The following is a 144,179-nucleotide window of genomic DNA, read 5'->3' on the forward strand; positions in this document are numbered from 1 at the left end:
AACACAACAATCATGTGGCAGTTTAAGCTGAGTTTATCCGTTTGAAAATAGCGCATCATGGTTTCTCGGTTAAAAAAGCGCAAAATGTTTTTTTCCCACAGCTTAAAAGTCGGTCGATCGTGTGACACACTTAACTGCCAGTTCATATGTTGTATCATTATTTACTACAGATCATCCGTCTGTCAGTCTAAGTTCTTGTCTGTTTCTTGTGTGTAGACCATGTGTCAGATTGCTATAATTGCATGCATGCACTTTTTATTTGTAATGATATCGCTCTAGTATGGTCTACAATTATTTTATTGATTTTGAACTTCCTAGTCATACAACTTTTTTCAGTATTAGATTGATCGGATTATAGGAAGGAATCCACGGTTTATACATTAGAATGGCATCGACTGCGGTAAATAATTTCTTTTAATACAACTGTATTATGTGACACATAAAATCAACAAGCAAGTTAGTGGCATATATTATTCGATATCAATGTAACTAGATTTTTTTATATCAATTGATAAATAAACGGGATTTTGCCAGCCAAAAAATGGATAAATGCACTAACTAAAAGTTTAAACTAAAATTGATATCCTTTTATAATATATAACGTTGCGTATATAGCTGTCTTTGCGAAGTTTAAATACAAGCAAATCTAATGGATCATAAGTTACAATTTGACAGGGGCAATCAATACTGATAAGCGCATCGTACGCTCGTTGACAAAGCGGCCCAAAAGCAATTTATTGTACAAACAGCAATGATACTTGCGCTTCAGGGAGTCCTTCCGTCAGATTTTTGAAAAACGAGATCTTTCTTCATTAAATCTAATTCTTAATTGTAACTGCAAAATTTGTTCACATAATATGCAATTTGGAGGTTCATTATTAATGACTTTGCGTTTCCCTTTTTGGGCTTAACTTTCAGCCTCGAAACAGTTATTTCGATAACATGCCTACCGGGCTTGTCCTTGTAGTTTCCATTGTTATATTGAAACTCATTCGCTCACAAAATTCACCTTTTCAACATACCTGATGAACTTTAGTTATCCGACCCACAACTAGCTAAAACATTAGGCATTGTGTCCCTGAGGGTATTTCATATTATAGTATACCTTAAATAGTATAATAAAAATTCCCATTTTAGTTTAAATAAAGAGCAAACGTACACTACCAACGCGTTTTTTGCAAAATAACGCATTGCCACCGTAGGAGAGGTTGCGTCATCGCGGAAAATCACGGCGATATATACCGCGGTAGCAAACGTGGTGGTGCGCGCCATCGCCGCTTTCATTTGCTGCTACCGCGTTCGACTTCCGAAAATATGCACGCCGTGTATCGCCGCGAAGCGACTTATTGCGATATGCAGATATTTCAACAGATAAAGGTGGTACAGATAAATGATTGTACTTGTAAATTGAACCGTGCTCGCTGATCGGATTTCACCAGAGTACGAGGGAAAACAATCTCATCCCCCAAACTTCATATTATGTCGATGGAATATTGAGTGTTTGTTGAAATATTTTAATAAGTTAACTGACACCAAAATATACCCGCGAAAGAGCTTTCGCGCCTTTAGGAAGAGTTTGTATGAGTTTGATAACTCTGACTAGAACTATATGTATAGGACGGGAACAAAGAAAACGCATTCAGAAAATTGACAACTACCTTTATTGCCGTTAATAAACACTTCGCATCGCCGCGTATCGCGATGGCTCGACGCGGTGGAACGCGGTGGAAGAGGGCTTTATGCTTCTATTGCCGCGTATAGTGAAAATTAGATCAAAAAGATAACGTCCGCGGTATGTAAAAGTCGCGGCAATGAGCGGAATGTGCCAAAAACGCGTGGTTGGAAATGCACGAACTGCAAAACTGATATGTATTAAGTATTGTTGTCATCTGTTCTGCATATAAGTTATCAGCAAGCAAACCTTTTCATTTAAAATCACATTTATTATAATTTTACATTATTGTTAATAAGGTTAAAATATAACGTTTTCTTTGTGGGTCGATATCCTTCTGACTACCCCACATTTTTATCAGTAGATCGAATTTTGCTATAATGCATGGAATGAAGAGTATTCTTCATTCCATGCATTATAGCAAAATTCGATCTACTGATAAAAATGTGGGGTAGTCAGATAGAGTGAAGTCATCATATAAAATATCCCAGTCTTAGACTTGTAATGCCACCTACGCATAATGGTATAATCGTATTCGTCAAGCCCGTATTTAAACTACGGATATCATTGGATATCTTTGGCTACGTACACAGTTTAGTAATCTTGTATTGATACATTCTACAGTCCCAAGCTAAAAAGGTCATGTTTGTATTTTACTTAATAAACAATTTTATCTCATATGCATTTATTACCGGCTTTTGAGGTAATTTTATCACGATTTTCAAGTTAGACTTGAATGAACCAGCATCCTGTTTAAAGTATAATCTGCATGTTAAAGCTTTTCAGGTGAAAAGTGGCTTTCCTGATACATTTAAGTCTTTGTGAGGCTGTTGATCATTAACCCAATATATTTTTTCTACCTAAGAGACTTCGGATAGCGTTAAGGCGCAGTTAAAAAACGCCCACCTAAACGAGAAAACAGCTTTGTATTAAAACACACATTCAAAATTAACTGATAGCAGACGCAAAAGAATGCATACCAATCCATATTATTGATCTGTTGGTACAATAAGGATGTTGTTGCAAACTTTGTGCTTTAAAATTGTACTACCAGGTGATACTATTTTAAAGACTTTAAAACAGTATCTGACATGACAATGGAAATTGTATAAGTGTCGACTGCAGAAGTACTCGCTTGTTACCAAAGCGTCCCTGGTTTGATTCCCGACCGGTCCGCAGTTTGCTTTGTTGTTATCAAGCCGCACAATTTCATTATAACAGGGCCAATATCAAATCACATATTTATTGCCAATGTTATTAAAAACTTCATGGACAAGACGAATCAACTGGTACCGAAAACTCAATTCCACGCATGGTTTATTTTCAGTTCAGATAGACCACAATTCGTATTCTACTCGAAGAGCTATTATAACCGATACCAAACAAGCCTATGTTTGGTTATGTCATAAGCCAAATATCGTCCTTTGACGCTTCAATGGTTTTACTTATAGGCACTTTAAGAGCTGATTGCTTGAAAACAGTTAAAGATGGCCTCATGTTTCAGATTTGAAAACAAACAAACAATAGTTGAGGTATGATGGCGTTTTCTCGAGGACGAACAATAACGAATTAAGAACTGATTAAATAATACAATGAAAACTACAGGGGCAAGCGAAGTTGTCGAAAATTAAACCTGTTTATGTTGCAACGACAATGAACAATAGACTTAAATATATGAACATCAGCTACACAAATACAAACATCAAAAACAAACTGACACACAAACACAAATACAAAACCCAAAATTAACCATAACCTCATAAATGGAACTTGATTCTATTGGGGGCTTAAGCTAGTAAGCATGGCCATAATTGCAAAGTAGTCTCATCATATATCAATAATTACTAAATAAAGATTATTACTAGAGCCTCATCAGAATATGCATCAACTTAAAAACAATGAAGAATAAACTCATAATTAATATCAAGTTCTCAACGACCGGATACCAACATTACCTGTAAATGAAGGAATCAAGTCGGAGCAGTTATACCTCTAATTAGGGACGATAAAATCATTTAAAGACAACAATTAGACATAGCTCGCCTTGTCAAGGTTTACAACTGTTTTTTTATTTAGTCTCATAATGGAAGTATCATTGTACGAACTATGCATGTATATGCTTCTGTTGTATTTCCTGGTAAGTCTATTTCCGATATTGGTCGAATTGGTATGCATAAAACAATTCAGAAAATATTATTTATTATGCTCTTGATATATAAGGTAAAAAAACGACATAGATTTCCACAATGAGTATGTATGATATATACACATTTTGGTACAAGTAGTTTTTATACTATATATGCAAATGTCTTTGTTTTATTTCAGTGATTTTTATTTTCACTGACAGATGATATAACTGTGTAAATGATGGATAAAGTGGAAAGTCCAACCATACCATGAAGAAACAGTTTCGATCAATATATTATTTACTGAATAATTAACCACTATGATGAGTATCTAAGTCACATGACTGTTCAATCAATTGTTAAAGATAAATTAACCTATTTGTACCACAAGGTACACAATATACCTAATTTCATAGAAGTTACACCCATTTTTACGTTCATAACGTTCGAAAAGCTAAGAACTAGTTGGATTGCTGATTGATGGAAAAAAAATATTACAGGTTTGGGTTTTTTTGATTTCCCTCGGAATTAGATATGTAAAATTTAATAGGTATTCTGAGTTTATCTTAAATGTTTGTGCCTTAAATAAGACCTTGGTAATATTTGAGGCAACTTTGTTAGGCATTTCACGTTTAATTTCGCATATACCAGCATGCACATTTGATATTGTTAAAAAGGCATTCGTTAGGGGACACTCTGTTTAACCCTGAGTATAAGGATGGTGGTACTCGATGGATTTCTTTCCACCAAATTTTACCCTTCATTAACACCCAACAAACATCAAATAACTCCCGTTCCAACAGGTAATAAGAAAACGGTATACAATTCAACCTACTATTATAGGTAATTACTCTTTACGTGGTAGTTCAAGTTCATTCTGACCCGCAGAATCATCTCCGTAAATGTAGCATCCGAGATGTAATAAGAACAAATTAAATAAAAATCCCCCAAACCGTCAGGACTGATGAAAAGGATTCATATGTTTGAAGATGACATGAATAGCACGAATCATCTATATACACATACTTAAAGGGAGAGATCTGCCCAAAACATCTAAACAAAACATGTAAAGACAGGAATTTAAGCCTGACACGGTCATTGTATAGTTTAATATTGTTGATATCATAGTTTACATTTATCTCATGCTGGCTCAGTTTTAAGTTGTACTGATGTTAATAACGTTTATTTTGAACATGGATTTTTGTAAACATTGCAATGGAAAAAATGTAAATCATCTCAAATAGGGACGCTCTTAACTTCCCAACTTTACTGAACACCCGGGTATACAGCGAATGTTATCAAGTGTTTGCTTTTAGATATCTTTTGAGTTTGGTCAATCAATAATGGGGATTTGAACTTCCCTGTTAAAAAGACACTTTATTGTTGGTGCGAGATGTAAGAGGGAGAGGAATATATTTAACAGTCCACAGAACAGAGAATAAAATGGCATCTACAGCGGTAAATATTAATTTATGTATATACCATATTGTATCAAACTTTTGTTATTCTATACATTTAGGCATGGTTAATCTATTATTAAATGCGACACTGTAACTGACCTAAAATGATAAGCTTAAAACTGATATATTCTATTACTGTCAAGTCTGCATACATCCATTTATACATTTATTTATTTATAAAATAAACCACTTTTGTGCTGCACAATTTCTTTTAAAATGTCATAAAACTGCACTTGTACTTGTATAAAACTTTCATAGAGATTTATACTTTATATTTTGATCTCTAAATTATTTTATAAAATATTGCTTGAGCTGTATTTTCTTTGTCCGTATGTATCTTTCATTGTGTTGATATATTATTTAGAATAGAAACTAAGCAGATCAATACTACACACACAGGTTGGTTTTTTAAATGTTCATCAGCCTACGGGACCTAAGATAGTAAAACTTGCATTTCAATGAGTCCTTGTACCGAAAACGAAAATATTTAACCAATAATTTTATATCATTTATATGTAGTACAATTATTCGAACAATTAAAAATATATATAACAAATATGCCTCTGTGCATCATATACGTATTTAATTAATATTCTATTTCGAAAATTCGGCAAAGTACGTAGCGCTTAATGGACGATAAACGCATACCTGTTACGGTTCAAATACTTGAAACTGTATTTAACAAAAAAAGCAAAAAATCCCCGGATCGCTCACTTGATATATCGAACTATATGGCGATTCTTATCAGAGTGAATATATAAATTCCTTTAAGTGTGAACATGGTGAAATATGGTATTTTTATCTCAATCTGTGGATATAAGAATTGGCAAGGTTATTGTTAAAACAATCGATTATTTCAGTCAAAAGAATCACATTTAATAACAGCAAATCTCATTAATCTGCAGTGGAATGTGTAAATGAGCAAAACTTTGACGACTTCTGAATAATGACATGATTCTAAAAAACATTGAAAATTCTTTCTTCACCTTAACCCATTTACACATAATTTCTTTAAAGTGTAGCAATTTTAGATGATGATTGAATAGTTTGATTGAAACAATGATGTAACAGGCGACAGTCTTTAACAAGGGAGGTAATTAAAATGTGATGACCATTAAAAAAGAGTTCCATACGGGTATTTGGTTTAACTTTGCCCGTGGGCAAGATAGGAATTTCTAGAATGGTAAATTTTTTGGATCTACTTATCTGATATGGGAGAAATGAAATATTTTGGTATAAGTTCGGCCTTTATCTCCATTAAGTAACCTGGTTTGTCCATGTTATTTCTATTGTTTTATTAAAGATAGTTAAACGCATTTGCATTCGATTTAAACTATTTAAAGTAACGTATATAGGACATGAAGAATTCGGTTTTCTTCAAAGTTAGTATATCAAAGCTAAAACAACCCTATTTACGCCGTTAATGAATATTTGTTTATGGAACATTTTGATGTGAAAACAAAATGAGAATACGAAATCTTAATTTAAACTGTGATCAACATAATTATGTATGCAGTATCTAGATAAAATATGATGCATTTCCCTTTTAAAGCTCGACCAAATTCGAAAATCGTTTTAGAGTATTTAAGCAACAATTTATTATGGTACATATTATGAAAGCGTCCAGGTGCCATAGTGAAAATATTTTTTAAGTATATTTTCTCCTAATTAGGAGATACTAACTCATAATTATGAATGAGTCCTAAGTAGGACATATTATCTCCTAAATACGACTATATATATCTTTATTAGGAAAAAAGGACCATCCCCCTGCTAAGAAGTCAACATATTATTTGGAAGCAATTAGAGCATTAAAGTTTGTCGTAAACTTTTTCGCTAAATGAAACTACCGGTTAATTACATTAATTCTTTAAATGTGATATCTGATCTGAAAACACTTCTTTTACAGGAAAACTCCAACGGAGAGTCATAGTTTATTGTAAAATGCGACAATTTGTAGCAAGTTTAAAATGTAGCCAAAAGAAAAACTTAATCATGTTTTCTTGCTGGTAGGAAAACCACGCTGCTTGTATGTGCATAACTTAAAATATTAATCTGTCTTTATGTTTTGTAACCCATGTGAAGACTTTACAAAGCTCTGCTTGAGATTGTATAATTGATCCCACCATAGCACTGACGACCAAAAAACTAGTAAACGATGTTAAAGTCTATCACTATTGATGAGTTATATTTATATAAGTTTTACTTAGATAATTTGACGAATTGTTGAACATGGCAAACTTGTCATGTTGATCAAATGTCATAGTTGACTTGATGGCTTTTTCGACAAACTGGATTTAGACGAGTTCTCGTAGACTATTAGGGCATAGTAAGTCGTAATTAGGAAATGTATCTCCTAATAGGGACTCAGTTATTCAAAATTATGAGTTGGTATCTCCTCATTAGTCGTTGGCATACTGGAATATAATTTTCAATTTGGCACCTTGACGCTTCCTGTTATGGTCAATATTGCAGAAAAAATGAAATAATGAAAATATAGTTACTTAAAATTGATTCCCGGTTACATAAATCCTGTTATCTTTCTTTTAATAAAAACCCGTCACAAATGCACAGCCACATTAATAATATCAAATATTTTAATATCAGGTATGTTTTATTGCCTTTCTTTCGGCTTGCAATACACTTCATCATGGATAGAAGGATGCTTTTAAAGGGACAAGACAACAGATGGTCCCAAACTTCGTCAAAACAAGCTTACACTTGTCAATGCATGATTTGAAAAAAATAAATAAACGTAGCAATCATGTCGTTAAAACTGAGTTATTATCATGCTCATGTTTGATACATTTGATAACACTCGCATTCTAACTAAGGTTTTTATATCATTTCAACCGTAAGCTCCAAAAAATGTGCTTGTGTACCTTTTCCCATTTCTTGATTTATGATAGTACATGCGATGAACATTTTATGATGTTTTATGCAATAAACAGATCGTATCGTGTCGTATCGTATCGAGTATACCCGGTTTTAAAAAGCATATAATAGTTTTCCAGTTTAAAAAGCGTGAAATGTGTTGTTTTTTTCCGACAGCTTGAAAGTATTTTGATCGTTTCACACACTAAACCGTCAATAACGTTATTTCGCAGCAGTTTTTTTTAAAATGTCCGTTCTTCTGTATATTTAGCTTGTGAAAGTCACGTGATGAGTACAGATACGATTACCGACGTAATGTTTATACTCATTTTACTCGGTAGACAACCCCAGTAAATTTCTAATCGGAAGAGTGAGCAAAAACTGCGAAAGAAATAAGTTCAGTAAGCGATGTGATAAATCATTAGGTAAGATACCATGCGTTGTACACTACGATATCAATTGTATGTTATGTTTTGTCAGTTTTCATTATTTCTTGCAAGTGTATTATCTGGTGTCTAGTTCTAGTGATAAGTAAACAGACAATTATGCAGTTGTTTTAATTTACCAGAGGTAAAATCTTGCCGTGTTAACGCATATCTACCGTTTTCACAAATAAAGCAAGTGTTTGAACTAATAGCTGAATGCTAAATTTGGCCTATGGTATACTTTAAAGTGCTTACGATTTAGCAGACCTCGTAAAACGATTCTCAAATCTGAGATTATCACCTCAAAACTTACTGAATTTCGACAAGTATTGTTATGTTTAAGAAATATATCGAATAAATAAAAAATCATAATCGAAGGATTTCACAAGAATAAGCTCAACTATTTTTATTGTAAAAAATGGCATGTAACTTTTAAACTGTTAAAGATATGCCCTAGAAATGTTCACAGTACTGTACTTGGGATAGTCGTATTATGTACTATGGATAGTTTCAAGGTTGAGAAATGTGTGTCCTGGTGATAACATGTAAAATGGGACAAAAATTGATAGTAACACTGTTAATATGCACTATACATGTATATGTCTATTTCGAACTTTCAAATAATCTGCAAAAAGTGAGAGTACAAATTGATAAAAAATTATTGAGCAAACTTTAGTTAACAACGAGTTTGATCCATGCTCTCCTAAATGAACGTATATAATTTTATGCAAACTGCGTAAATATCAGGGTTGGTCACAATACATTCTTTCTCACTGAAGGGAACGAGTAGAGACCATTTTGATCACAATATCTCATTCCCTTCTGGTGACTTTCTGTTTGCAAAAACGTACCTACTTGATTTACAAGCAATATTATATATATGAATAGCAAACACCACATAATTTTAAGGTCATATGTTTTGTGTTACTCAATAAATCAGATTACCGGCGTATATTTTATATTATTTAGATATTGATGCTTGTGATCATGGTATTGTGTGTTAATAATCCAAGTTATCTAATGTATTTTCTAAATAGACCACTTTTAAATTGATATACACTGAAAAAAAAACTGGCTTCGAAACAAAATTGCAAGTGTCGTTTATTGTTTTGTCCCTGGCCGAGTTCAACCCCTTGTCTATATAATATATATAATAAGAATTTTTTTTCGAGAGAGAAACCCCTGTGGCCGTGCGTAATGTAAAACGTCGGCAAAAACACATATGATGACGTCACAGAATAACCCGTTATGGAGGTTACACTGAACTAACTTGTTTTGCATATGGACAAGAATTCATTGTTTTGCAAATGGACAAACTTTAATTCTTTTAAATAGTTATCAACCGTCATGCTATGCTCTCTGGCTGTAAACCAATAAATGGTCTTTGCAGATGGTAACGGCATCAAAAATGTTATAAGCCCCATATTATTCATCTTTATGGACTCATTTTACAGTTTCAAAGGTATAATTGTCTTGTTGATATTTTATTTGATAAACAACTTTATCTCATAATCATTTATTACCGGCATTAGAAGCAACGTTATCGCTTTTTTAAATTAAACTTGGATGAACCAGCATCCCGTCTAAATCATTATCTGATTTCAAAACATTTCGGGTGCTAAAAGGCTTAACATATTTTTATGAGTCACTCGTTAGATAGTGTTTTAATAAACAAAGTAACAGGATAAATATAGTACTAGGTTATTGCAGTGGATGGAGAAAGTTTTTCAGGCTCGGCTGCGGAATTTATCCGGGTTCGCCTTTCCTGACCTGATAAATGCCTATGTCTTGCCAGATAAACTTCCTCCATCAACGGCACTAACCTAGTATTCTTTATCTACAATAAATGCCTGTCTTTAAATCTGATTGCTACGTTCAAACGTTCTGGTTTCTGATATAAGTATCAGTAAAATATTGAGGTATGTTTTGACTGTCGGATGTTTATTCTGTGAACCGGTACATTAGAAATGATTTATATCTATTCACGTTGGCATTGACGGATTTAAAACTTGAAGTCCGACAAATTATGTAATTACTTGCAGCAATAATTTATTATTAAGAACATTTTGAAGGGACAACATCGTTTAATATGGTTATAAATACATCTGAACTCGTGCGCTTTGCTTTGTTTTCTTTGTAAATTGAACGTTGCCAATTTGAATTTTGTTTAAAATTTAATGTTAAATATTGATTCATCCTAACCTTGATCGTTTCAAATTGCAATTTTACCCTGGTTGGTTTCCGAAGAACGGAGATTGTCATGTAGTATATGTCTGTATACGACGAGTTAAAGTATAAATGGGTATGCTATGGAATACAACGCCATATACCATATAGCCATCACGTATTGTTCTGTATGACACATGTGTAATTTTATAATTTAATATAAGATTGCTCTAATTGTATATGTCAGAAACTAATTCGCTTCGCATGTTTGTAAACAAATGAATTGGCAAAATTAATTGCTTAATTGGCTTAATTTTAGGATGTCATACGATAATTTCTCTTTTTGTATGCACGATGATGTTTTTATTTGAATACAGTTGTACATTTTAATCATAAGACGAATGCATGTGTTTTTCTTCTTGAATTTGTGGAAAACATTTTTAAGACGGTTAATTGTTATTTCATGTAATGAAATTAAAATGACGTCATGAAAACTGTTTATGACGTAATTTAGCGGATAAGACGCCATTATTTAGAAGAAAGTAAATTAACTTTCAAAATAATAGTTACCCTTAAATAATTCAAAAATCTTAAACTAAAAAGAAATTGAATACGTCTTTCAGGCGGATTCAGATTAATTCCTATAAACGCTTTGCATGTTTGCGTTGACATTAACTATGTTGATTTTGCGTTTCCCTTTTTGGACTAAGCATTTAGCCTCGGAACAGGGAGCTCAATAACATGGCTACCAGTTCTGCTACCGGTCAGGTATGGTTTATACAGATTCGCTATCATCATCATTCCATTGATATGTTATTAAGACTGATCAGCCATTGTCAAACAAGACATAAGCGACAACACCCATTGTATTCTACTATGGCAGTCAAATGATTAAGGGCCATTTTTCTATTCATTCCATTTATAGGGATATTGGAACAAAAACAAAACTTATATATTTAAATCACGTTTATTTCGTAGCGTATTTGACAAAAGAAAAATAACAATGATAAGCAGGTTTGGTTAATATGTAAACATAAAATTATCTAATACACGTCTGAGGGAAGTTACTTTTTATCCAATATAGACCATTTCTAAAGTGATACAATGTCTGTGCATGTGCCGAGGATATGTTCTATTGCTGAGGAAGCGTTATGAATATTAAGTTGTCGAGAGTCGTATTTTGGTCACCACTTTGTGCTTTGTATAGTTTTAGTTTGCACAAATGGCCATAACCTTTAGGTCAAGTACACACTTTCAATGGGAATGTTATTACTTATGCTTAGTTTCTCTTCATCATTTCGAATAACTATGTTATTTTACATAGCGCGCTTATAACTAATAAACCGTATCCATTGTATGGACACTTTCTTAATCACAGTTGCCTGGATATTCTCACCCTGAAAATTAATATTTAATTGGTTACCTGCTGGCACAATACAGCTTATTGGGCAAGTTATATGGTCCAAGGGTTCTACATGTTTTTGATCGAACGTCCATCCCGAAAAACCCAGCAACACGAACGAAACGGAAAGATTGTTCGGATTAAGATATTGTAAAGATTCTCTTATTGACATTATAAGACGACACTATTTTGAAAAACTTAATTGTGTAATGTTATGCCGAATAAATGCTGTTTTATCCTTTAAATGCGCTCATGAAATGTGAATATTCTTTAACGTAACAATTAAGAATATTAACTATGAGGTGTTTAGTTATGACCGAAATCAACGAGCCTTTAAACCAAAACCAACTTTATTCTAATATATATATATATATATAATATGATATATTGTAATTTTGTTCGGTTCCTTCACTGAGTAAATATTGATAAAATTTCTGAAGGTTATTTTGTATTATGTAGTCTATTTTAAAGTTGCTGTTGTTTCAGTATTTTATTGAATCAGCCACTTATATTACTTGACTAAATACGTATTTTTCTTTTTCTTAGTGATAGTTTATACCATATTTGAGTATCTTACATTCAATTCATTGTGGAATAATATTCAAACCTATGTCCGTCGTTCTGTTACATTTTCGTGTACGGTCTGTTTCTTCTTAACCCCTGAATTGTTTTTCATAAAACACAGGTGCAAAATTTTCTAAGCCCAGCAAAATATTTTCACGCAACTTAATATTAATGTAAAAAACTACAGAAAAGGTCAAGTCAGCTGTTCACCACATCGAGACGGCGTTTATAACCCACCATACAAATACGCCGACCTTGGATGTATTTTCAGGAATTTCGAGTGATTGAAATCAAATGTAAAAGTCAATGATATCATATCAATATTTGTATGAAAAACTAAAGAAACAAGTACAGTAGTCAAACGTTTAACTTAGCATAAACCCCGTTCACTGGCTCAGGGTTAAATCCATATTTGATATACTTTTTAATGGATTTTCATGAAACTTGACGCGTATTGTTTAATCTAATTAACACTACAAATCATCGAAGTGTCTGCTTACCGTGAACCACCCGTTTGAGCCCGACTAAAAAGGTCCTGAAAACCACATACTTAAAAGGGGGAATTTGCTCAAATATCAAAACTAAACACATATAGACAGGAGTTTTAGTCTGATAAGGTCATTGTTAAATTCAATATTTTTGATATCATAGTTTACTTTTAGCTTATGCTGGCTTAGTTTTAAGTTGTACGGATGTAATTAATGTTTTATTTTATACATAGATTTTTATAAACATAACAACGGGAAAATGTAAAACATCTCATATAAGGACGCTCTTAACCTCCACTGAATAATCGGGTTCACATAACAGCGAGTGGTATCAAGTGTTTGAGTTAAGATATCATTTGATTCTGGTCAACTGATAATGACGATTTCAACTTCCCTGTTAAAAGAAAGACTTTATTGTCAGTGTAAGATGGAGAGGAATATATTTGACAGTTCACGGAACAGAGAATAAAATGGCATCGACTGCGGTAAATATTTTTTTATATATACCATATAGAATCAAACTTTTGTTATTCGATAAGACCTACTGTTAGGCATTGTTGGGATCAAAATCGATAAGAACATGCGACACTGTAATTTAAATATGATAAGCTTAAAACTGGTATTTGTTATTGTCAAGTCTCCATACATCTATTTATACATTTTTTTATTTATCAAACAAACAACTTTTGTGCTTCAGAATTTCTTTCAAAATCTCATAAAACTGCACTTCTATTTATAAAACTTTCGTAGAGATTTATACTTTATATTTTGATCTCTAAAATAGTTTATAAAATATTGCTTGACCTGTTTTTTCTTTGTCCGTATGTATGTTTCATTGTGTTTATATATTATTTATAATTGAAACCAAGCAGACCAATACAGCACCCACAATATGGTGTTTTAAATGTTCATCAGCCTGTAGGATAATAAAACTACATTTTAATGAGTCCTTGTACCGAACATGGAAATATTAAAGCCATAGTTTCAGATCATTTATATGTAGTACAATAATTCAAACAAATAAATATAATAGATAAAAATGAATTATAACAAATATGCCTTTGTGCATCATGTACGTATATTAATATCTTATTTCAAAAATTCGGCAAAGTACGTAGCCCTTTCTTTAATGGGCGAAAAACGCATATCTGTTAAGGTTCAAATACTTGAAACTTAATTAAAAAAGATAGCAAAAAATTCCTGGATCGCTCACTTGATATATCGAACTATATGGCGATTCTTATCAGAGTGAACATATAAATTCCTTTTGGTGCTAACAATTGGGAAATACTTTATTTTTATCTCAATGAGGATTCGCATGGTTTTAGTTAAAACAATCAATTATTGCAAATCTCAGTATACTGCAGTGGAATGTGTAAATGAGCATTACTTTGGCGAATTCAAAATAATGACATATTCCTAAAACTTCGAAAATCATATTTTCACTTTCACCCATTCAAGCATCATTTCATAAAAGTTTAGCAATTTTAGATGATGATTGAATAGTTTTATTGACAAAATGTATTAAAGTAAACAAAGCAATGCTGAGATAAAAAGCCCTTGCTGGACACGGTATATGGTAAATGATACGGTAAGAGATCATCAATTTTGAATGAAGGTTCATCATAACATACACCATCATAGTAAATATAAATAAGTGTCTATCAGTTATTCATTTTCTCATAATTCGAATCATAAGTTAAAACGTTGTAAAATCAATTGATGAAAATTAGCAGAGTTGACTTGTTTAATATAACCCATAAGACATATGGCATAAAGACAGAGCAAAATTGCCTGAAACAATATTAAAGATGTTTCGTTCCAATTTGCGATTGGCAGTCATTTTGCGTTGAATTTCTGCGTTACAATTTAGAAGATATGTAGAAAATATTCCATATACTTAGGTCGTTATCTCGGCGCGTAATCGTCTATATGTCTGTCTATTTCAGTAATTTACGACAAGTATGTGCGTGAATATATAGCTTATTTTAAACAGAGTGCTTTCCCATGAATAAGAGAAATAACCACAGCGTCATACCAGCAACCAATCTAAATAAAAATGCATCAAATGAGTTTGTTGTTGTTTTTTGGTCCGAAAAAGAGACTTACATTTCTATATAGAATACATATTTGATATTGGTGTTTAACTATTCCAGACATAAAAACGATTCATTTACAACAGAGTGTTAGGAAAGTTGAAAGTACTGTGTTATTGATTAGTATTCACTTTTCTTACAGTCTAAAGTTTATGTAAAGAACCTTATTTACACGTTACAAGTTCTTATTCCTCATTACAACTTTATGAACGTTAATAATGTGTTCGACCTTTACCTTCTGTTTGGTTCCAGGAAACTATATTTGGTCATGCATTACATTATTATAGTAAATTCTTTACAGTAAAACATGGACCGCATTTTACAGACATCAAGTTATAATAAAAGCTGATTGTGTCAGTTATATGTCCAAAATTGTTGTTTTTTGTAAATATTTTGTCCTAAAATGACTTTCAAATATCATATACTTTTACACTCCAATGTCAAACACCTAAAAATCAAGATTGGTGATTCATGAAGTTAGTTTCATGAACATAAATTGTTATGAAGAATTCATAAACATTTTAAAACAAAGTAGGCGCTCAGTTCTAACATTTTATTTCGTAATTTTAAAATTTGAACTCTAATGACAGACGATATTACAAGCTATGTGTTCAAATATAAAAGATATGTGTTAATCGAAGAGTTAACAATTCCTACAAGAAATAAAACAAATGCTGATATAACTTCCGAAACAACCGGGTAATGTAAAAACAACATTGCGTTCAGGTATGAGTGTTAAAGTGAATGTACTTGTGCATATCAGAGCTTCGTTTTAATGTTTAAATCTATATACTGCACACAAGCTTGTCCGTGGTTACATAACCCATTCTGAAACGAATCCAGATTCAACCCGACCCCAGAAACTAAAATAGCAGGTTGAACCGGGATTCGTTTCGAAATAGGTTATAAAATCATAGACAACGTCGGCATGTTCTTAAATATGCATGATAAATGGTTAAAAAATAGTTTCAAAGATATTGCCATCTACTCTTAACTCGTTATGTATCATGATATTTGCAGGTTGCCATGACTTCACATTCATTGACATTTATCTAGCTATTTGACCTTATAATAGTATTGTTTAAATATGCATTCCCAATATGGTCATAACATATTTATTATAAGTTGAATTGATCCTTTCTTGAATTTTACAAACTGCAAAAGCATTGTTATTTTGACAAAAAAAGATATAAGTATTTAAATAATTTGGCAAAATGACATTGAAATGTCTTTTTTATGATTTTCATACCAGTCATTGTGATAGCATACCTAATTTATGATCAAATTGACAAATGTTGGTTTGAACTTGCCAAAGTATTGCACTTTAGACATGCCTGTTATAAAAATAAAAAGATTTCTTAGAATAAATACAGAATATATCGCCAGTAATAAAATTGTGTTTTTCAGAGATCATGCCGGCTATTCTTTCGACTTCTGTTCGTGATATTGTTTGCTCAATCATATACGGGTAAGGAAAAGAGAAAAACGATAATGTATGTTTCTAAATCCAATAGCCAGATAAGTGTGGTTAGCTTTACATATGTCATTTATATAACATACTATACATTTCATTTTCAAGTTTTGTTTTACTTTATCTATTCCGAGATATAAATATTTCAACACATATTCAATGTGATATAAGTACGTTTCTTTTGTTAAAGCGGTCAATTTGGCCTTGAACAAAAACGCTACGCAGTACTCTCTAAACCCTCCGGACGAAGGCCTTTGGTCTGCAGGGAACGCTGTAGACGGTGACAAAACGTGCACTCCCGTCGATAGCACACATTTCACACTATCTGGACGCGGGAACCCACCATGGTGGCAGGTCGACCTCGGCTTGATATGTATTGTTGACCGGATTAAAGTCTACGGTCGCCGCCATTCAAATCGTGGTAATGCTTTGAATTATTATGAGCTCATATTTAAGTAACTTAATATTTATGGTTAGAATAGGTAGATAATGAGTTGAAAATGATATGAGTCTTAAAATAAAACTCATGTGTTTCGAATATTAATCAAAACGCATCGCGAACAAATTGATTTATAACTCAACAGTTTATTTTTCAACTTTCGAAACACACTGCATGTACTGTAATACCATATATTATGACATGATAATATATTTTTAATTAAGTACTTATTATATGACGAAATTATGTCTGACTCCGTGGTTTCTCACTTCCGTTTATTTTGGTAACTCCTAAAAGTTAGAAAACAGATATACATCAAAATGACTTATGGGTTAAACAGATTCATTAGTCTCTTTTGTTAAATTCATGTAAGAGAAATATGAATGTCATCTTTAAAATGGCAATTATACCGCGTTAATAAACGTTTGATTTATTAATTTCATCACTGTTTTCGACTTTGATTAAAAAGTCAGATAGAGAAATAAGGGCGTTTTGTTGATACCAAACCAGTTTCAGTTTTGGTTTCAATGGTTTCAGCAGTTTCGAAACCGGTTTTGATAGTTTTGCTTTAAGTAACAAATACATGGTTCTGTGTACAGTGAACACATGGCGGAGCGCAATTAAACTGATATGTTAACATACAATTATTAATATTCCCTTTTTCATTCAGCTCATTTGCCCTCTGTAAGGCATTGTTATCAAAAATGTTTAGTTTCAACAAACCTTGTTAATCGCTTTCCGGCATGCTTTTTTCATAGTAAACAAGTCTTTTGATGGAAAGATCCGATAAAACCGCCTCCGGTAGAAGTTGCTCTAGTTTTAAAGACTGGTTTCGATTTTCGTTAACAAAAACACGATTAAGTTGGTTTTGTTTTTTTATGAAAATGTAACAACAAAAGCACAGTTCATGAAACCGATATAAAACCGAAACCAGTTTATTACCAACAAAAACGCTCTAAATATGTTTGTGAGCCGGAAGTTGATAGGTGATATCCCTAGCTATAAAGGAAAATTAGACTTCAACTAGTAGGTCTAAATTGGAGTCCGATTCAGTCAGTGTGACTTTTTTGTGTAAATAGCTCCTTATGGTCAACATGGTTACAGCAAAAGTAACAAGTTGTATTCAGGCATATCCTTCCAATCCGTGCGATATACAGCTTTCCGATATTGGTTTATTAAGTTTTACCGGCCTCATTTACATGCATTGCAATACTGGTTTATTAATTTTTGGTGTAGTTTACTAGACCAGGCCTCATTGATGTTTTATGCTTTTAAAAGTATATATTGTTTGTTGCAGTAATTATTAGGGTTTTAAAAAGGGAAGTTTAAAATACACATTTTGAGACATAAGTGAGAGTTCAATAAGAGACAGCCCAGATATGTTTATTTCTGTGTCAGATTTTCGCAGTACACAAGAATCATATCCATGGTACTCTGGTTTCATATAATATTTAAAGGCAACTTGAGGAATACAGTCAAGTATATCTTTGCGGCCAAGTCCCTATCTATAAGTACGGAAGTATCTAGGAAATTGGATATAAAACATGAAAGTGTATTAGTCGTTAAAGAAATGCAGTCATATTTTTACCGTTCTCACAAATTACTGAACAAAACTTTGTAAACGTTTCACAAGTGCTAATACATATCTTGATTGTTGGATTTAATTAAATTATTCTTAAAGTTTGAGGATGTATCTCAACTTTTTGTGGAAATTGTTTCGAAAGTGTAGTTGGCATCAAATAGTGCGCAAAAAGTGTGTTCAAAATTTCATGTGGATTAAAATTTCTGGGCATTCAAAAATACCAGGCTCATCGAAGATATGTTGTGAAATGTGGACACCGTTACTTATTCTAGGTATTTTCATTTTTAACTCACTTATCTGAAATTACTTTATGTGTAAAACTGTTAATGAATGAATAGCGTTTTTGTTTAAACATTGTGGCATATATGAATTTAAATAAATAAATGTTGTGAACTAAAATACCGGAAGAAAAACCTAAACTATGAAATAACCAAAAGAAATGGAGTTATACTGAATGCAGATATTTAACAATTGGGTGATATTTTTAAGCAATAGTCATTGTCTCCGATGCATGCCAATGGAATAATTAGAAATTGATAGTTTAGCATTTTTGAATGAGTCAATATATTAACTAACTCTCGATCTTTGCCACGATTTTGCAGGAAAGTGTGGTTTAATGTTGTGGGGTAAACCGGAATACCCGGAGAAAACCCACTTTTCCGGCTTAGGATCCACCAACCATACACAGCGCTTAGCACGCATTTAAGAATTCATCTTATGTTTTTTTCAGAACAACTACAAGGATTTGTGATAGGCCTTTCTAATGCTGGTATAATGGAAAACCAATTCACGTTGCCATTTAATCCGACACCAGATACAAACAGTTACCCAACAGACGGAATATTCGACATCCGTTTTTCTGCTACACAAGCCAGATATGTGCGCTTGATTTTAAAAAGGACAAGTATTACACCAAAAGATAGCTATCCTATAGTTATATGTGAGGTTGAAGTGTTTGGACCTAATGGTAAGAGTAAATTTACATAAAGATATAGAAACGTCAAGCAAATAAAATAGTAAGAGGACTTATCAAATTAATTCAGTTAATTTATAGTTTCAATAAAGATTAACACAAAGTTAATCATCAATTAGTTAATCCATGCATACACTCAAGTTCTCATTATTATAGACACTAATAGAACACCGAATCGAAAACCGAAGTATGATAATAAAGGTTACTCTTTTTATGTTCAGTATTTATATAGATAAATACTACGAAAATATGGGCCTCTGCCTCCTGGTAACTATTCTGATATGAAAATTATTGAAATTACATAATTACAAAAACCAAAAGGCTCTTCTCAATAGTCTACAAGAATAACATAACGATGATCACCACAGTTAAGCGGTTCACTGTCTTACTTCAGGACGTAATTCCGATCTTATTCAAACCATTCAAAAAAATGTGACAGTTGATATGGGAAAAGCATTGGTATATGGAAACTTAACGTATCCCAAAGAAAACGCTATAGACGACAATCCCAGAACAGATCCAGATTTGTGCGATTGTTGCAGTACAACTGCGGAGGGATGGTGGACGATTGACCTAGGCAAGGAGTATCTCATACAGGCCATACAGATAATTGGAAGATCAGACGGTTAATTATTTAATTGAGACGTTTTCTGTTTTATAAAAATGGAGATTTGTAGGCGCGAATTATTGTGTATATAAAACGAATAACGTTATGAATGTTTTTTCTGTAAACAACATTTCCAGACATTTTCAGAAAGTAATAATTTAAAGCATTATTTATTTCTTTTTACAATCTGTAATTATGCTCATACATGACGTAGGAACGTTTTTCAAAAGGTGATAATGTCAGTGTTAAGAAATTACTTCTATCAATTAATAAAAATTGCATTGCCGTTTCTACTAATGACAATAACTTTTCATTACTACTATAACATGAAAAAAGAGCAGCTTTAGTATTAATGATGATGTTGCCAGATGTTTCATGTGGACATGTACAGGTTATTAGTTTTTGTAAAAGTGTGACATATGTTCTCAAATAACTAAAGCAATCAAAATACTTAACATGCTTAGTTTACATTGTTTTCTTAATTTAGTGTTGTACGACCATCCTTTGGATGCACATGTGTTGAAAACGACGGACAAAGTATGTATATAGAATGGGCCTCGAATTAACACACACATTTACAATAAAATATGAACAATTGTTTCGGAAAAATATATTTACAGGTCATGGTAATCAAACCAAACCATTCACTGTAAGTGTAGGCACTGTAAGTTTAGGCCAGATGACATCGAGTTTGACGGAAGTCTACTCTGGGGACCCGAACCAAGGAAACTATGCGTATTTCATCACACTTCTACCTGTCAAGGTTATAAAAGTGATCAAAGTATGGAAGAAAACACCACCGCCCCTGACGATATGCGAATTCAAAGTTTACGGATTAGGTAACTTAGTTGCTTGGAATTGTTGCAGCAGGTATTTCCTCAAAAGTTGTCCTTTTCAAAGAAGAACATATCTCTGGTTAACTGCTAAACGTTCTTTATTAGAACGAATAATATTGCCATTGAACCTTTTCGAATATAGTGGAGTTCAATTTTGTTAATAAATAAAACAAGTGTTGTATGGATGAATGCGATACTTAAATCACCTCTGTTAAGCAATTTCCTACAAGTAAACAGGCGGAGCGATTTTTGAAATCGCGTCATGTTATTTCGAAATGAAAATAAGTGAGACTACCAAAGGCAAACATGTTCAGTTAGATGGACAAAGAGACAAATGTATGTTACGTGCGTTGAAGTGTTCAGTAAAGAAAATCATATATTGATAATTATCATTTCTTTTTCAAATTATGAAGTTTTTATTAAAAAATATTAGTTGGATATGTATTTGCAACAACCGTCTTATGTATTATCAGTATTGCACCAACATATAATTTAAGAGTGCATTGACGGTCATTTTGGAAAAGGATGTCAGAGCAAGGGATTCTGTAACGGTACCTACGACATGGCAACCGGAGAATGCCCGTCATGTCTCTCTGGATACAAAGGCAACACTTGCTCGAAAGGTAGATATATTGTTTGATCCAGCAATTAATATTTAACAGGGTAATGAGTTCTAGCAGTCAGTTCGCACTATATTACAAATTAAAGCAGGATCCATCAACTATGCAATATGTAGCAAAAACTTATGCTTCAAAAACATAAAACATTTTTCATCTGTTTTGATAATTTATCGTATTTTGACACTGATTTTATTTGCTTATTGCCTTCAATTTGCATTGTTCAATGAAAGATATATCGTCTTTCTAAAGTTGTAATTGCATGACTTGCGTTTAATATGGTTCATCAACTATGACAACATGTTTATGAGTCTGTCTCTCTATTTTTCAGCTTGCGATAAAGGATTCTTTGGACCATATTGTAAATATGCATGTGGAAATTGCTCGCCTGGATCAACATGCAGTGCGCAAACAGGACATTGCCCTAAAGGATGTGACAATGGATTTAAAGGGGTTTTTTGCAAACAAAGTAAGTTATTGTATATGTATGTCAAATCAGTTGGACTCTCCGTTGTATTTTAACCGGATAATTTTAATGCTTTTATAATTAAGAAATTCTGTTTTGCCTTTGGTGCCCTTAAAAGGTCTTAAATAGCATTGTATGCTATAACTAGGTTAATTTCTTAATTGCCATTCTGCGTTTTTTTTTTATCAAAACTACATGCATGAAACAAATCATTTCTTTAGCACCGACTGCAGCCGCGAAGGAAAACGGTTGTCATTATAGATTTAATAGAAGAACATTAGAAAAACTTACTTCCTTTGATTAATTAATCTAATAAATAAAAATGATAACAGTCATAAGAATTCAAACTAAAGAAGTTCCGTTGCCGCCTATCGCAATGATCTCATGCAGGGAAATTTAAAAAACTCTCAGTTTTGTATAGGTAACCTGAAAGGTTAAAGTACGTCGAATAAAAATTAGTTCAGACATGAAGAGTAGTTTAGACATTGGTCTTAAAATATTATATCCGGACTCTGAAATACCTTCTTAATTGACACTTTTTTTGTAAATGCAATTCGAATAAACATTGAGCAAAGATGCATTTTACTTCTGTCATCAAATAATGAATACTTTGATAAGATTTACCTTTTACATTTTTACTTTAATCAGGATTATTGGGATATGAGTGAGGTTGTGCACGCAAACTGGTTTAACCCCCAGTAAATTAACATTCTACTGACAGTGCCAAGGTGGTACCTAATAATTCTTGATTAACACGCCTGGTTTTTATAAAGTATAAGCATGTATGCACTGTGTTGTTTGTTGACTTTTGTGCTGTACGTTTTTCTATCAATTCCTTTAAAATTAGTAATTTCCTGAAGATTCCCTTTAGTTAGTTTAAACTTTATTTAATTTTACAACGATTGTGAAACAAGTTGTGGGGGAAACCGGAGAAAACCCACTTGTCCGGCTTGGTGACCACTAACCAAACTCACATGCGCCCAGGCCGGGAATTGAACCCGACCGGGTCGCCTTGGTGAGAAGCGAGTGCGCTAACCACTGCGCTAACCGGACAACCAGTTGAGTTTTGTATAGGTTTTCTGATGTGAGAAATAAGGTATTTGTTAATAAAAATATCATCATGAAACATCTGTTCTAGCGAAACTATATATATAAGTCAGCAAAATCTCTGATTATTGTAAACTTGGATTGTCGTGTTGAAGTCGAATTTTGATTTCGTTCCTTGTTTCTGATTGTTTTGTTTGTGTGTTCTATGTCTTTGGCGTTTACCCTGTGTCATTAAACGGGGTTTATGTTTAAATTTAAACGTTTGGCTCCTGAACTTGTTTCTGCATATGAATATTGATAATATGATGCGAGGGTAATTTGCCTATTATCTTTCTTATTGTTATTTTTATTTTTGTCAGTTATGTCTTTGAAATTAAACTTATCTGTTATACAAGTAGTGAATACGCCTGGGATCATATACACATCTGGGAGCATTCTTGCCGGTCCTAATATCGTCATATGACTCACTGGTGTGTAAATTTTGTTAACGAGTACATGTTTAATCTTGTAAACCTTTATATTTGATGGTGCTATGTATATTTTGTGTTTATTTTTATATCAACACAAACCTAAATTAAAATTTAAAATAGTACAGTTATCTCTAAACTTAATAAACCAAACTACGTAGCTCCATTAAACATGCCACCTTTAAACTCAAAATGGAATTACGTTTAAGATTAACTCGCACTTTGTATAAATTTAACAGTGATCAATTTTGCAAAATAAAAAACGCATTCGATTCCATTTCAATATTGGTAAATATCTATTACGCTTGATCACGATTACTCGGTTACGATAACCTATTTTCCTGCATGCAGTTAAACATTTTAGATCTTGCATTTGAGACAAATTTCTGACAGACCCATCTGAGTCATGATACGTGATTTTATATTAAAATGGAACTAAAAGTTAACTTATCAATATTCCAAGTAGCATATGCTGCTTGTTTTTATATTAATACTTGCGTCCGAATGGGAACTATAAGTGAAGAAAAGTTTGAATATTTTGTTTATTGATGTTAAAATGCTTAAACAATCAATCTGTTTTAAACAGACACTATAAAAGCAGTCGATAATTTCATATTTAACAAATAAATTATACCCGAAAGCGATATGGCTCATATGTCAAATTAGTTTTAGAAGTAACCATTTGTTGGTAGTATATCAATTAAAACATGTGTTGAAAATCTTGTCTTTGGTTGTTTCATTCCCTATTTTTTTTTTCTAGAGACAAACTGATTTTAATTTAAACTTGATTAACATTTAAGTTGAATGCTAAGAGTCTGTAATAGGTTTTAAAAACAAACAGTATTATGGAACATAAGCTAAGTTATAAAGAAGTCGGGCAAATTTCCGGGCTTAAACCATTCTCATGATATCAGATTCTGAACCTATTTCGTGAAAATGCTCCACCCCAAGTGATCTCTAACAGACACAGATATAACCTATATCTGATAGTTAAAACAATTTACGGTCATTTCCTTTTATCAATTCTTCACTAAAACGTAAATTTTGTCTTTGCCGTCCATTTCGGTGGCCATATATTGTATTGTATTGATCAGCTTTGAATATCTAAATATTGTTGTTGTTTTTTCTTCGCAAGGAACCAAGTACAATCATTTACAGACTATAATTCATAATAGTGTTTCGATTGAATTGGCATTGCAGTTTGATTTCTTTATTCAATGTCTAACATTCCTTCGAGATTACGCAGTCCAAATATCAACCAGTTTTAATGAGAAATACTTCTTTATAGAATTAAAAACTTTTCATTACACCATCTATTTCTATTCATCGGAATGTCTATGCTGTAGATAGAAACTCGATCACCATGTTCCATATCATTTGCGACATAACTTTGTGAAGTAACCCCGTATAATATATTGCATGTTTTCGGAATACACCCAACACTTAAACATTCGACTTATAGACATGTTTTTTTGTAGTTTTTTTCATATAAACATTGCCATAGCATTCTTTTATCAAAATTTAACGATAATGGAATCTTATAAAGCAGGTATCTTACTACTTATATGTTTCAGTAGTATAAAAAACTTCTCGAAACAAAACACTCAGTAGGCAATGCATAATTTATTTACTACAAACACTTTCAACTGCGTTTGTGACATTCACTTTGTGTTTGTTATAATAACTGAAATTCTCGAACTTACGATAGTTATTTCTTGCAATATGGCAATATGGCTGCACATTACTTCTTATTTGCTGTTTTGTAAGACTAAGTAATGTTTATGTTATATAATAATATGATATGCTCTTTGAATTTGAGAAATTAAAAATTAAATAGATTTTGTGGATGCTTTCATGTGATAAGAGACATTCATCAGTAAAAGAGTGATACATGTATTTCATTGTTTAAAACAGTGAAATACCATTATCATATTTAATTGTTTTGAAATAGCATTACGTTCGCATACAATGTGGCGCGATTTTCTAAAAAACTACAAAAAAGTCTATTTAAACACTTTTTGGGAATATATAAAAAGAAAAAAAATATAGTTTTTGGTACTTACTTGGTGAAAAATATTACGCTCTAACAATGTAACAAACAATTAACCGCTATATATCTGGTCCAAACCAGCTATTATGTTTACAATATGTTTCGAAATATCCGTAAAGTTAAAATACAGTCTACATGAAAAGCAGATCATGCTTTTAAATAAAAAGCTTATTGAGAAAACAAATAAAGGCCAAAAAGATATGTTCACAAATCAGCTAGACTTTCGCTATTGCTGTCAGAATGTTTTGTTTTAATAATTTACATTTTACGAAATATAGATTAGAATTCAATAAATTGTCCTATATGCATACCCTGTCAACTAGAATATAATTGCATGACCAGAACATGAGCACTTTCTTGTGTGTAGTAACGTCTGGATCTTGGGAACTAGTTACTATCATACATTATAGACTGATTTAATAGGTTGTGACAACAACACCTATGGAAAAAATTGCGCCAGTCATTGTGGACATTGCAGTACATTTCCTTGCGACACATTTTACGGAACCTGTACTGGACAGACAAAAGTTTGTGAACTTGGGTTTCTGCCTCCAAAATGTGACACAGGTTTGTTGATCACTTATCTTACACAAACAAATATGCTGGTATCTTAGAACCATTCTATCTGTTAAAACGCAGCTTTTTTTGTATTCTACGGTTTTTCAAGGCTCAAAGGAATTCGTAAATGTAACGTCGTAAACACGTTTGACTTCTTATATTTTCTGATATCAACTGCAAAACACACAAACATCGTATGTCGCCCGAACATATTTACTATAAACTTGTTTGAATAAACAATGAGACTAGTTGATTAATTCATACTTTCTTATTGTAAGCCCTAGTATATAAACAAGATGGATATAAAAAATTAATATAGCAACATAGTAAATAAGATAATCATGTTTGTTATAAATAAATATCTTTTGCAATGTTGAATCAATATATCTCTAAGAAGCCAGATTCATCTCATATTTATCCGTTGCGATTATCCTCTTCAAACCAAGTACTTGTCAGAGCTGTATGTATACAAGCATTAAATTGAACCATGTTTTCATGGAAATGTACATAAAATACATATTCGGCTAATCGCTTTTGATGCTACTTACTGGTTATTTTCCATCCAAATTGATAGTGTTAATCAAAATAATGTACATGTTAAGATGATGTTCAATTAGAAAAACATGTCTAGAAATTCTTAGTGGGACCTTCGGTAGTAATTGTAGGAGTTACTACAGCAGGCACAATGTGAACAGGTTTAGATATGCACTTTTAAAAATGTTTAGAATGTCTGGATGAGACCTATGGCGAAGATTGTAGGAGCAACTGCAGCAGGCACTGCTCTAATGGCGACATATGCAGCAAGAAGAATGGTCTTTGTCTTAATGGCTGTCTGCTTGGATACAACTTTACGGGCGATCGTCTATGTTTAACAGGTAACAGTTGTGACCAATATGTATTAAATACAAACTCTGTCTCAAATATCTTCGATACATATGAATATTTATATGTATTACATACATTGAGCATTCATTCTTTTTAACAGAATGCATACATGGAACATACGGACTAAACTGTGCAGAAAACTGTGGACACTGCAGAGATGGATTGTATTGTAACACACATAATGGGTACTGTATGGCTGGCTGTGCGCGGGGTTACCGAGGTGTAAAATGTGAAGACGGTAGGTTGCATTTTCAAGTATACTTTTATGCCCACAAACACTACGTGGTTATATTATGAATGTATCGCACAAACTGTAAAGTAATTAATATATGTCGCTCAATTCAGAGGACGTTAAATATTATTTGTCGAATGCTCATTCATGAGAACAATATATAAGTGTGGCATAAATCTAATTTATACCGCCATTCCCTTACTTAAACCAACTTATGTGAAAAGATAACTTTATCTCACAAGTGATAACTTACATGAAACTTTCAAAGCTGGTTTTCATTGCCCTACTGAATTAGTGAAAACAACCATGACAGAGTGTAAAGACGTTGCTTTTTTATAAATTTGAATTAAATTATATCAACTTGTCATGTTTTTGATTGTTTATAATCAACAGCACTAATTTGTGGAATATGCTCAACAAAAATGGGTTATAATATAAAGCTGTTAGACAGAGTTTGCTGCCCAGTAACAAAAGCTATTTTAATTATTTCTTAAACATAGATTTATTTGGACAATTTCTTTTTACAGGATGTCCAAATGGTTTGTACGGTTATGACTGTGCATTTTCATGTCATTGCAAGAGTGAGGAAGATATGTGTGACCCTGAAAACGGCAGTTGCTTCAACGGTTGTGCTATCGGGTGGGGTGGACAAAACTGCAGTTCTGGTATTTTCTTACCATCTTATATTGATTGATAGGCCAACGAATAGAAACAAACACAATAGTTTAGTTTTCTTTATGTTGTTTATGTATTTTTAAATGAAATAAAGCCGATACTTTGCTATCGATATACGTATAGACTTGTGCAGTTCCGAAGGAACAGAGTATTTTTATATTACTTCTTCAGCTCATATGTCGACAAAGGAAAGAAGTCGATATAACAAAAACGTGTTAAAATAGAATGTTCATCATCCAAAAGTCTACTTCATTTGTAGATTTAAGCATCATTAAACATGACAGCCATGGTGTAAACGCCGTACAAAACAGTACATACCTCACGTGTAACGCATCAAATACGTTCAACGGGAAAACCCTGATGCATGCTACAGATAACGACACATTGCTCTGTCAAGCGTGCAGTGCGACAACAGAAACAACCGATCCCTGGCTTCAGATAGATTTAGGACAAATGTTTTCAGTAGGATACATAAGGGTGTATGGTCGTAAGTATTTAAACATATGACGACTAATTGACCTATGTAAAGTAATCAAAAGATAAATGCATTCCCTTTTTCTTCAAATTACATTACAATAGTATTTAGTTATACTTCGAAGTTTTAAATATAAAGTAATAAAATAAAAATAATATTGTAAGCGAACGTAGCTTATTGTTAAGTATATTCAATAGTAATGATGTTTCAGGTGGTGGAAACCAACAGAGTTCAAACTTGTTTCTATCTGCAAGCAATGTATCATTATTAACTAGCGATGGTTCTGACTCTATAGCTAACATTACAAATGCATCCATATCTGGAACAATAGTGGAACTTCCATTGCCTAGAACGTTTCAGTATTTGGTTATAAGAAAAACTGGCGTTTCAGTGATGTCTATATGTGAAATTGGTTTATATGGAAAGGGTAAGTTGAATGTGATATATGTCTTAGCTAACATAATCAGATCGAGCTATTACTAAATATCCTTTGTCTATCTGAAATCCTTGACTATGAACGTTTTATGTGAATTTATACCATTTTTTTTGGTTGAAATTGATTTTGCAAGGAAAAAGATTAGAAACCGTTTCAGTGGGTTCAACGTGATATGGGTACTGAATTTTAAGTGAGGTAATTTCGGTGTTTCAGGTAAGTATTTTCACCTGGTAAGTAAGTTACATCACCATTCTCGCAAAATAAATACGCCTACCTGGAGACCACACATGTAAGTGTCTCTAGTTTTTTTAAGATTTTTTTTTCTAGAGGCCTTTACAAAAATGTTATTGAATGTATAATCTGAGCGATTGATTGTTTACGAAGTGACAATAGAACATTGGGTGACTTGAAACTGTGTTTTCAGTCCAAGTTTACCATTCTTGTACCTATTTTAGCATTTTGTTATTGATTTTTTGCATTATTTATCTTTTCGACGGCTAATGCATTTACATTGGCACTATACGGCCGATTGTTTTATGTTTAAACACCTTTTATGTTGGGCGACGAAGTTTTATGCAGTTTTTGTGTGAATCAGAATATGCATGCATTAATAAAAGTGTTATTAAGACACGAGCTGTAAAACATGTTAATGTTTATAACAAAATCAAATTTGAACGTATCGTGTATTTGTTATGTAAAATACTTGTATATAGTATTCCAGCAATTCATCTACATATACTAGGAAATTAAATTATTTCTCGGTATATCAATGTAAGAACTCTTGATGTAACATGAACGTCCCGCAATACGGCAAATACAAACGCAATATTTGTTCAGTCTAATATTATCTGTCAACTAAAGTGATATGCAAATCAAACGAATTCATCACACAAGAATATATTGAAATATCAACACTTTTATTATTTTAACGCCAACCATATTATGCCTTGACAAATATTAATACGATGTCCGCCGGGAACCCTGCGTCGGCGTGGAATTATTTAATGCGATCGGACTCTTCGTTAACAGTCAAAAAAAACATTTCAGATGATTTCTATGATACTTTAGCAAGAAAATATAACATAAAATAAACACATAACATATCACATAAAAACGTTTGAGTTGACTTAGAGAAAATACGATCTAGAAAAATACTTATTCCATTTTAAGGCTTAAACCTGCACTCTCACAGATTGGCCATTTTTACAACTTTTTTTTTTCGTCTTGGAAAGAGCATTTTTTGCGTAAATATTTTCATATTACCGTTCAAAAATTAATGTTATATGGTTTAAACCGTTACTAACGGTTTAAGAAAAATGCATAAAACATCATTTTTTGTACTAAATATAAAAATATGCGATCTGATTTTTTGTCAGCATTCTTATATTACTGGTTTCCATGGAAATTGGCTCGTTCCAAGACAAAAAAAAAAAAAAAAAAAAAAAAAAATTGTCAAAACGTTCAATCTGTGAGAGTGCGGCTTTAAGCTTTTACGAAGAGTAGCCTTCAGAAATCAAGCATCATCGTGAATACAATGAATACATAACTGTTCGTTTTACACTAGATGCAACTAATTATTCCATCTTGACAGGTAGAAGGCATTTATATATCCGGGTATACTACCATATGATTATGCTCAACAATTTATTCTAGACCCTGTAAGACTAACTAACATTGGTACACGCAATTCAGTGAAAATTATTGACCGCAGTGAAGTGCTTATTCCCTCAACATCGTCGATGAGTTCAAGGTGGCCGTGGGGTCCTCCCACAAGAACAATTTATCTTTGGTCAGTTTAAAATGGTGTATTTTAGAGTATTAAATGTTGCTAAAATAGTACACAAGTGTATCTGGTGGGTAATTTTGCATAACATATACGCGGTATGTTCTTATTGGGTGTGTTTTTTTTCTTTTAATATCAATATTAACATAGGTTACAGCTCATGACTTAATTACACTTATTAAAGCACGCTTTTTCTGATTCTGCTTCACACAAAAACTGTATAAAACTTTGTCGCCCAACATAAAAGGTGTTTAAACATATAAAAATCGGTCGTATAGTGCCCAAGTAAGTGCCCTAGCCGTCTAAAAGAATAATAATGCAAAGGTTCAATAACAAATCGCTAAAATAGGTGCAAGAATGGTAAACTTGAACTGAAAACACAGTTTCAAGTCACGCAATTTTCTATTTTCACTTTGAAAACAATCAATCGCTCAGCTTTTTTGTTAAGGCCTCTAGAAACAAAAAATAAAAAAAACGAGAGACGCTTACACGTATGGTCTCCGGGTAGGCGTATTTATATTGCAGAAAAGGTGATATAACGTACTTACCTGGTGAAAATACCGTCCTGAAACACCGAAATTCTTTCCAACGCCACCATTTCATTCGTCTGCACACAATTCCCCTCACTTAAAATTCGGCAAACACAAAACACGTTGGACCCCCTGGTTTAGAACTGCAAGAACCAGCACTTACTTGTATTTATATCTAGCATCGCCTGTTTCAGTCTTTAAAGTTATACTTGTGTAATGTTGTATCAAAGTTGCATCTCCAGTGCTCTTACAAGGAACCAATTGTGTTTTCAAACATTCTTTCAAATTATTACTTTTTACCTTATATATAGACTAACATATATGCTTGACTCAATCTTTATCATTTTGTTGTTCTATTGTATTATATTTTACCATTTAGTTCTCGTGTAGTTGTTTCATTATTGTAAACACGAGCTATAAACATGTATGCTAAATGTGCATATCAACAAACAAATTTTACTTAAAATATTACTGCTTAAAATATTATACAGAGTGTCCGAGTGATGGTAGTTTTGGTGATAGATGTCGGAGTAGCTGCCACTGTAGAGATAGCGAGAAGTGTAACATTTTAACAGGAAAATGCACCTCTCCAGGCTGCTTTCAGGGATGGAGAGGCATCGCCTGTAATATATGTAAGTTGTTAAATGCAATAATGACAAACTACGGTATAAAATTTGGATGTTATTCTTAATTCATTTTATATATTTAATTGTTTGTTTCATAAGCGTGTTTACATAACAAGTTTGGACGAGACTGTTCCGAAACATGCCATTGCTATGGTGATGGTGAATGTGATCAATATAACGGTACTTGCAAGGCTAATAAATGTGAACCAGGATGGCGAACAGCTTCATGTGATGCTGGTAAGTACGTTGGAGTTTAGGTATAAAATAAAAAAGTGTAAAATTTACCTTAAAGTAGTGACAAATTTTTACAATACTAACGGGGTGTTTTAAAAGCAAAAGATGGGATTCCATGTGACACTCAAAAAGCTGCAATATAGAAAGGCTCTTCAGTGTAGTTTCTTAGGCTATAATAAACATGAACTTGCATATGATGTATTTCGCCGCAGATGCAATAGTCGTTATCATTGTTTCCTATAAGGTGAATGTAACAACGGGAACGGACTTTCTGCTGACGAATGGGAGAACCCCTTAAGTTGTACTAAATCTTAGTTAAGAGTTTTGGGAATAAAAGTGCAAATATATCTGTGTGTGGTCCCACCGGTTACTTTTGTGAATCGGTGCAGGGTTTAATGTAACTTTATTTTGTAATCATAACTACATCTCATGTTAAGCCCAAATACTTCCTTTAATGTTGGTTGGTTGGTCAATATCTCGTATTATTTGATAGTTTTTTTCTTCACCTCTCGGCGCTTATTCCTTGCTACACTTATTGAAGTATGCATGATAAAAAGAAACAGAATCCAGTTATACATGTAGGTCTTACAGATACTAGTCTTAATACAAAGGCATAGTCTGTTTGTTTGTTACATACATATATATAGTCCATATATAATAAGAATACTACTTAAAAAATCAAACTCGATGCATGATTACAATAAAGAGTGACACTCGCGTATTCAAAAGATCTAAACCATTTATTGCGCCAATGCCAGTACTTTCAAATAATTTGATTTTACAGAGTGTGGAAACGGAACTTTTGGTGATGACTGCGAGAGTATCTGCAATTGTGCGCAATGTCATCACGTTAATGGTTCATGCAGCCTGTACCAAAGTTCATGTTTTGACGGTTACGAAGGAGATACTTGTAGTAGTATGTATCCTAAAACAGTAAACATTAAGTACGTTACTGATGTACGTTAAAACGGGTGCTTCATTAAATGAGTAAAACATTTATGAGTTTTTTAATGTTATTGTTTGGATAATTTGAAGAATTCAGTATTTATGCACATTATCTTTGTTTATTCGTTAAACATTTGAAATCAGAATTAAATCATTTATCGTCAACTAAAGATCTGACTAAATATTGTTTTACCAAAGAAGTGTTTTGTCAGCTTTATATTATGATAATTTTCATTCTAACAATTACTACATTATGTTTTTATGTAGCTAGTTATTTAGTTTTTAGTTAGTTAGTTAGTTAATTAGAGTAAGTAAGCTGGTCTGTTAGAGTAAACTAGTTAGTCAGTCAGTCGGTCGGTCGGTAGGTCGGTCGGTCGGTCGATCGGTCGGTCGGTCGGTCGGTCGGTCGGTCAAGTCAGTCAGTCTGTCAGTCAGTCAGTCAGTCAGTCAGTCAGTCAGTCAGTTAGCAGTAAGTCAGTCAGTCAGTCAGTCGGTCAGTCGGTCAGTCGGTCAGTAGGTCAGTCGGTCAGTCGGTCAGTCGGTCAGTCGGTCAGTCAGTCAGTCAGTCAGTCAGTCTGTCAGTCAGTCAGTCAGTCAGTCAGTCAGTCAGCCAGCCAGTCAGTCAGTCTGTCAGTCAGTCAGTCAGTCAGTCAGTCAGTCAGTCAGTCAGTAGGTCAGTCAGTCACTCAGTCAGTCACTCAGTCAGTCACTCAGTCAGTCAGTTAGTTTGTAGGTTAAGGTTGGTAGGTAGTTATAAAGTAAGTTCGTCAGTTGATTATTTTTCTTTCTTGATTTCTTTCAGAACTTAAAATACAAAATCATGTAAACGTAGGAGCGATCGCAGGAGGGACCGTTGCCGCCATAGTTGTAATTGCTATCGGGATAATAGTACTCATTTTGCATTGGAGGAAAACAGGACAGATGTACAATTTTAATTCATATGCTTTATTTGTTCCAACAGTATTCTCAAGCAATATTGAACATTTCTATATTTTTATGCAGAATGATGATAAATCATTTAAAAAACGTATGAAATATTGGCATTTATATTATATAATTTTTACCTATCGATGTGTGGGTGATTTACAATTGTCCTCGATGTAAACGTTTCGTAAACCACTTTGCTTTAGAATCAAAACACGAGAGAGAAAACAGTCAGATAATCATAAGTGGTTAGAAGAGGCTAGTTTACCAACTAGACATATTACAAAGAAGAACGACATTTACGAAGGTATACTAAACACACGTTCTTTATAAAATTAAAGCAATGCCATTTCGTTTTGGTATCTAAATATGGCACTAGATCGCAACAAAACATTATATATCACACTCGAAACCGTATGCATATCGTACGGAACAAAAAATCACACACATTCAAACAACAATAAAAAAATCATTTGGCTTGGTTGAGGCAATGGCGTTATTTTCATTATTGTTATTTCAATTAGAACCCGTTAAGGAGGGCGATTACTACAGTTTTAACGACGCTGCCCCTGGAATTGAAATTCATCTTTTGTGGAACTATATCACAGAAAAAATGAAGAATACCTGTAAACATCTCTATGACGAATTTGCGGTAAGAACAATTATAGGTTGTTGTTTTTTTGTTAAAAAGATACATACAAAAACACCAGTTACCCTAACTGAACAATAAATGGATTAAGTCAACCGATTAATCAACCTCAACAACTTGTCTGCCTCTTGAGTCTTGTATGTGTTGCTGATGTATTGCACAATAACTTAACTCTTAAATATTACAGACTTTGACAACAGGGCTCGTCCATAAACATGACGTGGCAGCCCAAGAAAAAAACAAGGGCAAGAACAGATACAAGGAAATGTATGCATGTACGTCGTGCCACCCATTTGCATTTTGTTTGCATAAATACATGTTATTAACAGAAAATCATTTACATGTATTAATTTTATATATTTACATAAATAATTATTTACAGAGAAGGTGACATAAAAACTTAATTAATCGGTTGGTTAACTTAAACCTTAACCTAGGTTACCGCGACAAGTATTCAATATTGATCCTATCCTTATCCTAAGACATGTGATTCCATTCAGCCTATTGGTCAGCTAAATATACAGCCCAATCAGAACACTTATTTTTTAGTCATAAATCTAAGTTCAAAAAAGTTGCATATTGAATACATCGCAAGATAAAAAAGGAGTATATCCATTGTATTTTTCCGATAGCTAGTAATATTATCCTATATGGGATAAGAAACCACCAAGGAATGAGCAAAACGTTTTTTTACAAACCGTATGTTTAAAAAATATGATATGTCAAATAACATTTGACGATATGATGATGTTAAACATGCAACAAACTTAATACATAACACTGCAGACGACCATTCACGGGTGCCACTCCAAACAGATAAGCCAGACGAGTCTGACTATATCAATGCTTGTTTCATCAATGTAAGTTTTTGGATCTGATTGTGCTTTTGATAGTATTCATAACAATGTAGAACGAAACTATGCATAAAGATAACATTTCCACCTGCACTCGCTTATATATAAATTTAACTGACACCAACACCAGAATTTGTTCTTTCTTTATTTTAGGGTTACGAAAAAGTAAACAAATTTATCGCATCACAAGGTTAGTATCAAAGACTTGAAACTGGGATTTTCTTATTACGTTTGAATCAAGATTCATACTATATCATTTATATTGTTTAATCTCATTCCTATAAGTTTACTTCCTATTTCCACACCAGTATCGTAGTCTATCATTTTCATCAACCACACATATGAGTTCCCAGTGTTTCTGCTTAAGGTCCTACGAAGAACATGATTGATGACTTCTGGAGAATGATTTGGCAACAGAAAGCTGACAAAATTGTGATGCTGACAAACCTCATAGAAATGGCTTCGGTATAAGATTCGATTTGAAATATTAAGATTACAATATTCATATCATACCATTTGTAGCGTTGGGTTTCAACGTTTCTTAAAGTACAAGAACGTGTTATGAACATTGGTGAATAAAGAGCAATTCACAACCCAAAAAGGACTTGTCTACTTGTACAATTGCATTGTTTCAATCATGTAAACTTCAGTTTAAGTGTAATTTTAAAATGCATTTTATATGAAATGTGAACATTATTCTGAACGGTGAATTTTGAACAATTAATATAATGCATTGTTACTGTATAATCATTCATTTAAAAAAATATATATATTTAGATTAAGTGCAAACAGTACTGGCCAGAGAAAGGTGACACTTGTTCATATGGTGGCATAGATATATCATACATCGACACAAGAGAATTCCAAGACTACAATGTACGGACCTGGGAAGTGGTTAAGGTAGCTATGACTGTTAAAGATCATGTGTAATACACTTTGATATCTCCTTGGCTGTTGTAATATAAAGAAGTAATACTAAATAAAGGTCATTGCTTTTTTCTATTGTTCGAATTCAGTACTACATGATACACACTACTTACTGTGTAATAGAACGATTATTTTCGTTTTGAATGTATCAACTTAAATATGACAATTACTGTGTTCTGAACAAATGTATTATTTCCTTATGTCTACATAATTGAACCAGGGTTATAGAAAAGAGTGTTGCATCGTTTGAAAACCCTGTTTCAGACAATCGAAATGACTGAGAGGGGTTATTCTGGTGTACATTTATGTTTATTCTGTTAAAAATGTCTCTGGTTTTGAAATTTGTAAAATGTCTACACAGTTTATCATTGAAAAGCTTCCAATGCTTTTTACGTTGTAGATCTATCAAAAATGTGTCCAAATTTATATTTGCAGACTGGCAGTAAACCACGTCGAATACGCCAGTTCCATTTCAAAACTTGGCCTGACAAGGACGTTCCAGACAGTGCTTGGTGCCTCGTCGACTTCTGGAAAGCTGTTGACACTAATAGCGCAACAAATGAATCACCGATTGTTGTACACTGCAGGTAAGATCGATTTGAATGTCTGAAATACAAGTTGCCAAACATATCTATGATGGCCAAACATTTGTTTGTGGTTTAGTTATATTCATAAGAAAGAAGTGTTAATCATGCATGTGAAGTATATCTAAACTATTTGTTTCTTTTACTGGGGAAAATGCTATTAAAAATGGTGTCAAACATTACAGTGCTGGAGTTGGTCGTACAGGAACATTCATCGCACTTGATAACCTTATATACCAGGCTAAAGCAGAAAAGTGCGTTCGGCTTCTACAAATGGTGCAGACACTGCGCAGACAGAGGGTGAATATGGTGCAGACGAAGGTAAACGTCTTTTAAGGTTTACGTTTTGTCTTCAATTTCGATATTTAATGGCTGATAAGAAAACATAAAAACAATTTGTTAATTATTTAGATGTTGTAAGCACGGGATAACACCAACTCATTCACCAACATTAATTAGTTATACCTGTTATGTGCTTGAACCATTGGAAAAACATAGCCATGTCATAAAACATTTGCAATTCCTCAGCACAAACGTCATATGTTATAGGAACAGTACGTGTATCTCCACGAAGCTGTAGCAGAGGCCTTGCTGATCGGGACACACCACGTGTATTCCAAGCAGTTTGATAGTTTCTACAAGCACATGGTCAACAAAGAGCTACGATCGCCGAGGACGAGGATTGAGGAACAGTTCGATGTAAGCTACCAAACCTTTAGATTTACAATTCAGATGGAGATGGTATTTATATTCTTAATGAAAGGGAATCTTAAAAGATTATACCTCAATTTCGGTTTTTGATTTGTCATGAATATGAGAATGATACCACACATGTTTCCAAAATATCGTTTAATAGTTGATTGAAAAGGGAGTAACAGAGGAGTCGGTGCAGGAAGTTGGTCCCGAATATGGAAACATAGAGTCCATGCGATCGGAAAGTAAGACATTTTCCTATTGATTATGTTAATATATGATATATTTATATTTGCTATATGAAATGCAACATCTGATAAAATGGGAAATGTAATGATTGAGTATTTTCTTCATTCAGTAGATGCATATCGCCCTAACCTGAACAAAAGAGGATCTAACTTTGTTCAAAATCTCGGAACTATTTTCTTACCGGTGAGTAACATACAAGATTAAAATGAAGTTGTCATGACACTATAAAGTAGAACATGTCTTTGATTCCTATTTAATCAATTGCTAACTCGTTAATCAAATTGAAGTAAAATAGTTCATGATTCATTGCAATTGAACTTTTGAAATAATATCAAAATATAGTTACAAAAAGAGCACCATGTTGACACATCCATGTATACAATTAATTGATTTACCACGAACTTGAAAAGAAACCCACAAACCTACACAATTATTCGTTATAAACTATTAAAGGACATTTCACATTACTTCTATTTGTAGTAACTGTGATGAACTATTATAACATGTTTGTATAAGTAAAGTGACTTTGTCTAGTTTTCCTTTCCACTATGCTACGCATAGGATTAGTTACCTTTGGAATGCAAAGTTGTTGTCGTTTCCTGTATAGAACTACGCCAACAAGAACACGTTCCTCGTAGCAATGTCGCCGACAGAACAAACGCTGGAAGAATTCTGGTCCCTGATTGAGGAACAACACATCACCACCCTAATCATGCTGACGCCACAATCACATACCGCATACAAGGTTGTGAAGGTTATTTGGTAACCATAAGTTATTATTGGAACTGCATTTTGATCTATTCGATTGATTACTTAAGTGGATGATTTCCCAAAAGTTTTAATGAAACTATGACTATTGATTATGACTTCTCAGGTGAAAACTATTCTGCAGGTATGGTTGAAATCATTTGAAATATACCTTATTTATATGTTATGGAACATGTTGTAATGTCGATTTCCTACACGATCATCGTGGCATTGTGTATCAGTATGACTTATGGCAAAACGTCTCTTGCGTGTTTTCCGTAAAGATGTAACAAAAAACAATTTTAAAATCATTGTAAACACTCATTTTAAGTTTGTAAGCACATATCGACATTATAAAACAAGTATGACACATAAATAATATTTTAGACATGCCAGTACTTAGGAAGCATGGACGGGAAACAGATCGGCAATTTTGTTGTCAACTGTATCCATGAAAAGAAGAACAAAGAATTCCAAGAAAAGTGTTTCTCATTCAAAGACGTAAACAACGAGGTACATTTGATGAAAGTTAAACGAATAGTTTTAATATATGTATATTACTTGTTCCATACTTAAGTATAGACTGGTATTCAAACCATACTTCAAAACTATTTGTAGAACTATAACTACTGTTATTAAGCTATTATTTCTATTTTAGCATTTCTTTACAAATAAATATAGTTTCAATCACAATCAGAGGACTGAACTTGTATTTTACACTAATTACCAGTTATTTTGCTAGGCTAAACAATGCAAAGAACAACCACATTCACAAGCCTGGTAAAGTATGGACTCTAAGACTTTGTTACTATCTAAACCATTTTGTATATTTGAGGACGAGGATTACCTGACCACAATACGTCAGTTTGAGTTTTCGGCTTGGCGGGAAGGCGAGGACACGCCAACATCGGTACAGCCCATGTTAGATATGCTGGAGGCAGTCAACAGGTGGCAGCCTCATCTCCTCGAGAAAAGACCTATCCTCATACATTGCGAGTAAGATCAGCGAAAAATGTGTTTAAAACAATTACTACTGGTTTTAACAGTTTCACTTCGATGAATGTGGTTGTATTTGGACAAATGTAAAATCCTTTTATTTTTGTTTATTATTAGCGAACCAATTAAATACGATCATTATTAAGGAAGGTAAAACACCCCTTTCTTGCACGACAAACTGCGTATATCCTTCTTATTTTTAGTGAAACGGAAAGAATTATTCACCTTATAGTCATTACGTTATGCTTGTAATTGAGATGACCTGTATTAATTTTTCAAAAAATACGGGGTTCCAAAGAACCAGAGATTTACAACTAAACTACAATTCAAGGTAGACAATGTAGGGATTGTTGTATAAATCAAGTAATTCCGGTAAAATATTGGAAGTGTTACCTTTGTGGACACCGTAAACGAAAATCAATGTTACAACTTCGTGTGACAGGAATTTCGACTAGCTTTACCAAATCATTAATGTAACTTCATTTAAATTTAAGGCGATTCTTCCGAAGGGAATGTCGTTTACATGCAAACAAGTATCATGTTTTGTGAAGTTTATGTTTTATTGTAAAATCGGCACAAGGCAGTAGTTAGACTGTGACAGCATTGCAGTCACTTATATAATACACTACAGTATAAAAATAGCATGTTTAAAGAAACGTGTGTCGTAGTTCTTCGCTTGTAGATTAACGTAGGCCAAAGCTGACTTGTTGACGGTTTAAACAAGATCTTAGTTTAAAAACAAATTATTTAAAATGTTTTTAAAAAGCCTTGAATCCTATTTAGTCAGTAAAGTTGGGAACCCTGCAAATTGGAAGCATTCCATATTACAAATAAATTATTTACAATTTGCAGATCCGGATTTCATCGCAGTGGATTGATAGCTGTACTTCTGAATGAATTTCATCGGATTCAAGCAAACAAGGGTCAGATCAACATTGTGGAAAGCGTGAAAACAATGAAACAACGGAACAAAGATATTGTACAGAGTCCGGTGAGTGTAACATTCGAAGTGTTCATATCAATATAAATACACCCCTGGACAACGTTTCTTAAAAGGTTTATTCTAATAGAATCAAAAATACAATGACAACTAAACCAACATGTCAAGCAGTAAATACCTTTTTTTTAAGAGGCAAAATGTAAGGGTTCAAAAGACACTGAACGATAGAAGAAAACGTACAAACACCACATACTTGACACACATTTATCAAAAAAGGCCTTATCAATATACGGTGGTATTGCCGCCTTAGAGCGGTCAGTGAAACACGAGTTCAATGGAACACGAGTGAACTGGGGGAGGGGGTTAAACTTTTGAATATATGCATAGCCTCGCACTTGTGCAAACATGTTTCCAAATAGAACCTTTCTAATGCCGACCGCCACTTGTTCGACCGCACTTCCTAACCACCATTCTTTCCCAAATGAAAACGATAAGTAACAATTCTTTTTCGGAGTGCCGTCTTTTGGTTCATTATATAGTTACATGTATACCTTTTCCATTAACCTGTATATTTATACAACGCATACACTCAAGATGTAATTATTTTATCTGAACATTGACATGTATAGACACTCTTGAATCAGGTTTGCATACATTATTTTCAAAAATGAGAATTTATATCACTTTCTTGTTTTGCAGACCCAACTTCGATACATCTACAACGTCATACAAGAACATGTAAAACAGATGGATGTTTATCAAAATATGTAGATCATGACAGAATAGTGTATTCCCATGTGTACAGACTTTTTCACAAATATAGTATCACTTGACAATTTACTTTTGTATGGCATATTTTGAATGACACATGAGAAACCAATGTTGTTATACGTTTACTATTATTACTCCTATTATACGGATGCTTTTATTATGATTAGATCAGGGTTTTGAATGAGTTTTATGCAAGCACAGTGCTTATGATTCAATTCTGAAGATTAGATGGTCAAATGAAATGAGGAAGTTATCTTCTGTAGATAAGCATTACACGTTTAATAAATGAATTTCACAACATATACTCATTGATCAAAGTTTAGATACTTTCTTTCCTGCACAATTAACTATTACTATCAGTAATTAATCAGTAATCCGCATAGTCATGGATCTTAGATGCTTACAAAATTATGCCTCATTTTGCATGTTTTTATGTTCGGACTATTATGTTGGTCTGAAATTAATACTATTGTGTATTGTCATGTAATGGATACTGTAATAGTTATAATAATCAAGTGCTTTTTTAAATTGTTTATTTTTGCATGTGTGTAATAGTTATAATAATCAAGTGCTTTTTTAAATTGTTTATTTTTGCATGTGTTATGGAAACACGCCACTTGTTACGATGTTAAGTCGTAGCTACAATAGCAGGTGAGAGTTATGTTGTATATACATTTTAAAATGTGACAGAAAATAAAGGAGATAAAAAAAGGAAGAAAAGTTGTTGAAAATTGGATGATTGGAGGTTTGATTGTTTTGTTCAATTAAGAATCTATCCGTTACTGTTTGGTGTTCATATTGATTCATAAAAACAATATTTTAATACGACTTGTAAACAATTGTCGCCAGCATGAGCTCTATAATAGATTCCCATCAAGAGGAAATATAATTTGAGACACGTTCTTCTTGAACCCAATTTTTCTGTTGATATTGTATATAATAAAACTATCTGCTAGAACTTTCGTTATTCATAACTTCCTTATTCCGAGGAGTCGGTATTCTTAATGGTCAAACATCATGAATATATCCTTTTAGATATAAAGGTATTCAGTTTTATTTCGGTAGTAAGCTATATCCGAATGTCAAGAAATATCCGATCATCCGAGAGATTGAAGAGGATCTGGAAAAGATAACTTTAAACCTGTGTGGGCGAACATTACTACATATGATCACCATTATCAATACTTTATCTGGTAAGACCTGACTTAAACATATTTCACCGTACATCGTTTCTACTTCTGTTTAAAATTCGATTCAATGGTGGTCAATTCTCCGTCTGTCCATCAGTTCATCTGACCGTAAAGATACGTCCAAGTGATTGTTCTTGCTGCAATGCAAACCGAAAATGAAACTCTTTTAAAAATGAAAGTAGACAAATATTTTCATAACAAAAACATTATATTTTTAAAGAAACCTGGCCAAACAATCTTTAGCATATGTCTTTAGAATCAAAAGACATATTACGAATCCTAAAGTAAAAATACTATAATGCAAAGAAACCTTTTAATCACAATAGAATCATCGGCCTGTTTCTAACATTATTATATAAATGTACCTTCTTTCTAATGTATTTTGGTTTACCATTCAGCACAATAACGTTTAAGAGTCGATGAAGCTTTTCTGGATTTGATTCACGACAAACCTATTGTCTGTGTATTTTTGAGCGACAGTCAATTGGGACATATTTGCTTCGAAGTACATTTGTATACAGCATTCAATATTTCTAATATCAATTCTTCATTAATAACAGTTTTACGATATATTTACAATGTGTCTGATGAACACACTTAAAGGGGCTGTACTCCGTATGATGAAAAAGCGAAAAAAAAAATGTCGAAAGCTGACATAAACTTGGTATCGATGTGTACAATGCATTATAACTTACTGACTAAGGTACCACATAGTTTACAATTAAATTATTTTTTCTCAGTGGTTTTTTCGTTTTTTTTTCCATTAAAAAAGATTACTAGGTATGTCTAACTAGTAGAATTCATTCCTTATGCGTGATTGGCTAGTCGATGTTATCACGTGATATTACTATGTTAGGTTTATTGCTTAAATATTCCATCAATTTCGGGTAAGCCTTCGTAGCATAGTGAATGCAACACTGGACTGCAATTTTGGCGACACAGGTTCGAACCCGGTCTCCGACTCGATTTTTTTTTTTACATTTTGGTATTTTCTTTACAATTATGATATCAAAGAGAAAACCATTTTATTAAATAATTGTCCTGAGATACGTTACAGAAAAAAACTTTTTTGGTGCTAACTGGTGTAGAGTCCTTTTAAATGCGAAGGAATAAAATTGGAAGAAAACTATTTTTCCTCAAGAAAAAAAATAAAAGGATGCCATCCTATTTTGTTGTATATAAGGAATGTAACGGTGAATGTGTGTAAGATAAGACACCATAATTAAAAACACTTATTGTCTTTACCCATTGTCACTAATGTCACATGAGAGTATCGTTGAAAATATAATAAACGCAGACACAGTGTTGTATACAACACAAACAGATGCAGTTTGTATTGTCCAATAGTTTATCCATGAACTACAAAAGGACATATAAGAAAGAAATGGTAGGAAAGTATCTTTACTGTGTAGCTTATTGTTCGAGTTCATTCAGTCCATGTCTACATTACAATATAGACAGGTATATGTATTATTTCCTATTCACAATGTTCGTCCAGGTATTTGGAATAGCTTTTTTATAATTTTATTACTACAACCCAATTGTTTTTATTTTGAATATTAAGTACAAGTATTAAGCTAAAAGATTATTTGGTCTTATTAGTTCATAAGGGGCAATCACATTGCTCCCAATATTTCGCTTCAATTATGATATGGTGTAACAAATTTTTATCTTAGCTAAACAATGACAACATGACAACGCTGCATAATGCTTTACTATTTAAGTCTACTTTGCAATGTATAATTGTATTCAAACACGGTAATGGATCTACAAAATTTTACTTGAAGGGCTCTGAGAATAAGATTAATAACATTAGTTTAAACAATACTTATTTCCATATAACATTAACAATTAATTCAGTTCGACAAATTTCGAGCAAAATCAAAATTAAAAAAGACGAAATATGTTATGCATTAAAATAAAAGCATGTAAATTTTACACAAAACAATAGTGTAGATATAATTGAGAAGACAGCCTAAAGGGTTATGCTATATCTCCCTTCTGTAAGACACTCATGCGACTAATGCTTTTGCGATGGTTTCAGTGATTCGAATGAATAAAATCTTGTAGCTATAGAGTGTATACACTGGTATGTTAAATCAAGTTGTTTTATTCTGTTTTTATTTTAATCAATGTGTTAGAATGATAAAAGGATAGAGGAGGAAGATAAGGAGGGCAGAATGCGGGGAAGTATTATACACGAACAATTTCCTACTTCAAAAAAAAGGTATAATTCCCTTAACATATTGTTTTAACATGTACGAGTTATATCTGAAAGGTAGAATAAATTATTTCTTCAGCTCCTATTCTCTTATTTATTATAAATTACAGTATGTATATATTAGTACGTTATATAAAAATCAGTCAATTATTTCATTTGTTATGTTCAAGCTTGTATATATACCGGCGCAGTTTTCTAACAATTACCTTAAAAAATTCGTAACTTAAAAAACCGACAAAATGGTTAAAGTTAGCAATTGCCGTGTCTGTTAAACAAATATTGCTCAAGTAGAAATTCAATAAAATCATTACCATCCATCTGCATCGCATCCGTATCCCTACCGTGTCCACCGGGTTAGCTCAATCGGTAGAGCGTTGGACTGTGAATCGGACAACACGGGCTCGATTCACGGGTGGACCAGGTCACTTCTCTTGTGATTGGTTATAAAATTCTTTCTACCAACATTCGCACTGTATCACTACCCCTGGCATGTACAGAAGTTGTCAGTTCCTTGCAGAGGTGAAAGCACCTAGTACTGATTAACCGCAAGCTACTCCAGGATAGGTGTGCGGTGGTTGAACTGTCACTCTAGGACTCTTCAATGTTCTCACGCCGGGACCCGTCTATGTGTTTGCAAATAAGAGATTCAACCTTGACTAAATTTCGTAGCCAATGATGGCTAGCTTGTTATGATTACCTGAACCACAATAACATTTATTTGCCTGAACATATACCAAGCGCATTCATGTTTTAGAGTATCAAACCCATATATAATAGATACAGTAATAGTTCAACTGCAATTATAAATGTTAGAATCTACCAATGTTTAGCCCGCAGCCTGGGAATATAAATACGGGTATTTTGACGGATATGACAATTACCTTGCCGATTAGTTTTATTTGATTGCTGGCACATTTCCAGTGTCACAGATTAAGGAAAACCTCCTGCCGCTCCTGGGACAACGTTCAAACTGTTGAACTTGTTGAGAAATATCAAATTGGCGTGATCGTTATGTGCTTCTTGAAATGCGGGCAAAACATTGATGATTGTGTAAACAAGCCTAATACCAATCATTTACAGCTAGTTGGGCTTGAAGATTCCATATGTTGACTTGCTTACAGGCTGTATAAATAATAAGTTAACGGAATGTGTTTCTGTCTCTTATGTCTCCGAAACTTGTTTAATACACACTGTGTGCATTATTTATTAATCGTTTGGAATACTTGTAATTTACAGTCATAATTTCATATTGTTTTATGGTAAATCTTTAGCGCTGGCATTCAACTTGTTGTAATGAAGTTTGATTGTTTTATAGGGTCAGACCTTTGGAGATGTTTTTAAAAAAATCCTTTAAAAAGTGAATGATATGTGTGAACGTCCCTTTATGAAGTATTAAATCACAAAAAACACACAATTAATTCAATATTAATACAATATGAGATAAAACAAGCAATAAGAGTCCTTGAATTAATGTTTATTTCGTTTTTCTTTCCATACGGAAGCTGTGATCAAATTGATGTTAAAAGGCACGCTTGATAACCTGTATTTGGCGCTCATATTCATTGTTAGAATTTAAGTCGCGGGACGGTCGTCTAATATTTTCATTCCCGACATATATAGTTGTAGTCAAACGAATAGCATGTTAGCAAACAGTAGTGTATTGACTAATTCATTAAAATTTAATCAAGTGTCAACTGGAATACCGACATTGAAAAACGGCATTTATCATTCATGTTTTGTTCTGTTAGCTGATATGAAACTATGATGTTATCGTACCGATTCAATGTGTGTGTAAATATTCATGATTTAGCCGTCTTGTGTATGTTATAATGAAGACTTACGCATTTGTGTACCCTATATAAAGGTTATCGTATTATGTCTACTTATCAATTTATGAAACAACACCTGTCTATTTTCTACAAAATAGACATTTTATAGAAATATGATTCCTTTAACATAACCGTCTCCGTTTCGACTATACACAAACAGCCCATTGGTATAAATACAGCCTGTATTTTAGTTAAGCATCTGAGAACAACCGGCTGTGAAATACATGTTACACACATATAATAATCTTACGATTAAAGTGTATACTTTGTTGCATATAGAAAACATTGCAAACCTTGAACCAAAATGAAAGTTTGGAAATTTATGAACTTTCCTCGTCGAGGTCCCAACCCTGAATCACTTTCGCGCGGAATTTACCGCCAAAATTCTACTACACGCACGAGTTACCCCGACACCTGTCGGTGACTCAACTACAAGGAAGATTAATTTTCCTCTAATCCGCTGACTCAAACTAGGAAAATGCAATCACGTTGAAAAGTACAAAAACCTATATGGATGCCAATTGAACAATGGATGGCATCACAGGCAAGTTTACCGTGAGATAGTAGTAATATAATGTTAGTCAGAAGGAGGTTATTTTAATTGATTAACCACGCACTTGCTTGTGAGGATATATTAATTGAATCCTAAATCATTGGATTAAAACGCTGGTAAGCGATAAGATATCTTAGGTAAATAATTTGAAGATAAAAAGTTATCGTACACTTTACACATGTAGGGCACCTCAGTATGATAAATATATAATTCTTGTACATAAAGCAGCAAGATATTTCTTAATCATTGTAAGTACTCGAAAATACCAACTTTTAGCAGAAATATTGTAATACTTCCTGGTTCATTTTCCTTAATTTTCAGTTAATTTAATCGCTTTTCGAACATTTTGACAATGATTTTAAGTAAGTTTATTTCAATTAAGCAAAATTTTCTTTTAATTTAACCCTTCTTTTGGCGGACGAGCAGTTAGCGTCTTAATGTATATATATATTCAGAATAACGGGTACTTATGAGAAAAAGCCGTTGATATCGATATTTGAATCGGTCACGTTCTGCAATGGATATTACACTGGGAAAATATTGATTAAAGATTCTATAAATGGCAGTGAAAAATATCATTTTCATGTCACTGATCAATCTTTAAAAACAATCGGAAAGCATATAAACTTGAATGTTTTAAGTAGATGTTTGTTAGTTGCGAAAAGTGTATTTTTTATTTGTTTTTTTATATTCGCTTGCGATATTTTTTGTTTGTCAAAAGTTCAAAGGAACAAAAAATAAATGATGTTGCTTGAGCCATTCAGGTCATGACTAGTGAAACTCCCTCAGGTGAAACAGTACATGCATTAAGTTACAAAAACTAATACCGAAATGACATCTTCAGCGGCTACAACTTGAGTAATCCGTCCTACGGAACTTACACAGTATGTACAGTACTGCTACCTGATGGAGTTTCACTAGTCAAACTAATTTACATTTTGAAATACTCAATACATGACTCAAAACGGTTAAAACCTTGAATGTCATATCAATTGATCGAGAGCGTTCATTGTGGTACTTTCGGGGTTTTAAAGTTAAAGGTAAACCTGGTTTTTAAGATACCCTCAATGCTGCTTACTTAAACGTTTACTTTGGAATTTGATATAAATTAAAGAAGAAAAGACTCGAATGTATTTTTTTTAATACGTGTTCATGTAAACCATCTATACAATTCAATATTATAAAGCGTTAAATCTATACATGCAGTTACAAACAACCAACTATTGTTAGCTATAAGGATACTCCATCCAAATGGCATTAACTTTTCTGATTCGTTTTCGTACTTTTTCCCTTTGTTTATTATCAAAACATCTTTCAACTCCTGCTGGAAACACATTTTAATGAAATTCAGTTAAAACACATAATGCATTTTTTTTTTTTTTAGAAGGCTCACTACCTTCGCTAACTCTGTCCTTTTAAAACATCAAGATGTTTGATTAAGTGTTAACTTATTTATACATTTTAACTTTTGCTCAAGCCATAAATGTTTTAGAAAAGATCTGAAAAGAACGATATTTTTAAAGACATCATTATATTGCATTAACATTCAGTTATTGATCAAAGTAAGCCATTTAGATTGAAATTCTATAAAAATAAGATTATTGTGATAATTGTGATGGATTTAACGAGGTGAAAAAAGGGTTTTTTGAAAAATGATAGGGAAATATTCATTGTAAATATTATACGGGCTATTCTTTTAAGCAACTTGGAACGAATTTATTTTTGTGCTTTTTTTCTTATATGAAGTAAGGTTTATAACACATACATAAACATAAGGGATACCGTTTACCACCTAATATAGTCATATTTTGAAAAATAAAATAAATGATATTTTGATTTAAAGAACTGAAACCAATATTTGCCATTGAATACTTAATGGAGTTCCCATGAACAAAAAAACTGATGAATCGATAAACAAACTACATTAGAGTCACGATCAAAAATATATCTTATTATGCCATTTTAACCTGTGTAAGTTTATTTCATAGTTTAACAATCATACTAGTGAATCACAGATTAAACATGGATGCGAGTGTCAGTGATCTTCCGGGAAGTGTTTGGATTAAAGTCATAGAAGTGTTGGACACGAATCCTGCACGAAGGAACTGGAGAGCCTTAATTGGAACATTGAAAACATCCAACATGATAAATCAGAGATACAAAATCACGTAAGTTGATGCTATGGAATATATATGATTAAACAACATGTTTTAGTATTTCAATTTATTACTATTTTAATACATATATTTCTCACAATCTGTAGAGTTGCCATTGCTTATACATTTCAAAAAGACACACACAATACACAGAAAGAACTAACTGTAGTGCATGCTGTTCTGCCAGTAGTGGGAACTTCATTTTTAGTTACATGAATATCATCAATACAAGAGTTAAATAAAAAGTCAATCAAAGTTCAAACAGCTGATCTTGAGTATAATAATCAAGTGATGCGATTGATTTATGATGAGCAATATTTACGAGGATCATTAAAGAAATATACGTAGAATTTCTTATCATGATTTTGACGTATAATGTTTGGTTATTGTTTTAAAGAACAAATAGACGAAGTGTAATGATTCTTTAGTGTTTGGATAATAATGTTAAATAGTACAGTGTTAAGATGTTGAACACGGAATAAAATGACGATGTTCAAGTGATTTAACATATAAATGTATGCGTAGCAAGTTACCAAACTTGTATTATTGATAAAATGTAAGAACAATACACAAATCCGAACTAGACTGTAAAAACAAGCTGTACTATTGATATACCTTTGCTATATTGCGGTTACATTGTTAATAATACAATAATTATCCTGTTTAGAGGTACGAGGAAAAGACCCAAACGACAATGAAATACTGTTACTCAATAGTCATGATTTTCACACCCGTTCAAACATATAACTACATCAAGCACAATCAACGTGTCTAATAGAACCGACGCATTAAGAGAAGATTCAAGTGATATGAATGAAAATAATTATCACCTCTATTAAAAAGAGTATATACAGTGTCCAGGTAACTTTTAAATGACCTTCGTATATACATATATATGCGTGTTTATTTGACAGTTATACATAACCATAATTTATCAATCATATTACTTTAAAATTCTAGCCCTCAGCAAGTCGAGCTCTGGGCTCAAGGGATCGGAAGAGAGAGTGCAGCAGGGAATCTGATTACAGAGTTGGGCTCACAAGGCATGACCGTCGGGGATCTGACAGCTCTGCTGGAAGAGACAGGCATCGATACGTATCTGCTGGGCCTCTCTAGTTATGGTTAGTGGTCAACATTATATTTTAACCAATGAGACAGCAAATTTCGTCGTCTGCATAAGTATCGTTCAAAATATTTAATCTTGGCCATAACTAAACATATTTTCAAGATATTCATGACTCTAATGATACATGTCTCTTTATATACCGAAGAAATATTCCATAGTTGGAATTCGCTTTCGACACCCCTTGTTAAGTTCGTTCCTGAAGTTTAAATGCTTAGTTTGTAGGTAAATAAAGTCATATTTCCAATCTATTTATAGATTTTTCCTGTTTATATGTGCGCTTTTTAATGAACAGATATGGACCAGAATGTATGAAGAAGTCACCACACTGTTGATATTTTACTTTATAACACTTTTCAGAGGAAATAAAGATCACACATAGCCCAGGGAGAGAAATGGATATGAATAAGGGAGATACCCTGGTGTTGGATATAGCGGCCACGGGAAAACCACACCCATGTTTTCAGTGGTTCTTTTGTCCAGATGGACAAAAGGAGTTTAATAAAATGAAGGGATGTACCGATAGAACGCTCACAATAATCAATCTCACGTAAGAATATGCACATTTATTCCTTTCATGTCAGTAAATAATAGCATGTTAAAATAAAAATTAAGGTAACTGGATACATAAACAAGTTGTTCTAAGGAGAAGAGGAAAATAAATTTTTTATAAAAAGGTTTTGTAAAATAGATTTCGAGGATTTATTAATAAATCGCTTAATTAATCTTTAAGATTATCGCGTTTTGGGTGATACACAACTCATTAAAATGTCCGTTTTTTTTGTCGAGCCTGTGTGCGAAGAGCAAGACATATTTATCACAATGGCGGTCCATGCTAATGCATGCGTACGTCGGTCTGTCCGTCCGGACTATACCGTGTCCTTGTAGCTTTTTGGCCATGCATTATAGGATTTTCAAGAACTTTCACCATGATGAGATGGTATGTTGCGCATATGTCCCAGGTCTGTACCTCAAAGTTCAAGGTCACGCCAAGAGGTTAAAAGCTGAAATGATCCTTAATGTTTCTTTACCATACAGTATTGGATTTTCAAAGCATGGCCATGAATGTTCACACTTATGAGGGGGTGTGTAGCTCAAAAGACACAGATCTGCATCAATGATGCATTAAAAAATCAAAACACTTTGCATGAAGGTTCTAAATGATTTAATGGTGTGTTACCCATATGTCAAGATGAAGCTTAGGGGGTCAAAGGTTGAATTTATCATTGTCCATGCTGTATCTTTACCATACACTATAGGGTTTTCAAAACACTTGCCGTAAAGGTTTAACATGATATTGCGGTGTATGTATATCAACGATCAAGGTCACGATTAGAGGTGAAAGGTTAAATTATTTCTGTTGAAATGACTGTACACTGTCCTGGCCTGAATTTAACCAAACGTTGTATGGCATCCTATGAATCTAACATGAATGTTCATCAAGATAATGTGGTGTGACGCACATATTACCCGCATCTGTATCTAAAAGTTTGTGGTCACTCTTAGATGGCAAAGGTTGAAGTATCTTGCCGGTCTGTATATGGACCATGCATTATATGATTTACAAAAACTTCCCACCGAGGTTCAACATGAGGAAGAGTGTCGTAGGTTCCATGTATGTGCGTCAATGTGTCCTTCCGTTTGTTCGGACTGAACACTTCCGGGCCGTATCTTTACTACGCAGTAATAATTATATGTACATTGTTTAACTCTATGTCATTCTGTGTTGCAATTGCATTTAAGAGAATAATGTCTGTGTCCAAGGCTTTTTAACCGGCTCGACATCTTGATTGATTACTAAGTATCCAGATACCTTAATGTTTAAACATACACTCAATACAAGTATGCATGATAAATTACCTTGAAGCAATGGTTTTGTTCGGATATAAGTTTAACATTTATATTTGCAAAACATAAATGTTAAGTACTACCTTGGCACTTATTAAACGAGCTTTGGTTTGTACAATGAAAGTAGTTATAATTTGTACGAATGTAGCATTAATCTATTTTCATAAAAGATGGAAGAGGAAAGAACGTGTAGAATGCCTTTTAGTCCGGTATAACAGAATTTACTGATTTAGTGTAACTTTAAATTTGAGAAAGCCCCATAAACATAACATTAATTGCTTCATTATTCCTCTTTAACAGTTCTGCTAATGCTGGTAGTTATTCATGCCAGATCCACAACTGTTCCGATCCCCAGGAGACAAAGATTACCGAAATATCCCACGTGTCTATCACGCCAAAACAGAACTCCGCCTCTGATCGGCTTAACCCGCCAGGTACTGAGAACCTTGCAAAGATGCCTCATAATCTAACACCAAGTAGGTCTTGTTTTATGTTTTGCCTTGTTTTATAATGATTCACGAAAGAAGTAGTATATGCGGTAGACCTTTATGTGGTACTTTAATCCGAGTGAATGCATTAATGTTTGTAATCACTTTGATAATTAAGTTCGTCAGTGGTAAACTGTTATTAATTAAAACGTGTTAACAAAGTAAATGAATTGTATATATGTACTGCCCTTGTTCACAAATGAATGGTGTTACTAGAATAATAGATAGTTGATAAGCAAAGCAAGGTTCAGGTGTACAGTTCCTTCGAATATTTAGAACTTTAAGCATTGTTAACTTTTATGCAATACAGTACTTATGTGAAAAAACTACAGAACAAGCTCAGTAGCCAAACGATTAAACATAAATCCCGTTTAATCGCACAGGGTAAACGCCAAAGACATAGAACATAAAAACAAAAAATCACAAACAAGAAACATGGAACAACAGCACAAAACTCCCAAAACAACTCACTACATATGCAAAAATTTGGTCTGTAAAGTGTAAATTGAATTGAGGTTTATATTGTTTGTGTGCACAACCTTACTCTTATCCTAACAATCCCGAATAAGTAAAATCGTAAATGGTTAATCTTATCAAGGGATGAATTAACTTGAGTAAACGTAAGAATAAAACGAATAGTAATAAAACTTATAGATGAACCACAAATTCTTCTAAATTATACAAACACGATTAAACAGCCGCTGACTCGGCCTTAGTTTAGTCAAAGTTATGCCCTAATTAACTAGTTAACATAACACACAGCAATACTTAGTTTAATATTTTGTGTAGACACTTACATATGTAGTTATGAAACAAACATGACTCTTCTTCTGCATAGTGTATGCATTATATCACGGTGGTATTTGATCGTGAGATAATTCATCTAAGTAACACTAGACAAATGCCCCTTTTGCCTTAAATTACAGTTGACCAACATACTGTTCGGGTAAACTTAAATACAGTTGGACCTAATACTCTTAAAGTATAATAATCAGACTGAGTTCTCGCATTCATACCACGTTTGACATAAGGATGAGTTGTGTCAGATTCGGTATAACTTTAACGGGAGTTTCAATCAGGGCACACACCCAATTCTATGGAATTCTAGTAAATATTTTTAGATATTACCCGTAAAGTAATATATATTGTTGTGTGTCATACGATATGTAAACAAACATTATATATTTCATACATGTATACCTCTTTTTATAAAAAATAGCCCAGTTTTATGACGTCAACGATCCGTTAAATAATAATGGCAGCTCCGGACCTGTTCAAAAATTATTTTATTGAGCTTTGACGTAACAAAACTGGTGAGTGCGTCTTTGTTATTTACATAACGGGTAAAAGTTGTCGGAAGTAAACATTATTTACGTTGTTATATAAAATACATCAAAAGTGCTTATAAAATTGAATTGTAATAAAAAATGGTTGGTATATGATATGAAATATAATACATCACTTCGGGCCATATGGCATGATAAGCATCAGTCAGCTAGCCATTGGAGGTGAATGTACCTCGACACATACCTGGTCCTTATTATGTCCCCCAGTGGTGTGACCTATTCCCTGGTTAACTATTATATTACCTTTGCTTCTTAGCGAGGCTTCCAGCTCACTTAGGTAAACGTCTTTTATCAGGATGGAGGTATATTATGTTTCTGTTAAATGCTACGTTAAATGCCTTTTCAAGCTCAGGTCAATGCATGCTTTTTTTGTTTTAGCGCCTATTCGTCACACTGGGCAAGAGCATGGTAAGATTATTTTTATGATTATTCTTAATGTTTTTAATGAAAAGAACTCCCGATTATGGGAACTTTTTATTTCCTTGGTCACATAACATTCCAGTAAAAAGCCACTCTAATCATTGAATTATTGATAAACATTAAGGAAAACGCTTTCGCACTGGTAATTGGATTGCTTTGATAAATTATATATTTACAAGTAATATGGGCATAGAAAACAGTTTTTACGTTGATGTGTTACTCCTAATATAATGATCTAGTAATGTTAAATTTACATATATGCTATATTTATATGAACACCTGATATTTGACCATGCAATGCTCATAGATGATATATTAACAAACAACGGTCCTAGATTCTATAATATACACTCATATGGGATATTTGATCATAGATGATATATTAACATGCAACACCCTAAAAACAAAACAAAAAAAATAAAAAACATGCAACACCCATAGACAATCTAGTTGCGTGTAACACATAGATGATCTAGTAGCATGTAACACCCACATAGATGATCAAGTATCATGCAACATAGATGATAAAATAATATGTGACATTTATATAGATAACTTGGTTCACGTAACAATCACATATTAGATCTATCAATATTTGATACCTACATATATATTTTCATATATGGGTATTTTAATTAACGAACTTATATAACAACGTAGATGATCTTTTTAACGTACATTTAATGTTATATTAACATGTACCATTTACATTGTTGATCTATAACATGTCAAACCTGAGCATTTGACGTATTATAAGGTTCTTTGGATTTTAACATTACTCCGTTATCAATCGGGTTTCAATTTCGCTGATCATATAAGTAAACTTAGAACGGTAATATTTTGATATTCCTAGCAAACTTCGTTCAATAACAAATGTCTTTAATTTCTTTTAATTCTTTGGCTTTCATTCTAAATATTCAAATACTTATACCAATGTGTGTCCTTGTATGTTTCTTTTATGGCTATGGTGCTGTATTTCTATCAATGTTTACACAATTTATGGTATACTGTTATTTGTAAATACGGATGTGCATGTTTCAGAAATAAGGGTAATTTCTCATCCAACATCAAAGGAGCTCGAGTTTGGTGATAGTACCTTGTTTATGGTGGAGGCTCGATGTAGTTTGCCCCTCCGATACCAGTGGATCAAGGACGGAAAGGAAATTAAAGGTCAAGCATAAATATATATATAATATATAATTATATGCTTGTAATAAATTTCATATTTGTAATATATTTATACTGATATACTGTCAAAGCTTGACATATCAGGGCTAGGCCCAAATTTCTCAAATCATCTTTAGCATGCAAGGATTTTAGCCAAATTTCTTGCTCATATTTTATTTAACATACAAAAATAGCTTTGGCGTTATTGTTCTTTTTTATTTAAATAGTCTCAGAATTATTTCAAAAGAAAAATATTGTTTAAGGTACATCGACTTTATTGAATAATTGGCGCTTAGTGAGCATTTGATGCCCATGCTTATTTGCCTTTTGAAAATATAGATATACAATCAGCTAAACGATTATCGTAATATTATAATGGTGCAGTGTTTAAAATGGAGAGTTAAAGGAAGGAAATATAAATCTTACATTAACATTAAAAATAATATTTCATGAAAGGATTTTCATAAAACTGTAAGTAATATCACAAAGTAAGACGTGTAAATAAATATTTATTATTAATATAATACTGTGTATTTGTATTCTTCACTACAGGTGCAATTGGCTTTAAGTACGAGATCGACAACATACAAGACGCGAGTTACAAAGGCGTTTACCAGTGTGAGGTCAAGGCCATGAACATGACGGTAGACGGGCGGGAAATTCAGAGCAGTCGCGTGTTAACAAACCCCGCCTTGTTGGATCTTCATACACAATCTGCCAATCTATATAAACGTTAGTAGTTTGTGAACCTCCGCTGTATCTAAAATAAAACTGAATTCACTTATTGACCAATATTGACCTCATTCGGAACTCGTGGCTATTTTTATCAAAATCAACCTTGGATTCACTTAAACGGCTTACATACTCATAAATCGGTATGTTTAAGTCCGCTTCAAGAAGATCGCGTAGTAATTTAGCAGTTAGACCTAATGACTTACTGACTTAAATCTTAGGAATCTTAATTATGTTTACAATAATGCACTTCACTGTCAATCAATTTAAACTTAGATCAATAAATACAAGTTAAAACACTACATTTAATTAATTGTATTATTCGAACATTAACGAACTACTTCAACTGAGGTACCGGCATAAATCTGAGGTTGTTTTCGATTCAAATGGCCGAGGAGCTCCGAATGTATTGAGCTTAAAGGGATATGTAACTTAACAAAGTTTATTATTCAATCAGATCATTGGCATGCATGTAAAAAAACTTTTGGAAACGTATTGAATAAATAGATGGTATTCAAAGCTTGAAGGCAAACTGAACCTCAATTACTTTGGTTTGATTATTTCATTTTATTTTTCCAGCACATGACAAAGTGGCTCTACTGATCGGAAACTCTGATTACCTATCCGAAAATTCGTTAAAAGCCCCTCCCAATGACATTCGGGAAATGGCTGACAGCCTCGTTTCAATTAACTTCAAAGTCGTTATGTTACTGAACTTAACCAAGCCAGAGTTTGAAAATGCTGTCATAGAGTTTTGTAAATTGATCGACAAAAACGTGTATGTAGTCTTCTACTTTTGTGGACATGGTTTCGAGGAAAGAGGAGTTTCTTATTTAATACCAACCGATGCGCCGTCAATGTCATCGCCAGGGGAGTGTGTGAATACAAGTCTTATCTTGCACAACTTCCAGAAAAAGAACCCGGCTCTGGTGTTCCTGGTACTGGATACTTGCAGAATATCGTAAGTTTACACACGTTTGTATTTGTTTTATTGGCTCAATATTAATACAAGCCACTTGTATGATAGTTTTTAAATGAACAAATACAGAAACAAGCTTACTAGCCAAACGATTGAACATAAACCCCGTTTAATGGCACATGGTAAACGCCAAAGACATAGAACACAAAAACATAAAATCACAAACAAAAAACATGTAACAACAGCATTAAACTCCATAAACAGCACAGTGCATATATACTATATAAAAAAACTAGGTAAGTTTATCAAATTTTGTTAGGTAAGGCCTTGGAATGGAAACCATATGGATGATCTATGCATTTACAACGTTGACACTGATCTGACTAGATACGAAAAAGTACACACACGGCATACACAAGTACAAAGACCACAATCAGACCACAGACACATTTAAATAGTTTAACCGATAAATGCTGGGATTTCCGCTTCAAAACAGTCAATGAAACTCGAGTTATTTGAAACACGACACTACTGGAGGCCTAATCTAGTTTATATAGCCATAACCTAACACTTGCCATAATTCAAATTAGGGCCTGGTATATCTCATAAAAACTTGGCTTACAGCAAAATGTTTTTCTCATTTATTTCTATTCTATAGCTATATATAGTTACTTCCATACTTAAGGGGATGATTATCTTATGTGTATGTTTATCTTTTTGTCATTCAGGGGCAAAGGCAAATCCTCAGAGCCACCAAGGAAGTTGTTAACATCGGCACAAAATCCAAACGTTTGCTACTGCTATGCCACGTAAGACATTTTAATTATGATTTGTTTCTTTTTGTAGTGTAAACATTTAATTTCTAGGTGCAAAAGATTGCAAAAGTGACAGAGCAGAATAGAATATGTTTTACCAGAATATGCAAATGGCAAAATTTCGTACAAAATGGCGACAAGTACAAACTTTCATACACGTACAGCCATTATTTTTAAAATCAAATTTACAAACAAAATATGCAAAAATAATTAACATGTTTGTTACATGTAAGTGATGCTAATAGCTGTAAATAGCTGACGTCATTTCCATTTAACATGTAAACCGATGTACAAATGGTATTGTCATTTCAAGCTTGTCAATAACGTTAAATGTTGACGCCAAGTTACCATATGTTCATTTGACTTCATTTAAAAGGGGATTGCATACGGATAACTGATATGTAAAATAAGTTGCCGACAATACATAACAGATTAAAGTGCGGTTCTTTGCATTTTATTTCCTTATTTCAACTGCATATATATTTTTAAACTTTTTATTTGCTAAGGCAGACTGTGTTGGATGTTTCAAACGATAACTGCAACATATCTTTGAGAAGTTTTTGCATTAGGAACTCTGAATTGTATCCCTTCGTCTGCAGATAGAATCGCGATCTCTTATAATAGAAGTCCTTTGGTTTTACCTATCAGTTTATTATTATTAGTTTTATTTTAAAGTTTCCTTAAATTAAATAAATTATACTTTGATGAGATTTACCATTTACGAGTTTACTTTATTCGGAATTGTTGGGGTAAGAGTGGCGTTCTGCACACAAACTGGTTAAAACCCCCGGTAAATTTATATTTTGATGACCGCTCGATAGCGGTATTTAACAATCTTTCATAAACACATTTTTATGTAGTATTTTTATACAGTGTTAATTGTGGAGTTTTGTGCTGTTGTTCCATGTTTCTGGTTTCTGCTTGTTTGTTTTTTGTTCTATGTCTTTGGCGTTTACCCTGTGCCATTAAACGGGGTTTATGTTTAAACTTTCGGCTACTGGGCTTCTTTCTTTTTTTTCAAATAATTAAGTATTTACATATAAGTACATGATTTTGTATATACGTAATTGCACTACTATCTGTATGCACACGAGAAGTATTTTCAATCGCTTAAATTGCAGAAAAAGCATTTATCTATGATTGATAAATAATTTAATCTTATAGAAATCAGTATCGGTTTTGTAAAAAAAAAGGATTGATATGTATTTAATATATTATATGAAACTATGCATGAATTGTTATGAAGTTAAATAACTAGTGAGGAAACGTTTATCGAGTACAATCGATAAATTGTGCATGACAATGATGCTATGTCGGCGGCAATCGATAGTGGTTCTATAAAATCGATGTCGCTAATAATATCTTCGGTAACTATATATTTTTTCTTATATAAAGTATATACACTCTTGCGCACAGTGGTCAGAAATTGGTTCAGTGTGAGCATTATTTGATAAGCATATAGAGAGCTGAATTTTCTACCTTCTGTACTCTGTGCGTAGGAGTGTATAGAGTAAATGTCATTTTTGCTTTCCGGTAAATTTTCGTTGAGTTCATTGTAACAAGGAAGGTCACTCTCTTAGACAAATGCGGAGAACATTTTTTCTTAAAAACTTACCAGCTCTCCCAAAATTACAAATTTTTGGTATCGTTTGTTATTAACAAATTTACTTTTTTGTGAAAGTCTTATGAAATTAAGATATTTTAATGAAATCTTCAATATGACAGGTTATTGAATGTTAAGCTGGTTTACAAATATTTTATGCGCTTTTACATGGATAAATGCTAAGATAACTTACTTGATGGGGTGTGTATCATATTGCAGTTGATGTGCAATTATTAAGTATGTGTTTTCTTCGCATGTGTTTTCGTTAAGTTATTAAAGTCAGAAAAGGTTTATGGATATTTACTTACTGTGTTGAAAAAAGCATGAATATATCATCACACGTACTTATTACAGGTTAAACCATTTAAATGAGCATGATTATATTATGTTTAAATAATGTATTCCTAAATGATATCATTAACTTTCGATTATTTTCCGATAGCTAATCGAAATACTTGGTCCGATTCTATTCGAGTATCAATAGCAAATGGAGTCCGATTTTAAAACACTATAAATAACATCATATGGTTTTTCACACATACGCATTGACAGGCATGTCGGACAAAGTGTCTTTTACGCTGAGAATTGATCTCTACATATTAGCTGTCCCCCTCACCCCTCTTAACGGCGTTTTATCATGGAAAATTGAATACCGCTTAGCTGGTTGTAGAGGTCATTGACCTTGATGCTCTTATCTTCGGTCGAAACAAACAGTTTGACTCATTTTTTAAATCAAACTTAAACCTCATATTTCAACTGTTCTTCCGAAGCAGAATGAGAAGGCACTATATCAGCAGTAAGTTATGGCATTTTGGTTTTCCTACATCAAGCATACTTGCTCCGTGAAACGTATATCACGAGCAGTTGGTTGTGGACACCTTGTAGTCAGAGGTCATATTAGTTGTTGAGTTTCTAACATAATTTTATTTTAGCTCTTGTAATTCATGAGGAAAGGTTCATGGTATTTTTATAGCCCTGGCGTGGCAAAAACGTTTGGGAGCGAAAGAATTTTGTAGAATGCTTTAAACACGACCACCAATCAAAATCTGCGTGATATATTTTCACATGAAACGTAGTGCATACTCGCATGTGGGTGGGGAGTGGATGTGTTGGCGAGCCCGTGTGTATAAAAGTGTGTTCGTGCGTGTTTTCGTGCGTGCGTACGTGTGCTTTTTATAATTAAAGGCTGGAAATATAACAATCATATAACGTTTGACATTACAGGAGTTTGGGATTGAGCGCGTTTGAACGCAATAGAGAACAGATAGGTCTCCTGGTATGCTTTCTTGCACCTTTGTTAAAGAGACCCATCGGGATTGACAACCTTGTCATTGAACTTAAAGAAGGTAGTTGTATGATATGTATTGAAACCGTTTATATACATGTTTGAGGGTACTTAAAGATTGTTGCCCTTGGTAAATGTTTAAGGCTATGTTGCATGCTTCTTCATTTGACATCTGGGGACTATGCAACATGTTAGAGTTACAAGGATCGAAAACTAGAAAATAGACAGGACGTATAAGCATATTTCTCTTTCCATTTTGTCTTATCAAAATAGCATATATACTCAGTTTTAAAATACCGAATCTAGAGGCAATATATCAAACTATGTATCATCCATCTACATTACAGCAGGAATCAGATTTTCGAATATAATTATTGGAACTGATGGAAATCAACATTGTTATATAACTCTCATATATAAACGGTGGAGCCGTTAAGCTCGTCCAAGTATTTCCATATCTTTTAGTGTCGGTGGCATTTTCGGCAGCAGAGTCGTTGGCATCGTTGTGAAAAATTCCTTGGCCAAACTCTAAATCCGTTCCTGATTATTAGTGGATATTGATATAACGTGATGTGTAGGAACCATATTTAAAGACATACCTTTGGATTTATTTTGCCTCTTTTGGGTCAATGTCGCTATGACTTAAAACTGAAAATAGTTTCTGCTCAATTCATTTTAATAGAAATGATAGCGATGCAACTTATGGCAGACGATTTGGGATTGTTTACTTGGTAGGTAGGTTGAAGGTCATGGTCGCTGGGGTTTAAGATAGAAACATGCTTGCCCAGTTCAACAAATTGTATTCATGATTTTTGTTGCTTTCGAATAATGTAAATTAACTCAATTTCAATCTTATAAGCCACAGCCAATTCGTCTAACAGTAACTTACTTATGTGCTATTTACTTATATTATACATTTATAGATTCATTTGTTGTTAAAGTATACTCACTTCATAGTTAAATGTGTTGCTAAACAGATAGTTGTGTTTTGTTGTATATTTTAACTGACAGGTAAAACAATCAGACCTTGTTGCCTCAGATTTCTCAAGCATGTAACGTTGTGGAAACCTCAGATTCCTTTTACTGCTAAAAATATCTCAAGGTTTTAAATGTTAAATTTGAGAATGAGATTTTTTGGATGAAAATAAAACACAATTTAAATAAGAAAAGACACATAGTAGTAACAAAAAGAAGTTTTTACATGTTTCTGTCCATGTCACTAGCGTTTTTAGATGTATTTACATTGCCTTATTTGATTTTTAATGTAAATTACTTCCCTTGAAATCATTCGCTTTGTAATATATATGTTTAAAGTTGCTTGAATCAATATCGTTGTAATCACACATTTGGTAATTTCAGTTATTTTATAACAACAAGATATATTGCTATTTAGTATTTTGTAGTTATATGCGCCCTATTAAGATTGCAAGTTATATTGGGACATTACTTTGAAAAAGCTCACAAACATTAATCATTTCAACATTTTATTTTATCATACAGAGTTCAGCCGTAGTCCTGAGTACCGTGATAAACAAATCCCGGAGATAAGGTCGAATGTTTGTGAAACGCGAAGGTCACTGACGGACAAAATCATTTACCTCGAACAGAAACAAGCAGACGATACTAGGAAAAAGTTGTGGAGTACCTATAGCAGTAAGTCCATGTTAACACGGTCGTCCGACGGTAAGTCAGACTTACGAAGTAACTATAACGGTAACTTAATCTAAATAGATGTCCCGTCAAATCTGTGTTATAGAAGGCAGTAACATTGAATAAAAACGTCAATGTTTGGGATTGATGCTTTATTAAGTCAATGTTAAATAGTAGCTATATTGTGTAATGATTATGGTTATTGATATAGCTTTGTTGGTAAGTTAATTTATCAAATTACTGCATTATATTATATATCAACGATATGGGGAAGCTATCACGTTTAGTCAATTTATCAGGAAGCTACAATGTTTAATGGACATAGTCAATGTTATCAAGTGCTAATGTTGGTAAGTCAATTTTTGAAGTAACTTCATGTATAACTTCTATAATGCAATGTTATACAACGCAGCTTTAATAATGTTGTGAAAGTAGCTGTACTGGTTAGTCATTGTTATTGACTGTACCTGTATCTATACCGATAGCAAATTGTATGGAACAGCTACCATATCGATTCAATGTTACAAACATTGGAGACTGTTAACTGGAAAACACATGAAATGAAACAGAACTTATTTCTATGTTTCCATAGACAAGCCGAACAATCGTGACCTGGCTTTCCCATTGCTAGGTATTGTTGTACAGATTGACTTCCAGTCATACTATAACAACCTACTAGATATCTTTTTGTTGGTTAAGGAACAAGGCGAGACCAACCAATGTGCTGCTTTCATCTCCAAAATCTCTCCGGTAGGAATACACATGCTGACTGTATCTGTACTTCATATAATTAGTGACTTTCCTTATCCTTATCTCTAGCATGTGCTATTATGCATGAAAATTGATAAATACCGAACGTCACTCTCGTCTACAACTACTTTCAAATGTATTAACTTACAGCTGAAACAGAATTTATCAAGATTTTATTTAGCCTTTATAGATTTTATCCACTCTTTGTGCGACGGCGTTCTGTCTTCGAAGAAAGAAAGGATGCATATTTACCTTAGCACTAAAGACATCATTGCATTGCAACGTTTTGAGCTTGTTTTTTTACGAGGAACAAAAGTTTAATCTTCTAATGCCGTGTAACTTGCCTATATGCAACGACGCTTTTGAAATATTATAGAAGTAAAAAACTAAACACAATAAAATAAATTCTAAATAGGCAGTCAATTTAAAACAAATATATGTATTTCATATTATTGTTCATGTTAACTGTGATTGTTCGACAGTAAACTTTGCATTGAATGCCTTCCATAGATCATCTCCAAGCGCGGCAAGATTGATTCGTTTGAGAGGAACGGAAAAATTGGAACGAAGACAACCCTTCAAGATATTCAGAAACTGAAGGTATTGTCGCTGTGATGCCCAATTCGAAAAAGATTGGGTATATAAGTTTGTAAAAAAGGCCTGTCAGATGGTTAATCTGTTGGTTAGTTTTTGTGCCGGTAGGTAGACTATGTTTTGCACGTACAATAACTCCAGAACAGTTTCATATTGGACCATGAAACCCTTAACTATGAATCATATTGATGTTGTGGTCAGTAAATCAAAGGTCAAGATCACTATAAGTTCTTGTATAACATTATTTTTGAACAAAATCTGGAAAATTATTTTACTACTGTAGTACCAAGACACTTATCCAATATATTCCCAAAAAAATCTAGGGCTCAGAAGGTAAAAGGTTAAGGTCAAAGCAAATGTCGTTTTAAAAAAAGTATTGGGTTATATGTCCTCTTCTTGGTGTCAAGTACGCCTCAACGGTTAAGGTAATATTCAACACGGTAACGCTGTTTTCACAGCATTTTAAGACCAGTTGCACCTAGGAGCAAGAAAAACTCGATGGTAGATTATACTTAACGAATAGATTTATCAATGTCAGTAGTTCAAAGGTGAAGGTCACAGTTAATATTGTCCGGACATGGACATCATTGTCTGAACAATCCTTGAAAACAATTTGACTTAGGACCATGCAATATATGTACTGGGTGGTCCTTGCAGGGAGCTCAAACTGGGGTTAATTTCTGTCTGCACACTTCGCCTAGTGCTATACATGACTCAGCAAGTATTTATCAATCTACATAGTACTGATGCACATGTATTACTGTTTTCTTGTTAGCACAGTCGCTTTTCACCAAATTGTCTTTTGTTTAGTTTCCAACCTGGAGCTTGGTAGTGTTGTCAATTGCATCTGCTTGAGACGCCCTTGTATCATTATCAGGTTATATCTAAGCATTTTCTTAAATCATCTTACAGGACAATCTGATAGTTGACATCAGTGTTGTTTCTGTGCACCAACGCGATGGACGACAGTACAGCAGTACTCAGAGCGTTGACCTAGGACTTCCGCTCGTGTCAAATCTGAAACTGTGGAAGCCCGCAATAGGCTTTGAGCCCACGTATCGGGAGCCCCTTGAACAAGACCAAACAGACAGTATCTGATATTAAGAGATAATTGAGTAAAAAGTATTAGCTACATAAGTTTGTATTAACATATTATTCCAACGTGTTTTTAATTGGATTCAAATTATTAGTTGACAAACAATCAATGACAGCAACAAACATTTTTTTTACTCAACGAAAACACATTTAGTTTTTATTTACTTTGCTACCGTTTTTAAATGCTTTGAAAAACTGATCTTGTTTATTCAAGACTTAAGTTGATCAAAGTAAACTTTGAATATAGTAAAAAACCACGTATGTGCTATCTCTCAATATAAAAGAGTATGTCTAACGTATTTTCTCTGAGGCCTGGTTGAAGACATGAGTTAACCAATTTATCTCAATATCATGTATATTTTTTTCTTGGTATAATTCTTAATGAAATATAACACAAGCATGTTTCGTCGTTTACAAGTCAAAGTTTTTTCTTCATTTTAAAAATAATCAAGTTCATGTGCTTTTTGGAAAAAAAACCATTCCGGATACTGCCAGAGTGATGTTTTTGTGCGCACCATCTGCGGCCTGTCATGCAAACACATCAACCTTTATCGTAACTAAAAAGCAGTTCAAGATAATCCAAGTCCTGGATCGCATGTTGCCGGAGATAATATGAACATGCATCGCAAAGCGGAATATATATTGCCTTAATAAATGTATTGTTTAGAGCCTAGTTTATCATCACGGACAGTGTATTTTTATGTTGATTATTTGTTCAATTAACACGATTGTGTAATTCTTGCATGATGTTTGATATATGTTTGTTATGTACCATCAAATGTTTTATTTGAATGAAAGTGCTGGCCACAAGTTTACACATTGTACTGATGTTTCTTAATTATTATTAGAGTATTGCATTTTTCAATTTTCTCATTTTGTGGCCTATGTAAATGCTACTTTTAAAAATGATGAAGTTGTGACTGAATTTATCTATTTTTCAATTTGTTTTGTGTGTTATGCTCTCTAATTCACCAAATAAAGTGGTCATGGAGTTTGTATGTTTCAATTCTTCTTCGAAGGACCAGGTATGGTTCAGGTACAAGATAACAATTGAACACGGCCAGATTCATAAAGGTTCTTAGTAAAAAAATTCTACCTAGTGATGTTTTTCGGTTTTTACAACAATAATAAATATGATTTTAATTCCCTATAATTTTCATCAATTGTATTGACGTGCATTCACTATTTGGACCCTTTTAAAGTTACCAATATCATCCCTTGAATTCACCATTTAACGATTTTTAAGTTTCATTGTTTTACATGTCAGGTTTTGTATCTTTACTATGAATTTTAGAAAACAGAATTATTAAACAATGATGTACTGAATTTAAAAACATATACAAGCAACATGTTATTAAATGAGGCCCTGTTGTAATGGATATTTTTTTTAATAGACATGTTCGTAGCTAAACGAAGCTTTGAAATGATAGAGAACAACGTGACTGAACGAAGCCTTAAGAACTGAACGAAGCCTTGTTAAAAATGTCGCACATGTAATCAACGAAGCTTTGTTAAAACTGACGTAACTGTACGAAGCCGTTTCATAATAGACAAAGCTATAGACGTGCCTGTTACTGAAAGTTACCTTGCTTACACAGATCAATCTGTTGCAAAACGAAGCTATGTTACAACTGGCTTACATGTTATTGAGCGAATCCTTGCCATTTAGGAGAGGCAGGCTGCTGAACGATTCCTTGTTTTAACAGACACACATGTTTCTGAACGAAGTCTTGTCATAATAGACCCGCATGTTTATGAACGAAGCCTTGTCCTAATAGACTCGCATGTTGCTGAACGAATCATTGTTATAATAGAGACAAATGCTGTTGAACGAAGCCTTGTCATAATAAACACACATGCTACTGCACGAAGACTTGTCCTGATAGACACACAAGCTACTGAACTCATCCTTGTCATAATAGACACGCATGCTATTGAACGAATTCTTGTTATAATGAACACGTATGCTGCTGATCGAACCCTTGTTATAAAAGACACGCATGCTGCTGAACGAAGCCTTGTCTAGATAGAAACGCATGTTTCGGACGAAGCATTGTCATAATAGGCACGCATGCTGCTGAACGAAGCCTTGTCTTGATAGAAACGCATGTTTCTGAACGAAACATTGTCATAATAGACACGCATGCTGCTGAACGAATTATTGTCCTAGTAGACGCGCATGTTTCTTAACGAAATATTGTCATAATAGACACGCATTCTGCTAAACTAATCTTTGTTCTAGTAGACGCGCATGTTTCTGAACGAAACATTGTCATAATAGAGACGAAGATACTGAACGAAGCCTTGTTATAAGAGACAGGCATGCTACTGAACGAATCATTGTCATAATAGAGACGCATGCTTCTGAACGAAGCCTTGTCCTAATAGAAACGCATGTCTCTGAACGAAGCTGTGTTCTGATAGACAGGAACTTTGTTGAACGAATCCTTGTTATAAGTAACACGCAAGCTACTGAACGAAGCCTTGTCAAAATAGACACGCATGTTACTGAACGAAGCCTTATCCTAATAGACACACATGTTTCTGAACGAAGCCTTGTTTTTTAATAGACACGCATGCTTCTGAACGAAGCCAAGTTATAATAGACACGCATGTTACTGAACGACGTCTTGTCATGATAGACACGCATGTTAATGAACGAAGCCATGTCCTGATGGGACACATGTTACTGAACGAAACCTTGTCCTAAATGACACGCATGTGACTTAATGAATCCTTGTTCTAATAGACACGCATGTTTCTGAACGAAGTCTTGTCCTAATAGACACGCATTTTACTGAACGAAGCCTTGTTATAACTGACACGCATGTTACTGCACGAAACCTTGTTATAACTGGCACGCATGTTACTGAACGAAGCCTTGTCATAAAATACAGGCATGTGCCTAAACGAATCTTTGTTTAAATAGAAACGCATGTTTCTGAACGAAGTATTGTCCTAATTGATACGCATGTTACTAAACGAGGTCTTGTCACAATAAACACGAATGTTTCTGGACGAAGTCTAGTGCTAATAGACACGCATGCTTCTGAACGAAGCCTTGTCATAATAGACGCGTGTGTGCCTGAACGAAGCCCTGCTTAAACAGATACACATGTTGTATAATTAAGCTAACATACAACTGTTTCAATTGACATACATATGACTGAACAAAGCCTTTCTATTAAAGACACCCTTGTTACCTAATGAAGCCATGTTATATCAGATTTATATGTAGCTGAACACAGCCTTACTGTATCATGCATACATGTAACTTAACGAAGCCTTGTTATATTAGAAATACATGTCACTAAACGAAGCCTTGTTATATTAGAAATACATGCCACTAAACGAAGCATTGTTAAAATAAACATACATGCAACTGAAACAAAGCCGTTGTATTTAACTAGTGAAAGAAAATGTAATTTTAATTCTAGTGAACGAAAAGATTATTTCAAAAAGTATTTAAAAGTTTTGAAATTGGCGTGTATCTCCAATGGATACTGATTTTACCTATAAACGTGTGATATTGCTGCAAAAGTAATACTGTATGTATTAAACTTTGTTTAGTTAATTTGTATTTGTTAAAAATAACTTTTCAAGTCACACACACGTCCATGTACAATAAACTCGACGTGTTGTATCATCGCTATCAACCGGGCAATCAGCAACACTTCGCCCTTTGTTCAACAAATTGTCTCAATGATGGAAGATTCTAGATTGATAAATGCCACCGATCCTTACAAAGGGATCATGTGCGACCTTGGAGTTAACCATGTTTTGCAGTACTGTCCATCAATTTCAGACGACTTTTGCCATCGGTTATGGCAACATGTGAGATGGCAGTTTTTACTACCGGTTAAAGCATGTTAAGCAGATCTCTTAAACAAATAATTGATTTCATCATTTCTTCAACACAGCCTTTTTGCATTAAATATTGTGTGGGGTTTTTCATTCATTAAACGATTAGAGTAGCTGTAAATATACAGTCATAATTTCTGATTGTTTTGTGGTAAATCTTAAATATTGCTATTTCACTTATTGTAAAAAAGTTTGGTTGTTGTTTAGGGTCAGGTTCAATTATTTAAAATCATATTTTAAAAATTGAATGATTTTTGTGAAAGTCCCTTTATGAAGTATTAAATTATACAATCACGCAATTAATTCAATATTATGAAAATGTGTAATACAAACATGAAATAAGGGTCCTTGTATTTATTTAGTGTTTTTTGTTTTTCTTTTCATACGAAAACTGTGATCAAATTGATGTTAAAAGGCATATATCAATTGGCGGTCAAATGAATACCATATTTGCAAACAGAAGTTTTTTTACGAATTCATCTTGATATTAAATCAACTTTCAACTTTGGATTACCGACATTGTAAGACGGTATTTAGCATTCAAGTGTGTTTTCTGTTAACTGATATTAAACTATTGTTATCCTAACGATTCAATGTATGTGTAAATATTCATAATTAAGCCGTGCTGTATATGTTACAATGGAAAAGAAAAGCTTTTATAATGAAAAGACGCATTTGTGTACCCTGTATAAAGGGTATCTTATTATGTAACTTATCTTCTACTTTGATTGTCAATATTTTAAGCAACACAAACCAGTCTATTCTTACAAAATGGACATTTTATAGAAATATAGTACGTTAGAAAGAACAAAAACCTATACAAAATATCAAAAGAACATTGGATCAAGTCACAGGCAAGTTTACCCTACAGAGATAGTAGTAATATAATGATAGTTTGATTGATTGGTTATTTTAGTTGATAAACCACGCACTTGCTTGTGAGGATATATTAATTGAATCCTAAATCAATGGATTAAACTCAGGTTAGATTTCTTAGGTCAATACTTTAAAGCTAAAAGGTTATCTTACACTTGACACATGTAGGGCACCTCAGTATGATAAATATATAATTATTGTACATAAAGATGCGAGATATTCCTAGAACACTTCAAGTTTACTCGAAAGTACCAACTGATAGTCGAATATATCATATTACTTCCTTGTTCATTTTTATAAGTTTCAGATATCTTAATCGCTATGTACAAACATTTTGAAAATGATTATGTGTAAGTTAATTTCGATAGAGCTAAACTTTTAAATAAACTATTTTGCTGGACTAAACGGCTCGATTAATATATTCAGAATATATCGTACTTATGAGAGAATGCCTTTGATATCGATATGTGTATTGGTCACGTTCTGCTGTCAAAATATTGATTAATATATTCAGAATATATCGTACTTATGAGAGAATGCCTTTGATATCGATATGTGTATTGGTCACGTTCTGCTGTCAAAATATTGATTAAAGATTCAACAAATATATAGGGGATATTTGTTTGGTTCATTGTAAGCTTGCAAGATATTTCACCGAGTGAGCGCCGAATGTTTTATTTCACAAATGACGTAGGTGAAATATATTGCGAACTTACACTGAAAATAACTTTTTTATTAATGTTTTCCTTATTTTTTGTTTATGAGGATATAAAATGGAATAAATAAAAAATTATAGCTATGAACTGCGGTGACATTTGATTTTGAAGTGGGATCAGGCAGTGAAAAATATCATTTTATACCACTGATAAAAAAAACTCATAAACCATATACAGTTGTGTTTAGAAGTTAAAAAACTAGAATCGAATTGACTACGTCATCGGCTACAACTAAAATTATCAGTCTTGCTGAACATACCAAACTTCGACTTTTTAATGGGTATAGATATTCATGACATGAATGGCTTAGGCAACGCCGTTTTTTTTGTTTCTGTGATTTTTGACCAAAAACATTTGCGCGGGCGAGAATAATAATATGAATATTTTTATTTAAATTTTTCTGAAAAAAAACTAACAGAGCGAAGAGCGTTTTTTTTTTTTAAACCAATATATATAATTAAAGAGTTTGTCAAACATAATTGCCCTTTAACCCTTTCACCCTTTTTTAACAATCGTGCACTTCCCTATTAGTTAATGAAAATATATGCAAGGTAAAATCAGGCAACGCAAAATTAATTTGATTTGGCCTCATGAGTGTTTATTTGATAACAATAATAAGCTTCTGGTTTTTCAAAAGTAACATGTGGTTTTATTTTATTATTGTCGCTATATCCCATACTACATTGTTTACTTATTGATTTGCCCTATACGCGCTGTTTAATCTGTTTTAAACTGATATCATATTACATACAAGTAATTAAATAGTGATTTGGAGTTAAAAATAGAATGGGGCTTTTGGTCTGACGTCATCAATTAAACCAAATAAAAGATATGACATCAATTAACCAAATAAAAGATATGACATCAATTAAACCAAATAAAAGATATGACATCAATTAAACCAAATAAAAGATATGACATAAATTAATCCAAATAAAAGATATGACAATAGTGTTTACGATTTAAGAATACGTATGTTATCATCCATACTAGTCGCTCCTATATTGAATCGGCAGTGCGCCGAATGATACATATTGAATAATATCTTTTTCATTATGACAACTACTTGCATGATAACTCTCTGATAAAAAAATTAGTGATATTTTTTCATATACTTTTTTTAATCTTAAATGCAAGATTGCCTTACCACTCGAAGGGCTGTATTACATTTCAAAAAATAAAGTTGTCAGTAAAAGGCACAGATATTTGACTGAAATATGACCATTTACCTCGACACCGAGCAGGATATGTTCGCATGTGTGACTACGATGTAATACTCGTTTCTCCAGAGTGCCCCACAGAACGTGGCACGATATCTATATACATTTTGAAATCAGTATTCAATACATGAAACCAAATGTTTAAGACCCTGAATGCCATATCAATTGATCGATAGCGTCCATTGTGTTTTTTCGCGGTTTCAAGTCAAAGGTAAACCAGTTGATTTAAGATACCCCAAATGATCGTTACATAGACATCGGAATGTAATATGTATTTAAGAAGACAAACACTCGAATATTTTTTAAAACACGCGGATATATCGGTTGTGTATATGATATTTCATTGGTTAAATGTAAATAATAAATCTTTGCATGCAGTTTTAAAGAAACGAACTATTGTTAGCCATAACGATACCCCAGCCACATTACATCGACTTCTTCGTTCTTTTCTCTTTTCTTTTTAAATTAAACTTCTTACAACTCCTGCTGGAAACACATTTTAATGTAAGTCAGTTAGAACACATTATGCATATTTTTATATTTGAGAAGGCACACAAGCTTCGCTCGTTCCGCCCTGCTTAAACATCAAGATGTTATGATACAGTATCTACATAATACATTTGAATTTTTGCTTAAATGTTTAAGAAAAAAAATCTGAAACGAAAGAGCTTTGTTATTAAACATCAATGCATTGACTACGTCTTGTAATTACAACATATAGTAATATCTTCTTTTTGAAGTTTATTTACTATTTGTACGTGTGTTCCTTTAAAAAGTGAGTAAGCTTAAAGATATGCTCAACATTCAGTTATTGATCAAAGTAAACCCTTTAGATTAGAAATCTATAGAAATTAGATCATTGTAAAGGATTTCAGGAAGTTAAAACAAGGTTTTATTGAAAAGTGAATCAGAAATATTCATTGTAAAAATTATACGGGCTTTCATTTTAAGCAACTTGGCACCACTTATATTAAGTTAGGTGATGATTCTTATTTAAACACAAAACAAATATTACGGATACTTATTACCACTTGTTATAGTCATATTTTGAATTATAAATCGTTACATGATATTTTTATTTAATGAACTGAAACCAATATTTGCCATTGATTACTGGATTGAATTCCATGAACAATAAACTAATGTATCAATAACAAAATACATCAGAGTCATAATAGAATATAGATAATATTATGCAATTTTTCCGTGAGTAAGTTTATTTCAGAGTAAAATAAATATGTCAGTGAATAATAGATTAAACATGGATGCGAGTGTCAGTGATCTTCCGGGAAGTGTTTGGATTAAGGCCAGAGAATTGTTGGACACGAATCCTGCACCAAGGAACTGGAGAGCCTTAATTGGAACTCTGGAAACATCTAACATGATTAAACAGAGATACAAAATCACGTAAGTTGATGCTACGGAATAATCTATGAATAAACATTATGCTTTCGTTTTTTATTTTATTACTATTCTAATATATATATTTCTCACAATTTATTGTGTTGCCAATGCTCATACATTTCAAAATGAAAAACAATTGCGCATAATGAAGTATTTGTAGTGCATGCTGTTTTGCCAATAGTGGCAACTTTATTGTATGAATATAATAAATACTAAACAAGAGTTTAATACAAAGTGAATCACAGTTCAAACATCTGATCTTCTAGATGATTATGATCAACTAATGCGATTGTCTTATGATAAGCAATACATACGAGGTGACTGAATGCATGACACAAATCTGAATCAGACTGTTAAAACAAACTGTACTATTGGCATACTTTTTCAACGGTTATATTGTTATTAATACAATTATAACCCTGTTTAGGGGTAAAGGCAAAGACCCAAACGACAATGAGCTACTCTTACTAAATGATCAAATTCCTGATTGAAAATAAAACCAAAACCTATATTATAACAAATTTAATGCTGAATAATGGTAATTTTGTACACGTGAAAGCCACACCATTTAACGCTATGGGGTTGAGCCGTTTCGATAGACCACATTCGTTTTAAAATATAACTACATCAAGCAAATTTAACGCGTTAAATGGAGCTGAACATTAAGAGAAGATTGTTAACTTTGTATAACCTTAGTATTATAATGTTATTAATTAGGTGATTTCAAATTGGCCTAGTTATTTGTCCGAGGTTAGCTGTATTTGCCTGAGCCCGAAAGGGCGAAGGCAAATACCGATGACAGAGGAAAAATAACTTGGTCAATATGAAATCACATAATTCATAAGTATTTTATTAATTAACAATTTCCATTTTGGTTAAAAACATTCTTATAACTTACCTTTAGTTCACATTGAAACCGTATTTATCCCTTATTCATTCATGGTGTCTGCTTTTCTAGACTTAACTTTGCTGATTTTGACATGCATCCTTAAAGTGACATTGCACATACTTATGAATATAGCACTGTACATTGTAAGGAAGCATGTCTTTTCGTCTTAATTTCGTAAATCGTTTGCTAAAACGTCAAATTTTTCACCTTTGTCGTCCATTTTGTTGATGTACAAAATCATAATAGTCGTAAAATCCACCAACGGGTTAAAAACAACTATACTATCAAACCGTACAAAGTGGTTTAATCATTCAATAGGTTCAAGTATTTCATAGAGAGTTATACGAAGCACAAAATTTTAAAAACAGTCGGAAAACGGAAAACAAAATGGCTACCTTTAAACAAAATTCAAGCATATTTCTCATATTAGGCGAGTTTTGACAGCCAATGAAAATGGCCCATTTCTCAAATCCTATATTAGGCGAGTTTTGTAGCCAATCAAAGCTGAGGAAACTCATATTAGGCGAGTTTTGTCGATATTGGCCAAGTTTGGTCGATATAGAGCGAGTTCTGTCATATATTTTCTTCAATTGTCTGGTATTGGTACAGCAATTGTCTCTGTATCTCGTCAAATACGTAATAGTTGATTAATAAATAAATGTATAGATTTAGGCGTGTTTATTAGATCGATACAGTTAGCAATAATTTATTAAACATATTGCACTCAACTTCTAGCCCTCAGCAAGTCGAGGTCTGGGCTCAAGGGATCGAAAGAGAAAGTGCAGCAGGGAAACTGCTTACAGAGTTGGGCTCGCAAGGCATGACCATCGGGGATCTGACAGCTCTGCTGGAAGAGACAGGCATCGATACGTATCTGCTGGGCCTCTCTAAATATGGTAAGTGGTCAACATTATATTTTGACCAATGAGAAAGCATTATCTTTTAAATATTCCGATACATTTTTTTTTTCAGTAATTAGGTAGTCAGCCGTTAATACTTTTAATCAGGGGACGCAGTAAATATAAACAGTGACTTGCCTAGTAGCTCGTAATTTCATCCATTGATATAGACCACTAGAAGTCACCTTTCAATTGCTGTTCTAACTTTTTTCAGAGAAAATAAGAATAACACAAAGCCCAGCGAAAGAAGTGGACATAAATGAGGGAGATACTCTAGTGTTGGAGATAGCGGCCATGGGGAAACCACACCCACGATTTCAGTGGTTCTTTTGTCCAGATGGGAAAAATAAGTTTAATGAATTGAAGGGATGTACCGAGAGAACACTCACAATAGCCAATGTCACGTAAGACTATGCACATCAATGCCTTTCATGTCAGTAAATCATAAAATGTTCAAAATATAATAAAGGCACTGGATACATAACAGGCGTAGTTGAAAATAGGATGTTTATAAAACCTTTATTGAATAGTTTTGAAAATCTAAGGCTCAAGCCAGCATGCTAAGCCTTTTCAACTTTATAATAATCTACCACAGTGATTATTGTGAAAGTTTTATTATTAACCTGCTTTTCCATAAACCAAAGTGCCAATCCTGGTGGAACTTTGTTTGTCCCACTTTCATAGTAGAAAGTTACGTCCTACAATTAACAGTGCATGTAGATTAAAAACATGTTAGGTCATTAACATAACATTATTGATTTATGGTACTGAATATGAAATTAATTTCTTTACGTAAGTTAGTACATACACTTTCTCAGTAATAACGACAGGTATATATCTAGGTGCGTTATTACCTTTTTGACTTTCTAAACAGAGCCTTTTTACCTTTCTTTGCCGTAGCTGGTACCCGGTTCCCAATCGACGAACATGGTTTTTCATGGCCTATGAAATAAGTTTCATATTAAGAACAAAACTAATAGAACTAACAGATTAGGTGAAGTTTTAAATTTCTGAACGTTCCTAACTTATTTCAACAATTGAAACTACATCATCTTTACAGTTCTGCTAATGGTGGTGGTTATTCGTGCCAGATCCATAACTGTTCCGATCCTCAGAAGACAAGGCTTACGAACATATCCCTCGTGATTATCAAGCCCAAACCGATTTTCGTTTCTAAGAGGCTAAACCCGCCAGGTGCCAAAAACCTTGCAAAAATGCCTCACCATCCATCACCAAGTAAGTCTTGTCTTATGTAAGGTAAACCTTGTTCCATCATGTTCCAACAAATGTTTTATATGCGGTAGACCTTTTTGTGCGGATGTTCCCTGAAGGACTGTGTGTTTACAATCTAAACAGTTTGATAAATAAATTTATCAATGGTAGAAAGTTATCGGTTAAAGTACATGAACTTAAACTTATAACTGCCCTTTTTACTAGAATTATCGATATTTGATTAACAAAGCAAGGTGCTGGTGTACAGTTCCTACCAATATTTAGAATTTTAAGCATTGTTTACAAGCGTGTAATACAGTTCCTTCGAAAATAATAAACCAACACACAAAATTCTTAAGATGTACAATTAAGGGAACTTTTCCATTGTCATTGTTTTTATATTATTTGAAAGGGCTTTATGTGATTAGAAAGCACATGTAAATATTATATTTTAAACAAATAACACAAACGAGTCCTTTGAACATTTGATTTCAGCTAAGATTATAACAACACTTCTAAGAGCGACAGATGTTTCCAATATGTACTTTCGGTTAATTCGTTTACCTACAAACGAACCGGAATGGTATAGTCAGTTGTTTTTTAACGGACAATGCAAAATTCATCTCGTACGAATTACTGTACAAAGGATATAAATAAAGCGGGCACCTGTCTAACAAGGCCTCGACGACACATTTTTTATTCTTTTAAGCCATACAGACACACCTAAAATTGTTTACCAAGATGCAGGTTTATATTTTTAATTGTTCTGTTTGATGTTGCATACTGAGCAACGCAAGTCAACGCATGTTTTTTTCTGTATTTCATTTTAGCTCCTGTTCGTCACATAGAGCAAATTCATGGTAAGAGTTGTTTATGATCACTCTAAATGGTTTCAGTAAAAATACATCTCCCTTTTGTTGGTACCTTTTACTTCTGTCACACAACCTTCCAGTAAAAAGCAACTTTAATAATTAAATAAATGAAAAACATTGGATAAAACTCTTTTCCTCTGATAATTGGACTGTTTTGATAATTTATCTTTTTACACGAAACAGGTACATAAAAAACTAATACAACCTAACACCTACATGGATGATATATTAGCATGCAACGGTCACAGACGATATATTGACATGCAACGGTCACAGCTGATATATTAACATGCAACACCTCCTTTAAATGTAGATGGTGGATACACTTGTAACATGAAACACCTACGTAAATGATATATAAACATGCAACGATCAAAGATGATATACCAACATACAGCATCCATATTTAATGTAGTAGCGTGAAACACTTGCATAGATGCTGTAGAATGCCCATGCAACACTTATATTATATTGATATGTATAATTATGCAATACTTATAGATAATGAATCAACATATAACACTAATATATAATAGAGTAGCGTGTCTAGTACATAGATGATCTATACAAATGTAACAGTCATAGATCTGCCAGTAACATGCAACAGTTAGATATATCTTATTGAGATTGTAACTCCTACAATGATGACCTTTTAATATATAACACTTACATAGAAAGTCTAGTACCATCCAACACCTATATAGCTGGTAAAGTAATATGTAGCATCTTTCCCCTAAAAAGATGATCTAGTAACAAGTTACACATAGTTCACGTTTCACACTTACAAAACTGATCAAGTAACGTGTACAACTCATATATTATATATATTTATTCACATATCCTACATAGATGATAAAGTAACATGTTACACTTAAAAAGATGATCTATTAACATGTAACACACATATATGATATATTTAAATGCATCGCTTATAAATGGTATACTAACATGTAACTATGTCTATTCATATGTGTCACCTACATAGATTATTATTGTTTAAGAAGTTTAGGTAGTCAGTGCTCTATAATTAGTGTTCATTTCTTTTCTACTATTATATGTTATACTCGAGTATCATCGGCATGGTGACCTAAATTCTTTTAAAATTAACTATTTATGTTTCCCCTGTTGCTTTTTAGCATGTTTTTCAAAGTTTGTTTAAAACGTTCTTGAATGCTCTGTTTATTTTCATGTATTTACGAATAAGTCTTTCAGATTTGTGTAAAAAGCTCACGAGAAATTGTGAAGACCAATTGTTTTCAAGAATTCCATCATTTATAAAAGGGAGAACAATGTGCTATGTTGTTGTTGGTAGTTTATTGCTGGTTTTTCTTGCTCTTTTGCGTTTAGTTTACACATATTTTATTCTTCAGCGTATTAAAACAAAACATAAAGACAAACAGAAAACACATGTAAAATCAAGAAAAGGATTAGAACGAAAGAATATAAGTATCTTCCATGGCCGAGAGTGTAAGATATGTTCATTCCGTCCCGAGCGTAGGGTGTTTTGCGGAAACGAGGTTTACCGAGTTTCCGCAAAACACCCTGCGCGAGGGTCGGGATGAACCTATCCGTACACTCTCGGCTATGGTAGATGTTTTTTCTCCAACCTCAGTTAAACAAAATTAAGTAAAAATGTATGTTTTGCTGGAACTCTTTCGTGCGTAGTGAAAATAATTGCGTATTGATATGCGATAGCACGCGGTTGTCATGGATATGCGAGTAGTGATCCAGTTAATGTTAATAGTCAAATCGGTCTTTTTAAATAGTTCTAAGGAGAATGAAGCATTATTTCTTAAATGGTGCGTGAAAACTTTTTTATGGTGACATTTGAAGCGAGAAATAATTAATTAGAGTTCTAAATATTACCATAAGACAAGTCTACAAGTGCTACTGACGACAGTCTTCAACAAGGGAGGTAATTACAGTGTGGTGACCATTAAAAAAGAAGTTCCATACGGGCATTTTATCTTCGCCCGTGGTCAAGATAAGAATATCTAGCATGGTTAAATTATTGTATCTACTTATCTAAGGTGGGAGAAAAATATATCTTAAAAAGTTCTTTTCCAAACCTTAGCAAAAGTACATATTTAATGACGGACAATTGTACAGCTTACAATGTAGATGACACAATGATATTGATATTGTTGAATTGAATCATATGGCAGTGTCTAACATGATTTGGCTTTGTTTAATATTATTTAATCTTTAAAGATTTAATTCTGTTTGAGAACATAATAAGAAGGTAAAATAGGATAAGAGAGAAGAAAGAGGGTAGGGTGGTTTAAATGAATTACTTCCATTGCCTATTCTTCACCGAGCCCTGATTGGTAGTGCTGAATATCACATGTTTTGCGTTTGGTAGTCGTAACAAATTATTAACATTTCATAGATGATCCATTTACATGTAACACCTTCATTTACGATATATTAACATGTAACATTTACATAGATGATCAATAAACATGTAAAACCTTATCATACGATGTAATATCGGGTCCTTTGCATTTCAACATTACTCCGTTATCAATTTGAATTTCTTTAATCATACAGTCAAAACCAGAAAGCTAATATCTTGATAAATTCCTGCCACATTTATTCAATTACAAATGTATTTTATTGCATTTAATTAGTTGGCTTTCATTCCTAAAGAGTGTATACTGTTACCAATAAGTTTTACTGTTTGTTGACGTTTATGGCTATGATGCTGTTTTTCTATAAACGCTTACACAACTTATGTTATTATGTTATTTATAAATACGAATGTACATATTTCAGAAATAAGGGTAATTTCTCATCCGACTTCTAAGGAGCTCGAGTTGGGTGACCGTACCTTGTTTATGGTGGAGGCTCAATGTGGTTTGCCCCTCCGATACCAGTGGATCAAGGACGGAAAAGAAATTAAGGGTAAAACATATGATGGTATAAAATATTAATATTTTTTATACTGATAGATTGTCAAAGCATGACATATGAGGTCCAGCCCCAGTATTCTCAAAAAAGCTTTAGCATGCAAAGATTTTAGTCAAATGTTTTGCTTACAAAAAAAGGACCTACATAAACCTGTATGGAATATTAAAAAGTAAGACTTGTTGATAAATATTTATTATTAATTTAATAATGCGTATTTGTATTCGTTATAATAGGTGCAAATAGCTTTAAGTACAAGATCTACAACATACAAGACGCGAGTTGCCAGGGCACTTACCAGTGTGAGGTCAAGGCCATGAAAATGACAGAACACGGACGGGAAATTCAGAGCAGTCGCGTGTTAACAAACCCCGCATTGTTGCATCTTAAGATACCATTTGTTAATCTATATAACCGTTAGCAGTTTGTGTATCTTCCCTATATCTGAAATAAAACTAAATCCACTCATTAACCAATATTGACTTTAAAGGCATATGTAACTTAAGAAAGTTTAGTATTACATTAGATCATTCGTTTGCATGTAAAGAAATCGGGATGGAAACTTATTGAATAAATAGATATGCTAATCAAAGTTTGTAGGCAAACCGTTATCCATTATTTTGGTTTTATTACTTCATTTTTATTTTTCCAGCTCATGACAAAGTGGCTTTACTGATCGGAAACTCTGATTACCTTTCGGAAATTTCGTTAACGGCCCCTCCAAACGACATTCGGGAAATGGCTGAAAGCCTCGTTTCAATTAACTTCAAAGTCGTTATGTTACTGAACTTAACCAAGCCAGAAATTGAAAATGCTGTCATAGAGTTTTGTAAATTGATCGACAAAAACGTGTATGTTGTCTTCTATTTTTGTGGACATGGTTTCGAGGAAAGAGGAGTTTCTTATTTAATACCGACGGATGCCCCATCCATGCCCGCGTCAAATGAATGTGTGAATACAAGTCTTATCTTGCACAACTTCCAGAAAAAGAACCCGGCTCTGGTGTTCCTGGTACTGGATACTTGCAGAATGTCGTAAGAATACCCAAGTTTGTACTCTCTTTATTGGTTCAATTGTTATGAAAGGCACTTGTATGCTAATGCAATGGAATCAATAGGAATGATCTATCAATGTTAACACCGAACTAACTAGAAATACAAACGTACGGACATGACATACGCATGCGCAAACGTCACAAGCAGACCACAGACACATCAAAATAGATCATCCGATAAATGCTGGGAGTCCGTTTTAAAACAGTCCATAAAACTCGAGTTAATTTTAACCGGAAACTACTGGAGGCTTACACTAGTTTATATGGCCATAACCTATGACTTACCATAATTCAAATTGGGGCCTGGAATATCTCATGAAATGTGGCTTACAGCGAAATGTATTCATATACATATAGTTAATACTTAAGTAAATGTGTATCTTATGTGTAGTATGTATATTATTTTGTCATTTTAGGGGCAAAGGCAAATCCTCAGAGCCACCAAGAAGGTTTTTCACGTCGGCGCAGAATGGAAACGTTTGCTACTGCTATGCCACGTAAGACATTCTTATTATTAATTGTTTCTTTTTGTTGTGTATAAACGTAATGCATTGGTGAACAAGATTACTAAAGTGACATTCTTTTGATCTCATGTGATTCATCTCACTGCTCTTACAACCAACAAACACGCTATGCAGGTAGATGTGATATTAACTTACCAGAACAGTGATGTTGTCTCGATCTGAGGGCCACGATATTGCTCAAATTGTTGTAACATGAACATATTGACAAAGCTTTGCCTGAGAGTTGTCATTGGCTTTTCAGTAAAACAATATGGTTTAGTTGGTGTCGAGAATGTGTGTTTGTGTGCGTGCTTGTCCGTGTGAGTGTGCCTTTTATATAATAAAGGGCTTGAAATATACCAATCATATAACGCTTGACCTTACAGGAGTTTGGGGTTGAGTGCGCTCGAAAACACGAGTGAACAGAGAGGTCTCCTGATACGATATCTTGCCCCGTTGTTAACGAAACCCATCGGGATTGACAACCTCGTCATTGAACTTAAAGAAGGTAGTTTTATGATATGTCTTGAAACTGTTGATATATGCATATATATGTACGAAATTTCTTAATAAAGTTGTTCAATAACATACAATCATAACCGATACGCGATAGAGCATTGCTGCAGCCCGATCATGTATACTGTTTGTATATGCCGCCATTGTTTAAGCCCCTGATGCAAGCTTCTTCATTTGAAATCTCTAGAATTATTTCTTCGGGCCGGACTATACAATATGTTAAAGTAACAAGATTAAAAACTAGAAAATAGATAGGAAATTTAAGAATATTTCCTAGTTGTCTTATAAGAACACCATCACCGGCAAGGAGTGTCATCTGACAGGAATATTTCTTTCTAAAGCATATTTTCTTATCCACAATAGTAATAAACAGTATACATATGCAGTTTTAAAATACCATCTATAGTGGAAATACATCAAACTATTTATCACTAATCTCCATCACTCATGCATAGCAAACGAATGGATATTGCTTTATTGATTGTAGGGCTAAAGGTCGTGGTCACTGTTGTTCAAAATAGAATCATGCTTTCCCCCATTATTAAATTGTATTGATAAGTTTAGGTTACCTAAGAAAAATGTCAATTAACCTCAATTTCACTTAATATTTTTATGGTGATTAATGGAGCGAACTTCAACAATTTGAAAACAAGAAATATTCTGAAACTCTTATCGCCATGAAATGTACGACACAATGTTTCAGTTGTAACGTTCCCTTTAAGTTGAGCATTAAAGTTACTTCAATAATCTTGATAAGAGTTTGTTCGAATGGAAGTTTTTGGAGCAAACTATTTTAGAAGAATTATTTTGAAACTTTATACACACGCTCATCATGCCTTGCAACATAGGCTAACACATGTTTTATTTAGATTTACCTTTATATCAGTATATTTAGTTTTATAGTATATTAAGTAAATTTTAGGAGTAAAATAGTTCCTAAATATTGGAGATTTTCTTAGAAACCTGAAACAAATTGTAATATGAAGTGGGAAGCACATCTTTATTAGCCACATCCTTTTCGTCTTACAGTTCCTTATTTATGTTCCATTGACTAAACTTTAGGTAAACTACCTTCAAACTTTCGACTACTGTACGTGTTTGTTTATTTCTTCATAAAAATATTGTTTATATCTTCATAGTAACAGGTAAACAATCAGAAACCTTTGCCTCAGATTTTAAAGCATTTCGCGTTGGGCAAATCTCAGACCCCTTTTGGTGGTTTAATGAATATATTTTTCATTATCAAACCTTTGGTAATTCAAGTTTCATAAAGTGCTGTTTTTAAACAACAAGGTAAATGGTTATTTATTACTATGGATTTATCTGCGCACTATTAAGATTGCAAGTTTCATTGGAATATTTGATTACTTTGACAAAGCTCACAAACATTGATATTTTAGTCAATCTTATAGAGTTTAGCCGTAGTCCTAAGCACTGTGATAAACAACTTCCGGAGATAAGGTCGAATGTTGGTGAAACGCGGAGATCACTGACGGACGAAATCACTGACCTCGGACAGCAACAAGCGTACAAGGCTAGGGAAAGATTATGGAGTAACTATAACAGTAAGTCAATGTTAACGAGTAGCTCTCTAAACAGGTCAATTACGGAGTAAAATGTAACATAATATTATTTAATATATATCCCGTCAAGTCTATTTTATAGAGGGCAATAACATTGTTTGTATAGCTAAGTCAATGTTGAATAATAGCTTTATTGTGTTATGATTATAGAAGTTGTTATGTAGTAGCTATCTTGGTAAGCTTATTTATCCAGTAGCTGGATTATATTATACGTATAATCAATGATATGGGGTAGCTATCACTTTAAGTCAATAAGGTAGCTACAGTGTATAATGGTCAAAGTCAATGCTATCAAGTGATAATCATGATAAGTCAATGGTAGGAAGTTGCTTCATGTATCGTTATAATTTAATTTAATGTTATAAAATCCAGCTTTTCCACTGTTATGACAGTAGCTGTACTGGTTATCATTGTTATAGAATGTAGCTGCATTCCATACAGGATACCAAATGCTATGGAGCAGCTACTATGTATATAATTAATTTTACAAAATTGGACATTGATAACTGGAAAACAAATTACAGGAAATACAACTTACTTTTATATTTCCATAGACAAGCCGACGAACCGTGACCTGACTTTCCCATTGCTTGGTATTGTTCTACAGCTTGACTTCCAGTCATACTATAACAATCTCCTAGATGTATTTGTGTTGGTACAGGAGCAAGGAGAGACCCAACAATGTGTTGCTTTCATTTCCAACTTCTCTCCGGTAGGAATACAAGTGTTGATTGTACCTGCACTTCATATAATAAGTGTCTTCCCTTCACCTTATGTCTAGCATGTGCTATAATGCATGCACTAGGAATATATTATATTCAAATTTCATTTACTATCAGCTGAAACAGACTTAATCCTGATTTCATTCAGCCTTTTAGATTTATCCACTCTGTGTAACAGCTTTTCGAATGAAAAGGGAAGGAATAATTACCGTAGCACTAAGGGCATCATTGCAGTACAACGTTTTTAGCTTGTTTGTTTAACGAGGAACAATAGTTTAATCTGTTAATGCCGTGTAACTTGCCTACATTTTTACGAGGAATATCATGAAATGCCAACAACAGTTTTATTCCTTAACAATTATAACTAAAACATGAAGAAAATGTATAATCGAGCAATTGTCTTAGCAATGATTTCATCTTAGGCAGCGTCGATATCGGCGGCGTCTTGCTATACCTTTGACCATGGTCAAAACTCAGAACCTATTCAAGATATTCAAATGAATCTTGGTATGTATGTTGCCATCTACAATATGCACATGTAAAGCATGGCGTTTAACTTGTTATTACCAATTATTGCATTTAAATTGCATATTCTTTCATAGCAGGTTATGCTCTTCAAATGAGTCGGCTGGGGTTTATCCATATGTCAATGTATTTTAAATATGACAATTATGAGTGACTATAGTTGGGTCTTATTCAAAACAGATTGTCAAATGTTAAAATCAGCATTTCACAATATCACCGACGCTTTTTTGTTAAAGTAGAAAGTTGTGCACAGTGTTCATATACCAAAAGGCATTATGTTTGCTCATTTCACATGAACACTACAAGTGTATATAAATTGTTTTGTCTAAATAGGCTGTCAAACAAATATATGAATTCCATGCTAATGTTCATGTTAACTGTGATTGTACAAGAGTTACCTTTGCATTGATTGCCTTTCTTAGATCATCTCCCAGTATGGCAACACGGATGCGTTTAAGAGGAACGGAAAACATGGAACGAGGACCACTCTTCAAGATATACAGAAGCTAAAGGTATTGTCATTGTGATGCCCAATTCGAAGAAATGTGGGGATATAAGTTTGCAAATAATGATAGGCCTGTCAGTTGGTTAGTCTTTGTGCCGGTATGTAGACTGTGTTTTGCTTGTACAAGAACTCCACAACAGTTTGATATTGGACCATTGAACTTCAGAGTATATTGCCCTTGATCGGTAGATAAACCATATTGCTGTTGGGGTCAGTTAGTCAAAGGTCAAGGTCACTATTAGGTCTGGTATTATATTTGTTTTGCACAATACCTTGAAAATGATATGACTACTGTAATTCCATGACACTTGCCCAGTAGATTCCCCAAATGTTTTGGAGCTCAGAATATAAAGATCAAAGAAAATGTCGTTTTAAAAAAGTATTAGCTCACACGCTTTTCATCAAATTGTCCTTAGTTTAGTTCCCATCATGGAGCTTGTGAGTCTTGTCAATAATATGGGCCCATGTGTGATCGGCGGCATGGTTATAATCGAACTTAATACACTTTAAACTTGGCAATAACTAAAAAATGTTTAAAATATTGACAGTCAAGTTTTATACATTTTACTAGTCACACGCATATGGTTATCAATACTCATAACTCTTATTTTGATAATGGTCCAGTTACGATCTTTCAACGAATGAAAATATTAACAGACGAGCATTTGCACCTGCTTGTGTCGCTCTTGTGTCATAACCAAGTTTTAACTGAGCATCTTTCCTAAATCTTCTTACAGGACAATCTGGTAGTTGACATCAGTGTTGTTTTTGTGCACCGACGGGATGGGCGACAGTACAGCAGTACTCAGAGAGTTGACCTGGGACTTCCGCTCGTGTCAAATTTGAAACTGTGGAAGCCCGCAATAGGCTTTGAGCCCGCGTATCGGGAGCCTATTGAACAAGAAGAAACAGACAGTATCTGAGACTAAGAAAGGTTACTGTGTTAAATGTATTAGATAAAAGAGTTTGTATTGACATACTAATCCAACGTTTGTTTTAATATATTCAATTTATCAATTTATAAGCTGATCAACTCTGAATGGCAACAACAAAAACAGTTTTTCTTTGACTCACTTTAAAGTCATTTAGTTTCTATTTACTTTGCTATCGCTTTTGAATGCTTTGAGAAACAACTGATCTTGTTTTTTTTAGAGATTTGTATCACAACCATTTTGTACCATTGTTATTAGGGTTTTTTCATATAAGACACGATATTTATGCATTTAAAGACTTGAGTTGATAAAAGAAAACTTAAAATATAGGAAAATACAAATACCACGTATGTAGGGCCTTTCAATATAAGAAAAGATTTTCAAACGTTATTCCTCTGAGGCTAGGCTGAAAAAGACAAATGAATGCTTATTTATCCCACTATCATACTTAATCTTTTTTTGTTATAACACGTTATATTCAAGGTTTTTATTATCTAGTTCATATGGTTTTTGAAGAAAAACATTCCAGATTTTGTCAAAGCCTTGGTGGCGATTTTATCAGCACCATCGGCGGCGTGTCATGCAAATACATTAACCTTGATCGTAAATTTATGTTGAAGATAATCCAATTCCTGGTTCACATGCGGCCATAAATAATATACGATGCATAGCAAAGCCAAAATTATATTTCTTCAATAAATGTATTGTTGAGTGCTTAGTTTACCATCAAGTACAGTTTGTATATATACGTTATTTATTTTTATTTTAATGAAAGTGCTGGTCACAAGTAAACACATTGTACTGCTGTTTGTTTAATATGTTTTATTAAAGTATTGCATATTTTTATATATCTGATTTGTTATGACTCTGTAAAAACAACATTCAATAATGATTCAGTTGCGACTGAGTTTATATTTATTTCAATATGCTCTGTGTGTTTTGCTTTCTAATTCACCAACTTAATTGAATGCAGTTTGTATGTTCCAACACTTCTTTGAAGTACCATTTATGAGCAAGGTACACGTTACCAAGTATACAAGGGCAAGTTCCATAGAGCTTCATGGTGAATAGATTCTATGTCGTGAAACCTTTCATTTCTTAACAACATATAACTTAAATACCCTATCAATTTGCATCAAATGTATTGACGTGCCTTCAATAGTGTAACAATACAATGATAACGGTGTAATTCCTGATGAATCAATCAAAGAATCTTTATCTAGGGTCCATATGCTATTTAAAGTAGTATTGCAATAACAAAGTTATTGCGAAACTGCACATTGCAAAATCTAAATATGTATATTTATCGCCACTTAATTAGGATATCTTTCACCGAAACTCTTGTTCGAAATGAAACAGTTATCATCAAATACATCATACATTATATTCAAAAATCAGTAATTCATAAAAACACAAATAATAAAATAAAATTTCATTACAATTGATAGTATGGAGAAGGACATGCCTTACAAAATATGTTCTACAATACGACCTTGATAATATTGTATTTTTGCTTTGAAGTTTAATAATATGCAATGCTAGTTTATGCAATTGATGTTAATTTCTGACATTGAGAAGTTGAATAAATTTAAACATACTACTAGGCCTTCAAATATCATAAGAGAGAATGTACTCTCCCCTTAAGTCAATTATATATTGCATACAACATAAAATGATATTCATCCTCTTACTTATTCTAATTGCAAAGTTAACATATTATATCTCGTCTCGCTACACCAGAATATCTACCTCTCTGAATGTTTGATTTTAAAGGTAACCGTATTCGATATTTCGACTTGCATTCTTATTTGCGATACGCTCAAATAACATTGGCAGTTACATGTGTAATTTGACGTTTTAAGAGTTTTAATGACTATTAAACGACCTTGTCTTTCAAACTTTAACCAGGCTAGTCCTAATATTGAACACAATAGTTAAGAATTAAAATTTTAAATTTAAACCTTTTTAAGGTATTTTGTATCAATCCTTTTTTCTCATTTTAGCATACGCTTTTAAACTGCAACTGTTTCCGAAAATATATAACAGCACATTTTAGGTAGAGTTATACTTTAATTTGATTAACTCTGTACTTTAAGAATATTTTAAACAAATTTCCTTTAAATTGATGTTGGTTGTTTTGCACTGATAAACACAGAAAATACTTTTCTCAACCCTAAAATCTACAAAAAAGCAATTATTGAGTGTTCGTGTAATGCAATCTGCTTAACACTTTGCGGATCAAGCAATTAAAAGATTTCATTTGGTCAATTTTTCTTTCAACAGTTTAATGCAATACAGCTTACATTATCAGTTAAGTTTTATCTTAATGCTATGGTTTGCTGAAAAAGGTACCTTGCCTTATTTCAAACGTTACATTTTGGCATTACAAAAAAGAATAATGTTCAAAGGGTTATAAAATTATTTTCTTATTCAATTATGATAAAATATATTCATGCCACCCACCTTTAATATTTCGAATAATAATAAAATGTAGCAATTTCTTTACACATTAACACTTATATGATCATCTTAATATGACAGCAAATCTCGAATGCACGTACTTTTAACCGATCACAAGTTTGCTTATACATATGTATATGCAACAATGATGTAACTTGTCGTATGCTGAAGGAAAAATCAACGTGTTTGACATAGTTAAACTTCATAACATTTTGATAAACATGAAACTAAATGACGCCATTTTTAAAATAAACATATCAATATCTGAACGAAACATAAATATAATTAAGAAACACGTAATTGAAACAGCCTTGTTATAATATACATAAATGTAACTCACAAAGCCTTGAATAAATCATGTGAAGGAAAATATATTGACAACAAAATGTTATGACCACTAAACGCAACAGAGAAAGAGAAACCAGAAACAAACTTTGAACAACAACTTTAAATCTAATCCAAGATTCTAGAGAGTTCTACTATTTGTGAAACTTGTATTAAGACTTGTTAAGTTCCCTAAACTTAAGACCTAAAATATCATGGAATTATTCTTAATTCTAAAACTTTAATATGTAGAGAAATCATTGACCATTCTTAACCTAAACAAATTTCTAAAACTACCAAGTCATTGAACAGCTTGAAGTATTCTTAAACATTGATGTACTGAGATTTATAACATATACAAGCAACGTGTTATTGAATGAAGCCCTGCTGTAATAAAAGTGTACGTAGCTGGAAAAAGCTTTGATGTATTAAAATAGAGAGCAAACACGTAACTGAACGAAGCCTTGATATAATGGAGAGAAAAACTCGTAACTAAATAAGCCTTGATATAATACAGAGAAAACCACGTAACTGGACGAAGCCTTGATATAATGGAGAGAAAAACACGTAACTGAACAAAGCCTTGATATAATGGAGAGAAAAACACGTAACTGAACGAAGCCTTGATACAAAAGAGTGAAAAACACGTAACTGAACGAAGCCTTGATACAAAAGAGAGAAAAACACGTTACTGAACGAAGCCTTGATATAATGGAGAGAAAAACATGTAACTGAACGAACTTGACATAGAACACATACAAAGCCTTGTCATAATAGATACACATGCTGCTGAACGAATACTTGTCAAAAAAGTCATAACAGGCGCACCTGAGCCTGAACAAAACCTTGCTAATTCAAGTACACAAAATACAGAATAAAGCTGACATAGATGATACAACTAGCATACATATAACTGTACGAAGTATTGTCATAATCGGGACGCATGCTGATTAACGAAGCCTTCCTAAAATAGAGACGCCTGTTACGGAACGAAGCCATGTCATAATAGACACACATGCAACTGAACGAAGCTATGTCATAGTTACTGAACGAAGCCTGATCATAATAGAGACACATTTTACTGAACAAGCCTTTTCATAATAGGGACGCATGTAACTGTTCGAAGCTATTTAATATTAGGGACATATGTGACTGAACGAAGCCTTGTCATAATAAAGACGCCTGTTACGAAACGAAGCCTTGTCATAATAGATACGCATGCAACTGAACGAAGCCATGTCATAATAGGGACACATGTTACTGAACGAAGCCTTGTCATAAAAGAGATACATGTAACTGTACGAAGCCATATCATAATAGGGACGTTTGTAACTGTACGAAGCCATGTCATATAAGGGACGTATGTGACTGAACGAAGCCTTATTATAACAGACACGCATGTGACGGAACGACGCATTGTTCTAATAGACACGCATGCTACTGAACAAAGCTATGTCGTCATAGAGATATATTCTGCCAAACGAAGCTTTTCTATCATAAACACGCATGTTACTGAACGAAGCCTTGTCATTATATACACGCATGGTACTGAACAAAGCCATGTCCTTATAAGGAAGCATTCTACTGAGCGTAGTCTTGTTATAATAGAGACGCATGCTGCTGAACGAAACCTTGTAGTTTTAGAAACGCATGTTACAGAACGAAGCCTTGTCATATTAGAAACGCATGTTACAGAACGAAGCCTTGTCATAATAGACTCGCATGTTACAGAACGAAGCCTTGTCCTAATAGAAACCTATGCTACTGAACGAAGCCTTGTCCTATTAGACACGCATGTTACGATGCATTGTTTTAATAGACACGCATGCTACTGAACGAAGCCATGTCCTAATAGAGACGCATGCTACTGAACGAAGCCTTGTTATAATAGAGACGCATGTTACTGAACGAAGCCTTGATATTATAGACACGCATGTTACTGAACGAAGCCATGTTGTAAAAGAGATATATTCTGCCGAACGAAGCTTTCTATAATAAACAAGCATGTTACTGAACGAAGCCTTGTCATAATAGACACGCATGTTACTGAACGAAGTCTTGTCATAATAGACATGCAAATTACTGAACGAATCCTTGTTATAATAGACTCGTATGTTACAAAACGAAGCCTTGTCATAAAAGACTCGCATATTAAAGAACGAAACATTGTTATAAAAGATTCGCATGTAACTGAACGAAGCCTTGTCATAATAGACTCGCATGTTATTGAACGTAGCCTTGTTACAATAGACTCGCATGATACTGAACGAAGCCTTGTCATAATAGACTCGCATGTTACTGAACGATGCCTTGTAATAATAAACACGCATGCTACTGAACGAAGCCTTGTCGTTTTAGAAACGCATGTTACAGAACGAAGACTTGTCATATTAGAAACGCATGTTACAGAACGAAGCCTTGTCGTTTTAGAAACGCATGTTACAGAACGAAGCCTTGTCTTAATACTATTAAGACAAGGCTTCGTTCCGTAACATGCGTTAAGTTAATAGACATGCATGTAGCGATATCTTGTTTTAATAGACACGCATGCTACTGAACGAAGCCTTGTCATAATAGACACGCATGCTACTTTACGAAGCCATGTTCTTATAGGGACGCCTGCTACTGAACGAAGCCTTGTTATTATAGACACGCATGCTACTGACCGAAGCCATGTCGTCATAGAGACATATGCTGCCGAACGAAGCCTTTCTATAATATATACGCATGTTACGGAACGAAGTCATGTTGTATCAGATATATATGCAACTGAAAGAAGCCTTGTTTAAATTCCTTTAGATTGATCTCAACAAAGACATGTTTGAATATACAAAACTGTCACTTAACGAAGCCTTGTTATAATAAACATACATACAACTTAACTAAGCCTTGTTATTATACTTGCAAAAGAAAAGTTATTTCATAAACATATTTAAAAGTCTTATATTTGCCACGGATCTCCAATGGATACTGATTTAACGTATTAAGCTGTGATATTATGCACCGTCTCCGTGGCCTAGTGGTTAAGCGTCCGCCTACGGAGCGGGAGGTCGTGGGTTCGATCCCTGGCCGCGTCATACCAACAGACGTTAAAAATTGGTTCAAGTAGCTCCCTTGCCTGGCGCTCGACATTTAAAGGGTAGTGCTTGGAAAAGTGGTGTTATCAGTACTGATTTAACCCAGGAAAGTTGTACCCCGTGTATCGGTGCTTTACACCGAGCACGTAAAAGAACCAAGGGGTCTCTTCGAAAAAGAGCTAGGGTATTGCACCCGGACTTCCTTGTATCCCACCACTGTCTCTTCAGCGTCCTGTACCTTCAGCAAAAAACAAAGGACCCCGTTGGAAATAAGTGCTTGCACTTTCACGGCTTATCCTTGACCGCAAAGTCTAAAGAAATATATACATTGCTGCGAAGGTAACACGTAAAGTACTAAACATTATTAAGTCGATTTGTATTTGTTATCATTCATTTTCCAAGTCGCACACACTTTCATGCACAACCAACTCGATTTCTTGTATCATCGCTATCAATTACGCAGGTTGCCCTATAGATATCACACACCAATGGAGAACATTTGAACTAATATCCACTATCAAAAATAGATACTATCAAACATTGTACTAAAATATCCGTTATATATACCAGAGCATCCATTTAATTGCATCGTAAAGATACTGGATACAGTTTTACAAAATGAAAGCAGAACATGTAAGTACATGGAGGATATATGTTTATTTCAGTGTAAGATCGTATTTTCTTTCACGAGTGTCATAGAAAAACATATTTTCACGAGTGGCGAATTTTATTATTTTTGAAATAAGTAGATAAAACATTAAGCTACCCATTCAGAAACTAAAACTTATTATACACAATAATAAAGTTTCAAATAAAAAGACAAATCATTTTATCATTGAATATCGTATTAATGGCGGTTTAAAAAAATCGAAATCAAGGTCACTTATGTTGAGCTATTCAGTGCATGTTCTTAAAAGTAATTTATAAAGAAAGGATAAAGTTCATCCAATCTTTTATCTATAAGAATTGAATGGATAGGATTGTTGTTGCTTTTTCCAGTTTTCACTCCGGGACGTTTTTTTCATTTGCGCTTGCCTTCTGTGGATAATAACCGTTTCATCGGGTAAGAATAATATTTTTCAAATAATGTCATAACTGTAAAAAGCCAAGATTAATATTTATTTGATGCAAAACAACATTCAATAAATTTCTGCTCTGCCATTTTATAATGAACAAAATATCAATTTTTACTGTCAGGTATGACAAAATGCGCTCATTTTTAGTTGTATATAAACTGCAAATCTCAGTTGGGTAATAACATAAACCCTCTATGAGAAACTATTTATATATACATTATAACTTACATAAATGTGTCAATAGTTTGTATATTAAAAGTCGATCGGTTCTTATATCACTGTATTTGAAAACAATCCAGTTTTATGACGTCAGCGGTCCATATCAAATTTGGCTGGTCTTAACCTTGCCAAGAATATTATATGGACCACTAAAGACATATAACACATCACTTCGGGCTTTATGGCATTATAACAACCGTCAGTCCTGACGCCTCGGTATAGGTACACTTTCGGGGGCTGACTGGCCGGTCCTTATAATGTGATATGACCATCAGTTGTGTGTATCTTTTCCTTAAATATAACCATGTCGTTAAAATACTTTACCCACGATATCAAGTATACAATAATATCATGTTAACAGCCTTATGACTATCTTAGGTAAAGACATAATCGCCAAAAACGACACGATAGCTGTTTACCAATCAAGTACGTACGACAAGTGTTATGCTTCCAATGTTGTTAACAATATGACACTTCATACTTTGGTCGTTCCGGACTCAACACTTTGCCTAACATGTAGCGCAACAGGCGGGAACGAATCACCCTGGCTGCAGATTGACTTTGGCAGAAAAACGATGATGCGAAACTTACGTATTTTTGGACGTGATTATGGTATGTACTTCATTTTTTAATGTTATATTTGTCGAAAGTATTGATACCAATAAATAGCTGTACACATGACCTTATATGCTTAATAAATAAAAAAAGTATTAAAACTGATAACCTTTTTTTACTACTTAATGATGTTAGTTCTAAACATGTGGACAAAATTGCATGCCTATAGTGGTATTTCGTTAATTACAGATACACCCGGACAGAGTAGCAATCTTCTTGTGTCAATCAGCAACACATCCCACTTTCTTAACCAAAACTTCTCTACGTGGGAAGATTTTGGATGGATAAATGCCTCCGATCCATACAGAGGGATCATGTGGGACCTTGGAGTAAACCGTGTTTTACAGTACCTCGTTTTCAGACGACCTTGGCCATCGGTTATGGCAATATGTGAGGTGGCAGTGTTTAATACCGGTAAAATATGTTTAGCAAATCTCTAATAACTTTAACACAGCTGTTTGTATTAAACGTTGTGTTTGTTTCAAGTCCTTCCGAGTCTAATACCTAAATTAAATAATTGCAGTATTTAATCATATGAATGTCCGTATTTCAAGATATGTTTTTCTAATCCCGTAGTGAACATGTAAAAACCTTCTACTGCATTGTATGTATGAATTCCTCTAATTGAAATCCCGTATACAATTGTTTTTGTTATTTCAAAAAATGCTTTACATGTATTAAACAAAAGAATGACTAAGTAAATCAGTTGATATGTGGACTTATTTCACCGCGCTAAGATACAACGCACTCGACTTTTGGTCTCGAAAGATATCGAATCTACGCAAACAACTCGAAGTGATATTAACCGATTCACATTCTATTCCATATGCGTTTTTGCTTTATCCAATTGTATATATTCAAAATCATTGTATGTAAGTTTATAGCCATATTCTTAAACAGAACAATATTTATTAATGTTACACACAATTTCGAGTTTGGGCGACAAATATCGGTTTTAATTTCGAGTGAGTTCTTTACAAATGTTTATTGACCATGGCAAGGCGGTCGCCCTAACATTTATCAATAACGACAGTTTCATGCTTTTGCAATGCTTTGTAGCGTTTTGTCTCGTGTTTGCTTTTCGGGGACTTGGAACTTCACCTTGAAGCAGGATATTTTTTAAATGTTAAAGAACTTGGATTGTCCCCGTAGATTGAAAATACTTATTTAAATAATAGTTTGCCATCCTTATAATTGGCATCCATCTATATCAAGGAATATTTCCTGCTGCAATAAGAACATAGAACACTCTGAGGGTTTCAACTTGAAATGATAAGGGGTTATGTATTTATTTAGATTGTGAGAAAGGTTCCTTCGGGGATAAGTGCGAAAGCATGTGTCATTGCAAGGATGAACAACCGTGTGACAGCGTTACTGGGAAGTGTTCTACACCTGGATGCTATGCTGGATGGAAAGAGGACTCGTGCAGTACACGTAAAAAAATAAGATATCTGACGATCTCCTTAACTGTTATCACCCTCATGCTCTTTTTGCCATGTATTATTTTGTGACATGATGGTAGATGAATACACTTGTAAACTATGTAACTAGCTTTGAAAATATCAAACATGTAAATTATTTAAAATCAATCTTCTTGAATTGGTACCAACTGAATATAGAATGCTTCACAACAGAATGCTCTGGTGACGAATTCGGGGTAGACTGTTCTTCGACATGCCATTGCTATGACAACGGAGTATGTGACTCGATCAATGGCACGTGTATTTGTGGAGAGTGTGCCCTCGGATGGCAAGGAAATACATGCGACATAGGTACCTTTAATCTCTTTTTATCTTAAATAATCATTTTTTATTTCTTTATTCTAAACATTTTGATATTTTTTTTTTCTTTTGGTTTAGTCACAACGTGCAGAAAAAATATTGACAGATTTTTTTTATTATTTTTGTTTTGTTTTCTTTGATCCACTAGAATGCACATCACCACATTTTGGACAAAATTGTGGCCAAACATGTCATTGCTACACTTCTGGACCGTGCGAACCCATCAATGGACTTTGTACGCATGGAATGTGTGCGCCGGGCTGGTTGGCAGATAGCTGTGATAAAGGTAATTTCAATGTTTACATTCATAATCAGTTTTGATTATGCACGATAAAATGATATTGAAGATTATTATATTTTCTTTTGTTACTGTTATTGTGTGACTTTATATAGGATTGATACCACTAAATTACCTACATTTCCTACAGCTTACTGACCGATTGGCAGCCTAAAGAACACTGATTTCTAGTGTTTCACGACCCCAAACACCATTTATGGAAAATAAATCCTAATGTAATAAACATTAAACAACGCTAGAATTTTTCTTTCATATAACAATAAGATTGGTTGACCATAATCACACGGTCGAAATAAAAACAAACAAAATGACTTAATAGTAATCTATAGCTATCATAATTCAGCTTTATGTCTTTTTCATTACTTAAATCGACGTTGTCTGGTTAATCATGTGTTTGCACTAAGGTATTTGCTTAGAACACCAAAGATGGTGTATGTATTTGGCAGCGCTAGAGAAATTGCAATACGCTTATATAAGTTCCACTAGTGCATCCAGCTAAATTATCCCTAGAAACAAACATTGCGGTTGGGGTATATGTGTTTGCGGAGTCATCTAACGATTTCCATGTGATTTTGTTTTTTATTATCGCTGTGACAAATGTATCGACGCTAACTTAATTTCACTCAATTATGTGTCACGTAGATGAAATGTTGCTGATACGCCCTCCTCAAGACACATTTGAAACTTGTATCGTAAATTCCTCACATTCGAGTATCTTTATAACACAAAACTCACAATGAAGTCATCGCGTCCACGTACAAGTAACGTTTAACGACCTCTCCATTTTTGCAACGAGCATAACATTTAAGATATATTTTATTTGGTTAAAACCGCTGTAATATTCGTAATTTTAGTATCGATGAACTTTACGTGTATTAAGGATTGTTGAAGATAAAGATAGATACAGCTAGTAATTCACGTACATTTTAGTCTATTATAAGTCTGCGATTGCTCCAAATTTCAGAATGTGACTATGGTAGATTTGGGCAAAACTGTAGTAATTCATGCCATTGCTACGACAGCGCATCTTGCAATCCCACCGATGGCATATGTTCCAATAACTTATGTGAAACAGGATGGCAGGGAGACAGTTGTAGTGAAGGTTGTGCTCTTACATTTCTGATAATGTGTTTTAACTAGATAATGTATGTTGTTGTGATAAAATAAGGATGATTTAAATCAACGGCATGTTTATATATTCTATGTTTCATTAAATGCATTCACCTTTGACTGATAATGTTTATCGTGATTATCCATACTACTGAAATGAAGAGAATGTGTTTTCACATAATGCAAAATGTCGAAGGGGGACGGTCTGCAGACACAGAAAATGCGTATGTATGTACAAACATAAGTGCAGACGCAACCTTATGATTCCAACTAACTCCAACATATGATGTCTATACCCCACGCCTGGAACACGTTTTCTTTCTTAATATGGTCGGGAATCGTCCGGGCTTCAACAATCCTTTGAAAAAGAGTAGTCCTAAATATTCTATAACACTCCATTGGTCGAGATAAATAACTGGTAAAGGTACTGTTCACGTGTGCGTATTGAGTACACAGACCTTTCATTCGTATTAGTTGATATCAGTTGTATCATAGTCGGCTTTCATCTTCCAAACGTTAACAAAATAGTAACAATCGTTTGTCAATGTGTATATTATTCGTTGTTTAGTATGTGGGTTTGGACACTTTGGCCGAAACTGTAGTCAGATATGCCACTGCTATGACAATGCGTCCTGCGATCCATTTAGCGGTCTGTGTCCGAATTCAAAGTGTTCTAACGGCTGGCAAGGACCAAGTTGCAATATAGGTATCTTTTGGCTATACATATGACATATAGACGTCAATATCCTTCTAAATGATCTACTATATACAAAGTCATTTATTTATCTTCTTTAACAGTAGATTTTATTTAAGTAATTATGTTTGAATATTTTCATTTTATTGGCATTACTATTACGAAAGCAATATACTATGTAATTCCTTACATAAATCAAGCAGAATTTACACTAGCAAATTATTAGGTATAACAAACGTTCATGTAATGTTTAATGCAAATGTGATGATTCGCGATCAAACGTGTTCATTCGGTTCTGTTGTAGAAGCGGGCACATCAAATGCCTCAACGATTCTTACAACAAAAACTCCTATAACAGAAGTCACGACCGTGCAAATTGTATATGAAGAACTTAAGAAATATAAAAGTCGATACATAGTATCTGTCTCTACAGCTGGCGTCTTGGCATTTGTTGTTGTTGTTGGTCTAATAGTGGTCTGTTTAAAGTCTGGCGGACAGAGGTAACGACTGGTTGATATTTCCACCAAAAAGTATTCCTATTTTTCATCTAAATCATGTACTAAAACAAATGACGATTTAGTTCGTTTTCATAAATGTTGTAACTAATTTTCACATTTCACGAATTATTTGTTTAATTTATTTATAAATGTAAATTTGTGTGACGGACGTCGTTTGCGAAAATGATTCCTGCATAAGTAAAGTGGCATGTGTACTTATGAACAAGTCATCATTATATATTTAATCATTTCTAATTTTTATATGAAAAGCCAATTCATATTTTAAACATTTTTTAAAGTGTTATATTATTATCCAGTCATTGGTATAAAAACAGATTATTATAAAAATATTAATGTCCCACATGACTCATTTTCGCAGACGATGTCACAAATATATTTTGATATATCTAGATGTAAACATTCTTAATTGTTTTTCAGTTTCAGTTCGTGCTGTTGGCTTTTTCAAGGTTAGTAAATATTCCTGTGTGATAAGGCTTTATTATTTAGGACAATAAATGTCGTGTAATTACACTTTAAAGGAATCTGACCCACAAGTATGTTGATGCCTGATGGCCCCAAAATGATTTTGTATCATTTGAAAGAGTTTTGTTTGAAATAGACGAAAATGTAAAAAAGAGTTTTTATGAAAAAATGGCCTTTAAACAATGCGAGAACCCCGTTATTTCGATATCCTAATGACGATTTTCTCTGGCCATATTTGTTTCATCTTGTTATATACAAATAATTCCGGTTAACATATCGATCTTTTAATATTTATTTCTCTAAATTGGAGTGATATTTCAGTCACTGTGGTCGAATTTCACACATTCTTTTCATTATTTTTAACATGTGTGTTAAATCGTAGGCAAATTGCACGCTTTCGGTGACATCCCGGTGTTATTTGCGTTTTTTCCTTCTCTTTTATAAAACATGATAGTGAATCAAAGCATTGATATACAATGTCAGACCTTTTATGCTAAATTTCATCTTTTTTTGCTGCATTGTTTTACTCTTACACGAGATTGCGTAGCTTCACCTCTTACGTTGTTACGTTAAACCAAATGTTGTTTTATAAGAAACTTTGTTTTATAATGTTGTTGAATGTCCAGTACACTAATGAAAGTTTCGTCCTATATAAGGTGTTAGGGGTCGTGAAACACTAGAAATCAGTGTTATTTGGCTTGAATTATTATATCATTATTACTATGGCTTGCAAATCGATAAATTCACTAAAGAATTTTTTTTGACCACCGAAGAATCCATTAAGTGTTCTTGACTATAACTATTAAAAGAATATTACAAACATAAATTTTGCATGCCATACAGATATAAATGTAATGTTTTAACGTTTCAGGGTATAGAAGATCGTCTTAAAAAGTGAAAGAGATGTTCAATGATATTATCAATGTTAGGAATGCTTTCAAGCACTCAGAACTCAGAAGTTTCAACAACGCTGACATTTATCTCGGAAATAAATTCAACAATATTTGTATCCATTCAACAGTTTATTATTTGGAAAATATATGGCCTGGCAGTCGACAACAGATTTCAATGTTAAATAATGATCAAACTGCAAAGTCAATTAATTATTATATAAATCAAATGTCAATCAATATTGCAATCATTGTTTCTAAATACAATCATAGTCCTTCATTGTCTTCAGTTTCAGAGAGTAAGATTTTAAAGTTTTTATCAAATTTAAGTGCAAATAAAGCCACTGCACTAGATAGTATTCCGGCACACTTTGTTAGAGATGGAGCATCTGTTACTGCATGTACATTCGCTCATATTGTCAACTTGTCTTTGATTCAAGACCAGGTTCATGATGATCTAAAAATCGCTAAAGTTATCCCCCTCTATAAAAGGCGATAAAACCAGTGTTGGTAATTACCGCCCGGTTTCTACTTTAAGTATTTTATCAAAAGTCTTTGAAAGGGTAGGACATGAACAAGTAGAATCTTATTTTAAAGAAAATTATTGTTAATCAATTCAAATCAGGTTTTAGAACTGGGTTCTCGACTGACCATGTTTGATCCACTTAACTGATTTTATAAGATTGGAAATGGACAAGGGTAATTTGATAAGCATGGTCCTCTTAGATCTCTAGAAGGCATTCGATACTTTTGACCATCCTGCTCATGAAACTTCAAGCATCACGTCTAGGTGATGACATACTGAGATGTTTTAAATCCTACCTTTCATGTAGACAGCAGCTTGTAGATGTCTCTAGTGTTCTGTCTGCAACTGCCCCTATAACATGTGGTGTCCCGCAAAGGTCCACACTTAGGCCACTTTTATTTTTAATCTATGTCAATGATAGATATGTCTGCAGTGGTTAAAAACAAGCGTTTGCTGTATGCAGATGACTTTGGCATACTTGTATTGGTTAGAATAAGTCTGATATTGAGAAAGGTTTAACCGATGATTTAAATAGTGTGAGTCAATGGCTAGTAGATAATAAGTTGTCATTACATTTAGAAAGACTGAGTCAATTTTGTTCGGATCCAAGTGTAGGTTTAATCTTACTCTAACCTCAATGTTACTTGTAATGGTACAGTTATATAATCCACCTCTTCTGTCAAATACCTTGGATCAGAATCTGTCTTTTAATGAACTGGCACATTCAGTTATTAAGAAGACTAACTCCAATCTAATGTTCTCTTGTACAGTAAACAGGATTATTTGACTCGACATACAAAGTAACTACTTGTTATGTCCCTCATTCAATGTCATCATGAGTATGCTTGTTCCATATGGTATCATGGTCATCCACAGGTCTTAAAAAGTATACTGCAAACTTCACAAAATAAGATTATTTGATTTGTACTCAATCTTGACTGTAGATCTTACATCGGAACACGTCAAATTCAGTCTCGTAACTGGTAAGCAGTGGATAAGAGAGTTGATCAAATTATTCTGTGCCATGTTTTTTAAGCAAAAAATGGTTTGGTTCCATTTATATGGGAGAAGACTTTACATCTCAAGACAAAATTCACTCTTATTGTACAAAAAGGTGCCTACGCTGTTCCAAAGGTTTAAGGTTTTTGATTAAAGTCATTCTGTTGCTTATGTAGTAGTCTTTGAAACAAATTGCCTACAAGTATCACCCAAATTGTATATTTTTAGCAAATTTTAAGGTTGCTGTTAAGCATCACATGCTTATTAATTTAGTATTGTGATATGTTCATTTTTAAATATTGTGTGTAGGTGATTTTTAAAAAAAAAAAAATATTTTACAAGTAAATCGATGGAGGATTTAAAAATTGTTGGGTGTTTTAGGCATTTCCACAAGCGCATAATTGAATAAAATTTCATTATGTAACTCTTATACAGTGTGTGTATACCTCGTGATAAATTGCGTCAAAAATGCTCGGAAGGCAATATTTTGCTTCTAATAAATACTTTAAACAAAGATAACTTCACTATTTCTTCACCATTTTAAATGAAACATAGCGCAGTCTACGCCGCTTACAAAGCCCCAACTTCGGTCTTTACCAGAGTTTGACTGAGAGTTTAGCTTCTTCAAACACTTCGACAAACTTTTTCATAATACGGCCGACTGACGGAAGACAGTCAAAACATTATTTTGGAAACAGGTTTGTCGAAGTGTTGAAGATGAAACTAATCACTTTATCAATCTTCGGTAATAAAACGAAGGCGGGGCAATTTAAGCGGCATAAACAGCCCTTAAATTTAAGTGAAATATTGCCTTCAGACGTAGCATATATGAAGTAATTTATCACGTGGTATACACACACTGTTTTAATAATTAATATATAATATTTAATTTTAATAAATGCGAATAATTAAATTGTGATATACTTGTGATAAAATACGAACAATATACTTACTGTGATACGTATTTAAAGCAATTTGATTATATACATGTGTAGTCTCAATTATGCTTTATGTTAATTTAAAATGCCTCTCTATGTCATGCCACCGACATTAAGGACCTCAATGGAAATAATGGTTTTCTGTGACCTTTTTTTGAGCTATCCTTGGTGCTGGTGTGCAAGCCTTGAGTCAGTCATATTTGCATGTATGTAATATTTTTTATATTTACTGTACATGTTGTTTTGATTGTCCATGTTATACACTTATTGCCGAAATAAATATATCTATCTATGATCACTAATTTAATATTGAAACAAAAATGATATATTGAATAAATCGAACAAACAATAATTAATTGTAATCCAACAAGTCCAAGACCTTAAGTGCCAATAACTGCACAAACGACAAAGAAATATACTTATATCTGTTGGTGATTCCAAACAGTATGTATAAGGTATTCAGTGCATAGACAGTGCATAGACAATTATATCATATTGTTTGTAATGATTATCACTTAAGAATCGTTCTAATATGAACTTCATATTTTCGTGGATTAATTGTCAAAATAATTCCGCCAATATCGCAAAGTAATCTTGAATGAGTTAGTTCTTTTGTTTACACAGACTAGAAAATTGTTCTATGCTATATCCGGGATAAAAACATGGCGACGAAGTCCATAGCATCAAACGTCAGTCGCCTGCCTGACGGGTTGTGGTGGGGACTTCACACGCACAAGGGAACTGGTTAAACCAGATATGCTTGGAATGGGTGCCGTTGATTATAAGGTTTCATGAAAACATGACGTATGACGTCACAAAACAAACGTCATCGTAGCAAAACTCCAACGATATTACTAAAAATGCTAATACGAGTTACGTCCCTGTTAAAGAAATCATACTAATTTATTCCTTCTATAAACGGCATTAGAGTCTATAGCCGATAATGCTCAGAGAAGTGTGCAAATGTTTTCATTATGCTATTCGGATCACTCAATAATAAAGTCATTAGTGACAAAGTTTTTTGAAGACAACAATTGCTCTTCTTTACTTCCACTTCTCATAATTATTGTTAATAACTTTTTGTTCGTTTTATCTCCAAATGCGTTTATTATGTTTCAATTAAATATGACAATTATGTGACTCATCATGCTATTCATTTCTTTATTGTTTTCAATGAAGAGTACATAGGATATTTTCATACTATTTTGAGACATGTTGTACATTTGTTATTCACTTAAACTTTGAATCACATACAATATTTGTATATAAATCATATCGTATCGTACCGTATCGTATCGTTTTGTATTGTTTTGTACATTATTGCATTGTATTGTTTTGTATTGTTTTGTATTGTATTGTATTGTATTGTATTGTATTGTATTGTATTGTATTGTATTGTATTGTATTGTATTGTATTGTATTGTATTGTATTGTATTGTATTGTATTGTATCGTATCGTATCGTATCGTATCGTATCGTATCGTATTGTATTGTATTGTATTGTATTGTATTGTATTGTATTGTATTGTATTGTATTGTATTGTATTGTATTGTATTGTATTGTATTGTATATTTGATTACTAGTCATGCATAGCGTATCACATGCTATTAAACTATAATAATCATGTTTTGACGTTTTCAATATCATTCACTCATTGTGATATATTTGTTCATATCATGTCTATACTCATGTTAACTCCTGTGGACGCTTCATCAATGTTGTACAAGCAGCCCTTATTAATTTTGATAATATTATGATAAATAATTCGAGCATTTTTAATTACAAGTTCTTAAAAACAATTTTGATATCAAATTGCTTCTGCGTGTACTTACTGGGAGTAGACTGACATAAGTATGGTTGATTCGCTGTGGGACTCCTTTTATATACTATTGCTTCCGCTGACACAAGTTAATTTGATCACAAGTCATCACACCGATTTTTAGATAAGTATAAAAAAAGTGTTCAAGTGTATTGCATTGTACTTCACCTAAACAAGTTTATAAATTATAACATGATAAAGAATTAAGTGTTTATGTTTGTATTGTCGAATTTATTGTAAACCATTATTGTAAATCATTTATTCAAAATGCTCACATTTAATTTACTCTAGAGCGAAAATAAAACATATATACATATATAAATGTACTGGGTTTTTTTAACGTTTTAGGGTATTACTCATCTTATAAAAAGGTTAAAGAGCTGTTTATCAAAATAAGTTGCACTTTAATACCGCCAGAAACAGGGTTTCTGTTGACTTTATAACAGAACTGAAAAGATAGTTAGACTATACAACAGTACATTGTCTAACTGTATGTATTTATAAATATGTCACATCATACATCGGTTCTCCCAAGTGGTTTCAGCACTTAATCTTTTTCTACACCCTATTATTTATGTTCCAAAATCATTTTTATCAAGCTTTAGTTTACAGAGCCAATTGTCGTGATGATTGCCATAATGCATAATCAACCTGGATGCAACAATTTGGATAATAAAAATTATTAATTGTGTTGGAAGTACATGTGCGTTGTCAGAAAACTGTATTTTATTGAAGTAATTTCTAGTGCAGAAATTGGACAGACGAGTGTAAATGTATCTCATTATCATTAAAATAAAACAATTAAATCCACCATTCTTAAAGCTGCACTCTCACAGATATACCATTTTTACAACATTTTTTTTTATATTTTGACTTTGAAAGAGCAAAATTTTGCTTAAATATCTGCACACTAATGATAAAAGATTGCTTACAAAAGATCAGATCGCAGATTTGCATATTTCCGTTCGAAAAATCTAATGTTTCATTGCTTAATCCATTACTAACGGTTTATGAAAAATGCATAAAACGTTATTTAGAACTTATATATAAAAATCTGCGATCTTTTTTTTTGTCAGCAGTCTTATATAACTGGTTTCCATGCATTTGCGCTAAAATCAGCTCGTTCAAAGACAAACAATAAAAAAGTTGTCAAAACGTTCAATCTGTGAGAGTGCGGCTTTAATATCAATGGGACAGACATATGTATAGAATGTTAGTCGACAATCTGTACTAGGTGAAGCCGGCTATCAATTCTGTAAGAATTGCGTGAAAAAAAATAAAACCGATGGGATTTAACCCGTCCTAGAATGCTCAACCTCATATTTCGATGGTGCGAAAAAATGCAATGCAGATTTAAAAATAAACCCTGTTTAGAGACACAATGCAAGGGCCGAAACCACAATGTTCTAGGGACACAATGCAAGGGCCGAAACCACAATGTTCTAGGGACACAGTGCAATGGCCGAAACCACAATGTTCTAGGGACACAATGCAAGGGCCGAAACCACAATGTTCTAGGGACACAATGCAAGGGCCGAAAACACAATGGTCTAGAGACACAATGCAAGGGCCGAAACCACAATGTTCTTGAGACACAGTGCAAGGGCCGATATCACAATGTTCTAGAAACACAATGCAAGGGCCGAAACCACAATTTTCTAAGGACACAGTGCAAGGGCCGAAACCACAATGTTCTAGAGATACAATGCAAGGGCCGAAACCACAATGTTCTAGGGACACAATGCAAGGGCCGAAACCACAATGTTCTAGAGACACAATGCAAGGGCCGAAACCACAATGTTCTAGGGACACAATGCAAGGGCCGAAACCACAATGTTCTTGAGACACAATGCAATGGCCGAAACCACAATGTTCTAGAGAAACAATTCAAGGGCCGAAACCACAATGTTCTAGGGACACAGTGCAAGGGCCGAAACCACAATGTTCTAGGGACACAATGCAAGGGCCGAAACCACAATGTTCTAGGGACACAATGCAAGGGCCGAAAACACAATGGTCTAGAGACACAATGCAAGGGCCGAAACCACAATGTTCTTGAGACACAGTGCAAGGGCCGAAATCACAATGTTCTAGAAACACAATGCAAGGGCCGAAACCACAATGTTCTAAGGACACAGTGCAAGGGCCGAAACCACAATGTTCTAGAGATACAATGCAAGGGCCGAAACCACAATGTTCTAGGGACACAATGCAAGGGCCGAAACCACAATGTTCTAGAGACACAATGCAAGGGCCGAAACCACAATGTTCTAGGGACACAATGCAAGGGCCGAAACCACAATGTTCTTGAGACACAATGCAATGGCCGAAACCACAATGTTCTAGAGAAACAATTCAAGGGCCGAAACCACAATGTTCTAGGGACACAATGCAAGGGCCGAAACCACAATGTTCTAGGGACACAATGCAAGGGCCGAAAACACAATGTTCTAGGGACACAGTGCAAGGGTCGAAAACACAATGTTCTAGAGACACAATGCAAGGGCCGAAACCACAATGTTCTTGAGACACAATGCAAGGGCCGAAACCACAATGTTCTAGAAACACAATGCAAGGGCCGAAACCACAATGTTCTAAAGACACAGTGCAAGGGCCGAAACCACAATGTTCTAAAGACACAGTGCAACGGCCGAAACCACAATGTTCTAGAGACACAATGCAATGGCCGAAACCACAATGTTCTAGGGACACAATGCAAGGGCCGAAACCACAATGTTCTAGAGACACAATGAAAGGGCCGAAACCACAATGTTCTTGTGACACAATACAAGGGCCGAAACCACAACGTTCTAGAGACACACTGCAAGGGCCGAAACCACAATGTTCTAGAGACACAATGCAATGGCCGAAACCACAATGTTCTAGGGACACAATGCAAGGGCCTAAACCACAATGTTCTAGGGACACAATGCAAGGGCCGAAACCACAATGTTCTAGAGACGCAATGCAAGGGCCGAAACCACAGTGTTCTAGAGACACACACTTATTAAAACCGCATAAACAATTACAAACACCACAGATAGTCCACGCGTCAAATTAACACTACAGATTCATTATGGGATTACCGCCTTAAAACGGTCAGTATGAGTTAATGGCCAGAACAGAAGAACGGAAGACAGAACAACCACCTTAATACGAATGAAAACAGCAGTCTATTAAAAAATTGAGATAACGCCTTGGAATGGTCACTGAAAGCTTTCCGGTTTCCAAGTAATGTTCATAAAACAAGAATAGAAAAATGTCTGTTCTGAAAATATCTGAAAATAAGAAAGAGTTTTTCCAGGAGGCAAATTTATACACATTGAATTCTATGGAAGGGATTATCCCCCAGTTAATGCATGCCGCTTTATGACATTTCTCTTTTTAAATTGCTAGTACATTCGTTTAAATCGTAAGTGCTTCCATGCAATTCCTTCGTTCGTGTTTGTAATGGACTACCGCATGTGTCTATGTGTACATCTTTAAGTTTCCTTCATTTTATTGCTTAGTGTCTACGTCTAAACGATAAATGACAAATGTCAGGTTTTTACTTTTATTTGACAATTGTGTACTAAGATACAAGAGTACAATTAAGCTTCTAATATTATCACTAATAATATTTATATAAAGTAATAAGATTATAAAAAGCTAACTTAATAATACATAAATCAAACATATCAGTATCCATTTGCCAATAAGCATATAGACGAATACATCTAAACGAACGGAACTAATCGAATGTTATTAAAAGGGAACCAGTAAATATTGGTATCCTGCGACAGCAGTATTAAATGGGAACGGAAACTAAATTCGGGTACCCTTTTAAACCACGGGAAAGTACTATCGCGACTTTTGCTACGGTAGCAGTCAATTGTTCTTCTCTGTATCCCAGATGATGTTAAAACACTTTTCTAAACAGAACTTCGCAAGGGTCACATTGCTTCAAAGCATCCCTCACTATAAGCTCTTGTAATCTGAGTCCTTTAGACCGTAATAGACATAAGGATGCTCTTGGCAAAGAATTGAGACCTCTGCTCTTAGTTCTTCTACAGAAATTTGACAGTAAGTCTGCCAAATTGTCAGATAATAACCATGCATTCTCCGTTCAACTGTCCTTTTGCTGACATTCAGAAGTCCTGCCATGTCCTTTTAAATTACCTTCAAACCAATATCTATCATAGTTTCAATAGTTTCACTAGGAATGTCATATTTTAGCCTCTCCTCAACGTAAGTCTCTGTAGCTGGATTTACCACCAAATCATCTTGCCTTTGATCCATTAAAACCCATAGTGCTTCCTCAACAAAGATCACACTGTCATCCAAGACAGCAAAACTTGACCGTTGTAACATAGTAGTCAAAACCTCTTGAATATCCGAATGTACGTTCATAGTCCTTTGGTTTTCTAAGCATTGTACTACATGCAATATTTTCTGACGACACAACTGCTTTATTTGTGTTATCTGTTCTTTTGCACTGAAACACGAGAGTAGAACAACATTGTTAATTACAATAAGTTTTCTTATTATCACTTAAATGTGCATGTGTGTTTTACAATGTATCTGAAAATAAGCATATCTGACATCTCTGATCAGTTTTGGGTTATCTAATATGACTGAATTGAAGGCATTGACGCTAAAATCAGCGGAATCTGGGACAGAAATATCAAATAAAATCATAACTGTCAATATGTGAGAGTGCAGCTTTAACTTGACTTTATTAACTTACTATCACGGTCATCAACCTAATTTGATTTTGCTGTTTTCTAATTGTTACTAATTACTTATTGTTACTGAACCCCTATGTGTATAACAACATATTGAGATGTCCAAAATATAATTAAGACTGGCATTAAATGCAAGCTCCATGTCAGAATATAATCGAGTTTTATACTCGAGAGGTGGTTTGGTTATTCAATTTAGAAATTCATAATCTTACCATGACATTGTTACTCTGTTATATATTGATCTTTAGTTGCTAGGGTTAAAAATTAAAAATGGTTTTTAAATGTGTCAGGCAATATCCTCGGGCGGATCCAGGATCTGACTTTAGAGGGGGCATAACTTATGGGCTTTTTTGACATGCAGGGTTGTTTGGGGGTACTCCCCAAGAACATTTTAACAATTTCTAGTCCGAAATGGTGCATTTTTGGCGCATTTTATTACTTTTTGTCTGCGATCTTGAAATTAAAAGTCAACTTGAACGATTTAGGTGGGGATTCACTAGTGGTGCTGATAACAGATTTCTAGTATACATGATTTGGCTGTCCTGCAGCCAGTGAAGGCAAAGACATTGAAAATGAGGGAATGAAACACATGCATAGATTTGTATACATGCCAGGCGTACATATTTTCTTGCGAATGATAGCACTATGCTCCTACTTGGATTTTGTTTGATGGCCTCCGAAATTCCAAAACATGCATGTTATCCATCAAAAATTGGTCAAAATCTCACCGCCTAGCAGACAACACATTTCAAATTCAGGCCGAATCGCAGATTAGAATTTATATATGTGTCTAACTCAGTACCGAATAAAACATCCAGGAAAACAATAATCAGCAGAAAATAGCATCTAGCAGTATTAAATTCATAGGGTCAGGTAATGTCATACATAACCTCTTCTAGATATAATTTTGACCGCTCATGCACGAAAACTGTTGACTGCTACTGTAACAAAAGTCGCGAGAGTGTTCTCCCGTGGATAAGAAGGGTACCAGCCTTTGGTTTCCATTCCAATTTAATGTTGCTGTCGCAGGATACCAATATTTACTGGTCCCCTTCTAATTCCATTCGTTAAGTTGCGTTTTTTTTAGGAAGCATTTGTCTGTCCTATAAGGTTATTGACAAATGCATACTGATATTGGTGCATATTAATTTAGCTTTCAATGGTCTTATTACAGTATATACATACTATTAGTTATTTAATATTTATAGTTGTAGTTTCGTACACAATTTAGTTATTAAGTTGTTTAAATGTAAGAACTTTACACATGTCATTTGTCGTTTAGACGTTAACACTGAGCAATAAAGTGAAAGCAACTTTAATATGTAAACATAGACAAATGCGTGTGTCAATAACAAATAGGCACGTAGCATTTGCACGTAGGAACCTGCCATTTAGACTAATGCACTTGCAATTTAAAATTAGAAATTTCATAAACAGCATGTTTCAACTGGCGGATAATTCCTTCCATAGAATTTTGGGTTAAATCTTCAAACAAAATAATTTAAATGATACATTATTCTGATCTAACCAAACAACTTCTACCTGTATTAGATATTGGCATTAAATGAAATATACATGTATTTTTGCTTTAATTTGTTGTATATTCGTACATGTTCTTTTTATCGGAATGTCATGTTTTTCATTTAGGCCAAATGTCACCCAAAATCTACAGTTGGCACGAACTGGAAGTGCACCACGAAATTAATATGTGTACCTCTATCTGATTAAGACCCGCGGTTTTTTCTTATTTAGTTGTGCAAGACTAAGTTTTAAAACTTTTTAAAGATGCACTTCCCTTTTGACATTAATGTGCACCTACCATCTATTAAGGGAAAGCCCCATTTTATAACAACATTAACGTGAAGACAATTAAGCATTCAAGCACATACATCATATAAATCAATTACCTTAAAACATTAGAATACAACATAAAACCACACATTTTCAAATATATACCGTTGTGGCATTCCGATAGGTAAAAGTGTCCATTTTTACCAAAAAAAAATAACATTCACGTGTTGTTCGGTCAGCGTTGTATATATAGTCCTTATATCTAGGTAATTTTTATACCCGTTTAATAATTCTTTGTGTAATTCCAGCACACGACAGTGACATAATTCAGCTGTCAGCTAAATATTTGGATACCGGCGACATGTTTTCGTCATTCATCAGACCCGCCGGTGGCCGTATTTCAACCACCATCACATCGCTTACCTGAATCGCGAAACATGGGGAGGAAATGTTTTATTTAACAACCCCGCCCTGATAGCACACAATGCAGCTTTTGACACAAGAGTAGTCTGTACCTCTTATAAATTCAGACATGGACCTTTATCGAATTTTCAGGCGATCCCATAATTTAAATAATAAAGGGGAACCTCCAGTTTTTAGATATACGTGCATCTTGCATTTACTGAGAGAAGGCATCATATGAAATAAAATCAACTAAGAGTCAATTAAGAATGTATGCACATATATATATATATATATATTATATCGATCATTTATCTTGTAACATAAGAATGCAATATTTGTATCAAAATAAATTCGCACCAGGGTAGGAGCCAATTGAGTCAACAGCTATATCATATTTTTTTATTGCACCTGGTCATTATAAACGTATAGATGCAAAAGGAAATTAACGTAATCACTAGCAAATACTTAAAACAAAACGGGTAACACTTAAGATGTAGATGGTTAATAAAACCCTTCTTCGGCTTTAACTTAATATATCAATATAGCCCAGATAAGAAACGTCTAAAAATGGATAATGAATTAGTCTATTTTTTTTGTTTTTTACTCTCAACTTAACTAGAAGTATGTATACCATCCATACCATTTCAAAGTATTATAACATTACAGACAATTCAAATTGTACTTTGGTATTTGTTGGTCAATGTTGGTCAATGTTGGTTTAAATGAATGGCTAATTAGATAAGTATGTTTAATTTCATTAACAAAAAAGGACACTCGCAAATAGCATTTAATTAAATAAGTATAAAAAATATTATAGTTTTAGTTTTGTCACCTAGGAAGTGATAATTTGGCCTAACAACTAAGAAATGTCGGCATTCTAAGTCATAAAACATCATTGCATCAGTCTTTTGAGGTCGTACAATGACAACAACGGACAACGATATTTGTTGACCCTGATATTGTATGGACCGCAATTAACACAATAAATTATTTCAAACGTGTGTTTAACCTGATCTGTATATTGATTAATTCCGAAATAAACAATGTTTTCATTTCGTACCTGTTTAAGGCAACAAATAAATAGTTCCTTTTATACATCATACATAAAGGACCGGAAACACACCTTATATGCAATAATGTACAATAATGCCCAGACTAATTTAGTAGCATCAGTCATTAAACAGGGAAATATAACACATAAAAAACCTCTCCTGAATCACACACAAACTAAACAGTGTTGAAGACAGTGTGGTAAACATTATATAACATAGTTACCTGTCATAAAACAGTGAAATGAAACACATTATAGACCTCAGTTAAATCACACAAACACTAAACATTGTTGAAGACAGTGTGGTAAATTTAACATCATCAACACGTTACACTACTGTCTATTTCCCCGAGTTGAACTCACTGCAAAAGAAATTAAAACACATGAACAATTTGACTGTAAATACGAAGAACGACGAATAACGAAACTGCCTTTATAGAAGGTAGCTATTTTATTAAGATCATCATTTTTGTACTAATAAAGTTTCAACTTCTCGAGATAAATGTTGATTTGAAATTACACGTACAACTTTACGGGTTTATAAATTGGCAAAGAAGTTGAAATGACTTACGTTCTGTTACATCAAGGTTTTCATAAATAGATGACGCAGATGGTCCAGGTACCGTGTAATAATCGGTTTCCATCTTCTTTTTTCTTTTCCTGTACAAAGAAGATGTGATATCATTTATATTTATAAAAAGTTGAAGATGTATATACGGGGCTAATGCACCGTAAACGTCCCCTGGGTACCTTTATCTGCAGACACTGCCACAATGGCCATACATTTTATAACCCTAGAAATTCACGAACAGCTCATCGTAAGGAACGTTGCAATTAATTAACTTCAAGCATCTGAATAGTACAACTGTAGGATCGAGTAGAGTTAAAGTTGTTATTGAGCTAAAACATCATTTTGTTTGTTCCACAATGAATAATGCGCATAATTTTCATGTTGATGCACGATTGTCGTGTAAATGCCTGATGGGCGTCCGTAAATATGCAATATAAATATGTGAGGTGTTAAACTGAAATTACCTATGCACTGACTTCCTTCTGCAATACTGGACAACATTAGCTACGATTGAAACAAACAACAATGTTGATAAGACAGAAGCAACAACAACAAGTATGGCATTTGCTTGTTGAATCGACTGATCTTCATTTTGGTTCCGACCTGAAATAATGTTCAGACGTTTGCTATTATATTACAAAATTCGTGAATCGCACTATACGTCGTATATATGTGCTCAGTCCCGTCACGTCCCGTCTCAAACTATTCTGTCCCATGTAGCTCCAACAGTCTTGCACTAACCCAAACAAATTCATCATAGTAATATTGGTAAGCCTGGGAAATTGTGCACCAGGAATTTGTTTAACATTTTTTGTTGTATTATAAGTGTTATAACCCTTCTTTATGTAAAACATTGTATGAAAACTTGTTTGTTTATGTCGGTCAGTATAAGCAGTTGGGCAATTGCAATTTGTATATCATTCGTTTTGCCTAACATTACGATTCATCATTGACGTAGTGCACATTCCATTTACGTGACATTTCATTTTATATATCATATATTTATTTATGTAATGGTCCTTGACTTGTCAAGCAATGGTCTGCAAAATATTGTTTGGCATTTAGTTCGACGAGTATTTAACATACACTCATGAAAACTCATACGATTGTCGATCGCATTCTGAAAATGGACACAACGTGTGCGACATTTCCCCTCGACTTACAAGTGCTATGCTCATTGATACAATTTCAGGCTTATATAAAGCAACGTATTACCCTTGGGATAACTCTAGCAAGTTATTAATATCGCTCATGATAAATAAGTAAACAACGTCCTTACTAGTTTTAATTGGTTCTGAGCAGGTATCACCGACCCATCCACTAAAACAAGGATAAACTCCACAAGATCCATCCTCGTGACTGCATTCATTGCAATGGCATGTGCTGTTGCAGAAAAATCCAAAGCGATGTTTTTCACATTCTGAAATATTGTGCAAAGTATTAGTTTAAACAAGAAGTTTTGCACACACCAAGGGACGTTCTTTGCTCTTTTATACATAAAGTCCAACGACACTATTATAATTTACTTTTCGATGTAAACGAAAAATTGTTAAGAACTATAGATATTGTTTTGTTCAGGCTAAGTTTGAGTCAGGTTAATTGTGTTATTATGACTAGTAATGTGTGAACTCGTTAAACTTACGATAGATCATTAGATGTTTATCTTCAAATAAAAAGACAATTTATACAAACCCTCCGTACAAAACTGCCCCAAATAACCCTTCATACATCCACTACGACAAGTTCCATCTAATGTGTTGCAATCGCCGTTCATGCAAAAATCACAATTGTGGGTACAGTCTTTGCCGAATGTCCCGTTTTTACATTCTGCAAATGACGAATATTTAAAGCACATTATACATAAAGTAACAAAGACATAATTATGCGAAACTGTATTTCACTCATCACTTGTTTAGGATGCTTTGTAAAGATCCAAGTTGTAATTATGTACATACCAAAAATAACTTACGTGTATTGCATTGCCTATCACTTGCAAAGTCGAATCCAGGTTCACATCAATCGGAGCATTTGCCGCTTATGTAGTTACATGTTTCATTTTCACTGCAGTTGCCGCTACAGTTGAACAGACATCCGCCACCATATTTTCCAAATGGACAACCTGTTACTCAATAAAAAGTGTTGTTTAAATCAATAAAAGCAATATTTTACTTAAAACATGCTTAAAAGTGACTAGAAAGTATGACTTTCAACATCTTATATTTCATAGTTCAGGCGTATGAGTAGTTGTATGTGGTTTCGATAATGCCAGGTTCAAATACATTTCGGCGTATTCTCACTGGGACACTGTCCACAACGCTTTACACAAAGCCTTACCTATGCGCAGAGCGGGATCACTAACACCTAGTTTCCAAAAACCTCGCACACTCATGAACACTGTTTTTTTCTTGTATGCCGACGTTTTAATTTTAAGTAGACTTTTGACTGTGTAAATTTTGTTTAACGATATTCCTAGAAATTGCTTTTTGCAAATTTGCTTATTGACGCCAACGTTATGACTCGCAGAACTGTGAACTGAACGTCAAATATTTCCCAGTTTACGTCGCTGTTTTGAAGTTTTCATTAAATGTTCTATTCATATTTTTATTGATGTACATTGTTCTGACTCTGCTCTTTCAAATGGTACAAATTTAATATTTACCATCATTATCCACCTAAAATGGCGCGTAGATACACATGAGTCACTCATCCGGGGTTGGTAAGACAGAAAATTCTAGGTTCAATAAACACTCGGAAACGCTAGTCCGTTATGAAAGAAATATAAACATATGAAGGAACAGAGACATAATTATGGGAAACTGTATTTCACTCATCACTTGTTTAGGATGCTTTGTAAAGATCCAAGTTGTAATTATGTGTATACCAAAAATAACTTACGTGTATTGCATTGCCTGTCACTTGCAAAGTCAAAGCCAGGTTCACATCCATCGGAACATTCGACGCTTATGTAGTTACATGTTTCATTTTCACTGCAGTTGCTGCTACAGTTGAACAGACATCCGTCACCATATTTTCCAACAGGACAATCTGTTGTTCAAAAATAGTTATTGATTCAATCAACAAAAAAGTTTGCTTTACTTTAAACGTGATTAAAATGACACGAACGCATGGCCTTATCAGCCTTAGATACTGCGTAATTCTGACGTATATGTTGTTGTATGTGTTTACAATATACCAAGTTATGCCCGTTCGTTTGGGTATAAGACATTTTCTATGCTGCGTGTGGTTTCCTCACGTTGACACTGACCACAATGCTGTATATAAACCTCTTCCGATGCACAAAGTGCATTCATCAATACTTAATTTAGAATTTCCTTGATAACGTCTTTCATTTTTCGAAAGTAAATGTTTAAGCTTTAAATTCTATTAAGATTTAGCTATGATTTGCTTGCTCAATGTTATTTGATTGTTTTTGCAAATATGAAAACCGTTTCCTCGAACCGTGACATGGCAAAGCGGCTTAATAGCACGATTATGTTTCGTAGAACATGATAACGATTATTTTAGTTGATTTGTAACGCTTATGAAACACTTAGGCATATGAGACAAGTTGCCAAATAAGAACCGTAGAGAACGAGCAAGCATATTGCAACATTTAAACTTACGGGTTTCACATGTATCTCCCTTGAACCCAGCAGCGCACCCATTCAGACAGTGACCGTTGTATACGCTGCATGTTGTGTTGCCACCACGACACCGACCACAATTAAGTGTACGATCTGGTCCATACTCTCCGGGATCACAGGCTGTAGGATTGATTACAATACAAGTAATTGTAAATATTTTCAAACGTTCTTCATTTGAACAAATCTTTACAGTAAGATTGTTCAATTTTATCATGCTCTAATAAGGCTTATAACATGTACAATTATAGCCATAAGAAAATGCATGTACAATAAAACTTCTATAATAAATTAAATATTATGCTAGATAAGCCAGGTATTTAAGAGATGAGCATATATATCCTTTGTATCCAGGTGCACAGCCTCTCGAACAATGACCGTTGTATGCGTTGCAGGTTGTGTTCCTATCTCTACACTGACCGCAATGTGACGTGCAACCTGGTCCATACTCTCCGGGCGAACATTCTGTAGGAGAAGTGTTGTTTGTGCTACATGATTTATCGCTGTTCGACTGTTTAATTTTGTGTTTAGTTCATTTGAAACCGCAAACGTTTTATCGCAACGTTTTTTATAAAATGTTGCTAATATTAATCAGTTATCAAAACGATACTGTAGTGAAAAAATACTTGATTCCTTGATAATAAATTTGTTTTTAAAGGTTTAACTCTTCTAGTAGACTTCTAGTAAGAACAATACAAAATTCCTCATTAACTCAATTCTCACAATATATTTTATAATGAGCATGTTTTGGGAATGTTTTAACTAAGTTTTCAAATAAGAAAATAGGAAAAGAAATGCTATAACTTGAATATAGTAGGAGACAATATACAGACACAATGTCTTTGAATATGTTAAGTGTTATATGCACTTTTTAATGGTTCCTTATGTTTCTATATACGAGAACATACAGTAGATGTGTTGTTTGTTTGGCAATATGTTGTTCTTCAACACAGTCACGTGTTATGCATTTATTGTTGTTGTTGTTTTTTAAATCGTTACGTTTTTGAGGATCTGCCCGCGCGCATAAGCTGCATTATGGCCTTACCCCGCTGTGACGCCATCATGTTTTAAAGTGCTTAAGATATCATAAGTGAGATGAGTAAGACATGACGGCGATTCCCAGCCAAACCTATACGGTAGAAGAAATGATGGAACATTTTCAATGCAAGGAATTCCGGCCCTTTTTGAATGGACTTCTTGGTTTTATTAACGTCCCAGGTGTAAAGAACCGATACCTTACATAATTTTTACCAATACTTTGTACTCCATATCTCCTGGTACTACCCCCTTATTCCAAGCACAAGACCAATGTGTAACGTATTTCAGAATGACGCTATCCGTGATTGAACCCATGATCTTCCGGATCCGAAGTGGATGTATCTCCACTGAGCTATTGGGGCGGTCAAGGCAGATTGAGAAATAACACAATTTTTAAACAAATGAAAAATTAAAAAAATCGTTTTTCTATTTAAGAATGCCAAACCTCTTTAAACTGTTGTTAGCGAATGATTGTATTTGTCAATATTTCCTTAACTTCTTAACTTATTAAGGTATGTTTCTTTTATTGTGTATATAGTTAAACACGGTCATGACTCATGTTCGCTTCGAGACTCGGTATTCAGATCATATGTTAATTGCCGAGTAACCTAAGATGAACAAACGTATCCTTATGTGTATTATTTTTTATGTAAAAGAAGGTCAAAAGGGAAAAATAAACTTAAAAATTAGTGTCCTTTGATCACAAATAAAAAAAATGATTAGAATTTTTTGCAATATTCTGATCCAAAGTATACTGTCAATGGCAAAGTTATGTTTTACGTATTAGCATTTTTTAAAATTCATATCGTACTCGTAAAAGGATCAACACAATTGATTGTGTTAATAGTTATTTGTTTTTTAAATTTTATCAAAGTATATTGCATTATTACATGTTTTCCTAAAGAGCAAAGATGATCACTAGATATTAGGTATTCAGATCAACTGTTGATCGCCGAGTCACCTAAGATGCATTTTGTCCAACATGTCTACTAAGATGCCTTTTAAACAAAAAGACTCGACAGTTAATCATTGTGTAATTATTGAATTGAATTTTTTCAACCACGTAGTCGTCAGTCACCCAAAACGCAATTTATTTTACAAACTTTAATGTAATGCCTGTACATATATTTAACACAGCCAGATTGTGGTATTTGTATCTTTGCTCGTGCCACTCTTTACTAATCCGTTCAACTATAGTTTTATTTGCAAGGACTGATGAAATACTAAGAAGGCAATCAAAGTGATTAATGACCTTAGTATAATCTTAATCTTAGTTGGTTTTGAACTTTTTTAGCTTAAAGACATATTTATACAACACATCCACTGTCGGAACAGTTCAGTCGCTTATTGCTTATAGAGTTATTATTTTTCTGCTGCTACATCAAATCTAGCAACTTTAGCTTCCCTAGATATAAAATTGTATGACTTAGGTTCTTAATCAGCTCGTGCATTAGCATGATATTCCTTGCAACACTTTATTTGGCACACTTTATAAAGCGCCGTACAAGCATTGGCACCTTTTCGGATACAAAATGAGTTGCTCGCCGATAAATCGCCGACTATTGACCTATAAGTTGCCGTTAACAATAACTCTAACACATTGACGACCATGTGTCTTCAATTTTTTTTTATGGTTGATGGTTTGACTATGTTCGGGTTACAGAAGGCAACTGGTTGAACTGTCGGGAAATACTCGCCGAATTAGATGCAAGTACGTTTTGTTTACTATATGACATCTTTATGCTGATTCAGTGTTAAGACAATTTCTCAAATACCGCAGATGGTTCAATAATATGTACACCAATATTTAGTTCAATATAATTTCGGTGAGTGCGAATTCCATCAAATTTAAAGTGAAAATGACGTACTTTGATTACAATATATTCCAAGGTACCCCGGCGAACATTCTCCTGGACAGCTTCCATTCTTCAAATCACATCGACTACCGTCTAAACATTTGCCACAACGTTTGGCACAGTTTTCACCGTAGAAGCTGCTGTTGCAGACTAAGGTTAAAGACAGCATACGGACACCTTTTTCATATGTAGCTCAATTTCTAATGTAGTTATTTTTTATTCAAAATAGAGTTATTTGTGCACATTTCTTCAAACTATTAAACAGCTTTACTAGTCACGAATAATACATTATTATTTCTATTTTATTTTTTATATAGATTTGGTATTAACAATGATTTATTTTGGCATGAATTCATGCCTTGCTTTGTGCCTTAAATACCATAAAATGAGTGCATCTTGCTCATAGTTAAATGTTAAAGGTATGCGATAATAATTATGCTCAATTTGGATGCCTTGTGACCTCACATTATTTTGGTTGTATTGCATATATTACATAAGTAGAGAAAATTTCAATAAAATTCCGGAACAAATATAGCAACCAAGCTTTCTTGGCACTTCAGGTATTCATGTTTCAAACTCTGACCTCACTACCAATGGATCGATGCAATGTCCAACCATTTTTACATCGGATACATTATGTCCCAAAATTTGTCAGTTCTTCTTTCTTCTCCTTGCATACAATAGCGTTAATGAGTTGTTAAATTATTCTTCGCATGCAAGTACCTAACACTATGTGTATGTGTTCAAAGAAATACTTACAATGCAAGCAGGGGAGACCCACGTATCCTGTTTCACATCCTATTTGGCATATTCCATTGACATAATCGCATTTTGTATTACCTCCTCTGCAATGTCCACAGGTTGCAGCGCATCTATCTCCGTATGTTCCGATTTGGCAATCTTGAATAGATGTGGTTAAAAATATTGAAGTAAAAGTACTTTGAAATATCCGGATGCTGGTATGGAAACACGTTAATTGGACGTTGTTCATCTATTTTATGTTAAATCCATTGACAAAGGCAAGTACAAAAGTAAAATGCGGACATCATTTTCACTAAATAAATGAATGATATGAGATACATTCATTTGTTATAAAGTAAGTGTTCTGATATCGTTCTCTGAAAGCATATTGCCTATGTATTAGTATTATGTGTCACGAATCATGGTAAAAACTATATTACACACATTTTTTAACGAGTTACGGAAAATTGTTAGTAATCACGCCTTTGATCGGACTATGTTCGTATGACATAAGACATCCGGTCGTGCAACCAATCGAAAACAAGTGGCCGATTCAAGTAGGTATCGATATGGAAAAAACTTACCTGTTTCAGATATTTTAACTTCACAAAGGGCCATGTAAACTGTTCCTACGATAGAAGTGATGTTGATTGAACGTGCAAGTCTAGGAGGGTATATATGTTGGTCTAATCCTAGTATACTCATGTTCCCTCGGATAATAACGTCCGTGCCCACCAATGTGTTAGCAATAGAGCAATTGAGCCTCAACGAATGACTTGGGTCTTTCAGACATAACAGTGATTTGATTTGTATTATTTCACGGTACGATTAAATGACATTATAAGAAACAATATTAAAGTTTCGTGCAGACACGTCTTGAGAAAGACACATACTTGCATGCATGACCATGAGGTGCGCTTTAAAACTGCCAAACTGGACATGAACACATGCTAAAACTGCTAAACTGGACATGAACACATCCCATTGTAGTGAAATAAACTTGTTTAAACAATTCACATTTAAAGCACTTTCAATACGCCATATAGCCTGTTATAGCCTCCAGTGATATTGGAACAATCACATGTTAAGTTTTTTGTACAAATATTATTCAAATATATTTAAACAATAGTTGTGCTGTTTCATATTTGATAAAGGAAACCAGGATAATCAGGATAGATATATAGTTTTCGATAAAATGGCAACGGAAAAATGTAACTTTCTCTCAATTTGGGACGCCTTTAAATTAAAATTAAACAACCGGATAGTTGTACTCACAACTGTTATCTAGTGTTTTGGTTTAGTTTTAGATATCGCTCTTTTATGGTCTACAATTATTTTATAGATTTTGAACTTCGTTGTCATACAGTTCTTTTCAGTGTTAGATTGATCGGATTATAGGAAGGAATCCACGGTTCATACATTAGAATGGCATCGACTGCGGTAAATAATTTCTTTTAATACAACTGTAGGACTGTATTATGTGATATATAAAATCAACAAACAAGTTAGTGGCATATATTATTCGCTATCAATGTTACAAGATTTTTTTTTGTATCAATTGATAAATAAACGGGATTTTGCAAGCCAAAAAAAATGGAAAAAATGCACTAACTAGAAATTTAAACTAAAATTGATATCCTTTCATAATATATAACGTTGCGTTCATAGCTGTCTTTGCGAAGTTTAAATACAATCAAATCTAATGGTTCATAAGTTACAATTTAACAGGGACAATCAATACTGATAAAGGCATCGTACGCTCGTTGACAAAGCGGCCCAAAAGCAATTTATTGTACATACAGATACTGCTCTTCAGGGAGTCCTTTCGTTAGATGCCTGAAAAACATTATCTTTCTGAATTGAATCGGAATCTAAATTTTAACTGCAATATAAAGCTCAAAACTTGCTCACATAATATGCAATTTGGAGGTTAAAAAATATAAAATGCTAATATAAAGGAATACTTATTTCAGATTATTTCAGATTAAGTCCTGTAACGCTTTGCATGTAAAGTCCGTCATTGTTAATGACTTTGCGTTTCCCTTTTGGGGTTTTACTTTGAGCCTCGAAATATTCACTTCGACAACATGCCTACCGGGCTTGTCCCTGTAGTTTCCATTGTTCACCTTTTCAACATACCTGATGAACTTTAGTTATCCGACCCACAACTAGCTAAAACATTAGGCATTGTGTCCCTGAGGGTATTTCATATTATAGTATACCTTTAATAGTATAATAAAAATTCCCATTTTAGTTGAAATAAAGAGCAAACGTACACTACCAACGCTTTTTTTGCAAAATAACGCATTGCCACCGCGGAAAATCATGGCGATTTAAACCGTCGTTTGACTTCCGAAAATATGCACGCCGTGTATCGGCGCGAAGCGACTTATCGCGATATGCAGATATTTCAACAGATAAAGGTGGTACAGATAAATGATTGTACTTGTTAATTGAACCGTGCTCGCTGATCAGATTTCACCAGAGTACGAGGGAAAACAATCTCATCCCCCAAACTTCATAATTATGTCGATGGAATATTGAGTGTTTGTTGAAGTATTTTAATAAGTTAACTGACACCAAAATATACCCGCGAAAGAGCTTTCGCGCCTTTAGGAAGAGTTTGTATGAGTTTGATTACTCTGACTAGAACTATATGTATAGGACGGGAAGAAAGAAAACGCATTCAGAAAATTGACAACTACCTTTATTGCCGTTAATAAACACTTCGCATCGCCGCGTATCGCGATGGCTCGACGCGGTGGAACGCGGTGGAAGAGGGCTTTATGCTTCTTTTGCCGCGTATAGTGAAAATTAGATAAAAAAGATAACGTCCGCGGTATGTAAAAATCGCGGCGATGAGCGGAATGTGCAAAAAACGCGTGGTTGGAAATGCACGAACTGCAAAACTGACATGTATTAAGTATTTTTGTCATCTGTTCTGCATATAAGTTATCAGCAAGCAAACCTTTTCATTTAAAATCACATTTATCATAATTTTACATTATTGTTAATAAGGTTAAAATAAAACGTTTTCTTTGTGGGTCGATATCCTTCATATACTCTTCATTTCATGCATTATAGCAAAATTCGATCTACTGATAAAAATGTGGGGTAGTCAGATAAAGTGAAGTCATCATATAACATATCCCAGTCTTAGACTTGTAATGCCACCTACCCACAATGGTATAATCGTATTCGTCAAGCCCGTATTTAAACTACGGATATCATTGGATATCTTTGGCTACGTACACAGTTTAGTAATCTTTTATTGATACATTCTACAGTCCCAAGCTAAAAAGGTCATGTTTGTATTTTACTTAATAAACAATTTTATCTCATAGGCATTTATTACCGGCTTTTGAGGTAATTTTATCACGATTTTCAAGTTAGACTTGAATGAACCAGCATCCTGTTTAAAGTATAATCTGCATGTTAAAGCTTTTCAGGTGAAAAGTGGCTTTCCTGATACATTTAAGTCTTTGTGAGGCTGTTGATCATTAACCCAATTTATTTTTTCTACCTAAGAGACTTCGGATAGCATTAAGGCGCAGTTAAAAAACGCCCACCTAAACGAGAAAACAGCTTTGTATTAAAACACACATTAACTGATAGCAGACGCAAAGGAATGCATACCAATCCATATTATTGATCTGTTGGTACAATAAGGATGTTGTTGCAAACTTTGTGCTTTAAAATTGTACTACCAGGTGATACTATTTTAAAGACTTTAAAACAGTATCTGACATGACAATGGAAATTGTATAAGTGTCGACTGCAGAAGTACTCGCTTATTACCAAAGCGTCCCTGGTTTGATTCCCGACCGGTCCGCAGTTTGCTTTGTTGTTATCAAGCCGCACAACTTCATTATAACAGGGCAAATATCAAATCACATATTTGTTGCCAATGTTATTAAATAACTTCATGGACAAGACGAATCAACTGGTACCGAAAACTCAATTCCACGCATGTTTTATTTTCAGTTCAGATAGACCACATTTCGTATTCTACTCGAAAAGCTATTTTAACCGATACCAAACAAGCCTATGTTTGGTTATGTCATAAGCCAAATATCATCCTTTGACGCTTCAATGGTTTTACTTATAGGCACTTTAAGGGCTGATTGCTTGAAAACAGTTAAAGATGGCCTCATGTTTCAGATTTGAAAACAAACAAACAATAGTTGAGGTATGATGGCGTTTACTCGAGGACGAACAATAACGAATTAAGAACTGATTAAATAATACAATGAAAACTACAGGGGCAAGCGAAGTTGTCGAAAATTAAACCTGTTTATGTTGCAACGACAATGAACAATAGACTTAAATATATGAACATCAGCTACACAAATACAAACATCAAAAACAAACTCACACACAAACGCAAATACAAAAACCACAATTAACCATACCCTCATCAACGGAACTTTATCATATTGGGGGCTTAAGCTAGTAAGCATGGCCATAATCGCAAAGTAGTCTCATCATATATCAATAAGTACTAAATGAAGATTATTACTAGAGCCTCATCAGAATATGCATCAACTTAAAAACAATGAAGAATAAACTCATAATTAATATCAAGTTCTCAACGACCGGATACCAACATTACCTGTAAATGAAGGAATCAAGTCGGAGCAGTTATACCTCTTAATAGGGACGATAAAGTCATTTAAAGACAACAGTTAGACATAGCTCGCCTTGTCAAGGTTTACAACTGTTTTTTATTTAGTCTCATAATGGAAGTATCAATGTACGAACTAGGCATGTATATGCTTCTGTTGTATTTCCTGGTAAGTCTATTTCAGATATTGGTCGAATTGGTATGCATAAAACAATTCAGAAAATATTATTTATTATGCTCTTGATATATAAGGTAAAAAACGAAATAGATTTCCACAATGAGTATGTATGATATATACACGTTTTGGTACAAGTAGTTTTTATACTGTATATGCAAATATCTTTGTTTTATTTCAGTGATTTTTATTTTCACTGACAGATGATATAACTGTGTAAATGATGGATAAAGTGGAAAGTCCCACCATACCATAAAGAAACAGTTTCGATCAATATATTATTTACTGAATAATTAACCACTATGATGAGTATACAAGTCACATGACTGTGGAATCAATTGTTAAAGATAAATTAACCTATTTGTACCACAAGGTACACAATATACCTAATTTCATAGAAGTTACACCCATTTTTACGTTCATAATGTTCGAAAAGCTAAGAATTAGTTGGATTGCTGATTGATCGAAAAAAAAATTACATGTTTGGGTTTTTGGATTTCCTTCGGAATTAGATATGTAAAATTTAATAGGTATTCTGAGTTTATCTTAAATTTTTGTGCCTTAAATAAGACCTTGGTAATATTTGAGGCAACTCTGTTAGGCATTTCACGTTTAATTTCGCGTATACTCGCATGCACGTTTGATTTTGTTAAAAAGGCTTTCGTAATGGGACACGCTGTTTAACCCTGAGTATAAGGATGGTGATACTCGATGGTTTTCTTTCCACCAAACTTTACCCTTCATTAACACCCAACAAACATCAAATAACCCCCGTTCCAACAGGTAATAAGAAAACGGTATAACATTCAACCTACTATTATAGGTAATTACTCTTTACGTCGTAGTTCAAGTTCATTCTGACCCGCAGAATCATCTCCGTAAATGTAGCATCCGAGATGTAATAAGAACAAATTAAATAAAATCCCCAAAACCGTCAGGACTGATGAATAGGATTCATATGTTTGAAGATGAGATGAAAAGCACAAATCATCTATATACACATACTTAAAGGGAGAGATCTGCCCAAAACATCTAAACAAAATATTTACAGACAGGAATTTAAGCCTAACACGGTCATTGTATAGTTTGATATTGTTGATATCATAGTTTACATTTATCTCATGCTGGCTCAGTTTTAAGTTGTACTGATGTTAATAACGTTTATTTTTAACATGGATGTTTGTAAACATTACATCGGAAAAATGTAAATCATCTCAAATAGGGACGCTCTTAACTTCCCAACTTTACTGAACACCCGGGTATACAGCGAATGTTATCAGGTGTTTGCTTTTAGATATCTTTTGAGTTGGTCAATCAATAATGGGGATTTGAACTTCCCTGTTAAAAACACACTTTATTTTTGGTGCGAGATGTGAGAGGGAGAGGAATATATTTAACAGTCCACAGAACAGAGAATAAAATGGCATCTACAGCGGTAAATATTAATTTATATATATACCATATTGTATCAAACTTTTGTTATTCTATACTTTTAGGCATGGTTAATCTATTATTAAATGCGACATTGTAACTGACCTAAAATGATAAGCTTAAAACTGATATATTCTACTACTGTCAAGTCTGCATACATCCATTTTATACATTTATTTATTTATAAAATAAACCACTTTTGTGCTGCACAATTTCTTTTAAAATGTCATAAAACTGCACTTGTATTTATAAAACTTTCATAGAGATTTATACTTTATATTTTGATCTCTAAATTATTTCATAAAATATTGCTTGAGCTGTATTTTCTTTGTCCGTATGTATCTTTCATTGTGTTGATATATTATTTAGAATAGAAACTAAGCAGATCAATACCACACACACAGGTTTGATTTTTAAATGTCCATCAGCCTACGGGACCTAAGATAGTAAACTTCATTTCAATTTCAATGAGTCCTTGTACCGAAAACGAAAATATTTAACCAATAATTTTATATCATTTATATGAAGTACAATTATTCAAACAATTAAAAATATATATAACAAATATGCCTCTGTGCATCATATACGTATTTAATTAATATTCTATTTCGAAAATGCGGCAAAGTACGTAGCGCTTAATGGACGATAAACGCATACCTCTTAAGGTTCAAATACTTGAAACTGTATTTAACATGAAAGCAAAAAATCCCCGGATCGTTATTTGATATATCGAACTATATGGCGATTCTTATCAGAGTGAATATATAAATTCCTTTAAGTGTGAACATGGTGAAATATGGTATTTATATCTCAATCTGTGTATTGTGAATTGGCAAGGTTATTGTTAAAACAATCGATTATTTCAGTCAAAATAATCACATTTAATAACAGCAAATCTCATTAATCTGCAGTGGAATGTGTAAATGAGCAAAACTTTGACGACTTCTGAATAATGACATGATTCTAAAAAACATTGCAAATTCTTTCTTCACCTTAACCCATTTACACATTATTTCTTTAAAGTGTAGCAATTTTAGATGATGATTGAATAGTTTGATTGAAACAATGATGTAACAGGCGACAGTCTTTAACAAGGGAGGTAATTAAAATGTGATGACCATTAAAAAAGAGTTCCATACGGGTACTTGTTTTAACTTTGTCCGTGGGCAAGATAGGAATTTCTAGAATGGTAAAATTTTTGGATCTACTTATCTGATATGGGAGAAATGAAATATTTTGGGTATACATTCGGCCTTTATCTCCATTAAGTAACTTGGTTTGTCCATGTTATTTCCATTGTTTTATTAAAGATATTCAAACGCATTTGCATTCGATTTAAACTATTTAAAGTAACGTATATAGGACATGAAGAGTTCGGGTTTCTTCAAAGTTAGTATATTAAAGCTAAAACAACCCTATTTACGCCGTTAATGAATATTTGTTTATGGAACATTTTGATGTGAAAACAAAATGAGAATACGAAATCTTAATTTAAATTGTGATCAACATAATTATGTATGCAGTATCTAGATAAAATATGATGCATTTCTCTTTAAAAGCTCGATCAAATTCGAAAATCGTTTCAGAGTATTAAACCAACAATTTATTATGGTACATGTTATGAAAGCGTTCACGTGCCATAGTGAAAATATTTTTTAAGTATATTTTCTCCTAATTAGGGTATACTAACTTATAATTATGAATTATTGAGTCTTAAGTAGGACATATTATCTCCTAAATACGACTATATATATCTTTTTATTAGGAAAAAAGGACCATCCCTTGCTTAGAAGTCAACATATTATTTGGAAGCAATTAGAACTTTTTCGCCAGATGAAACTACCGGTTAATTACATTAATTCTTTAAATGTGACATCTGATCTGAAAACACTTCTTTTACAGGAAAACTCCAACGGAGCGTCACAGTTTATTGTAAAATGCGACAATTTGTAGCAAGTTTAAAATGTAGCCAAAAGAAAAAAAAAACTTAATCATGTTTTCTTGCTGGTAGGAAAACCACGCTGCTTGTATGTGCATAACTTAAAATATTAACCTGTCTTAATGTTTTGTAACCCATGTGAAGACTTTACAAAGCTCTGCTTGAGATTGTATAATTGATCCCACCATAGCACTGACGACCAAAAAACTAGTAAACGATGTTAAAGTCTATCACTATTGATGAGTTATATTTATATAAGTTTGACTTAGATAATTTGACGAATTGTTGAACATGGCAAACTTGTCATGTTGATCAAAAGTCATAGTTGACTTGATGGCTTTTTCGACAAACTGGATTTAGAGGAGTTCTCGTAGACAATTAGGGCATAGTAAGTCGTTAAACAAACAACTGCATAAGGGGTTAAAGGGAGCTTTATTACATGAACTAAGCTATTGCTCCAAACTACAGAAGCGCGCGAACAATACATATATAAAGCACAGGCAAAATATAATATGGCAAACAATTACATAATATGATAAGCGCACTACATTATTAACAAAAATATAAACACTCAATAATTAAAATTGCATCTGGTGATAAAATATAAACTAATCGTCATTCCCATAAGGGGAAGACAACTAAAAGAAATAAGATTGTAACTAGAAATAGGGAATGGGTGGGAGGGTAATTTAAACATATGGCAAGCGTCCAGTCTGATAAGCGCGCATGTAATAACTAGCATGGAGCGAGGAATTGGCTCCCAGAAAAACCCATTAGAGGTCACATGACCAGAAGGTGTGAAAAAGGGGGCGCCAGCAGTAGTTTGTCTAAATACAATTAAGTAGCTTAATTAAACTAATTAGGAAATGTATCTCCTAATAGGGACTCAGTTATTCAAAATTATGAGTTGGTATCTCCTCATTAGGAGTTGGCATACTGGAATATAATTTTCAATTTGGCACCTGGACGCTTCCTGTTATGGTCAATATTGCAGAAAAATGAAATATTAAAAAATAGTTACTTAAAATTGATTCCCGGTTACATAAATCCTGTTATCTTTCTTTTAATAAAAACCCGTCACAAATGCACAACCACATTAATAATATCAAATATTTTAATATAAGGTCTGTTTAATTGCCTTTCTTTCGGCTTGCAATACACTTCATCATGGATAAAAGGATGCTTTTAAAGGGCAAAGACAACAGATGGTCCCACACTCGGCAAATACAGTACTTCGTCAAAACAAGCTTACACTTGTCAATGCATGATTTGAAAAAAAAAATAAACGTAGCAATCATGTCGTTAAAACTGAGTTATTATCATGTTTGATACATTTGATAACACTCGCATTCTAACTATAAAAGGTTTTTATATCATTTCAACCGTAAGCTCCAGAAAATGTGCTTGTGTACCTTTTCCCATTCCTTGATTTATGATAGTACATGCGATGAACATTTTATGATGTTTTATGCAATAAACAGATCGTATCGTGTCGTATCGTATCGAGTATACCCGGTTTTAAAAAGCATATAATAGTTTTCTAGTTTAAAAAGCGTGAAATGTGTTGTTTTTTCCGACAGCTTGTAAGTATTTTGATCGTTTCACACACTAAACCGTCAATAACGTTATTTCGCAGCAGTTTTTTTTTTAAATGCCCGTTCTTCCGTATATTTAGATTGTTAAAGTCACGTGATGAGTACAGATAAGTTTACCGACGTAATGTTTATACTCATTTTACTCGGTAGACAACCCCAGTAAATTTCTAATCGGAAGAGTGAGCAAAAACTGCGAAAGATTTAAGTTTAGTAAGCGTTGTGATAAATCATTAAGTAAGATACAATGCGTTGTACACTACGATATTAATTGTATGTTATGTTTTGTCAGTTTTCATTATTGCTTGCAAGTGTATCATCTGGTGTCTAGTTCTTGTGATAAGTAAACAGACAATTATGCAGTTGTTTTAATTTACCAGAGGTAAAATCTTGCTGTGTTAACGCATATCTACAGTATTCACAAATAAAGCAAGTGTTTGAACTAATAGCTGAATGCTAAATTTGGTCTATGGTATACTTTAAAGTGCTTACGATTTAGCAGATCTCGTAAAACGTTTTTCAAATCTGAGATTATCACCTCAAAACTTACTGAATTTCGACAAGTATTGTTATTTTTAGGAAATATATCGAATAAATAAAAAATCATAATCGAAAGATTTCACAAGAATAAGCTCAACTATTTTTATTGTAAGAAATGGCATGTAACTTTTAAACTGTTAAAGATATGCCCTAGAAATGTTCACAGTACTGTACTTGGGATAGTCGTATTATGTACTATGGATAGTTTCAAGGTTGAGAAATGTGTGTCCTGGTGATAACATGTAAAATGGGACAAAAATTGATAGTAACACTGTTAATATGCACTATACATGTATATGTCTATTTCGAACTTTCAAATAATCTGCAAAAAGTGAGAGTACAATTTGATAAGAAATTATTGAGCAAACTTTAGTTAACAACGAGTTTGATCCATGCTCTCCTAAATGAACGTTTAGTATGTTATGCAAACTGCGTAAATATCAGGGTTGGTCACAATACATTCTTTCTCACTGAAGTGAACGAGCAGAGACCATTATTCTGTTCTAAGTAATACCAACATCGACTCAAGCTTAGAAGAAAGCTTTACGTGTTCCAAATTTGATCACAATATCTCATTCCCTTCTGGTGACTTTCTGTTTGCAAACACGTACCTACTTGCAATATTATATATATGAATAGCAAACACCACATAAATTTTACGGCCATATGTTTTGTGTTACTCAATAAATCAGATTACCGGCGTATTTCATATTATTTAGATATTGATGCTTGTGATCATGGTATTTTGTGTTAATAATCCAAGTTATCTAATGTATTAGAAAGAATTTTTTTCGAGAGAGCAACCCCTGTGGCCGTGCGTAATGTAAAACGTTGGCAAAAACACATATGATGACGTCACAGAATAACCTGTTATGGAGGTTACACTGAACTAACTTGTTTTACATATGGACAAGAATTCATTGTTTTGCAAATGGACAAACTTTAATTCTTTTAAATAGTTATCAACCGTCATGCTATGATATCGGGCTGTAAACCAATAAATGGTCTTTGCAGATGGTAACGGCATCAAAAATGTTATAAACCCCATATTATTCATCTTTATGGACTCATTTTACAGTCTCAAAGTTATAATTGTCTTGTTGATATTTTATTTGATAAACAACTTTATCTCATAATCATTTATTACCGGCATTAGAAGCAACGTTATCGCTTTTTTAAATTAAACTTGGATGAACCAGCATCCCGTCTAAATCATTATCTGATTTCAAAGTTTTTCGGGTGCTAAAAGGCTTAACATATTTTTATGAGTCACTTGTTAGATAGTGTTTTAATAAATAAAGTAACAGGATAAATATAATACTAGGTTATTGCAGTGGATGGAGAAAGTTTTTCAGGCTCGGCTGCGGAATTTATCCGGGTTTGCCTTTCCTGACCTGATAAATGCCTCTGTCTTGCCAGATAAACTTCCTCCATCAACGGCACTAACCTAGTATTCTTTATCTACATAATGCCTGTCTTTAAATCTGATTGCTACGTTCAAACGTTCTGGTTTCTGATTTAAGTATCATATATAAATATTGAGGTATGTTCTGACTGTCGGATGTTTATCCTTTAAACCGGTGCATTAGAAATGATTTATATCTATTCACGTTGGCATTGGCGGATTTAAAACTTAAAGGTTTGACATGTAGTCCGACAAATTCTGTAATTACTTGCAGCAATAATTTATTATTAAGAACATTTTGAAGGGACAACATGGTTTATAATGGTTATAAATACATCTGAACTCGTGCGCTTTGCTTTGTTTTCTTTGTAAATTGAACGTTGCCAATTTGAATTTTGTTTAAAATTTAATGTTAAATAGTTATTCATCCTAACCTTGATCGTTTCAAATAGCAATTTTACCCTGGTTGGTTTCCTAAGGACGGAGATTGTCATGCAGTATATGTCTGTATACGACGAGTTAAAGTTTACATGGGTATGCTATGGAATACAACGCCATATACGATATAGCCATCACGTATTGTTCTGTATGACACATGTGTACTTTTATAATTTAATATAAGATTGCTCTAATTGTATTTGTCAGAAACTAATTCGCTTAGCATGTTTGTAAACAAATGAATTGGCAAAATTAATTGCTTAATTGGCTAAATTCTAGGATGTCATACGATTATTTCTCTTTTTGTATGCACGATGATGTTTTTATTTGAATACAGTTGTACATTTAAATCATAAGATGAATGCATGTTTTTTCTTCTTGAATTTGTGGAAAACATTTTTAAGACGGTTGTTATTTCATGTAATGAAATTGAAATGACGTCATGAAAACAGTTTATGACATAATTTAGCGGATAAGACGCTTATTTAGAAGAAAGTAAATTTCAAAAGAATAATTACCCTTAAATAATTCAAAAATCTTAAATGAAAAAGAAAAGGAATACGTCTTTCAGGCGGATTCAGATTGATTCCTATTAACGCTTTGCATGTTTGCGTTGACATTAACTATGTTGATTTTGCGTTTCCCTTTTTGGACTAAGCATTTAGCCTCGGAACAGGGAGCTCAATAACATGGCTACCAGTTCTGCTACCGGTCAGGTATGGTTTATACAGATTCGCTATCATCATCATTCCATTGATATGTAATAAAGACTGATCAGTCATTGTCAAACAAGACATAAGCCACAACACCTATTGTATTCTATTATGACAGTCAAATGATTAAGAGCCATTTTTCTATTCATTCCATTTATAGGGATATTGGAACACATACAATTCTAATATATTTCAATCACGTTTATTTCGTAGCGTTTTTGACAAAAGAAAAATAACACTGATAAGCAGGTTTGGTTAATATGTAAACATAAAATTATCTAATACACAATAAAAATCATCACTTTGAACTGACATACGAGTATTGATGATTGTGAAAGTAGAACTTAAAGACTACATATAAATAAAGGTGAAAATGAATTATTTCGGCATAGCCTCGTTTTATCGTTTTTAAATGAACTGATTAATTGAAATTGATACAAACTAAACACTCATTTGAGATCCTCAATATATAAAAGCTTACGTTAGGTATGTGCTAGTATTGTTTTAAATATGCATATTTTATTAAACATCTAAAAACATGGCTTTGTTTAAAATGACTCGCTTATGTTTTTGGACCAAATTATTTTTTCCCGGTAATGCATCTGAAAACACTTATTTATCATTATTTAACTCTGTGATATCGATTAGCAGAAAAAAGTATTTTGGTTTTAGTGGGGTTAAGGCCGGTAAAGTTAAGAAAAAAATAGAAAACAGCCGGCTAATCCACACGGCCACAGGGACTTTAACAAAGGTGGTGGATATGTTGACCTGTAAACCACGTGATAATGTCACTCACGCTCAGCCAATCACGCAATACCAGAGCCGTAATTGATTTTTGATCGCGTTATAAACGTTCATTAAAACAGTGGTCGTAAAGACGATATTTGAGCGAATATCAACATTTGCTAAAGTTTCAGCTTTTGGTATTTTTGTTTTAACACTCCTTATGATATGTCACAAGTTATTGTACAAACCATGAGCAAGTCACTTTAAATAAAACGGAAGAATGTAACTTTCTCTCAAACCGGGACGGTCTTAATTTACTATTGAAAAACTGCATATTTGTACTTACTCAAAGTCAAGTGTTATTTAGTTGTTTCGTTTGAAATTAGATAACGCTCGACCCTGGTCTAATTTAAAAAGAGTTTGACTTCCTTGTAATTTAACACTTTTATTTTCAGTGTTAGATGGTGACAGGACTACAAGGAAGATTCAACGATACAGAAATAGAATGACATCGACTGCTGTAAATATTTTAATTTGTTATTAATATATATGGTGGAATGGTATATGTGAAATCAACAAATAGATTAAACGAACAAAATAAGCTTCATAAAACAGAGATTTTATATATTTATAAATTAGAATTAAACATTTTAAAATCAATTGATAGACAAACAGTCCTTCGCAAATCTTTTGCGCTGTGCTTAGCCATATCTTTGCAACTGCATGGTTTACTGCCAATTATTCAATATGAGATTGGTAAATATTTCAGTTTCTATTCGAGAAAGTAAATTGCATATTAAAAAGGTGGGAGCAACTTCTACATTTCTGCTAAATGGCTTTATGTTTAGTCAATTTTAACTCACAAAGCCTTGATAAGACATGTGAATGGCATTGATTTCGTAACTCGCAACTATTGCCTTTAATGAAAAAATCCGTCTAAGGGAAGTTACTGTTTTTATCCAATATAGGCGATTTCTAAAATGATACGTTGACTGTGCAGGTGCCGAGGATATGTTCTATTGCTGAGAAAGCGTTATGAATATTAAGTTGTCGAGAGTCGTATTTTGGTCACCACTTTAAGCTTTGTATATATTTTTTACAAATCTGAGTGAGACGATCGATTTAGTTTGCACAAATGGCCATAACCTTAAGGTCAAGTACACACTTTCAATGCGAATATTATTACTTATGCTTAGTTTCTCTTCATCATTTCGAATAAATATATCTTATTTTACATAGCGCGCTAATAACTAATAAACCGTAAATAGTCATTGTGTGGACACTTTCTTAATCACAGTTGACTGCTATTGCTGGCACAATACTTATAATTGGGCAAGTTATATGGTCCAAGAGTTCTACATGTTTTTGATCGAACGTCCATCCCGAGAATACCGACGCATTTTTAAATGTTGTGGAGTAACTTAATATCACCAGCAACACGAACGAAACGGAAAGATTGTTGGGATTAAGATATTGTACAGATTTTCTTATTGACAAGATAAGACGACACGATTTTGAAAAACTTAATTGCGTAATGTTATGCCGAATGTATGCCGCTATATCCTTTAAATCCGCTTATGAAATGTGGTTATTCTTTAACGTAAACTTTAAGTAAATTAACCCTGAGGTGCTTAGTTATGAATGAAATCAACGAGCCTTTAAACCAAAACCAACTTTACTCTTTTATATATATGATATGATATATTGTAATTTTGTTCGGTTCCTTCAATGAGTAAATATTGATAAAATTTCTGAAGGTTATTTTGTATTATGTAAACTATTTTAAAGTAACTGTTGTTTCAGTATTTTATTGAATCAGCCACTTATATTACTTGACTAAATACGTATTTTTCTTTTTCTTAGTGATAGTTTATACCATATTTGAGTACCTTACATGCAATGCATTGTAATATAATATTCAAACCGTCGTTCTGTTACATTTTCGTGTACCGTCTGTTTCTCCTGAACCCCTGAATAGTTTTTCATCAAACACAGGTGCAAAATTTTCTAAGCCCCGCAGAAAATTTTCACGCAACTCAATATTAATGTGAAAACTACAGAAAATGTCAAGTCAACTGTTCACCACATCGAGACGGCGTTTATAACCCACAATACAGGTACGCCGACTCAATTTCAAGGTCACAGTTCAACGTCAAATGCTTAAGTTATTTACTTCGATTCCGCTTGGTATCTACTAAACCCTTGGATGGAGTTTCAGGAATTTCGAGTGATTGAAATCAAATGTTAGAGTCAATGATATCATATCAATATTTGTATGAAAAACTAAAGAAACAAGAACAGTAGTCAAACGTTTAAGAATATACCCTGTTCAATGGCTCAGGGTCAACTCAAAATTTAATATACTCTTTAAAAGATTTTCATGAAACTTGACGCGTATTGTTTACTCTAATTCACACTACAAATCATTATCGAAGTGTCTGCTTACCGTGAACCACCCGTTTGAGAGCGACTAAAAAGGTCCTGAAAACCACATACTTGAAAGGGAGAAATTTGCTCAAAATATCTAAACTAAACATATATAGACAGGAGTTTTAGTCTGATAAGGTCATTGTTAAATTTAATATTTTTGATATCATAGTTTACATTTAGCTTATCTTGGCTCAGTTTTAATTTGTACGGATGTAATTAATGTTTATTTTATACATAAATTTTTATAAACCTAAGAACGGAAAAAAAGTAAATCATCTCATATAAGGACGCTCTTAACCTCAACTGAACAACCGGGTTCACTTAACAGCGAGTGTTATCGTGTGTTTGATTTAAGATATATTTTGAGTTTGGTCAACTGATAATGGGGATTTGAACTTCCCTGGTAAAAAGACACTTTATTGTGAGTGTGAGATGGAGAGGAATATATTTGACAGTCCACGGAACAGAGAATAAAATGGCATCGACTGCGGTAATTTTTTTATTTTTATATATACCATATTGTATCAAACTTTTGTTATTCTATAAGACTTACTGGAAGACATGTTTGGGATCTGAATCAAACTTAAATACGACACTGTAACTTAAAAATGATAAGCTTAAAACTGATTTTTGCTATTACTGTCAAGTCTTCATAGAACTATTTATATATTTATTTATTTATTCAACAAACCACTTTTTTTAGCGCAATTTCTTTCAAAATCTCAAAATTCTACACTTGTATTTATAAAACTTTCATAGAGATTTATACTTTATATTTTGATCTCTAAATTATTTTATAAAATATTGCTTGATCTGTGTTTTCTTTGTCCGTATGTATCTTTCATTGTGTTGATGAATTATTTAAAATAAAAACTAAGCAGACCAATACCACACACAATGGGTGGTGTTTAGATGTTCATCATCCTGCGGGACCTAAGATAATAAAACTTTTGATGAGTCCTTGTACTGAAAACGGAAATATTAAACCAATAAGTTTATATCGTTAACATGTAGTACAATAATTCAAACAAATAAAATTTAATAAATAAAAATGTATTATATCAAATATGCCTCTGTGCATCATGACCGTATATTAATATCTTCTTTCAAAAAATCGGCAAAGTACGTAGCCCTTAATGGGCGAACAACGCGATCAGTTAAGGTTCAAATACTTGAAACTTAATTTAACAAGATAGCAACAAATTCCCGGATCGCTCACTTGATACATCGAACTATATGGTGATTCTTTTTAGAGTGAATATATAAATTCCTTTGAGTGTAAACAAGGTGAAATATTTTATTTTTATCTCAACCTGTGGCGATGTCTATTCGGAAGGTCTTAGTTAAAACAATCAATTATTGCAAATCTCAGTATACTGCAGTGGAATGTGTGAATGAGCATTACTTTGACGAATTCCAAATGACATATTTCTAAGACTTCGAAAGTTCGAACAATTTATAAGCAATACTGGGATAAAAGCCCTTGCTGGACATGGTAAATGATACGGTAAGAGATCATTAACTTTGAAAGAAGGCTCATCATTACATACACCATCAAAGTAAATATAAAAAAATATCCATCAGTGATTCATTTTCTCATAATTCGAATCATAAGTTAAAACGTTGTAAAATCAATTGATGAAAATTAGCGGAGTTGACTTGAATTGATATACCCCATAAAACATATGGCATTAAGAAATCGCAATTTTTCTTGAAACGTATAAATAAAGATGTTTCGTTCCACTTCCCTATTGGCATTCATTTTGCGTTGAATTTATGTGGTACAATGAAGAAGATATGTAGAAAATATTCCATATACTTAGGTCGTTATCTCGGCGCGTAATCTTCTATACCTTTGCATATTTCAGTATTTTACGACATGTTTGTGCGTGAATATATGGATAATTTCAGGCGAAATGCTTTTCAATGATCAAGTGAGCTAACCAACAGCGTCATACAAGCAAACAATCTTAATAATGCATCGAATGCATCGAATGAGTTTGTTGTTGTTGTTTTTGGTCCGAAAAAGAGACTTACATTCCTTTAAAAATTACATATTTTATATCGTTGTTTTAACTATTCCAGACTTCAAAAAGGCTCATGTACAACAGAGTTTAAGCACAGTTGAAAGAACTGTGTTAATGATTAGTATTCACTTTTCTTTCATTCTGAAATGTATGTATCGAAAATATCTTCACATTGCAAGTCCTTTTCCCTCATTAAAACTTTTGAACGTTAAGAATGTGTTTGACCGTCACCGTCTTGTTGTTCCATGAAACTTTATAATATTATAGTAAAGATACTTTACAGACAAAATGGACCATATTTTTCAAACATAATCTTATCTTATAATGAAAGCTGATTGTGCCAGTTGTAAGTCCAAATTATTTCTTTTGTTAATAGTTCGTCCTAAATTGACTTTCAAATATCATTTACTTGTTTACACCATTGTTAAACACCTGGAATTTAAGATTGATGAATCATAAAGTCAGTTTCATGAACATGAATCGTTATGAAGAATTCATAACATTTAATAACAAAACATTATGAGATATTTATTCATTACTTTACTAACATATTGATCATACCGATGATCAGCTATCAGTTTTTGTTTTTCGTGACATTTCAATCCCTTCATGAGTTGTGATCTTCACAAAGCAGCGTCCGTAATAATGCATAGGGAATGTATCATAGACTCAGGAAACGATCATATTATTGAGCCGTGGTTAATGAAATATTCAATTTATTGATGTCATGTTCAAAACTGCAAGCATAGTTCAAGAACAGTTCAGTAGTTATATAACTATTTGATAACTCTTTTCCAACTTATCTTGAAACGGGTATTGATAATATTGAAAGGCCACAGTGCATAATTCTAAAATTTTGACATTCAAAGAAAATTCAGCTTTTTGTTGTTTTAAGGTCCAATCTCGCATCGCTAATCTGCTGTTAAGGAATAAGCTAAGTTACAGCTAAGTATAAACAAAGATACATTTCTTTAGTAACGACAACAAACTGTATTGAAAAACATTCGTTTGTCCTTATTGAATTGCCTATTTTCAATTGATAAGAGTGCATTGACTTCTGCGGTTTCTGTTTAATTTTAAGGAAAGTGCATTCCTGATTTGTTTTGAACCATCAAATTGACAGATGGATAAAATTAAAACTAGAACACCATTCAAATCCTTCGTAGTGTGTTGAAGTTGGTGCTTTAAGTGCTTTTAACAATGGATCAACATGTAGGATGTTGGCGTTGAGTTCTAACATTAAATTTCGTAATATCAAATTTTTATCGCAAATGACAAATGATATTGCAAGCTATCTGTTTAAATATAATAGAATGAGTTCATCACATAGATAAGAATCGCTAGACGAAATTAAACAAATGCTCATATAAGTTTTCCGAAACAACCGGGTAGTATGATAGCAACATGTCGTTCAGAAATGAGTTTTGGAGTGAAATGTGCATTTTAAAGCTTTGTTTATTGTAAATACTGAACACAAGCTTGTCCTTGACAACATAACCCTACCAGAAACGAATCATAATTCAACCTGCGTGGCTTCAGAAACTATTATAGCAGGTTGAACCTGAATTCGAATCGAAATGAGTTATAAGGCTACAGACAGCGTCGACATGTTCTTACGTATGCCTGATAGATGGTAAAATATATTTTCCAAGGAACTACGATCAAGTGTAAACTCGAATTGCCTCATGACATTTGCAGTTTGTCATGCATTCACATGATTTTACCTTTTTTAGCCAAATGACCTTGTAATGGTATTGTTAAATGTACATTCCGACCATGGTCAATACATACACAATATCAGTTAAAATGATCCTTCCCTAAATATTAAACTTCGTAAAAGCATTGTCATTTTGACAGATATGGAACTGTCATAATTTGTAAAAATGGCTTTAAGATGGATTTTTTTTTGGTTTTATACCGTACTTAATGTATGATGTATATATATTGTTTATCTGACCCTGTCAGAATATTGCAAATTAGACATTTTTTTATTAAAATAGATATTATTTCTTAGAATACATGTGATATTTTGCGCCAGTTATACAATTGTGTTTTACAGAGATATTGCGGGTTATTCTTTCGATCGCTGATCGTGATATTGTTAGCTGAATCCTTTGATACGGGTAAGGAACACCGGTGATTTACAAACCTAAATAGAAAAGAAAAAAACACGACTAATTAAGTTTCTTAATCCAATAGACAAAATAAGTGTTATTAGATTTATCTTGTCATTGCTTAAACACAAAATACAAACAAAACATAAACACATATAAACATAATATAATTTTCATTTTCATGTATTTAATGAAATTGTAACTCTATTTATGCCGAGATAGAAATATTTTAACACCTATTTATTATGTTATGATAAAGCGATCAATTTGGCCTTGAACAAGAACACCATGCAGTACACACAACACCCTTCACCCGAAGGCCTTTGGTCTGCGAGGAACGCTGTAGACGGTGACAAAGCATGTACTTCCGTGGATAAAACGCATTTCACACTATCTGGACTCGGAAACCCTCCCTGGTGGGAGGTCGACCTCGGCTTGATATATATTGTTGAACGGATCATTGTCTACGGACGCCGCGATTCGAATCACGGTAATTCTTTAAATTATATCGGGAAAACATTTAAATGACTAAGACGGTCTGAATAGATAGATCATGTTTTTTGGAATCAGACATAAAATTGAATGTTTTTTCGATATTGGATCCTCAGAAGAAAAAAATGGAGCCATGCGTAAAAATCTCTTCTGTTACTCCCATGTCAGATGAGTCGAGCGGAACGACGCGTCACTTCTTATTTCTTTTTGTGTGTGGTTGATGAAAAAAAACGTTAGATAGTTACGATGTAGTGCAGTCAAATTATATGTAAGTATCGATTTTAGATGATTATTTTGACGTCGACAGTGATCTTAACTTTTGCCAAGACGTCTGAGTAAACAGCATAAATGACGTTCGCGTTGTTTGTGATAATATACAAAAAAGATTTTTTATTTATTGTTTTTATATTTTTATTAACGGAAGGCTTGCAAGAAGAACATATATCAGTCATGTTTTAACATGAAAATTTCGATACTCGTGCACTTTGCGTAGATGTTTTTTTTTTATCCTGACCGGACACTTTCATCAGTACGGATCCTGAAAATCATGAATCTATCTATCAACATTTTGTATCAAATTTAAGACATGCACTTCTCTATTACCTTATATTGGACTGTTAATAGTTGTTTCTAAATTCAGTGCTGTATTGTTAGTTATCTACAGTACTGTTAATTGCACGGTAACCTTAATTTATTAAAATGAATCATGTTTTGTCCCTATGTGGTTTTAGCAGGTCATTGTAAAAAAATCTCTTTAGAAAGTTGTAGAATGTTTTATTTGTTCAATACAATTTCTTTTAAAACAGACACGATTTTTATAGAATGTTTGTAGAATGCAGTGGTGCATTTCCATTTGAATTGGAGAACGCATTTCTCATATCGGGGGTCTGATGAAATATTAAAATTTCTTTGAAAGTTAACAAGTTCTTGAAAATGTAACCAGTACTAGACGTTTCTGAAATATTAAATTTAATTAGATTACTCTGTGAGGATTGCTTCTCAACCTTAGTCGATATTATTTCGAAGGGGTTGTTTTATCTAAATAGAGCTCATCAAGTGGGTTCATTTTTTTAAGTAGATTCAATTTTGTGGACATCAAAAAATCAAAATAATTTAAATATTTTACGTTTCTCAAAGTTGTTTTTATTTAATTTGAAATTACTAAGGTAAACAGTTATTTAACGCAAATTGATGTTGTTAAATTTGTGTAGTTGTGTTGCTGGTTTCTTTTTTTTGTCGATCGTTGCAAGATCCATTTGATTGCAGCAAAATGACCCTTTTCTGATAAATACATCATTTAACCTAGCGAAAAACACACCTCATCTCAAAAACCAAACAGACAGGCACATCCACCTTTCTGTATGGATAATGTTCAAAAAGTGGAAGTTAATCTGGGCGTCACACTCCCCAATAACTGCAAATGGCATGAACATATACAGTCCGTCAACACTAAGGCCTGGCTACATATTTACTTACATATTTACCTCTTGCGAACATTCAAATACGTCATTGATCGCAACTCGCTAGTAGTTCTATATAAATCATTTAATCATGTATTCGGAATTCTGTTAACCTTCGTAATCATTATTGTAAAACACAAATGTTATCAAATTAATTTCTGCCAACTACAACATCTTGACGGAATATTCTTCCAGAAGCAGATCGTTCCATTTCCAACATTGCCCTCCTTCAAGTTCAACATTAACAAGAATAATCATTCAGTTCCTCATTTCTACTATGAGGGTGGTCGCAAATTGAGTGTCACCCATGCAAGTATGTGGATGCACTGTAGTTATCTTAATGTAAATTTGTTCTTTAAAAACATTAACAATAGACTAAATTGCCAATGTGATGAAATTAAGGACGCCTACCATTTCTTCTTCAACTGTCCTCTTTATCATGGAGAAGGCATCACCTATTCGAACAATTGTCTGCTATTAGGCCTATGTCACTTCAAGTTCTATCGTTTGGATCCAAAAACGCAGCGGACCTGACCAACTCAATCCTGTTCAGCACTTCATTGGTTAAGCAAAACTGTTTTGATCTCTTTAAGATAAGTTAGAACAACATTGACTCTACAACTGACCAGACCTACCCATGCTTTCCCTCGTCTTCCTGATAATTACGTAACTCTTGTTGGCTACTTTCATTCCTCAAACACATCTTACCACCTACTACTTCATATATTTTGTCATTCATCCTACCCCGTACCCATCAGAATTTATCAATAATACTTTTCTCTTTGGAACTGCAATTACTCACAGTCCGTTTATTTCTTTAGAAGAATACACAATCGTACAACTATACATATAAAATGATACATAGAACTGTCATGAATATACACATCTTCAATATATTGTTAGATAATGTGTTTAATGTTGTTAATTAACTCATTCAGAAAACAAACATTCACATTTTTTTTCTTTAAGAACGTCTGTAAAGTAAGCAAATCATAAAATAAAAGATTCAAAATAACAATGTGTTTTGCTCTCCTATCACTGATGAAGTATGTTTTAAAAATACAGTAGCAGATTTGACTCAATACAATATTGACGCAATTATATTCTTTTTGGTATATCTTATATCCAACCAAGATGTATTTTATGTTGTTGAAATGTTTGTTTATACCACATTTTTTAAACACGGAATTTATGGTGTTCCAAAAAGTTGATAAAGTAGAACACTGTATAAAAAAAAATGTTCATAATCTTCTACTTCATGACAATAGATGCATAAAGGAGAGTCTCTCAATTTCCACGTAAATAAATTCAGGTTAGTTGCCACAAGATTATGTAACAGTTTAATTTTGAACTGTTTTACTTTATTGTCAACAATACATTTATGATTTATATAATACCATGAATTCCATTCTACTTTTTCTCGAAGACTGCGATTCCAGTAACCATAATTGGACGGTTTTTCAAAAACTTGCCTAAAAAGCTGGTAAATTTCTTTTTTTGTCATTTCGGTTAGAGGTTTATTTTGAATCTTTATTTCTAGCTTTGTGTTAACTCTAGTATTTAATGATTCATTTGGTTTAACCATATTTTTCCAGCTAGCTGGTATAGACTTTTTTAACGTATAAATTTCTGCCATCTAATTTGTTTTGTTTTTAAGATTATTCAAAATTAAATGTGTCTCTATGTCACCGCTATTTTAAATTATGTCATTAATGAATATCAAATCTGAATCAATCCAGGTTTTGAAAAAGAGACTTTTGTTATTACATTTTATGAATTTATTACCCCAGATCATTTCCTTCCTAAAATTATAAAATGTGTTAGACATTTTGTCTTGATGAACAGACATTTGTGAAAAGTGGATCCATATTGACAGTAAGTCTTTATAAAAAAAAGCTCAATTTGTTTGTAAGTGGTTGTACGGACT

At 33.4% G+C, this 144,179-nt stretch overlaps 6 protein-coding genes across 8 annotated transcripts; all 6 read left to right on the forward strand.

Annotated features, from left to right (window-relative positions):
• Window positions 1-19,539: 19,539 nt before the first annotated feature.
• LOC128225836 (protein draper-like) lies at window positions 19,540-34,089 on the forward strand (the record flags this gene model as incomplete). The annotated part of the gene is made up of 10 exons (XM_052935733.1): window positions 19,540-19,732; window positions 22,142-22,267; window positions 27,372-27,509; window positions 28,031-28,168; window positions 28,438-28,665; window positions 28,865-29,080; window positions 31,894-32,034; window positions 32,128-32,265; window positions 33,047-33,178; window positions 34,010-34,089. Coding segments are annotated over exons 1-10 (1,530 nt in total), but the record flags the coding sequence as incomplete, so codon positions are not given.
• An 11-nt stretch (window positions 34,090-34,100) lies between these two features.
• On the forward strand, window positions 34,101-41,541 carry LOC128225837 (receptor-type tyrosine-protein phosphatase epsilon-like). Its single transcript, XM_052935734.1, has 18 exons — window positions 34,101-34,130; window positions 34,338-34,438; window positions 34,656-34,783; window positions 34,968-35,055; window positions 35,567-35,640; window positions 35,788-35,824; window positions 36,002-36,099; window positions 36,412-36,534; window positions 36,997-37,148; window positions 37,331-37,466; window positions 37,695-37,844; window positions 38,002-38,083; window positions 38,197-38,270; window positions 38,695-38,841; window positions 39,222-39,347; window positions 39,670-39,830; window positions 40,683-40,821; window positions 41,470-41,541. Exons 3-18 carry the CDS (start codon window positions 34,745-34,747, stop codon window positions 41,539-41,541), a joined length of 1,698 nt encoding a protein of 565 aa, XP_052791694.1. The 5' UTR covers window positions 34,101-34,130; window positions 34,338-34,438; window positions 34,656-34,744.
• An 11,374-nt stretch (window positions 41,542-52,915) lies between these two features.
• LOC128225838 (mucosa-associated lymphoid tissue lymphoma translocation protein 1-like) lies at window positions 52,916-65,328 on the forward strand. The gene is made up of 10 exons (XM_052935735.1): window positions 52,916-52,937; window positions 55,757-55,885; window positions 56,435-56,614; window positions 57,194-57,575; window positions 58,262-58,342; window positions 61,176-61,297; window positions 62,737-62,889; window positions 63,479-63,636; window positions 64,147-64,236; window positions 65,143-65,328. The coding sequence occupies exons 1-10, from the start codon at window positions 52,916-52,918 to the stop codon at window positions 65,326-65,328; spliced, it is 1,503 nt and encodes a 500-aa protein (XP_052791695.1).
• A 4,785-nt stretch (window positions 65,329-70,113) lies between these two features.
• LOC128229115 (mucosa-associated lymphoid tissue lymphoma translocation protein 1-like) lies at window positions 70,114-87,360 on the forward strand. 3 transcript variants are annotated; one of them, XM_052940803.1, is made up of 15 exons: window positions 70,145-70,169; window positions 73,253-73,405; window positions 75,027-75,187; window positions 75,405-75,594; window positions 76,251-76,426; window positions 77,233-77,262; window positions 80,050-80,178; window positions 80,418-80,597; window positions 80,834-81,215; window positions 81,652-81,732; window positions 82,125-82,246; window positions 83,667-83,819; window positions 84,392-84,549; window positions 85,507-85,596; window positions 86,327-87,360. In XM_052940803.1, exons 2-15 carry the CDS (start codon window positions 73,260-73,262, stop codon window positions 86,510-86,512), a joined length of 2,184 nt encoding a protein of 727 aa, XP_052796763.1. In that variant the 5' UTR covers window positions 70,145-70,169; window positions 73,253-73,259; the 3' UTR covers window positions 86,513-87,360. The 3 variants fall into 3 exon arrangements, with proteins under 3 accessions (XP_052796764.1, XP_052796763.1, XP_052796762.1); XM_052940804.1 differs by lacking the exon at window positions 73,253-73,405 and having other exon boundaries at window positions 70,114-70,169; XM_052940802.1 differs by lacking the exon at window positions 70,145-70,169 and having other exon boundaries at window positions 72,898-73,405.
• A 5,583-nt stretch (window positions 87,361-92,943) lies between these two features.
• On the forward strand, window positions 92,944-99,144 carry LOC128225839 (platelet endothelial aggregation receptor 1-like). The gene is made up of 11 exons (XM_052935736.1): window positions 92,944-93,015; window positions 93,382-93,445; window positions 94,056-94,289; window positions 94,482-94,706; window positions 95,589-95,726; window positions 95,927-96,064; window positions 96,222-96,359; window positions 97,336-97,473; window positions 98,050-98,187; window positions 98,480-98,675; window positions 99,111-99,144. Exons 1-11 carry the CDS (start codon window positions 93,001-93,003, stop codon window positions 99,142-99,144), a joined length of 1,458 nt encoding a protein of 485 aa, XP_052791696.1. The 5' UTR covers window positions 92,944-93,000.
• A 6,524-nt stretch (window positions 99,145-105,668) lies between these two features.
• On the forward strand, window positions 105,669-107,081 carry LOC128225840 (serine/arginine repetitive matrix protein 5-like). The gene has a single exon (XM_052935737.1). The coding sequence runs from the start codon at window positions 105,669-105,671 to the stop codon at window positions 107,079-107,081; it is 1,413 nt and encodes a 470-aa protein (XP_052791697.1).
• Window positions 107,082-144,179: the final 37,098 nt, after the last annotated feature.

Source organism: Mya arenaria, chromosome 3 (assembly GCF_026914265.1).
Source record: "Mya arenaria isolate MELC-2E11 chromosome 3, ASM2691426v1".
Taxonomy (NCBI): domain Eukaryota; kingdom Metazoa; phylum Mollusca; class Bivalvia; order Myida; family Myidae; genus Mya; species Mya arenaria.

Excerpts from the sequence above, each read along its gene's own strand:
- LOC128225837 (XM_052935734.1), top strand. The coding sequence starts at position 34,745 with ATGAAGAATACCTGTAAACATCTCTATGACGAATTTGCG. Across the intron at positions 35,641-35,787 it reads TCAATGCTTGTTTCATCAAT|GGTTACGAAAAAGTAAACAA; the intron begins GTAAGTTTTTGG and ends TCTTTATTTTAG. Across the intron at positions 38,084-38,196 it reads AGAGTCCATGCGATCGGAAA|TAGATGCATATCGCCCTAAC; the intron begins GTAAGACATTTT and ends TTCTTCATTCAG.
- LOC128225838 (XM_052935735.1), top strand. The coding sequence starts at position 52,916 with ATGCCTCATAATCTAACACCAA. Across the intron at positions 61,298-62,736 it reads TGTCATTGAACTTAAAGAAG|AGTTCAGCCGTAGTCCTGAG; the intron begins GTAGTTGTATGA and ends TTTATCATACAG. Across the intron at positions 64,237-65,142 it reads AAGATATTCAGAAACTGAAG|GACAATCTGATAGTTGACAT; the intron begins GTATTGTCGCTG and ends ATCATCTTACAG.
- LOC128229115 (XM_052940802.1), top strand. The coding sequence starts at position 73,236 with ATGTCAGTGAATAATAGATTAAACATGGATGCGAGTGTCAGTGATCTT. Across the intron at positions 77,263-80,049 it reads TCACATAGAGCAAATTCATG|AAATAAGGGTAATTTCTCAT; the intron begins GTAAGAGTTGTT and ends TACATATTTCAG. Across the intron at positions 82,247-83,666 it reads CGTCATTGAACTTAAAGAAG|AGTTTAGCCGTAGTCCTAAG; the intron begins GTAGTTTTATGA and ends TCAATCTTATAG.
- LOC128225839 (XM_052935736.1), top strand. Across the intron at positions 94,290-94,481 it reads TATTTTTGGACGTGATTATG|ATACACCCGGACAGAGTAGC; the intron begins GTATGTACTTCA and ends CGTTAATTACAG. Across the intron at positions 94,707-95,588 it reads GGTGGCAGTGTTTAATACCG|ATTGTGAGAAAGGTTCCTTC; the intron begins GTAAAATATGTT and ends GTATTTATTTAG.
- LOC128225840 (XM_052935737.1), top strand. The coding sequence starts at position 105,669 with ATGCAATGCAGATTTAAAAATAAACCCTGTTTAGAGACACAATGCAAG.